The sequence below is a fragment of the Mirounga leonina genome, unplaced genomic scaffold, assembly GCF_011800145.1.
Source record: "Mirounga leonina isolate KUSES-001 unplaced genomic scaffold, KU_Mleo_1.0 Mir_173, whole genome shotgun sequence".
Lineage (NCBI taxonomy): Eukaryota > Metazoa > Chordata > Mammalia > Carnivora > Phocidae > Mirounga > Mirounga leonina.
This window is the reverse complement of record NW_023270447.1, coordinates 29142821-29286999: the sequence shown is the minus strand read 5'-3', so window position 1 is coordinate 29286999 and position 144179 is coordinate 29142821. Positions and strand designations below refer to the sequence as shown.

The following is a 144179-nucleotide window of genomic DNA, read 5'->3' as shown; positions in this document are numbered from 1 at the left end:
TCCCCATTTACTGAATGGCGGAAGCTCGTCAATTCTAAGAAGGGAGAAAAGGAACCATGGGTATTCAATGAGGCAGAGTTATTAAAACCCATGGCTCATACCATATACACGCAAAAATGTGAGTTCTTCCCAATTTCATTTGAAAAGACTTGAAAGTCTCCTACGTGCCAGACACAAAGCCTGGCAGTGTGGGTAGGACAGGTGAGGGTGTGGTCCACTCAGAGCGATGGGTCCCTGCAGAGCCTGGCACCGGAGGGCACCACCACCTGCTGGACAATAATAGCAACTGTGCCTACTTTTGGTCGAGGCCACTTTCTCTTTAAGTGAAGATTTTTCTCAAGGCTCTGTTCTCTACCCTCTTCTCTCTCACATTTCTTCCTTCTGTGGTAAACTCATTAATTCTCATCTCAACTCTCTGGAGCTCATCTCCAAACCAAAATTGGAGTTTTCTCCAACTCTCAAAACCAACTCCATGAGATTATGGGTCTTGTAATTGGAAATATAGAAATAAGAACTCATCTTCTTCTCTGTCCAGAGTGTTTCCTTCTGACATCGAGGTTTTTGTTAAGGACTGTAGTATTCATGCCACTCTCCCAGTTAGACAGTTATAAGAAGCGAGAGAAGTACGGTGCAGGGTTTAAGAGCAAGCTTTATGGGGGGAGGTCTGCTCAGGTCCAACCCAGCTCTCATTGGAATAATAAAGTAACTTAATACCTTAATCCCACGTTGCTGTGGTACAGATGAAATTTTACAGTTAATGATACTGTATTGTATATCTGAAAGTTGCTGAGAGAGTGGACCTTGAAAGTTCTCATCGCACACAAAAAATTATGACTATTTATGGTGATGGATGTTATTGTGATGATCGTTTTGCAATACCTACAAATATTGAATCATTATGCTCTACAAATGTAATTATATGATGGTACTGGCCAGTTATATCTCAATAAAAATATATACATTTTTATAATATATGTATAGTTCTTAGGATTGTGCATAGCATGTAGTTAGCACTGTAAAGATAGTTTGTGTTGCAGTAAACACTTTTATTTGCTGTTCTAGAAGTATACGCTCAGTATTTGCACCAGGATGGAATTAGGCTCCTGTCCCTTATATTTCTGCTTGTCTGATCACCTGATCATCATGAAACTCTAATCATCATTCTCAAACATCGAACAATCTGCTGCAACTACATCTAACAGATAAGAATTTTTCTTCTTTACCCTCAACATATATAATAATTCCTGTATTTTTGGGATGCCCGGGTGGTTCAGTCAGTTAAGCATCTGCCTTTGGCTCAGGTCATGATCTCAGGTTCCTGGGATCAAGTCCCGCATTGGGCTCCCTGCTCAGTGGGGAGCTTGCTTCTCCCTCTCCCTCTGCTTGCCTGTTACCCTGCTTGTGCTCTCTCTCTCTCTCTCTGATAGCTAGCTAGCTAGCTAGATAAATAAATAAATAATCTTAAAAAAATAATTCCTGTGTTTTCTGCTTCATGGTAATACTGTTTGTATACTAATCTTATCCCTTTTAATTAGTAAGATCTTAAGGTCAAGAAACTGTTTCTTACCCGTTTTTGAACCTTCAAATTATATATTTTTTGAATCCTCAAAACAAAAGCTTATTCATTGCGGGGATTGGATTGTAAAACTACTTTGAATTGAATGAAAAATATTCCTCTACAAGACATTAGAATTGAATCATATGTTACTAAATTTTAAATTGGATGTCCTGCAATTTCCTTTAGTTGTAGTTGCATAATTTATATGAGAAAAAACACTATTTGGGATTTTACTATGTTATTGTGATTGAATACCACTTACTTGAGAATGTGTAGTAAAAGGACACAATAAGTTATGGAGGTAAGGTTCTGGGGCACCCATGTGGAGTAGTTGATGAATTACTTAACCCATCAATTTTACAGCTCTTTTCCCCCCTGAATAAGAGTATTAATGACACTGGTGACTTGAATTTATTGATTAAGGAATTTAAGTGCATATTTAGGAAAGAGATCCTAAGATGACTGATGTTCTTTGCTTGGTGTGACCTTTATAATGTTAAGTTTTTTTCTTTTTAAAAGTTAATACAGGATTGTTAGGGTAGGGGAACATTGCAATGTGTGCTCTGCACTCAGTGTAATATTAGGAAGGATGACAGAGTAACCCATAGAAGGAGATGGAGAAATGAACCCAAATCTGGCAGAGATACAATTTCTCTGGGGTTGGGACATAGGGAATGAGCACCAACAAAGCTCTTGCTAACACTTCCACTTGGGTTTGTATATCATAAGAGATACCTGACGTTCCTTCTCAGCTTCCAAACACAGTTTCTTATCCTATGGTGGAATCATGTAGTGTTCTCTGCCTGGAGCCCCTATCAAGTTATCTGTTTATTATTTCACTAATTCTTTTTCCCAATATATTTTAAGCACCCACATCTTTCATACATAACAGCAGGTACTGGGGGTAGAATGATTAATGAGATAGGGTCCCTGCCCTCACAGATTCAGAAACAGGATTAATTTTAATTAATTAATTAATTAAAGACAAGATTAATTTCAATACTCTGAGATAGTATCCCTCCTAGTTCCAAAGTAATTATACTTTTCATTCATCCCAAAGTGTGAAAAGTGATGAGTCTTGCTTTATGAGTGAGCTTCCTGATTCTGTGGATGTTATGTTGGCCTTTAGCTCTAAACTTCACAACTATTGTGTTTTGTTAGATTTGGGCAACTGTCTTATATCATCTCATTTTCCATTAACAGTTTTTAAACCCAGTAGTTTTTGAAAACCAATAATATCTTGTCAGCATTCAAGAATCATCTCAAAAACTCAACTTAGTAACAAGAGCACTGAGTAGTTTGTTTTTCTTCTATTTGAGTGTATCTCAGGATCTACCTGTGGAAATGAGATCTTGGTGTGAGCCCTGGCAAATTTTGAAAGCATGTTTAGCCTAAACTTTTGTGGACATATTCCTCCTCTGACAAGAAGTAGCTGTTTGGGCACAGGAACTGATTATTCTTGAAGTGGTTCTTAATAGCTTCCTAGCTATTTTGCTAAATTTTTTCAAAAGCTATACAAATTTAGCTTTCTTGGAATAAGGGTGGAAGAAACATTCCAATAGTAGGATTTCCTGAAAGCACAGTGGAAGGTATCCTGATACTCTAATGAACACTTGGTAGCCACAGATCTGGTCCCGCAAATCTTTTGTACTAATGATTCAATCTGCATCTTCGCTTCCGCAATAACATCCACTAATGCAGAAGATGAAACAGAGAAATGATTCTTCAACGGAAAGGAAGAAACAGAAAAGTATAGTTGCTGAGCTGTTTAAAGGGAAGTCAAAAAAAACACCTTGTCTTATTTACCACACTGCTAAAACAAACAGTTGGAAAAAACCCATAATTTAGCCTAAATAGTCATGTCTGGTAACTGAGCAGTGTAGTGTTAAATAGCATAAAATTTAAAGTGGAAAAGAATTAAGCTTAAATTCCTGCCCCGCCCCCCACCCACAGCACTACTTTTGTGGGACATGACTTACAGACCTTCACTTTCCTCAGCAGTAAAGTTGGAAAATATAATACTTACTTGTTAGAAGCCTTAAATAAGTATGTACTATACTGATCATAACATCAGATGCACTTGATAAACAAATGTAGTCTTCACTCTCCCAATAAAGGAAAAAGAAAAAAATATATAAACCAACTATAAAGAAAATTTTTCAAAATACTTTTTTTCCTATTAAGATAAATAAAACTGTTTGTGGATAAATAGCTTTTAAAAACCATGCCAAATAATTAAATAGGGAAAACAGTCTTATTCATTTCTAACTGTTCAAGAGTGGATTTCTGAGCAGCAAAGTGGCTTTTATTCTATTTTTGTCCCCACTGGAATAAGCATGCTTTCAAATGTATCCTATTGGTCAGGAATTGTCTTGACTCCCATGAGTAATCTTTTCCCAGCTGTGTCTATATAGGTAAACAACACAAAGACTTATGAAATTCCTTCAGTTATTAGACCATATCCAAGAGTTCCCTGGCTTTTATTTTGAACTAATATGCATCAATGGTGGATACAGAAGGAACATCCAGGTTAAATATAGCTGTCTCTTAAAGAGCTGACCTGAAAAATTGAACACATTGTGGTTAATGGTGACCCTCCCTGCACTTTGCTATTGGGTGTGGATTTCAGTGAAACTTCATATCCAGTAAGACCTCCCTGGGGAAATCAGTTCAGGACATTGGAACTCTGCCCTCAGCTAGATGGGGCCATCTTTACAGAAACACTCCATCAGGACTCTCCCAACGGTAACCCCCATTTGATAAAGTTGAAGAGATATGTCCTCAGATCACCCTGTCTAGAGAGCAAATGAAGAAAATAATAGTAGATATTTGTTATATTGGGAAAAAGTACACATATGTGCCTCATGTCATGAATTCTTGACAAGAAGTCTTTTAAAAAGGCTTCACTAGAAATATAGAAATATATGTCTATTCGCATTTGTCATGTTAGAATTGTTTCTGAAATTGCATCATTTATTTCTGGGTTGAAGAATCACTATGGGCATCTTCATGACAGTAAATGTTTATATAGCCCTTACTATATGACAGACACTGAATATACAAAGCTCTTTACATCTATTAACTCATTTTAATTCTCTCTCCAACCCTAATGAAAGGAGTATGATCAGTTTCATCATTTATGAAGGAAGAGTTGGCTGAGACCCAGAAGAGGAGCCATCTCAAGGTCATTCAACTAGTGTGGTGTCACCCAGATCTTTGTTCTTCTATATCAAACCATCTTTTCAAAAAGTTACTTGATTCTAAGAAGTTGAAAACAAAAAGGCTAAGTAAAGCATTCTTCCAATTTAGCAGGAAAATATTTTATCTGGGAAGTTCCTTCTGTAGTCATTCAACCGTTTTTTTTGGTTGTGTGTGTGTATATATATATATAAAGACCAGATAGCTGTGTTTTTTTGGGGGGTGGGGGTAGAATTTAGAAAAAGGGTATAATTGTCACCTTACTGGTTAGAGGCAGTTGGCAGATTCGTGGCCAACATTTTAAATCCTCCCCAAGTTACTTAAAAATAAAGAAAGCATCACCCAGTTATCCCATTCCTCCACCCACCTCCCTTTCCACAAGCCTCAGTTTGTTTTGCAGAGTCTCATCTGGTTTGACTTTAGATAAAATAAAGAAAGAAATCACTGTATTGAATATTAGGACATGGCAGCATCTGTAGACACGGTACCTTCTTTCTATTCTGCACACAGCGATTGAATTCATTTTCCATAGGTACATGAAAGAATTGGTCACAGAGGTGGGAACTGACTAACCGGAAGTGCTGTAAGAAAATACACTGTCTACAAATAGAAACTATGTCTGCAATCCTTGAAGGATGTGATGACAGACTGCAAGTATTTCTGTGGACATAGCAGCACCTGTCTATTCTATGTTAATAATAAAGGGGGTTATGGACAGGGTATTTTGGCTTTGAGTACACTTTAAGAGGTAAGGAGAGAATATACATTGGAAGGAGAATAGATGCAAATGTTCTCAGAGAATACTGATAAAGGGAAAATGACTCCCAGTGTGACAAAGCAGGTATGGGAGAATTTTATTTTATTTTATGTTATTTTTTATTTTTATTTTTTAAAGATTTTATTTATTTATTTGAGAGAGAGACAGAGGGACAGAGAGCAAGGGGGTTGGGGTAGAGGGAGAGGGAGAAGCAGACTCCCTGCCAAGCTTGGAGCCCATGACTCTGAGCTCAATCCCAGGACCCTGAGATAATGACATGAGCCAAAGTCAGCCGCTTAACCAACTGAGCAACCCAGGCCTCCCCTAGAGAATTTTAGACTGTATCAACAAAAGGTTAACATTCTCTCCAACTCTTCCTACCAGGACACAGATCCAAATACATGTTTTATGTTGTAATTTTGAGTTAGACGAAGGTGACAGCTATGTTCTAGCCATGGTCTACTATACTAAAATGACTTGTTTCTATTATTTTCATTCTCATGTTACCTTTTAAAAATACTCTTGCAAATATCTAAAAATCCTACATATCATTTAAATTTTTTTTCATTTTTAAATACTTATTTCTCCTGAAGATTTTAGGCATTCTGATCTCCTGCTCCATATGCCATTCTGAGACTCCTTGTACCAGAGCCAATTTTTGGTTTTACTCTATTTCCTTTGATAGGAATATTTTTATGCATTTTTATGTTGGAAATTGTAGTTCATATTCACTTCCATTAACTATTTTCAGAGAATTAATTTAGGGTCTGTTCCTAGGTGGGACTTTCAATTGGTCTTTGCAGTTAATTTGAGGTTTTTTTTTTTTTTTTTTCCTTGCAGAATTTGGATTTCCCTTTAAAAAGATAAAATGTAGTAACAATCAGAACGGGGCGGCAGGGGGGGAGAATGAAGTGTTTCACTAAAAGGCCTGCTCCAATTTGTGCATATACTTCAGGACAGTATTTAAAATGTTGTGTTTCTAGGCTTATTTCATATTTTTTGAGGAATTGTTTTTTTACAATAGTTAAAAGATTAATTCACTTTATTTTACTGTTGTATGTACATATTTTATAACCAAATTTTTTGTCACTTTACATCTTTATGCTTTCTGACAAAATGCATGCTGTGGAGGACAATCTCTGTTGGGGCTGCATGCCACATCATCCCACATTAAATATCACCGCAATGAAAGGTGAACCTTTACAAATGTATGCCAATTTAATGATGCAAGGAATGTTTTATAGACTCTAAGTGTTTTCTGTTCTGGTTTTCATATAAAAATTATATAAATGAAAGAAATAGTTTTTGAATACTTGGCTTACAATTTTGACCTTTATATATATAAATGTTCCTTTTTTTTTTTCTTTCAGTGGTTGTAGAATAACTTCTCCAAATGCAGAGCCTTATTGTAGTAAAAAAAATATGCTTAGAATACAGCATGATTATTATATAGTTTGATTTCCATGATAAATATGCAGCCAACAATAATTCTGTATAATGAAAACAGTCTTGCAGATTTTTTAAAGGGTGATTTCCATACAAATTCAATGCAATATTTAATTCAAGGAGCTGTGGGCCAGGATAAGTTGGATCACATATGACAGAGAACCATAGAATGTTGACCAGTTAGAATGATAATAATGGTAAGAGGTGAAAGAATTGGATCCGGAAAAGAGAGTGGCCATAACAATAGTATCAGGATAAGTAAATTCAAACCAAGTTATTTTCTCAAATCTTATATACAATTCATTTTTTTTAAGTTTATTTATTTAAGTAATCTCTACACCCAACATGGGGCTCGAATTCATGACTCTGAGATCCAGAGCCTCGCATTCTACTGACTGAGCCAGCCAGGCACCCCTACAGTTCATTTTTTAAATTCATTTATTTAACAATCAGTATTGAACTCCTACTTGGTTTTAAGCACCATGCTAGGAGACAAAGTGCTAACTAGAACAAACCCATTATCTGCCCTCATAGAACTTATAACCTGGACTACTATAATTTCTGAGCCATGATATTTCTGGACTTGCTAAATACCTATAAATTTACTGTGCTAGGGTGCATCAGGGAAATAAAAATGTTCCTTAGACAATTTAATTAAAGCTGGAAAAGTGGAGAGCCAAGATTTATGAGCAGAAACACAATGTGCCAATGCATATTCTGGAAGTCTCCATAAGTATAAAATCAGTCATCCCCAGGACCAGCAAGCTCAGACTTAACTTCCAGGGACCTATGCTTTAGGGGCTTCTGATATTATCTTAGAACAACAGTCGTAATTTGAGGAGGCAGCTGAAACAGAAGAAGGGAGTAATTACATCATCGGACATTAAAAAAAAGAAAGAAAGAAAATAACAACAACAATAAAACTCTAAAAATTGTAGACAAACAACTAGTTCATAACTATCCGTTTCACTCCTTTCCCCATGTGCATCAGAAAGAGGACAACACAAGTAGTGAAGCACGTGGGCTCTGGCACCAGACTGCCAGATTTTCAGCCCTGCTTTACCACTTTCCAGCCATGTGATTTTAGGCTATGCCTCAGTTTCCTCATTTATAAAATGGTGCCGGCTGCACCTTCCTCATAGGGTTGTGAGAATAAAACGCATGAATATCTATACCTCTGCTTAGAACAGCGCCTGGCACAGTGGTCCGTAGCTCCTTTCAGCGTTAGCTTTTGTTATTGAAGTCACACAGTTAATGGGGGTAAGTTTATCTCCAGGTTCAAATTTTCTGATTATCCATAAACCCCTCCTGTGGCTAGCTGAGCTCTGAAAAAATGGAAAAAAAAAAAAAAAATGGAGGAACCGTGATTGTCGTAGGCAAGACGTTTGGGTCCAGTGATAGCAAGCACTCACCTCTCCGAAGTCAAAGGAAGTAGAATGTGAGTGTAGATGCGCTTCTCTCCATCTTACCTGAGGCTCTTGGACTAAGAGCAAGAGAAAAACAGGGAAGTTCGGAGATTCTCTTTTACAGTGATTTCACTTTGTTGTTGCCATTGTTTAGAATGATGCTTCGGAGGGTTCCCCTTTCTCCGCATCCCCGCCAACATCTGTCATTTCCTGTCTTGTTAATTTTAGCCATTCTGACTGGTGTGAGGTGGTATCTCATTGAGGTTTTGATTTGGATTTCCCTGATGCCGAGCGACATTGAGCACTTTTTCATGCGTCTGTTGGCCATTTGGATGTCTTCTTTGGAAAAATGTCTGTTCATGTCTTCTGCCCATTTCTTGATTGGATTCTTTGTTCTTTGGGTGTTGAGTTTGCAGCCATCAAAAGGAATGAGATCTTGCCATTTGCAACGACGTGGATGGAACTGGAGGGTATTATGTTGAGTGAAATAAGTCAAAAAGAGAAGGACATGTATCATATGATCTCACTGATATGAGGAATTCTTAATCGCAGGAAACAAACTGAGTGTTGTTGGAGTGGGGGGTGGGGTGGAGGGATGGGGGGACTGGGCGATAGACACTGGGGAGGGTATGTGCTCTGATAAGCGCTGTGAATTGTGCAAGACTGTTGAATCTCAGATCTGTACCTCTGAAACAAATAATGCAATATATGTTAAGAAAAAAAAAAAGAAGAAGAAGAAGAAGGTAGCGGGAGGGGAAGAATGAAGCAGGGGAAATCGGAGGGGTAGACGAACCATGAGAGATGATGGACTCTGAAGGGCAGGCAGGGTTCTAGAGGGGAGGGGGGTGGGAGGACGGGTTAGCCTGGTGGTGGGTATTGAGGAGGGCACGTTCTGCATGGAGCACTGGGTGTTATGCACAAACAATGAATCATGGAACACTTCATTTAAAACTAATGTTGTAATGTATGGGGATTAACATAAGAATAAAAAAAAAAAAAGAATGATGCTTCGGTCCTTTTTTTTTTTTTAAGATTTTATTTATTTATTTGAGAGAGAGAATGAGAGACAGCACAAGAGGGAAGAGGGTCAGAGGGAGAAGCAGGCCCCCCGCTGAGCAGGGAGCCCGATGTGGGACTCGAGGATCATGACCTGAGCCGAAGGCAGTCAACCAACTGAGCCACCCAGGCGCCCGATGCTTTGGTCTTAGTAGCAAACAGATACAGTGTGATTTACTTAGAGTGGTTCTTAACCGGACATACCATCCCTTGGAGGTTGTTCGGAAAATGTGGTAGGGCATTTTGCTCTTATGGCAAGTGGAAGGATACCTCTTATCATTTAGTAGGCAATTGCCAGGGATGCCGGAAGCTCTGGAGGTGTACAGAAAAGTCCTGCACAAGGACTGGTCGAATGGCCCTGTCTGACTTTCTTTAATGCTCCACTGAGTCTTCACGGAAGGGAAAGACCTGTTAATAACCAAGCCTAAGAAAATCAAGTATTTTTGTGAATCGTTTTAGTACACGCAGATTTTTTTTCATCTTGCAACTACTGTTTAAATTGAGGAAAGATGGTACTTGGTTATGTTAAAAACTTTGCCAAGAGTGGTTCGCCATTTCTCACAATCACATCACCAATGGCATTGTGTTTCTCTGGTTTCTGAAGCAACGGTACAACATGCAAAATGAATCATTTTTTAAAAGATTTTATTTATTTGAGAGAGAGAGAAACAGCATGAGAGGGGAGAGGGTCAGAGGGAGAAGCAGGCTCCCCACTGAGCCGGGAGCCCGATGCGGGACTCGATCCCGGGACTCTGGGATCATGACCTGAGCCGAAGGCAGTCGCTTAACCAACTGAGCCACCCAGGCGCTTTTTTGCATTTTTATCGGTAACATTCACAGCGATGATACCTATAGGAGTGAGCATTTACCTATTTTATTATGACTGATTGCACAGTCATGTCTAAAATGTACAGATTGAATGTATAATATTTTGTTATAAATTAACTTTTCTCCATTAATGATTTATGTTTTTGAATTGTGTGTTGATAGATGATAATAACTGAATTTCATATTGGGAGAGTAAAAGTGGTACTATAAAAATATTTGTTATGTAAGAGAGTTATTGAATTGGTAGGGTCAAGAACCAATGGCCTGTAATCTTGTACCCAAAAGGATAGTGCCACATACTAAAAGTTTCTAAGAACAGTTCTGTCGGTAATGTATTTTTTTCTGCAACATTGTATGTTCCAGACTTTTCTTGTCTCTAATTTTCATTTGTTTGCGTGTGTGTGTATGTGTGTGTGTGTGCATTTCCAATGATAGAAAATCAGTGAGGAAGTTAAAGATTTCACTAATTTAATTTATTGTATTCACAACGTGTTCTGTTTTTTGTCTTTAAAAATAAACTGATAAAAATACCAAAATACTAGAATATTTCATTGATTGATATTTTCTTAATTTTTTAGATAATTTGAGAATACTATTAGATACTACGTTTGTGACTAGCTCCAGCAGGCAATGATGATGCTGGGAAAACCAGAAACCTGATTATTAACCAGAAATATCACTCAGGTCATCGAGTATCCATTTATAAGTTTGCTTTACAAAAACAATACTCCGTCAGAAAACCACCATCCTTTAACTCTCTGATTATATTGCCATGCTTTTATAAAATACTCTGCAAAAATTCCAAATTTAAATCTTTGCAGTGATATGAAAAACTCTACATGTGCATTTATATTTTCAATTCCTATGATAGTTTTACAAATGAAAACAAAGGCAATAAAACCAGCCATAGGATGTTGTGAAGCAACCATTACAGAACTACGGAAAATTGATTATATAGAATACCAAAACTTTTTAGAATTGACTTTATAAGAAAAATCTTATTAAAAAAACACTATTGGCAGAGAGGGAAATATGAAAACAATAGGAATATACATGACAACTAGTGAAATAGAAAATGGAATATAAATGTATTAAAATGTGAACTACTAAAACGCAATATTACTTGTTTATATTACTATGAGTATCTTTTTTTTTTTAATGAGAGACAGAGAGCATGAGAGGGAGGAGGGTCAGAGGGAGAAGCAGACCCCCCGCTGAGCAGGGAGCCTGATGCGGGACTCGATCCCGGGACTCCAGGATCATGACCTGAGCCGAAGGCAGTCGCTCAACCAACTGAGCCACCCAGGCGCCCTACTATGAGTATCTTAATGGAGAGAAAAATCTTGAAATGGCAAGGAGATGAACTGGATGCCTCAGATTCATTTTCTGTGATTATTAATGAATCATTATATTCCATCTCAGAACCATATCTTTCCCAGTACTTGCATGTGTGCTGTGCCCTTTCTCCAGTAAGGTATTTCCCAGCAACACCATGTGTTCATCAAGACTCAAGAATAACAGACTTCAAAGCCATAGACCTCAGGCTGACAAATCACAAAATCTAGCAAAAACCCAAACTGCTTGAAGAACCGGTCCTGAAGTCAAGAGAGAGCTCCTTTCTGTTCAGACACCTTTGATCTATGCCCCCAGAGTATTTTATTTGTCCTTCTGTCAATCTTTGTGTAATGTTCCTGACCGTTTCTTAATCAATAATTGTTACCTTTACTGTTTCTCCATCATTATTCAAACCTCTGTCTAGAATTCAGCCTCAAGAAAAAAAAATCCTGCAAGAGGGCAACCACATGGATGGATCTGGAGGACATGATGCTAAGTGAAACAATCTGGTCACAAAAGGACAAACAGAATGATTCCACATCTATGCAGTATCTGAAATAGTCAAACTCATAGAAGCAATGAATTGAAAGTGGTTGCCAGGTGCTGGAGTGAGGGCAAAGTATGGAGTTACTAATCTACAGGTATACAATTTCAGTTATGCAAGATAAGTAAATTCTGAAGATTTGCTATTCAACATGTTTTTATAGATAACAATACTGTATCATACACTGAAAAATCTGTTAAAAGGGTAAATACCATGTTAAGTGCTGTTACTACAATAAAAAATAAAATTCCATAAACCCCTTACATTTCAACAGAAGCTCATTAAACACAGAAATTTAAGCCTGTTCTTTTAGTCAACCTTAGAGAAAAATATCCACAGAAAATCCTGTTGATAAATAACAACTTCTGTAATGCAAAGTGAATAAAGTATCATCATCAACAATAATATATATTAAATATATTAAAGAGAAATATCTATATGTATATGTTATATATTAAAGAGAAAGCAAGCTTTCACTCTTGGAATACTTTATAATATAGTTGCTCCTGATGGTGCTTTTACATGACTAAATAAAAATGATTCAAGCCATAATTCAAATATTACATTTGAAACTTTGTTTCTGGTAAATATTTTTGTTCTATAATAGCATATGATAGAGAAAATTCCAAGTCAGGTAGGCTTAGTTTGTTTACTTGGAAAATATTAAAAAATGCTTTGGAGATTAAACCCATAATTTACTAGATTATGTTGTTGTAGTTTCTCTGTTGATTGTGGTAATTATGGATCCTAGGACAAAATATTCATGGGAAAGTTTTTTCATCTCCCCATGTAAATGCTCACTACCCCCTCCGCCCCCTGCCTGCTTTCCATCAATTCTAGCCATCCTGAGTGCCATCTTCATCTACCCAGCGAATGTATCTAAATTTCATCCTCATGATAGAATCAGAAGAATTCATGAGAAATTAAAAAAAAAAAAAAGTGGCTGCAGAAATACTGAAGTAAAAAGGATGTGGAATATTTCCAAAGCAGGTCTCTCTTCCTGACGCTCTCTGCAGCCTGAATTTAAGGTCAGCTTCCCAGTGGGACTTAAAGGGACTCAAATGCTCCTAACCATGTTTGAGCAATCGATGGTGATCAAACAGCTGCTGTGTTTGCCCACATTTTCTCTTGCATTGGGACCCAACTGCTCTCTCCTTAGGTCAGAAGGAAAGCTCTGATTGATCTCATTAGGAGCTTTGCCAGGGAAAGGTAAATAGTATTGGGTTCCCAACATCAAACTAATTTTTTACAGAATAGCCAAGAGTCAGATTACCATCTTCAGCAGCATCGTGGAGACTAGAGAGAGAATAAAAACAAAGTGGGTACATATTTGAGAAGAATGATATTCTGGGCAATTAATAAATTTCTGTAAAAAGGCAATCCTACTTTGCATTGCCCAGAAATAAATGTGTTAAGAAAATGAAAAGTTATGAGAATCAAATAATACCTGAATTATTTTATATTTTAAAAATCATGACTTTTTTGAGACCGTTCTATCTAGAAAAGCAAGGATGCGAATGTGTGGATGTGTATGTGTGTCCAGGACATGGTTAGAAACTTCTATCTTTCATGTTTGAAGTGTGGATCCATGAACATCTCCATCCTTCATCTCTACTAGGAAAGTGTCCCCCATTCCCACTGCTGATACACATTATTTGATAGGGTTGGGTCCACTGTGAAAAACCTCTTGTCTTTCCCCCATGGTGCCGCATACTATTCTCTTGCTTTCATGCTGTGGTGAGAGAAGTAATGGGGAAAGAGGCTGCTGGGCCTCACGATTTCAATGGCGCCTGACATTTATTTGGCCCCGATAAATGTAACTATTAATGGCTGTTCAGATTTTCACCTGTTCAGAAATTAACATGAAAGAGTCTAGAAATAACTTTGCATTCTTCTAAGAATCAATGTTCCAGACTACATGAGGTTCTTTACATTTTGTCCTTGAAGATACATGCTAACATAATTTTATGTAAATACAACACTTAGAGCAAATTATATACATGCTTGGAACTTTGAAAAAGGAGTGTTTTGTTTTCTCTTTCACCTCTGTTTTTCTTCTCTCCTTTTTTGTATCACCTCTGACCCACTACCACAACTCATGTTCACAAGTTCATGTTCCTCCAGGCTTATAAAATAACAACAAAAAATAAAGGTCTATATAACATCTCTATCATCTACCTATCTATCACTATCATCTATTTAACATCTATCATCTCTCATCTATCTATCTATCTATCTATCTATCTATCTATCTATCTATCTAATATCTATCTTTGTACTAATCATCTAAGTGCAGTCATGTAGAGAAGTTATCTTTGTCATTATTTTACAGAGTTGGGATCTCATAAAGACTCTTCAGAATCTTACTATCTTCTCTCAGTGCCAGTGTGAAAACTGCCATTTCAGACAACACTACGGGGGAAAGAGGAATATAAAGGCACAGTAGCCCCACAGAGGAAAGTACTCATCTACTCTTTTCCACTGGTGTCCTTGGCAGGAGACGCAGGGTCATCTGAGACTATTGTAATTAGGAAATTTGGCTCCAAGGTATCTACTACTCACAGTGCTATTTTGGGGACTGAGCTCACTGTCTCATTTAAGAGTACAGAAACCTGTTCATCTTGTTTTGAGTATACTTTCCTGCAAATGCCCAGGTCCTGGTGGTTGGGCTGGCCCTCATCTCTTGGCAGAGCCCCCATCCTCTCTTCCTGGGCTTGCACACTAAGCTGGACACCGGCAGACCTCTTTTGTAATAACCGCTTTGGAGGAAGAGGTTTAATCAATATAATGCAGCCTGGCAGTAGTCGATAGCATATGGAAAGCTGAAAATTCCCGCGAAGCCTGGCCTGTTCCATGTCCTCAGCCTCACTCATGCTCAGCGCAGGGGCAGGGAAGGATCCTTCTGTCTGCAGCTGCAGGGGGCCCTGTCTCACGACCGCTTTCAGTGCTGTGAGCACCATACTTCTGGCAATCTGGCCTCTCCCTGGGTTCTTCGCCCCCATCAGGTAATGGGTTTTCTTCTCTTTGATGCACTCTCAGCAGAATAATCCAGTCCCTCAATTACCCTGAAGTTGGAAACACACATCACTGCTCTCCTTTCCTCTTTCATGTGTCTTTCTCAAGTGGAAAAATTGCAGTAACAACAAAAAGCTTATTGGAAGACACCAGGAAACCTTCTGCAGCTTTCAGTTACTAAACTTTTTGACTCCATCCTAGGAATAGGGCCAGCAAGGTCTCTACGGTGATTGCATTTTACAACCAAATATATCATGTCCATTTCCTTTCTGTTAAACAAATGTTTTGATCTCATACAAATAAGACGAAGACGGCATTATAAGGGCTAAAAACAACCATCCTCCCAAATGTTTTCAGGCATCGGTAAAGGAAGACAATGCAAGTTTAGAACGAGAGCATAGAGACATTATAATAGAATGTCGCTGAAAGATCAGAATTGATGGAGAAATTCGACCCATTTCCTTCAAAGGGAAGGCTGCATTTCAAGAGAAGTTAATAAAATCAGAAGACACTATTAAAATAACGAAAACACCCAAGCGTTGGTGGGAAAATGAATCTCTCAAGGTTATAAAGCAGACTTTTATTGCTAATCCTAGCCCAGTGACCTTAGCACTGCTGCTCTAAGGACATGGGTGGCCCACAGTGAAAATGACAGCACCCTGGTCCCCTTTCTTCCTTAGATTTAAAGGTCTTGGCTTACGAAGTCTTTCTTTGTTATCTTTAAAGCAAACTAGTTCCTTTCCACTATAGGTCAGAAATGCGTGTTCACAGCCTGATTTATTTTGCGCAATTGGAGGATAATTCTCATTTGAGCTATAGAGTACTCCAGTGCTTTCCAGGGGCTTACACTGGACCTGGGGACTCCATGGGTCTGTTTTGTTGAAATGTGATAGCGCCGTACCCACCCACCCAGGTGCGTTTGTACATAGTACACTATCTGGCATACATCTCTATAATACTAATCCTTGATGATTCCTTAAAATTCCCTTTTCCTTCCAAATATATTTTTTCTTTTCAGTCTATAGATGTTTTTAATGATTGTATTTCCTTATTTATTTTCAACCTCACCTCCTAGTTAATCAAATTCTGAAAATTAAGTAAACAGGGTTGGAAATAGCAGACTGCATCTGACTTTATTAAATAATTTAATTAAAAATTTTAAAGATTGATTATCTTTGTTGAAATGGACAAAAATGCTGAGAACGACTAGATAATTTAAGAAGGGGCAGAATTAAAACCTCTCTCGTGGTAGACTGCAAAATATAATCACACATTCTCCCCATTCCTGTCCATCCTTTGAGTATGGGCTGGTGCTGGGCTTCTTCTTGGGGCATAGAATCCGGCCCGTGTGAGTCACGTGGCCTAACATCCCGGGCCCCAGGTCATTTCGTAGCTCCCACCGTTGCCCCTTTCAGGGCTGGCTTCTGGGCATGCAGCATTAAATATATAAAATAAATATATAAAAAATAAATATATAAAATAACAACAAAAAATAAAGGTCTATCTAACATCTCTATCATCTACCTATCTATCACTATCATCTATCTATCATCTATCATCTATCTATCTAATATCTATCTTTGTACTAATCATCTATGTGATTAGTCCCTACTCAGAAGGGCCCGCCCTTGGTTCAATGCTCTGCTGCTGTCATCTTTAAACTCTTAAAAAATTTTAAACCAGAGGCCCCAAATTTTCACTTTCACTGGACCCCGCCAGTTGCCTAGCCAGCCTAGCCTTTTTGAAGCTCCGAGATGACTGTGATCTGAAGGAATCAATGGAGCCTCCTTGAAAGACCACCTGGGAAGAAAGATTCACCTGTTTCAGCGATCCCAGCGGAGCTCAGCTGCTGGTTGACTCAGAGTTGAATGCAGCTGCATGAATGAGTCCAGGTGGGACCACAGAAATATTGTTCCGCCAACCCAGGCAGTTGTGAGCAATAAGAAATTAAGTTTGTATTAAGCCAGTAAATTTGGGGTGGTTTGTTGCATAACCGAGTCTCAAATAGTCACCGTAGGAACATGTATAACTTTAGAAGAATAGATTTGAATTAAAATACGAAGACAATTTTTCACCACATTAAACCCTTAAATTCTGTTTTGCTAACCAATATTAATGCATTACTTGTGAAATCAAACTAAACAGTAAGTGGTTGCTTTAAGTTTTGTTTTTGAATGGAGAATACATAGAGACTAAAAATCCATAGACTTCAACTTGTGGATCGGTGGTCTGACTTAATGCTTGATGATTTGCAATGTGATTCAGACACATTATTATACTGAAATTTGCAGGTAACACCTACTTGTAGTGGTGTTTACATAGATTTTTTTTTAAATATGAAGTTTTTATAGAAATAGGAGTTCAAATAGCACTAGGAAAAAATCTTTATACAATATTATTTAATAGCCAAATGAATGAGAGAAAATGGCATTGCTTTAAAATTGTCATAATTTAAAAAGAACAAAAAGCAAAAGTGAAATAGATGGGGCATAGCTCTAAAACTGAGTTGAAACAGAGTGTAGCAAGTTGACACAATTAAGCATGATTCAAGTAGTGTAAAATCTATTTTTAAACCCTTTTAATCAAAAAGTGAACACATTCTCATTGCTTTTTACATGTTTTCTAAAGAAATTCTTGATAATTAATGTAAACTCTTCCCTCAGTTCTTCTGAGTCCTCAAGTCTTAAAAATGATACTACGATGATGGAAATAAGAACTGTTACAATGAAAAATAAGGAGTTAAATTCGGTCAGTCTTTGGTCTGTTAAAAAATAAGAGTCTGAATCCTTTCTAATAGTATTATCTTGAGACAAAGGAGGTAATCTATAGGATTCATTAGTATAGGGCTGTCTAGACATTTTAGATTTTCTCATGTTTGAAAATCAAACTTAGTAGTGAATGAAATGGAGTGCAAATATTTTCAACATAAGTATTTTTGGTATTAAGATAAGTCAACAATCTGCAGCACTGGCATCGTCAGGAGCATGGGTCACAAAATTTCATTTGAATATATTGCCTTTACTGTTCCTGAGCTTATTGAAATTATAGCTTCCTTCAGTACACATGAATCGCTTTGTAAAAATAACATATTTGTATCTACTTAGGAGAAGCAAGCGCCATGTAGAATTACTGAGATATTCTGAATAATAAAATAAATGTTTAATTTAATTTTATTTATAGATCTTTACGATTATCCATTTAAGAGGCTTTTGTTGTGCACTTGAAATCGCCAATAATGCCTTCTTAGTCCAGGACGTTAGCCAATCTCACATAGATACTTCTCTGTGTTCTAATTCACACCTAAAGCAATGATCCCAGGCCAAGATGAAAAAGTGAAATGCTAAAGAGTCTGTTTTGATTCTTCTTGTGAGCAAATAATGCAAATTGTTTTTCAGGATTGATAGCACATTGAGTAAGTCTATACAAAATAGTTATATATTATTTAAAAATGTTTCTGAATGTTCCTGGTGGTTGAAGCCAGTCTATGTTTATAAGAACTTTGCTAGTTTTGCAGAGTTGTGAAGTATGGAATATGTCAACATAAACAGTATTACATTTGGTGTTTGTTAGCTGAATACATGAGACAAATTCTGAAGCGTGAATAAAATATATGCTGGTGTAAGGACTTTTCATTGCTTTAGTAACTCAGAACAGTAGGATATAAAATTTGAAACCGAATTCCTATATCCAGCCAGTATTCAAAATGGTGTCCAATGGCCTAAAATAACATAATATCCATATAGAGGAAAATGCTTTAATAAATTGTAGCATAGCCATATAAAGGAATACAACAATGAAAATGTTTGAACTGGGGCAATGTGTTTTAAAATGGTAAACACTAAAAATATATAATGTTGAGTATAAAAAGCCACTGCAGATGATAAAGAATGTTACCATCACATAATATTTTTAAAAAATGAGAAACAATGCTATATTTTGTTTACAGAAAAATACTTTCATAGTAGAATTATGAGAATGTTTAAGGATAATAAAAAGTGAGATTGTTATCTCTGGAGTATAGAAAAAAGGAATTTGATAGTAAGTTATACACAGAAGCTTCAAATGTATTTGGAATATTTATTTCTTATGTTGGTTGGTTAGATATACAGCTCTTAATTTTACAATTGCCAGTACTTTTATGTTTGCCTGAAATATTTTATAAACAGTTTTAAAGGTAATGTGTCAAATATCTACTGACATAAAACACTAAAGAACAACCTTAAATCTCAATGTCTTAAAACAATAAGCATTTACTAAGTGTACAAACTCAGAATATCATTCCTATTTGGCTTATCTAGGCAATTGTCAGGTCCCAGCTGGGCTCATTCAGGTGTTTGGGGATGAGCTTGATGTTACCTGCTGGTATAGGCCGGTCTCAGTTTGTGAGACTAGGGGGACTCAGCTCTCCTCCATGTATCTCTGGTCTTACTGAGCATGTCTTCGGGGTGATGGTAGCAGTTCAAGAGAGAAAACAGAAACCTGTAAGGCCTCTTGAGTTTTGGTCTTACAGTTCTGTTGGTCAAAACAGGTGACGTGGGTGAGCCAAGAGTCAGAGAGAAAGATCACCACAAATTCATATGTCAAAGAGTAAAAGTCCAGAAAGCTGAAGGATTTGAGCCATTATTCAAGGCCCCAGTCTGCTCTTAATGCCACAATTATTCATATCTGTCCCTTATACTTAGCCAAAATATACTTAGCCCTCATCTGATCACATCTAAGCTCCAACTCCAGGATCTTGTGATCTACATCAATTTGAATGTAGCTACTTTTAATTTGGTGTCTTATGAAACAAAGAAGACAAGTTTTCTGTTTCACACACACCCAGCATACAGGTGGTGAAACAGCAGCAGGGTGATAACAATAAATGCTGCTCTTTGCAAAGACAAAGAATCTGAGGCTCTTTAGGGGTCACTCATCTCAAAATTCTGAAATTGCACTGTGTAAAGATAGCCAGGCCCTCTATTTTGGGCTTGGAGAATGTTCTTAGGTCAGTTCTGATACCTAAGAAAAGCTTTTCATTCTGTTATTCTCTACAGCCTTTAGCTCTACTCTCTGGGATATTTTTTTATTTTCCATGAGCTCCTTTGGTACATCTAAAGACAGTTGGGAAATTTACTCTATGAAGATCATCCAAAGCTTGTTTTCGGGTCATATACATTTAGGGTTCTAAAGATCTATTTACATTTTGCAAAATCTCAGTCCGGTTTCGATCAGCTGGATTGTCCTTCCACCAATTCATCTCTGTCAAAAATGTTGAGTGGATTTTAAATAGTTAGTCCAGTACACTTCATGATCCAAAGCCACATTCCCTATTCTTTTTGAGACTTGCATCTCTCTCTAGACTTGTTTATAGTGCTCGGGTTGTACAGGCTGTTATGGAACTAGGACATTCATTTCTTAGAAGCTCTTTTGCCAGGTGAAAGGGTTATTAACTGCTTAATCCTCTCTGAGGTCATAATAAAGGGACCCATAGCATTGATTTGGCTTAATCACTTATGCCATGTCCAGCATGAAAGGTTAGAGATGAGAAACAGTTTTATCTTCCAATTTAGCAAATTCTGGCCCTTCTACCTTCCTTCTATTTGCACACTTCCAGTATCACTTTGAGCTCATCTCTTGGAGTACATTTTCATATATAGTTAATAAGAAACAACTACTCTTTTCAACTTTTTGACCGGAAATCTTTGTGTTCAAGGTTAAATACTTATTACTTACATTTTTAATCTTGTAAGTTAAAGCAGGTAAGAGATTTACCGCATGTTTTTGCAACTACATAACACACCACCATATTTTAGCTTTCCTTGGCATCTCTCTTAGCATTTTTCCACCTTCCTTTTAAAGTCTCTTCATTGTACTTACAGCCTTCACCTGCCACTCTGTCCCTAAACCGGTGTCACATATTAAGATTTTTGCTGCAGCATCACCCTACTCCTCGTACAAATTCCTACATCAGGTTTTCTTACTACAATAATACTCAATGGGCAACTGTTCCAAAAGTAAGTGACAGTAACAATCTTACTATTTAGCTGATGAGGCTGTGTGCTGGTGATTTAGATTTGACTCTGCTTGGAGTTCTTTAGGTTTCAGACTCACTCCCATGGCTGAGGGTGTGCTGACTGTTGGCTAATCTAGGTTGGCTCTGGCTGGAGTGACTCGGGCAATTCAGCTAGATTCCACATGTCACTTATCCTCTGACAAGCTAATCTGAGCATGTTCTCAAGGCAGTGACAGAAATACAAGCGTGCAAAGACTCATGAGACCCAGACAGAACTGACACACTGTCATTTCTAATTGTATTGGCCCAAACCGAGTAATTATGAAGTAACTATGAAGTTACTTGGCAAGAGCAGGGACTTGGCAAAGGTAAAATTTGGGGCTGTTTCCACATTCTATCACATATAACATAGTCTTATCATCAAAACTAATTTATAGATTTACCTTGACAGTGCTTATATGAATTACTTTTGTAGTGGGGAAAGCTTTTCCAAATTTAATTTTAAACAAAACCATTACACTTACTCCTACATAACATTTTATCTTTCCAAAGAATTATCTGTATTTCAGAACAGAATCATAACTGAACACACTCGAAACATTTAGATAGGATTTTAAAAATGCATTTGTAGACTAGTTACTTTACAACTCAAAAAATTTCCCCATGAAAGGTAATGATATGAATCTTAAACACAACAGAATTATTTCTTGGAGAATTAACTGCTAGTTTCAAAACAACCTTCATGTAAAAGACACCCAAAAGCCCATATCAAAATGTACTTTTTCTGAAATGGTTCTGCGTTGTAGAAATGTGTAGTACATTAAAAATGTCTGCAAGCTATTTACTACTCCTCTCATGAAGAGGTGGAGTATAATTTTCATCACCTTAAATCTAGTTTGTAGTGACTTCTTGGACCAATTGAGTGAAATAAAAGTGACATTCTGGGATTTTTAGGGCTATGCTATTAGAAGCCTTTAATTTCTATCCAGATATATTTTTTAAAGATTTATTTATTTATTTCAGAGAGAGAGAAAAAAGAAGAGAGAGTGCCTGTGTGCATCTGTGCTGCCTGCAAGCAGGGGTTGGGGGCAGACAGAGAGGGAGAGAAGCAGACTCCCCACTGAGCATGGAGCCTGACCTGGGGCTCCATCCAGGGCTTGATCAGGGGCTTCATCACAAGACCCTGAGATCACAGCCTGAGCTGAAAGCAAGAGTCAGATGCTCAATCTACTGAGCCACCCAGGTGCCCCTCCATCCAGATCTTCTATAGTGTACTCTCTCTGGAGCCCTAAGACACTATGTAAGAAGTCCTTCTATCCTAAGATTGCTAAGCTAGATAGACCACTTGTAGGTACTTTAGTAGACAGTCCCACAAGAAGCCAGCCTTCCAAACATCCCCGTGAAGACTCCGGACATGTGGGTAACTATATTTGACCACTTATACCACCTTTTGCCAGCTGAATAGCACCAAGTAACTTCAGGCAATGTAAATGAAGAATTTTCTGAGTCCTGATCTAATTCTTGACCCATGAAACCATGAGATATGATAGAATGACTATTGTTTTAATCTAATTTTTGTGGTTTTTTTTGTTTTTTATTTTTTATTTTTATTTTTTGCAGTAATGGATAACCAGATCAGAATTTAGCAGCAGGAAGTAGGAAGCTTTGAGCACAGGTGACAATTAGAAGCTGGAAAAAATTGGAAGAAATTTTTTGAAAGTTGGAAGAGCCTTGAAAAGACTATTAGTGACGGATTGAAGGACCATAAGTAAAACATTTAGAGGTCAGAGCAAAAAACACACCTTTTATGTAGCAGCAAAAATTTGGCAGCTCTGTTATCTACAGTAAGATGGAAAATAGAAAGGTCACTAAATCAACTCATTGATCTCACTGGAGAGATTTCCAGGCAGAATATAGAAAGTGCCACTGACTTCTTATAGGTCCTTAAGATAAAATATGAAAAGAGGAGTAACCTATAGATAAAATATTTCAGTCTTCCAGCAGAATTTAGAGGAAACATAAAGGAGCTGGGACACGCTAGATCTGAAATTAAAACTGTCTCTCATTCTCTATTTCTTTTAGTAAAATATTCTCAAAGTAAAATGTGATCTTTGGATAAAGAAAAAAATTAAGAGTGGGGATGAAAACCTCTTTATAAATAATCACAAGATTTAAGGGTATGATTTATAGACCCTTTTTTTTTTAGACAAAAAGATTTCTAGTAAACTTAAAGATGTGATTTCACAATGGTCTCCCAGGTGGCCAGTGATGGAGAGTGGCTTGTCTCAAGGCAATGTGTGGGTATATTTTTTGAGTGAATTCCAATAAAGCTTGTAGAAAACCCACAGAATCTTTAAGAGAATTATATCACCAGCTTGGACTGAAAGAGACACTGATAGTACAATAAGAAAAGTGGCTTTAGGATTCCAAACTTCTACAAAGACAGAGCAGGATGAAAAGGCTACATAGTGTAAATTACTGGCCATTTTTTTTTTTTAATGGAAAAGAAAGGGTGAATTCAAGGACATTATAAAGAACCCAGAGAGCAGAACCAAAGAATCACTTTCAGGTTCCATTAGGAGGTTCCTAATAGATGCATTGTCAACATGTGCACAGTTGTATTTCAGAATTTCTATGAACCCCTGGTTCTTATTCTCTCTCTGCTCCCAAGAAATGGAGTATTTATTGTAGTTATCCTATGCTATCTCATCAATGTTTGTTGGATGTATGTGTGAGAGGGTCAGATAACTTATCTCATTAGTTCACTAGGCTTTAGATTGGGTGGAAGTCTATGAGGGGATGTACTAGGGAAAGCACACCCAGGGAGCCTCATCCACACTTAAAGCCATTTAGATGACAAGATTCTTGAGCCTGAGCATTATACTATAATTTGGTAAGACTTTAGGATGTCTTTGGAGGACATGAGCATATTTTGGTATTTAAAGAAATGTAAATAATTTGTAACCAGAGCTGGGACTGTGACAGATTAGACATGGCTACAAATTATTTGACACTTATCTTGTGGGTGTGGTATGTATTTCCTTTCCATTGAATCTGGGCAGCTTCTGAGCAATAGATTATGGTGGGTTGACACTGCGTTGGTTTCAGTTCTGAGTCTTAAAGGACTGGCATTTTCTACTCTCTGTCTCTTGGAATGCTCTCTCTATGGAATGTCAGCCATTACATAAGAAGTCCAACTATTCTGCCATGAGAACACCCAAGTAAGCCATTGTAAGAGACCACATGAAAAATATGGGTCACCATTTCCCAGTTTTTCAAAGCCTCCCAGCCAAGCACCAAATTGTGAATAAAGAGGTCTTAGGTAACTCTGTTCCCAGGTCCTGTCTGAATGTTATAGCGTAAAAATATTGAATGAGAAACACACAACTGGGCCCAGGAAATCTATAGAATCATGAGAACTAATAATTATATTTTTAAGTCATTATGTTTTGGAATAGATTTTATTTTATTTTATTTTTTAAAAGATTTTATTTATTTTTTGTGTGTGAGAGAGAGCACATAAGCAGGAGGGAGGGGCAGAGGGAGAGTAAGAAGGAGAAGCAGACTCCCCAGTGAGCAGGGAGCCCAACGTGGGGCTTAATTCCAAGACCCTGAGATCATGATCTGAGCTGAAGGCAGATGCTTAACCAACTGAGTCACCCATGCAACCCTACTTTGGGATAGATTTTAAGCAGAAGTATATGGCTGGAACAGAATTTAGATACATTCTAAGCTGGACTCGATTTAGATATCAAAATCCTGGAATTTGAACTTGAGCTCAGTATTATAATGAGATGATAGTTTTGGGGGTTTTGAAAGGGCACTGAGTATATTTTGAAAATGGGAGAAATATAAATAATTGCAATGCCAGTCATCAGACTGTGGTAGACTAGACATGGTTGCAAATTCTTTGTTACTCTTCCTATTGAGAGACAGAGTCTAATTCCCTAGTAGAATGTAGCAAAAGTGACAATCTGCAATTTTCAAGGTTAGATTGTAAGAAGAATTTATCCTCCACCCATCTCTCATGGAATAGTTCCTTAAGCAGTCCAGAGCGATACGGGAAGTTTGACGATCCTGAGAATATATATGCAGGTGAGGTCATGGGTAGATGCTTTAGTGGACAGTCCCAGGTATGCCCAGTCTTCCAGTCATCTCTGCAAAGGCTCCAGACATGTGAGTGAAGCTATTGTGAACCCTCAAGATCAGCCCATCTGCCAAATGAATAGCATCCTGTAACTATATTCAACACTATGTGGAGCAGAAAAATCTTGCAATTGAGCCTTGTTCAGATTGTTGAACGATCAAAAATATAACAAAATTTGTTATATTTGTCAACTTTAAATGTTGGAGTGATTTTTAAGTAAGTAATAGGTGACTGATGCAGAATGCAAATCATACAAAAGAGTAAGTCAATTCAAACCAGGATATATGTTTAAAGATGAAATAAGAAAGTGAAACTAACTCAGGGACATTCTAAATTTTCTTCAACAGATTTTTATAGATATCACTGTGTTATTGAAGGAATAGAGGAAGATAGAATCACATCTTATTTAGTGAAGTTTCTCCTCTTTCAAAGAAAAGAAATATTGCATTATATTTCACAGCCATTTTGGCCTGAAGCTCTCAACTCTACAAGTTGTCTTTAACACAAATCAGCTGTACTTAATTCCCTAGGCATAGGCTCTCCACAGGCCCATGAATTATAATATTAGCACATTCAAAACTCTAATACACATTCTATTACATTAAATCTTCATGTCCAGTATAACCAAGAAAAAGAATATCCTACCCAAAGTCCTTCAGAATTAAACCATTTATATTTCTCTGAAATTATAATCACCCTCTAAGTGATTTTGAACTCTTTGGGTTCTTTACTTTCTAACTCTTATATTTTAGGAGTTACAAAATCCTACACAGAAAAGTAAACAGGAATATTGCCTGCTTTCAGGATGGTATCATTTGTAAATTTCCCTAGAAGACATTACTTGTTCCCTCCTCTGTGCTCTCTTTGGAGATGCCAACACTTCAAATCTCTACCATTTTAGTACTTATTGCATAGGACCACAATTGTTGGCTTCTGTGCTCTTCCTAAAATATATGTTACAGAAATGCATGAAATAATGCTTGCAACAAAAGGGGAGATCATTACATAAACTGTGTGAAACATATTTTTTTCCTAATATCAAAACATCTTTAAAATTAGGAGAGAGCATCTTATGCATTTATATGTAGATTAGAATGCTACAATTTGGGCATGTAGAAAGTCAGGGAAATGAGTTGAAAGCAGGAATTACTTAATCAGCATTAAGAAGAAACAGAGAAGAGTAATGAGAAAAATAATAAGTAAAGAATTTTGTTTCTTGAGTTATTGAAAATGGAGGAAAGGGGACTAAGCAGGTGGTTGGAGAGAAGAGGAAGCTTCTTTGAGTTCCTGAATAGAATTGGTTGTTGATACCTCTGAGAGTGCTCCAGGGATCATAATAAGTTTTATTTGCAAGTAAGTCCTGCAGATATTCATTTTCTATCTTAAATCACCAAGCAACATTAGAATAGCCAAATATATCTTTTCTGAATTGCTATTTTCAAGTAGACATTTGTGGCTGCCCTCACCACCACCCCCCTTTTGAGGAAACAAAACAAACTAAACAAACTAAAACCAACTTCTAGGCTCTACCTTGAAGAGAAGCGATGAATGGGTCATACCCAGTCAGAATGGGGATATATCAAGTACTCAATGACATTATGGTTGAAACTCCTAATGGTGATTCAGAACGATGTTTCCTCTAATAGAATGTGCAAGAATAAATACATAATCAACTCAAGGCATTAAATATTCAAAGAAGAATCAAAACAATTCTTAATATAATTTCAGTCGTCAAGACTGGATTATGAAGAACAACTTCTGGAATATATATGAAGTTAAATTCGGGTCTCTGCCATCCGATTGCAGCTGTGCAGCTGGAATACTGCTGAGTTTTTTAAATCATTTGTGTTAATTATTATTTCTTTGTAAGGCTTTCTGAGTTTCAGCCCTACGTAGAAGAATTGTGATATTGTACAGTTCTACATTTTTATTTTGTTTGAAAACTAAGGCATGTGGATTCAGCTACTATAACTTCAAAGTCTATGGTACATGATATTTCATGCTAGAAAGGCTAACAGTGACTTCAAATTCAAAGTAGTTCTGCTGTGCATTCTGTATTAACCCTGGTTTTGAATGGAAAGCTAGTATAACCCCTTGGCTACAGTGTCCTGGGGAAACTAACTGAATAATTAGTAGACATAAAGAGATGATCCATTAAGATCATGCTCACAGGTACTTTAGTGAACTCGGGAGAAATAGTTGCCCCTTTGAAGCAATCTGATTGCAAAATCAAAAAGAGCCATTTGGGAGACCCTCTATAAAACTGAAATTTCAAAACCACTGTCTGGACATTGTTAGCTGCCATTTGGTGTTCCTAAATTCTGAGGGCGGACAAAGTTTCCTTCAATCTTTATCCAGATGTAAAATTATTCATGAAATCAACGTATCGGTGTGTTTATGGACTGAATACATCTAATCGCCATAGTAATATGTTCAGTTTCTGTTATGAAAATAAGAATGAATTGCATAGAAAACAAGTTATTCAACAGAATTAACGTGTTAATTTCTTTTGGCAGTGAAAGTGTTGGGGGGAGTGTGATTTTACCTAATAACAGATTCTGGCATTTAGAAATTGTGGCAATTACCTAAAAGATCATGTTTCTTCTGCAGTGACTAGCTAACTATTACCATGCTTCATTATCTTTTACTCTTTCAGGGATCTTTTTTAGATGAGATCTAATTTAGGATTATTATAAGTTAAAGCATCATATTAATGGTAGTTAAGGTGACAGAGTATTTTGATTTTTGCATGTAGGAATATATATTTGCAATAACAATATTCTTGGGAAAGAAGGGACTACTAATATATGCTATAGAAAGAAAATTTGTTCTTACTTGGTTTTCTGGGTACTTGAAAGGAAAGGTAACTTGAAAAAGAGCCAAGATATCTTAATGAGTGAAGTATTCATTTAAAAGAACTGATTATTTTACAAATTTACTGAAATTGAGTTGAACTAAGGACATTTTCCCCCTTCAATTTGTACTAGTCCAGACTCTAAGATATAACTTTTACATTTAATTATTAGATATTTCCTTTCTAATTATTTGTCATGTGTAGTATATTTAAATATGCCATCTTGAGAATTCACCTTGATTTAAGCAAAGCCAGTATAAAACTCCAGACAATTCTTTGGTAAGAGACTCATAATTTCCCTTAATAAAAAGCATTAGTACATGATTTGATTAGACAAATTCAATTTGCATAAAACTTTCCAGGACACATCTATTGCATAAAAGGAAGGTAAGCTTTATTTTATTAATGAATCTATTCTAAACCCTTGATCATAGTTTGGTATGTGATTTGTGTTTTTATTCAGATTCTAATTATTTGGAGAATCTAGCATTCCAGAAATATAACCTGCTACTTTGACATTGTTACGATTTTACTCTTCAATTGCACAGTTAGGTACTTGATTCTCTTTATTTTTTTATGGCCTCTTTTTATCTGGCACACCTGACTAGTCAACGAAGCCTGGTAATTTAAAATGAAAGTTCTTCCATTTCACAAGAGATAAAGTAACATTCTGATAATTTACAATCATGGTCCAAACAATGGAAAAATAGGAGATGTTTTCTCTGGATTCCAAAACAAACTGCATATATATGAACAGGAAATAGAAATGCTCTAATTCAGTTTCAAAATTATAACATCAGGGTAGTTCTTAAGACAACCATATGCATGCATAATGGTTCTTAAATATTTGTTGAATAAATGGATAACCAGCAGATTTTGATAAATAAATAAACTTCTGTTGCTTTATATTTTAACAGCCACAAGCAAGGATTATTGTTTGTTGTTGGTTTGGGTTCTCCATGAAGCAGACACCAAGATGTAATTAAAAGTGAAATAAATTCTGGGGTGGGGGGGTTTGGTGGGGGTGGGAATAGCTATTAAATATATAGGAGAGGTACAAAAGGAGTAGGCAGAGAGAGCCTGTAATGTGGGTGTGATATCTGTGAAGGAGTGAGGGCAAAGAAAAAGATTGGATAGGAAGAGCCCTAAACTATAAGGAGCTCTGAGGAAATCTTGACCAGCCTGTTGGGGAGTCCCAGAGCAATGATTTCTCATTAGAGTTTAACTGCATTGGCAGGAATGCCTTAGCTTTGGTTCCCCCACCATGTTCAATTTATGAGAGTGGCCAGCAAGAATGTGCCTCATCCTGAACATTGTGGTAGATCCCAAAGGTATGGCAGATGGAGGCTGTCCTCTGACAGTATTCCTCATAATGGGTTCTCCCTTCAGGGGAGACTGACACACTCCTATGACAGCCACAGTTTGTGTCCTCCAAAATATTTAATTATTCAATATAGGGTTTTTGATCCATTGAGTTTCCTGAATTTATGTCCATTTTGTTCTCTGATGTCTTAAAGACGATATCGATCTGTTATACTCTCTGTTCATTCTCTTCTCTCCCATGGGGCAAACCCAACATTCAATCACACACTCTTAATTCTGCTGTTCGTGGATTATACTAGGTGTAACAATGGTAACAATGGTCTCAGCAAAAATAAGGGCTAGAAGGCAAGGAGGAATACATATGGGTGAAGAAAATGACGGATTCAGACCAGAAAATGCATCAGAGGGGAAAATAACAAGCCTTACTTTTATGGTATTAGTAGAAAAGCAAATGACGATGAAAGTTCTTTAAAAACACAATAACTAGAGTAAAGGCCAAAGAGAAAGGGTGTGTTTGTTAGTGAGCGGTCTTTTTATAGAGGGTGCTCCAGTAAGGGGATTGAAGTGAAAGAAAGAAATGCGCAGTTGTGCGTGGAGGAGTCATCCAGGCAATCAAGGCTCTTGAACTAAGCACATGTTTAGTCTAGTCAGAGAAAAGTGAAGAAGCTTCTGTAAGTTGGATGGAATGAGCAATGGGGATAGTGGTAAGAGAAGAGCTAAATGGGGCAGCTGTTGTCAGGGTAAGCAGGGAGATTCTCCTATAAGGTCTTGAATTTTATTCTGAGTCAAAGGGCAAACATTACAATTTCCCACAGAAGAGCAACATGCTCTGATTTTAAAAGGATCACTCTGGCTGCTATGCGGTAAATGGACTGAAGGAGATATTAAGGATAGAGCATCATAAGCATCAGGGAGGGTCACTATATAAGAGCAGAATGTCCAATTCACCAAGAAAATATAAAAATTCTAAACATATATGTAATTAATACAAAGGCTTTGCAAAATATGAAACAAAAATTCCAGGACAAATTAGAAAGATTAGTATAATTTAGGGAATTTCAGTACAATTTTTTTTTTTCAAAGAAACAGAAAAGGGAGCCCGGGTGGCTCAGTCGGTTAAGCGTCTGCCTTCGGGCTCAGGTCATGACCCCAGGGTCCTGCCTCATGTTGGGCTGCCTGCTCAGTGAGGAGTCTGTTTCTCCCTCTGCCCCTCCTCCCACTTGTTCTCTCAATCTCTCTTTCTCCCTCTCAAATAAATAAAACCTTAAAAAAAAAAAAAACACTCACCCAGAAACAGACAAAAAATCAGGACAACAAAATTTATCTGAGGGACATAAAAAAAAATTCTGCATCTAACAACTAGAAAATTTTTCTCGAACCTACATGGAACATTTACAAATACCGATTGTGTAAATAGGCCAAAAAACAGACCTCAGAAAACTCTGAGTTAAGATAGGTATGGGATAGGTATATGCAGATCATATTGTATGATTACAAAATGATTAAGTTAGAAGTACATAGCAAAAGATACATGAAAATTTCCTGAATACTTAGAAATTACACACCAATATTTAAATAAATCATAACTGAAGAAGAAATCCTAATGGGAATTTAAAATTACCCAGAAGTAAATAATAAAAAACACACTACATATCAAAATTTAGACCAAGGTAGGCAAAGCTTTTTAAAATCAAAACAAAATTATGTGGCTGTTAAAAAAAATTACATTTTACAATGTTAAAATTATTTTATAATATGATTGGTTCATGTCTTTTGCACGTATTTTTTAGTTGGTTCTTAAACCTCAAATCCACAAGGTTCTTTGTATGTTACTAGTATTAATATTTTTTAAAAAAGATTTTATTTATTTATTTATTTATTTATTTATTTATTTATTTATTTATTTATCTATTTATTTATTTAGAACCAAGAGGGAGAGAGAGCATCTCCAACAGGCTCTGCGCTGAGCATGGAGCCCCACATGAGTCTGGATCCCAGGACCCTGAGATCCTGACCTGAGCAGAAACCAAGAGTTGGAGGCTTAACCTACTGAGCCACCCAGATGCCCCTGATAGTAACAATCTGTTTTTATTCGTAGGCATTGTAAGTATTTCCTAGTTTTAACTTGTCAGTTTTACTTTTTCTAGTATTTTTAACTAGAAAATAAAGAGAAATAATTTGGTTTTCTAAATAAATAAATAAATAAATAAAATCTTTTAAAAAATTATTAATACCAGTAACATACAAAGAACTTTGTGGATTTGAGGTTTAAGAACCAACTAAAAACTGCGTGAAAAAGACATGCCAGCATGTTATAAAAAATGTGTGATTATGAAAAAATATATCAAAATAACTGTTAAATACTAGCTTATATTTATTCTACTGAAAAATTTTCTAAAAATCTGACAATCCTAGGTGATGGAGATATGGATCCACTAACTTCCGTATTTTAGTGGGAATGTAAATTAATACACCCTCTTTGGAAACGCAGACACCATCTTGTAAAATTGTACTTTTTTTTACACCCTACAACCCTAGGTTTGTTTTGGGTCAAATTCCCTCGACAGGAGGAGGCAGGGGTTCTGGAGCAATGCTTTGTTAAGCCTGTGCACCTAGGAGAAGCTTATAAGGGAGTTGGGATGCAGAATAGGGAAAGCTGGGGAACCGAACAAGGATGTAATAGAGGTGATGTCTCTGCAGTCTTTCTTGCCTAAACGCAAGGTAGCTCGTATTTGTACACTTTCATTGACTCCCAGCTGTCTTGGGTGCAGATGGGGTTGGGGAAGGGGCACAATCCAGGCAACTCAGCTGATGCTGCATCTATTTTCCAAGAGCAATTCTCCAGGGCAGGTTGCAGGTCTAAGCTTTTGGCCACAACCAGTAAAAGGAATCCCTGAAAATCAGGGTAAGGCAGTCACAGCATCTCCCACGACCTGAGAGAAACTTTCCACATGTACAAGATTGCTCATACATGCATTGCTCACAGTGGCCAAAAACCGGAAGCAATCTCTGGGTTTATTGATATGAGAGCAGATATATCAACTGTAGGATATTCACATAATGGAATATTATGCAGTTGTCAGAATGAATTAACCGCAGCCTCATGCAACAATCTGGATAAATTTCAGCAACATAAATATCAAGTAAAAAATAAATTTGCATATACCGAAAAACCCTTTATCGAGTTAATAAATAATTAAATATAGATTATATATTTTATATATATATTATATATGTAATATATAATATATATAATATATAAATATTATATATAATAAATAATTAAAATATAGAATAATGCATATTGATGAGTTATAAATTGATGATTTATAAATATATAAAACTATAGAAAGGAAGTGATGAACAACACCTCTTGATAGTTGTTACTTTGGCTTAAGAGTGGCTGGAGGATGGGATGGAGGATGGGGAGCACATATCTAAAATATCCACTGAGTGCCAGTTTTTATACTGAATGATAAATTCATGAGCTTATTACACTATCAAAACCAACAAATGAGTAAAATGTAAATAAATTTTAAAAAGTCTCTGTATGAGTGAGAGTGTAATCAATCAATAAATAGGATTATTAAAATTCTGGGCACCTATAAGATTAAAGAAATAAGATTTTCTAATTATAAAATAGAGTTTCTGTTTAAGAGATGAGTTAAGGATAGTCATAAATTTTGTTTTGAGCCACTGGAAGAATGATGTCTTTTACTTAGGTGGGAAGATTAGAAGGAAAGAAAATTTGGAAGCAGGTTGATGGCGGGAATCGAGATACTGGTTTTCCATAGGTGAAGTCTAAAATGCTTATTCAAAACCAAAATAAATATATCAGGTAAGCAGTTGAATTTTGAGATTGTTGTTAGAGGGACAGTTCTGGACTAACAGTACTATTATAAGTTGCTACTACATATGTAAAGCCATACAGCTGGAGAAGATCACGCAGGTGGTGAATGTAGATGAAGTATTAAGATCTGAGAACTAATGCTTGAAACACTGCAACTATTAAAGGTCAAGAAAAAGAGGATCAAGTATACTGAGGTAGGAAGAGGTTTAAGACAGAATGATCTTCCAGGAGCCAGGTGAAGAAAGCAGGTAATTCATTGTGTCAAATGCTGCTGAAGGGTATAGTAAGGTAAGGACAAAATACTGATTATTGTATCATCAACGTGGAAGTCATTGGTGTCCTCAATAGGTAGTTTTGGTGGAGTAGTGGGGTAGATGCAAAGAAGATGGGAAAGAGAGAAGTTGGGGGTGGGGGACAACAACCATAGAAACATCTCATTTAATGTGTGTCTAGTGGAAACAAGTTTAAGTTGGTGCTCTGGCCCATTTTCTTTCCTTGATAGAGAGTTTCAGCGTTAGAAGTAATTGCACATATACAGATTTTAAAATCTAGAAAGCACCCTAAAGATGAATTAATGCAATTCCATCATTTTGCCCATGAAATACTTGAGACCCAGGAAAATAACACTAGTTGCATGAGAACATAAAGCTTATGAGTTAATGAGAGCCAGACTGAAATCGAAATTTTCTGAATCTTAATTCAAGGTTATTTATATCTTACTGAAAAGGTCAGCTAGGTTATAATTTTAATTTTTTTTCATGCAAGCAGGAATAAAATGTATTTGATTTAGCTACCAATATAATAGAAAGCTTGGCTGTTGGACTTTATATAAGATTTATTCAACTACTTCATTTCCAGGTTGTACCAAGTGCCATCACTTTAACCCACCCAAGTCCTGCTCATCATTCTGGTTGCAGCCTACATGTCAGGAAGGTAAAGTCTCTGCCCCCAAATTATGTAGCACAAAGCCAAATATAATACAATTTGTTATTATTCATACTTTTGAATTATGCATGAATTTACTTCTTCTATTTGCAGGAATAATGGAGATGTTATAAGTATATGAAAGCAAATGACTCCTAGCTTCTTTGAGGACCAGGAAGAGTCCTTTTCTCCTCCTAGGATTTTTTTCTTTAGTTATAAAAATGCAAATATAAGTTGAAAAACTTAGAATTGTCTTGTTGATCACTTAAACATTTAACCTGACAACCGATTCAGTCCTTGTCAAGGGGTTTTTGCAGCGAACAATATAATATTCCAAACAAATTACAGATAAGATATGTACATTTTGTGAAAATATTAATTTATATGTACATTCGGGTCAGGATACATATCCACTTATGAGGAATTATAAGATAATTTCTCAGCCATGTCAATTGAAGGTTAAAGGAAAAGCTTCTTTGAAGAAATAACGTGTCACGCTCTTTGGGTGTTTTCATTCAGAAGAAATATAATACCCTTAGTAATATTAAAATCCCTAGAGTGTGTGATATGGCTAATGTCATCTTTTTCCCTTTCTCTCTTTCTCTGACTCTGTTGGAAGTCATCCAATGAGAAAAGTAAGGATTTGTTCCTTTCAGTGCAAGAAAGAGACAACTAAAGCTTATCCGTTATTGGAATTGGAAGTTAATGCAGTGCTCCTTAATAATACTCAGGGCTAGAAATCAGTACGGGTCCTAGAGTAGACTTCCCTTTGAAGAATGAATATATTGATTTCATTGGCATAATGTTCAAAAGGGTAGTTATTTGCTAACTCTTCATCCTCTTTTTTGGTATCAAATTGAGGCTTTAGCATGTATTTTGAAAATCTCCTTTGTCTTTAATATTTTTTCGTTAGCTCTAGATGTTTAGTGTATTTCAAAGAAAGTTTAATATGCTTGGATTCATTTATACTGAATTGTTTCTTTTTTTTAAGATTTTATGTATTTATGAGCGAGAGAGAGAGAGCACAAGCAGGAGGCAGAGGGAGAGGGAGAAGCAGACCTCCAGCTGAGCAAGGAGCCTGGATTCCAGGATCCTGAGGTCATGACCTGAGCCAAAGGCAGACCTTTAACTGATTGAGCCATCCAGGCACCCTTATACTGAATTCTTAAAACTGTTACGTTTTGATATTTAAGAAGACTGAAGAGACCTAGTAAAGCCTTCACCTAGTGAAAAAAAAAAAAGATTGTATTTTACTGAAGAAAATATTTGTTAGAATCTTTAAAATTTAAGTGTTCTTAATATAAAAAATAAATCCATAAATAAAAATGTGTATTTTATTACAGAAATTTTAATCCCTTTTCAAGATGACCGAGCAATCAAGGGAAAAAGATGGAGGGAATTAGTAATTTGGGGGCAGCTATATGCACCTTGGTGCCGGGTGCCTTTTGCATATGTCCTATTTAATTCTCACCTTAAAATTTGATGATAGTATTATTGAACACATTTATCAGGTGGGGGGACCAAAGTTTAGAAAATCTAAGTAATTTGTCCAACAATAACCCCAAATAACTAATTTGCCCACCAAAGATCTCTGAATCTAAATTTCAACCTTGCTACTGTAGAGCTATACCAGTGAATAAATTAATGAATAAGTAAGTACATTACCAAAAAAAAGTTCCCATAATCACATTTAGTATAGGTCTTACTGTTTTTGTATTATTATCTAATTAATTCTGTGTTCCCCACTAAAATGTAAGCTCTTTGAGAACTTGTAACATACCTATTTTTGTGTTTCCATAGGATTTGGCCTAGAGAAAGGAATCTATCATCTATCTATCCATCTATCATCTATCTATCTATCTATCTATCTATCTATCTATCTATCTATCTATCATCTATCAATCATCTATCCATCCATCCATCCATCCATCCATCTACAGGAATGATTGACCAATAATCAATGTTTACTCTTTTGCCCTCTGATGTGGAACTCAATCAAGCTTCAAATACTATCTGTTTTTCTTTCAAAGTGTTACAAATTTGAACTTTCAGGCTTGGCTGGCTAATCTATCAATTTATTTCAAAGGTAGCATTAAACACTACATTTTCTAATAATGTACATATAAATCATTGAAAATAAAACTCTGTGTGTGTATATTGTTATACTTATGATGAACACCCATAGTGTTTTTACATTTTTAACTATATTCCACACTACCACATAGTCTTATTCTAGTTTATATCTGTTATAAAATATTCCACTAAATGAATGGTCATGCTTTATTTAAATATTCTCTTATTACTAGGTAAAGATGCTGCAATGTAACTATTTCCTGTAAGTCTTTTCTTCAGGATATATTCCTAGAAATCAATACCTGAGTCCAAAGACTGTGAACAAGTTGTAAATTGTTTACTTTGTAAATAATTAAATAATTTGTAAATTATTTAATACCTTGATGTTTAAGTATTTATTACTTTAAATATTTAAGTATTAATGTTTAAGGATTTATTATTTTAATATTTAAGTACTTAATGTTTAAGTATCTGTTATTTTAAATTATTGTGGTATAAGACCTTCACATCCTTTTTTACTCATTTTATTTCTTTTAGAACATAAACTTTTGAACAAAGATAAACAGTTAATTTGTTATCTCATTTTACATGACTAAACCTCTTTTGTTATAGAAAGGATTTGAATAAGTTCAGTAATAATGTCTCCCCAAGAATATAGATTGAAGCAAATTATTTGATATCCAACATATCAGAGTTCATGTACCTATAATCAGAAATTCTGATGAATGGCTAATTTAATTTATCTTTGAAAGTCTTCTGTGAAATAACACATTGCAATTGATTCCAACATGTAAATTACTATTCTTTGGGGGGAACAAAAGAATCTTTAGGTTTTAGAAATGACAGTATTCTTTTCAGAAAGGAGATATTTGTAATGTTTTCCAAATATAACACATTGCCATTGTTAATTGATAATTTTTTATTAATCCTAAGCTAGAACCTACATAATTAATTCATTAGTATCTCTGTATCACCAGGGATCTGAGTTTAATATTTGTAGTGAAGCAATATTGAAACAAGGGAGGAAAGAACCTGCGATAGGACATAGAAGAACTAATATATGATCCTGGCAATGCCACTAATCAGCCATAAAGTATTAGATTTTCTTTAAATTCTGAGCAAAAGTTTCTTCCCTTTCATAGTTCACAAGGATGTAAATGGTCTACAGTGCGGTACTGCTTATCAAAAACTCTTTGTAACTTCCTCACGACTAAAGTATTATTATTGAAAGACTTAAAATTATAAATTTCAAAGCTTTTTACTAGTAAAATGTCAGATAACATGCTTTCTATACTTGGATATAAATTGGTTTTGCTCCTACATCATCTTTATTAACAAAATGAGCTCCTCTGAAGTCAGTGTTTATTACAGAGTTAGAGACTCTTAGAACCTGAAACAACTCCACCAACATGTGGAGAAAACAATCAGCTTAGACACAGACAACAGTTTATTCATTTAGATTATTCATTCATACACAAAATCTGTTCAAATACTATTAGAACACCTAGAATGTGCTAATCACCATTCTAGGCATTGGGGATATAATGATAAACAGAACATGCATTCCTTTTCACATTCCACTGACATGGAAAAGCATGAAAGTGATTGCAGCACTAAAAGTGGTTCTAGTCGATTTTATAGGAATATAGCAGAATTTTTTACTAGAAGATTTAATAAGCTTAGCCAATTTGAAGTATTTTGCAATTACCTCTAATTGGTAGCTGTGTAATTACCTCCATTTGGGGTCCAGTCATGCAACATTGCCCTCTCTCTCTCAGGTGGATAGTGGTTTTGATGAAATCATTTGGGGGCTGAGGATTTCCATTTCTGTCAACACATACCACACAAAAAAGGGGAGAACATTCCCTCAGAAGCACTTGATGTGTACTAACAAGAAAATAAAAAATACATAGATTTAGGATTAAGGGAAGACTAAACCCAACTCAACACCTTAAGCACTGAAGCTGGAGGTTAGCCTTGAGGGCATTTGCTAAATCTGATGAACTCAAACTTTGATTGTCATGGATTTGTGGGACACAGGGGACAGGAGATAATGCTCAGCACCTAATCACAACAGGATGTCTATTAGGAAAACATCATTATAAATGATTTATCCTAAAAAGCTACACTGTCATCCTCAGTATACCAGTGACTAAGAATTATCTATCCCCTTAGCACCATCTCACCCAGAAGATGAACTAGTACTTGAGTCTTGGTATTGAGCAACAGAAGTATCTGAAAAATTGTAACAGTAAGGAGGACCTCATAGATTTGTAGCCTATAGTTAGAGTATCTGAAATACCCAGAACATATCTGAAGAGACTGGGCAATTATGCTAAAGAGAGTGAGCAGTTATGCTAAAGTGGTCTCAAAATGGTAGTGCCTTGAGCCACCTCCCAGGAGAAAGTGTAAATCCTCTCCAGGGGAACTCACATTTACAATGTGCCTCATGGAAAATGTGCAACTTGCAATTAAAACTTAGTAAATACATCTAAGAACAAGGTCAATTTATTCATTAATTTGTTCAATAAGTAGTTATTGAACATGTGCTATATATCAGGCATTCAGCAGTGAAGAAAATAGTTGAAAATCCTTATTGTTACGGTGTTTACATTCAAGTGGGGAGAAAGAACAAGAGAACAAAATAAAACAAGACCAAACTAAGGGAGACAAAACATAAGAGACTTAATCATAGGAGACAAACTGATGGTTGCAGGAGGGGAGGGGGTGGAGAGAAGGGGTAACTGGGTGATAGACATTAAGGAGGGCATGTGATGTAATGAGAACTGGGTACTATATAAGACTAATGAATTGCAGACCTGTACCTCTGAAGCCAGTAATACATTATATGTTAGTTAATTGAATTTAAATTAAAAAATGTTAAATAAATAAAAACAGACATGAGAAAAAAACAAGAATTATTTCACAAAATACATATACAAATAATTTTTTAGGAACATTCCATTTCTTTCTATAGCAGGGTGAATTTTACTCTATGTAAAAGCTTCAGTAAACTTTTCTTAAAAAAATAGAGAACTAAAAAATATATAGAGAGAACTAAAAATGCTCTCTGATGGTTATATTATAAAACATATAAAGGATCAGAGCAGAGATAGACAAAGAGAAAGATCCCAGGCCAACAGGACAGACATTGACTTCATTCATTCATCATTCAACAAATTATTTCTTAGTACATTATATGTGTCAGGTACTTGTTTTAGGCATTAGGAATACTGCAGTAAATAAGACAAGTAAGGTCGTAGTTCTCATGGAGGGGAAAGGCAATAAACAAAGAAAAGCTCATTCTGGAGAGGAATATTTAATGTTGTAGAGATATGTTCATACCTTATCAAACTAAAAATGGTATTTATAGGAAGCAAATCACTATAAAATAAATATTATATATGTATTATTTTATTATTAATGTATATTTAGAGATCTATTATATAACATAGAGCTTGTTTGGAGGTTCTAGCAGGGGAGCGCAGCTACTCGTATACCCTTGACCGAAGAACGGTCCTCCTCTATCGGGGAAGGTCGTCCTCTTCGACCGAGCGCGCAGCTTCGGGAGGGACGCACGTGGAGCGGTGAGGGAGGAAGGGGACACCCGCCTAGCCAGCCAGATCAGCCGAATCAACCCTGGCGATCAATGGGGTGACAGATGTCGCAGCCAGATCGCCCTCACATCCTATTATATAACATAGAATATTGTATACAAACACACACACATACATATACCTAAGACTAAGAGGATATTTACTATAATATAATTAATGTTTATTTCTAGGTAGTGAAATTATGAGTTGCTTATTTATTTCTTGTGGTTTTTTTCTGTACTTTCCAAATTCTCAATGATAAGTATACATTACTTTTACCATCAGACAGATGTCTAGAGGGATGTATACCAAACATTACTAATAGTTAACTCTTGGTAGCAGAATATGGGGTGATTTTGACTTTTTTTACTGAACTTTTCTGTATTATGTAAATTGTAATGGATTTCTGTTTTTCAAAAAGAATAAAGCTACTTAAAAAAAATAAAACATGTTAGATGGTAGTGAGTGTTGAGAATACACATTGCTGGTTTTACAGATGGAGGATGGCTCCAGGAGCCAAGGAATTCAGCCAGCCTCTGTATCTATCTATCTACATCTACATTTACACCTACATCTATATAAATGTAGAATAAAACCACAATGGGATGACATTCCCAGCAAACTGGCCAAGACAAACCACAGTACTGGTAAGGATAAAGTATAACAGAAATGATTGCTCATTGTATTAGTGTTATTTTGCTGCTATAACAGATTCTCACAAACTTAAAAGGACATAAATTTATTATTTCACAATTTTGTGGGTTATAAGTCCAACAGGGTCTCACTGGCCTAAAATGCAGTTGTTGGCAGGGCTGCTTTCCCTCCTGGAGGCTGAACGGAAGAATCTGTTCCCTTGTCTTTTCCACCTTCTAAAGGGTAAATTCCTTGGCTCATGGCTGCGTGTTGTCGTCCTTCTTCAAAACCAGCAAAAGTAGGTTAAATCCTTCCCATGTTGAATCAACTCTTCTGTCTCCCTCTTCTACTTTCAAGGGCCCTTTTTTGTTGAGTCCACTGTAGGGATAACCCAGGATAATCTCCCAGTCTCAATGTTCTTATTCATACATTTGCAAATTCTTTTTGTCATGTAAGGTAAACATTTACAAGTTCCAGTGATTAGGACATGGATATCTCTGGGGTGTGAGGAGCATTATTATGCCTACCACTGAGGGGAACATTAATTAACAGAATTATGAAGAAACAATTTGCATTACCTAGAGGAGTTCAACAAGCACATGTTCTAAGACTTAGACATTTTACTTCTAGGTATATACCCTAAGAAATTCTTTCACATATTCATAGGGAGACATGTACAGAATCTTTTTAGCAGAATTGTTTTAATAGCCCCAAAGTAGAAAAAATCCAAATGCTCATCAATGGAAGAATGGATAAATATATTGTGAATATTATAAAACAATATTATACAGTAGTGTAAATTAATGATTAACAACTATAGGTATCAACATTAATGAATCTCCCAAATATGATATTGAGGTGAAGAAACAAGTCATAGAAGAATATATAAGGCATGATACTATTTCTATAAGGTTCAAAACATTCAAAATTAAACAATATATTCTTTATGGATGTATAATTATTATTAAGTTATAAATAACAAGAGAATTTTCAACCTGAGATGGGCCCACATACACAAGTGTTTTCTTGATTTTTCTTTTTGTTGTTTGTGTGCTTTATTTTTATTTTATTTTTATTATTTTTAAGTATTTTATTTATTTATTTGAGAGAGAGAGAGATCAAGAGCAGGGGGGATGGGTAGAGGGAGAAGCAGACTCCCTGCTGAGCAGGGTGCCCCATGCGGGACTCGATCCCAGGAGTTTGGGATCATGACCTGAGCCTAAGGCAGACCCTTAACTGACTGAGCCACCCAGGCATCCTTTGTGCTTGATGTTAATCTTTCTGGAAATTGTGTTTTTCTTTACTTTTTTTTTAGGATGCAAGGTATATTTTATAATAATCTTAAAAAAAGATTTGTTGGGGAGCGCCTGGGTGGCTCAGTCGTTAAGCGTCTGCCTTCGGCTCAGGTCATGATCCCAGCATCCTGGGATCGAGTCCCACATTGGGCTCCCTGCTCAGTGGGAAGCCTGCTTCTCCCTTGCCCATTCCCCCGCTTGTATTCCTGCTCTCGCTATCTCTCTCTCTGTCAAATAAATAAATAAAATCTTAAAAAAAAAAATTTGTTGGGATGATCTTAGCTTTATTATATATAGGCCTATGTCTTTGGTCCAGTTATTTCATTGAGTTTCAAGATTAATGATTTATACAATTGAGATAATTATATTTACCAATGTAAGAACAAAATTAAATAATTCATGTAAATGTCTGATAAACAACCCATAATATGAAATAATCCCTTCCTTAAGATTGATATAGTCAGTAATCATAGAAGAGAAGTTTTATATATCTGCACATAAATGAACTGAGGTCATTAAACAGTTAAGACATAAAAATAGATGAGCTGCCATGATGGCAAAGCAGGGGATGCTTAGTTTTGAGCAAACAAAAAGAGTGGTCAGGTTATAAAAATTTTTTAAATTGTTATGCTCAGCATTTTTGTGCATTTTTAACAATGGGTCACAGGTCTCTGTTAGTCTGAGTTCCCTTTCTTCACAAGTATTCTCTTTTATTTTACTTCCCAAATATGCTGAGTCTCATTATTCAATTTTGTTATCCAAAATAATCCAAATATTCCTTCAATTAATTCAACAAGTATTTATTGAGTGAACCATTGTTTCAGATACAAGGGATTCAGCAGTGAACAGGCCATACAAAGTCTTTGTTCTGATGGAATTTATAGTCATTCCTGTGGAAGGGGACAGAACATTAACCCATCATTATTGATTCATTCATCTGTCCATATGCCTCTCTGTGCATCCATCCATCCATCCATCCTTCCATGTGTACAATGAATTTAGTTACATGTGACCATGATGGTAGAGAATGAACTGGATAATAGGACGAAAAGTAAGAATAGTGGGTTGGCTAATGACAACAGGGCACGGAGGAAGGTTTTTCTGAAGAGGTGAAGGATGATGAATTGATTGGAGTGAGGCAAGATAGGATTAGGAAACCATGTCAGAAGGTGTGCTACTCTTCTTTACCCTGTGTCCACCCCTTCTCACCTGATGTGTGCTTTGGGAGATTGGCATAGACTGTATCAGGAAGCACGTTGCCCTCTGACATCCAGTGTTTAGCCAATGGGGAGTACTAGCAGGAGATCAGAGTAAAGTGGGAGACTGACATATAGGGGCTTTGTTTTTTCCTGATGGGTCTATGTGAGCTGGCTTTATCCTACCATAAAAAGTCAAAAGTCCCATCAGCTGGCCCTAACCACTTTGCTTTCCTTCTCTTCTTACTCTTTCAGGCCCAAAGTGATAAAATCTCCCACTGTCCCTATCACTGTCACTATCCCATTCCTTGTTACTTCCCTAAACCCTCCCCACACCTTTGCAAATAGTCTTCTCAATTAGCTTGAGGATGCCATCTCTTTCCTGCTGAGGTCCTGACTATGCAGAGGCAGTTGAAGTAGACCCTGGGAGCAAAGCAGGAGAGAGGGGACTAGAAGTGGGTATGGTGGAAAGAGGTCATATCCTGTATATATTTTGGAGATACAACCAGCTTGATGATAAACTGAAGGTTATATCTGAGGGAAAAAAGGAGAAAGACTCCCATGTTGGTTGTCATCAAGTATGTGGATAGTGGGACCATTAAAAGAGAGAAGAAGCAGTGGAGAGCTGGTGAGGGGGAGAGTGGAAAGCAGGTTTTCCTTCTTGAAAATGTTACATTTGGGATTCTTTAGCTTTCTCCTTTCTACTCTTGTCTTCAGAGAGTGAAAGTTTAAAGGAGATGGAAAATGGTGGAAGGGGGCCAGGCTCGTGGGGATGGACACTGGGCCATGACGTTAAGGTCAGTATTTGTTTTAAACCAGGTATGGAATTCAGAGGAGAGGTCTTTTCTGTAGATATGAATTTGGTCATTGTCAGCATACAGATGCTATTTAAAGCCAAAAGATTTGATAAGATCCTTTATGAAGAGTGCATGTGTCTATTCCTTAAAACTTGCAAGTTCTTAATAAACACATCTACATTCTTGGTCCACTGCCACTTAAAAAACTCTTCTGTACTCCATATAGTTTAGGGATTTCAGAACTATGGGTCTCTATTAACAGTGACTAAGTTCCAAATTATTTCTATTTTTCTGTATCTTTGCTTTCTTTCCTGAAATAATTATAAACAACCTTTCTTTCTACTCACTTGCTTACCTTAGCTCTCAAATTTTATAGGAGTTACTATATTTCTTCTCACTCTTCTTTGGATATTTTTCAACTTCTCTCCTTCTCTCTGTTAAAACACTTTTTTTTTTTTTTCCTTTCAGTCAGCAAATATTCTCGGTCACAGCATAATGCACAATGCTTCTTTAGCTGCCTTCTCTCCCTGAATTCAAATTTGCACTTTTAATTTTTTTCTTCTATTTTTATGTTTTAGTCTGTTAAGTTTTTGTTTTCTGAACTAACAAATTGCAGCATAATGGATAGGTTGGCTCTAGATTTCTCTTAATTAATTCTCTGCCTAGAAAAAAAACAGTATTTATTTTCGTTCAAAAAAGCCCATCATTCTGAAAGGATAATAATTATTTTTTAACTGGAGTACTACCAGGAACTAAAACAAAACAAAACACTCTCCCTAAGGTAGCTCCTATTTTTAAAAATAGTTACTCCTTATTCTATTTCATCTATGAGGTAAGCTGGGAAATGATCAATTTTGGGGCTTTTCAGGAATGGAATTGTATCTTTCTTTTCTTCCACTGACTTTTATGGGTTAAATTTAGAGATTCCTTGGTAATTGTGGATCCATTGGGGTGACCAACTGTCCAAGTTTTCCCAGGACTTTTCCCAGTTTTCATGCTGCAAGTTCTGTGTCCAGTGAAATCCCTTGGCTCCTGGCAAACCAGGATGGTTAGTCACCCTACAATAGGTCAGACTATCTGAATCACTTGAAAGCACACAGATCCAATGCAGAAAGACAGAACTTTCTTTTAGGTAACTGGAATGATTTCATAGTAACTATTATGTACGTCCCTGACAGGTTTTTCATTTATGAGGGTGTCGTTCTTAGAAAATAAACTCTTAAATTACTGACATCTTTTTCTCATGTTTTCATTCTGATAGAAGAGTGTAATGTATTTCTTTTCTGGCCTAGGATGTATAATTTACATGGGTCAATATAGTATAGTATTTGGGGTACATAACCAAGCAAAAAAAAAAAAAAAAGCTAAATTTTAATTACCCAAGCTTGACAAAGGAATGGGTAGGTTTTAACCCATTCCTTACCCACTGTCCCCTTCCTCCTAATTCAAAGTGGAGAGAACATTTTTTAGGAGAAATGTGTCAGAATTTGCCCTTTTTTCTTAAGATAAGACCTATTCGACTATGAATAAAGCTACAATATACATGACTTGGTGGAATTTTTCATTAAACCCCCGGTTGTTTTCTCTACATTGTTCAAATAATCAGAATTCTGAGTCAAAACTGAGGTTTGGCTTCTTAGTTTAATCCACATTAAAATGACATGCTTGTGCTAAATCCCTGTCTTCTCTTTTAGGTTATCCATTAGAATATTTTCTGATTAATAAGTATACTCAGAGAATATCAGATATCCAAAGACAAAATACAGTCATGAGGGCCAAGTTGTCTTTGAGGCAACTGGATTTAAAAAAAAAAAAAGAAAAACAGCAAAAGAGATCTTTGTTTCTTCTTTTGCACAGCCCACTGATATAATGATGCATGACTATTGGAGTCTGTAGGCATTGTTTTCTCCTTTTAAAATTCTCTCTCCCCCTCACAAATCAATTTACTGCTTGGCAAATACACACATAATGTATAAAGCCAACTTACAGATTGATAAAATTGAAAGAAGAGCATGAGTTTATTGGCAAGGGACCACATTTTCCCTCCATGACAGCTCTGGTGGTGGAGAGCTGTTTACAATGTTTGATATATGATCCATTACGTCTGCTACATTGTGAAGGAATGAAGCTATGGTTAAATGGGACCAAAGAAAAGCTCAGGAATCCAAATCCTCACGCATCTTTTCCCCATTCGCGTTTGATTCTTTTTCACAGTCTTGTCAAAATTGGGAATTGATTTGTTCTGATAAAAGTAATTTCAGTATATAAAGCCATTGCAATTATTTTACCAAAGTGCTATTAAGGTTCATATTTGTTAACAGTTTTCATTATGATATTTATATGAATGATGGAAATAATTGGTTGCACTTCAACACCAAAATAACATTTCACATACTTACACACATTTTAAGGGTCTCTTTTGTGAGTTCTTTTGTTGTGCCTGTAGCCTTGGAGGGCTTCTCTGTGAAGTCAAGGCCAGATGGATGTTGGCTTAATGTGAGCAAGTCTCCTGACAACAGTAGATTTCTAATATAGAATTTTAATATAGAATGTTGCCTTATGAAGTTATAGATTTCCTATAAAAGTAAATGTTTGAGCAAATGCTGGAAGATCCTCTGATGGGAGTACCATTATGAAATTTCCACATTGCTTCCAGGACCAAATTAGGTGTCCTCAAAAGTCCTTTTCAAATCTAACATGCTAACTTCTCAGTAAGGATTCCATAACAGATATTTACCACAGTTGTATATGACATATAGTCAACCTGACACCAACACAACTTTAAAATTTGAAAATGATTTTGGCTGTTTCTGTGGAGGTAGATGTGAGGATGTTAACCTCTCTTAAATGTAGTGAGTGCTATGCTTTTTCTTGAACATTGTCTTTTCCCTTGTACTGTATGGTTCTAATATATATATATATATATATATTTAAAGAAAACCTGTCTGGAGCTTTTTTAATAATTCATGCTCTTTTTCATTACAAAACCAAAAAGTCAACTTAAAAACTTAGTAAAATTTTTATGAAAGCTGGAGCCTATAATAACTTCGGCTTTTTAAGGAGTGAAGACAACAACATTGCTTCCTTATATACTTCTTTTCAATAAAAACCAATTTAAAAATTTACATTTTTCAAGGAGGGATGATTCCCACAAACAAAACATAAGTATGCATCACACTGTGCCAGGGTGGACGCCTGTCACTCAAATCACTGTCATGCCGCAAGCCACCCTGATACAATCAGAAAGGAAAATAGAGTTAGTTAGATGGGTTTACAGAATGATGTCTGCACGAGTGGCAGATGTTTGTGCTATAACCACATTATGTACACTCAATTTTTATTATAGAACAATTGCTTCTAATAACTTTTGTGTTCATGATCAATGTGTCATAAATTCACCTGAATTTCAAAAATGACATAAGAAATCTAAAGAATTGCTCTTCAGTTGTTTTCTCCCAATATATTCAATAATGACAATAAAAAAAAAAAGTAACTGATTTGAGCAGGTATTGAACGGTGGATTCCGACAATCTGTGAGATCTCAAATATGTGGCCCAGTCTTCCTGGTTCATGGAAGACCTGCCATTATGTCCAAAATGATTATCAATCATTGGCTGCACAATATTGTCTGCTGTAAGTGGGTAGTGTGATTAATAGCAGCAATTCAAGCATGATCTGGAAAGCTGTGATCTTTATTGACTAAGTGAACTGGTGACTCTCTCTTTTCATGTTGTTTGTACTCAATTTGTGCCACTTTCAGTTATTGGTATAGTCTATTACTATTTCAGTTATGATATCATTCCACATTATATCAAATCAATAGTAAATGTCACGTGAAGTAAGAAACATGTTCATTTATCCTGTAGAAATATCTTAGCCTATTTTTGTCATCTTAAGTTTCATTCAGCAATAAGCTGATAGAAATAATCTAGATTTGATGATCAATTTATTTACATATATAACAGGCTTTTACCTTCATATTTATAAATATTTCTTACATCCTTACCACAGACTCTAGGTTTTCTTCACTGCTGATTCCTTGACGTTAATACTGAGAGTGACCACATTTTCAGCTGAATGAAAGCAGAAAGCAGACAAAATATTATTTTAGGAGAGTGTACATTTGTTGACTGTCTTGGAAATCAGCTTCTACCTCATTTTTGCCCTGAGCATATATTGTTTAATCTTTAAATATGGGTTGTATATTTACGTATAAACATGCATACATATTGCATTGGTTTCTACTAGAAACAAATCTGATTTAAATTTGAATTAAATTAAGTGTCTTTCTGTATTTAGTCTGAAATGCCAGCTGGTAATTAGCCAAAAGAAATACAGTGTAGTAGGTAAGAGCATGGGCAGGTGGAGCCAGACTGTTTAGGTTTAAATTTGGTTAAATCATTTATTAGCTATATAATATTAAGCTTCATCATCTGTAAAATTAGTTGTTGGGAAATAAGATGTATTAATTAATGTTCTAACTCTTCTTAGAACAGTTTCTGTTTCATAAAAATTACTCAGTTACTGTTAGGCTCTTATTATTAGTTGTTATCCTAGTGAAGGTATCAAAACTAGGCACCTGGTTATATGTGTTTGGGCTTGTCATCATACAAAAGGCATTTAGACCTGAGACTGGAGGAGTCTGGCTAGTGAAGAGAAGTGGGCTAAGAGAAGTAAGCCAAGACTACGTGTAAGTGGTCAGACAGTATTTAGAGGTTTAGCCAGAAAGTGAGACTAAGTACTGCTGACAAGATTGGAGGAAACAAGGAGAGTATTCTGAAAATCTGGTGCAAAAAATATTTCAAAAAGGAAAGAGTGATCAACTATTTCCACTGTGAAGAGGAGGTGATGGTAGGATTAAGAATTGTCCATTAGTGTTGGCAAAAGTGTCACCTTGAAATAGCAGTTTCGTAACGTGTTGGAGTGAGAAAGAAGCAAGGACACAGAAAAGCGATGGTACTGAGCACAGACAACAAATTCTAGGAGCAGAGAAATGTGTCAGTAGGTAAAGGGGGCAACAAAGTATAAGAATTTTTTTTTAATTTGGAATTTGTTATGGAGTATTTACTCGCTAATAGAAACGATTCAATAGATACTGATGTTGATGATGCAAGAGATGAGGGGATTGGTTGCAGGAGCAAAATCCTTCAAAACATGCAAAGGACTGAGTTATAATATTCTAATTAACCATCCAGTGTAATTTGTTGTTGTTCTTAATTGTCTTCTTGGCTCCTCAAATAAGACTCTATGAAGGCATTTTTTCATTTGTCCCACCTACAAGAGGGCTAGGAAACCGGCATATAATAAATATTTGTTAAACAAACATAGGCACAAATAAATGAATGAAAACATAAATAAACAAAAATAAACAAATGAAGCAGTAGTATGGCCTTAGATGGGAGGACAGACAATTTCTTCATTGTCACAGGAGGGAAGAAACGCATATAGGGGCAGATGCATGTAGGTTAGTGGAGTTGTCGATCATAACACACAGGTGTTCCTATCAGTCTACTTCTATCATATTACTGAAATATAATATGCAAAATTTACTTCAAGGGGGAATAATGAGAGATAAATTTAGGGAAATCTTGCAGAGAATAACCAAAAAAGACAATGAGACAATAGGAGAAAACCAAATTTTTTGAAATGATTAGAGATTTGATTTAGAAGGTCAAAAATCTGACTAATGAATTTCAGAAAGAAAATAGAGAAAAGAGATGGAAGAAAATGATCAAATAAGTATTACAATATATGTGTTAAAACAATGATTATTAAAATACATATTTGTTGTTAAATTTGCATAATCAAAAGGAGTAAATGAAGAGCTCAAAGATTGTAGAGAGAAGAAAAATAAGACTGTTATTAAGCGAAGTTCACACATAGTCAAGAGACTCTCAGTAGTAATGGTAGTCAGAAGACAAAAAGAGTAATGATTGAAAAATTCTGAGGAAATCTTGGTTTTATCATAGAATTCAATACTGGGAAAAATTATGAATCCAATGTGAAGATACAAAAAATACATAATCAGATATGCAACTTCTCAAAAAATTACCATCTTTGCACATGTGATCAGGAATTTACTAAATTGAGAAAGTTAAATAAGAAAGGACAAGAACATGAGATCAAAGAAACTGGAAATGCATCCCAAAAGATAGGCAAAAGATGGTCAAGAAAAAAAAGTTCCAGGATAAGAGCTATGTGTAGACCATAAGAATAACCAATTCATATTGGAGCAGAAGATATAAGTATTCAGGAGCAAGAGTTTTGCAAATAAATCGAAGTGATAAATTCTAGAAGATACCTGAACATTTGAGAAATTGCGCTTAATATCTACTGGAAACTATAGATTAATATAGATGAATACAAGGCAATTTTTAGTAATAGGAGAAACTACTAATCATACAGGAAAGAAAAAATAAATATGTCACTTGACTTAGTAATGTATTATTTTTGTACATTCAAAATAGTATGAATATTAAGTAAATAGTAGGAAGATTACGTTAGAATGATAGGTGGAAAAAAAACCCAGAATGGGATTATTGGTGTAAAAGGACTAAATTTGCATCTACCATAAAAACAAGTCATTAGATAATATTTACAGAGTCAAAGGGCATCTGGGTGGCTCAGTCGATTAAGCAATCGGCTTTCGATTATGGTTCAGGTCATGATCTTGTGGGTGGTGAGATCAAGCCCCACCACGGGCTCCACACTCAGCTGGAAGTCTGCTTTGGGATACTCTGCCTCTCTTTCTCTCTCTCCCCTCTCCCGGATCATGCTCTCTCCCTCTCTCTCTCTAAAATAAATAAATCTTAAAAAATAAAATAAAATACAGAATCAATCAGTGGCAATATATGAAAATCATAAACAAATTTTAAGATAAATACAAGAACAAGTAGAAGGGAATACTTTCCTTTGGGGAGAACAGAAGGGCAGAGCTGCTCTTTTACATGAATCCTTAACGCTTGTATTATTTCAGTAAAATAACTTGAGTATAGAATTAATTTGAATGCATGCACACATGTGTATAACCACCCCACTGGCTATTCATGGAGACTTCAAAATAAGGTCTGGACATACTCTGTATATAGTCATACTTGAACTTATTTAAAATGTGCAGTTGATTAGTAATGCAGACCTAGGCTTGTCTCTATATACATACAACTATACAACAGTACTCACCTAGAAAACAGGCGTGCACACACACACACACACTCACATCATGCTCAGTTAAATGACAATCAAGATTCAACTGCCTGTGTTCAAACCCAGTTATCCTAATAGCTAATCATTGGTTGGCAACTGTAAATGAATAGAGAATTATAAGCAATTTTGATGGCTATTTTAAGTTTCAGATGCTTATATCTTTTGTATTTACTGTAAGAAGGAGGGACAGTGGTTAAAGAGATTTTTAAAATTGAAGTGAAATGTCTAACTCTATTGTACAAGTGGATGCCTTTTGACAAATAGAGTGATACATTCAGTACACTAATTATGAGATAAAAATTTTCATCATCCCAGAATATTCTCTCATGCTCCGTTCCAGACATTTCTCACCCTCCCAAAGACAAACACTATTCTGGTTTCTATATACATAGTTATACCTGATTTTGATTGTCATATGAAAGGACTCATATAGTACATCTGGTTTTGTGTCTAATTTCATTTACTCAAATAATGAGGTTCAGATTCATTTATGTTTGTTGAGGATAGCAGATATAGAATATTCTGCTCTGAGTCCCCCAACAAGAAAGAACTCACTGTCCAACTGCAAGAATTGTGGTCAGCTGATAACCTCTACCTGAAGCTCCTTCATGATCGACCTCAGCTTTGAGTCTGGTTTACACTTTCTTTGAGGGCTGGTCTCATACAATGGCACATCAAGGCAGAAGTAGGTGAGATCATGCTGTTACTGAGGTGGCCTCCAGCCAATGGCAGTAAAGTCTTGATGTAAGACATTTACACCCTATGCAGAGCCCCTCTATGGGAAGTCTTTGCTCATAAGCTTCCCACTGAGCTGGTGGAGAACTTCAGGACTGCAAAGGCATGAAAAGTTCTGACCAATCAAGTTTTCTCTTTCCTCTTTCTTCCGGTGTTACTCTCCAATAATTTTGTGCAGTCCTACATCCTCAGTAGTTGCTTCCCAACGGACCTAGCCTGTGATCATGGATGTGTTGTTCATGTGATTTTGTTGATGACTAGTGTTCCATTGTTAGAGCACCTCAGAATTTCTTTATCCATTCTCTTGGACTTTGGAGTTGTTTGTGGGTTTTGGTTATTATGAATAAAGCTGCTCTAAACATTCTAGTTCATGTCTTTGTTTATGGAGATGATATTTGGAATGATCCGACCACAGGAGAGGTATATAGTTAACTTCATAAGAAATGGACAATTTTCTAGTGTAGTTGAATCATTTCATATTCCCAGCAATATGGGAAAGTCCAAATTGCACCATATTTTTGTCAATGTTTGTTATCGAGAATCTAAATTTTAGCTATTCTAGCAGGCATAAAGTGATACTTTGTGATTTTGGTGTGCCTTTCTCCAGTGATGCTAACGTTTATTAATCATTTCTTTATATTCTTCTGTTAAGTACCTGCTCAAATCTTTTGTCTCTATATTTGATTGGGTTGCCTTTGTTTTTGCTTATATTTTGGTACTGACTTGTAAGCATTTTTTTTCTTAAAAAAATTTTTTTTTATTATGTAAGCATTTGTAAACTTTCTTTATAAAAATCATTTGCAGGGGGGGCACCTGAATGTCTCAGTCAGTTAGGCATCCAACTCTTGATTTGGCTCAGGTCATGATCTCAGGCTCTGAGATCAAGCCCCCTGACAGACTCCTTGCACTGGCCATGGAGACTGCTTGGGATTCTCTCTCCCTCTCTCTGCTCCTCCCCTGCCCTCCCTCTCATGCTCTCTTTCTCTCTCTAAATACAAACAAAAAACAAAAACACAGGAAGAAAAAAAAATTCTTTGCAAGTATAGGTAGTGTGAATAGTGTCTCCCAGTATGTAGCTTGCCTATTCATTTTCTATTACTGGGGTTTTAGTTGATGTTTTTTAAAAAAATTGATGAAAATATTTTATCATTGCTTTATTTCATGATTATTACTTTTGGTGTTCCCTTTAAGAAATTTTGCGGACCCACAAGCTGCAAAGATGTTCTCCTATATTTCCTTCTAAAAGAAGTTTTATGGTTTTAACATTCACCTTTAATTTTATGATCCATCTCAAATTGATTTTTGATTTTGTATATTTTGGTATATTTTTTCCTCCTATCTATCTACTTGTTCCAGTAACATTTGTTGAAAATATTTTTCTTTCTTTAATAACTTGTTCTGGAGTCTTTGCCAAAAATCGATTGTGTTGTTCTATTTCCAGACTCAGAATACTGTTCCTCTGACCTATTCCTATCCTTAAGCTCATGTCAAACTGGTATATTATTGTCACATTAGAGTGAGTCTTGAAATCAGTGTTAGTCCTCCAACTACATTTTTCTTTTTAAATATATTATGGGCTATTCTTGGTCATTGCATGTCCATATGAATTTTAGAATCAATTTTTCAGTTCCTACAAAGAAATGGATATTGATCAGGATTGCATTAAAAGTATGGACTAAATTGGGAAGAATTGACATCTTAATAATTTCCAACTCATGAGTATGGCATATCTTTCCATTTATTTAGGTCTTTAATTTTTCTAAAGAGCATTTTATAATCTTAACTGTAGATACCTTCTCTGTATCTTGTTAAATCATTTAACGTAATTGTAATATTTTAAGATTTCGATGTTATTGTAAATGGTATTTCTTAAATTACATTTTTTAAATTTATGCTGGAAGTAATGGAAATACAGTTGTTTTTGGAATATTGCCTTGCTAAATCCACTTTTTATTTCTGGCAGCTTGATTGTAAATTTCTTACAATTTTATATGAAAAATAGTATCATGTTATCTGTGAATAAAGAGTTTATTTCTAGTGTATTGTTGAATAGAAATGTGGCAGTGGGCATCCTTGCTTGTCTCTAATCTTAGAAGAAAACATTCAATATTTCAATATTAGATATATAATTATGGTGTTAGCTTAAGTTTATTCAAGAATGTTTTTCAGATAGAGGACATTTTTAGTTCGCTGAGAGCTTTTCAAAATAAAAAATGAGATGCTGAATTTTGTCAAGTCGTTATCATTCCTTTTTAATAAGACCTTTGTAGAGATACAACCCCCATATAATAAAATTCATGCTGTTGACATTTATAATTCTGTGGTATTTAGTATATCCACAGTGTTGTGCAATCACCTTCACTGTCTAATTTCAGATCACTTCTTCACCCCGAATTGAAATCCCATGCCCATTAGAAATCACTCCCCAGACTTTTTGCCCCAGTGAGGACGTCCAGTACCATGTAAACAGAGGACACTGGGTATCATTCTTGTTCCTGCTATAAAGGGAAAAGAATCCAGTCTTCACTGTCAAGTGGATTGTTAGTGTGGGTTTTTTGGTAGATGTCCTTTAACAGGTTGACACAGGTCCTTCCAAATGCAAGCTTGTTAAGGATGTTTATCCTGAAAGGTGTCAGATTTTGTTAGATGCTTTTTCTGCATCTATTGAAGTGATCATGTGGTTTTTGTTCTTTCTATTAACATGGTGTATTACATTGATCATTTTGCCGATGTTAAGCGAATTTCCATTTCTGCGATAAATCGCACTTTTTCATGGTCTATATTCCTTTTTATATGTTGCTGGTTTTGTTTTGCAATATTTTGTTGAGGATTTTTATGCAATAATCATAGGGGATATTATAGTTTCCTTTCCTGATGATGTCTTTGTCTGATTTGGGTATCATGGTAATACTGATTGACCTCATAGAAGGAATTGAGAAGGCTTCCCTCCTCTTTCATTTTTTGGAAGATTTTATAAAAAATGGTATTAAGTCTTCTTTAAATGTTTAGCAGAATTTACCAATGAAGTCATCTGCACTTGAACTTTTCTTTGTGGGAAGTCTCAAAATTACTAATTCAATCTCTTTACCTTTTATTGGTTTATAGAAATTTTCAAAAGATCATTTTAAGGCAAGGACTTGTGTGAGAGTAGTTTATTGTAAGGAGACCCCAAAAGGGAGAAGAGGGTATGTTAATGAGTTGGTCACCACTGTGGGCTATTGAGCCTCAGTTCCTCTAGGAATTGAGGGAGATGGAATAGAAAAGTCCTCAGCATTATCACACCCAGGGCATGAGGATGATGAAGTATTTATGTATCCTGAAATTCTAATGTTGGCTGAGGGTTGCTCATAGGGGCACTGACTCTTGGATGCTTCTAGCAGAAGGGCTCTGCCAAAGTCCTCAGGCAGGGTGGACATCATTTGCAAGTCTGGAAAGGTGAGCACCTAGAGGATATGAGTAATGCACCAAGAGTGTCTGGCATATGCTTCAAGGCATAGTGTCTGTTACTATAACTCTATTTATTACACTCTGCTTTTCATTATAGATTCTTATCTACAAGTCTGTCACCACCAAATTGTATGCTTCTTTAGAATTTTATGTCTTAAACATTTCTCACATGTAACACCTCCTTTCCATTTTTAAGGCTACTGTCCTAGATAAGGCTCACAATAATCTTGACTGGATGGTTACATTAGCCTACCAAGTTTTTATCTCCCCTTCTTTTCTCAGATACAAGGGATGATTAAGAGACTCAACTTCTTTTATCTATCTATCAATCGATTGATCGATCTATCTATTCTCTATTATCTATCTATCATTTATCTATCTATCATAAACATACAGTGCTATGTTAGTTTCAGGTGTATAATGATTCAACAATTCTATACATTTGTCAGTGCTCATCAAGATTAAATGTACTCTTAATCTCCTTTATCTATTTCACCCATTCCCCCACCATCCTCCTGTCTGGCAACCATCAGTTTGTTCTCTGTATTTAAGAGATTGAACTTCTTGGTTAGAAGAGTAGCAAAGAATTTTGCAGTCATGTCTTTTTTTTTTTTTTTTTAAGATGTTATTTATTTATTTGACAGAGAGACAGTGAGAGAGGAAATACAAGCAGGGGGGATGGGAGAGGGAGAAGCAGGCTTCCCGCCGAGCAGGGAGCCCAATGCAGGGCTCAATTCCAAGACCCTGGAATCATGACCTGAGCCGAAGGCAGATGCTTAGTGACTGAGCCACCCAGGCACCCCTGTAGTCATGTCTTTTTAATTGTCAAAAGGGGCATAGCTCACCTGTAGTAGATCACATGCTTTCAAAACCAGGCTCCACATTGCCAAAAGAATATTATTTTTAGTATCTAGATTCTGTTATTCTCTCCCCATGCCTATGCTTTAAATATTTCAAGCCTTCTAATCCATACTGCATATATATAGCTCTGTATGATGGGGCCACTGCCTATCTATCTAGTTAATTTTATCTCTTTCCTCTATGTACTTACACTCTAGCAATACCAAGGTACTTATAATTCTTATAATGTTAGCAACTTTTACACACTTTTCTTTGTCTTTTAATACAGACCTGCCTTATTTCAATTAACACACACACACACAAACCCTCCTTCCTCTCTTCTCCCACCACTAAATCTGGGACCACATTTCTTTTTATGCTAATCTGTATAACTAACTAATATATAATTTTAGTCTGACTATTTGTCTCTGCACTAGATTCAGCTACTGGAGGATATAAATGATGATAACTTAATATTTATATTCTCAATACTAAGTGTAGGCCTAACACATGGTAAGTTATTAATAAAATATGTGAAATGAGTGGATGGATGCACTTATCATTGTTGTATTTGCTACAACAACAGTGCCTAGTTTTTCTTAAAGCCAGAGAGGGGAGAGGGTACAAGGGAAGGAGAGTAGGATGTCACTGAAAGAACATAATCTTTCAAACAGACGAAATGTATCTTTTGTTGAAACTTTAGTTCTGCTCTTTCCTATCTAAGTGACTCAGGGTAAGTTATTTAAACTCTCAAATCCATTTTCCTCTTCTTAAAGAAAGGGATGATCCTATTTCTTAAAGGTAGGACTGTAAGTGTGCACACGCACACAAGGGACAATGCTTAGGGAGCCTTTTGGATTTGGGAAGGAACAAATTCCTCATCTAGGTATGTTACTCCAGCCCTTTTTCTTCTTTTTTAAAGATTTTATTTATTTATTTGGCAGAGAGAGATACAACGAGAGAGGGAACACAAGCAGGGGGAGTGGGAGAGGGAGACGCAGGCTTCCCGCTGAGCAAGGAGCCTGATGTGGGGCTCGATCCCAGGACTCTGGCATCACGACCTGAGCCAAAGGCAGACGCTTAACGACTGAGCCACCCAGCTGCCCCACTGGCCCATTTCTTGATAGACCCAAAGAGCTGCTGGTTTTGAGTAAGGCCCAGAACAGAAGAGAGATCTGCAGCAGGTCCAGGTGTGATCCAGCAGATCCAATGAGGTTTACAGTGGCGGTGGCAGACAGGGATGCCCTTAGGGGCCCTTGGGATGTCCTTGTAGGTGAGTTGTAGCACAGGACCTTTGGAGTTTGGAGCAAAGCCTTGCTCTCCCTGCAGATAAACATTTCTTGACCTGTTACTAGGCTCTGTAGCCCCAAGAGAATCTTGATAATGGATCTAATTTTAAATGAAACACAAGTTAAATATTTTTTTTGTACTGTAGACCTGAGTATTTCTGTTACAAAGAAATAGAGAGAGGAAAACAAAGCTGATGAGTATGCTATTGAAGTTCTTTGTCAGAAATTTTATAAATTATAATAACCATGAATTAAATCTTAAGTCAGAGTTATTTTCATATGGCCCTCCAAAATGATTTATGTGAATTGTAGTATATATTATAGAAAAAGCTATGTGACATTGGTGATGAATAATTTTTGATCTGAGAATAGAATCTGTGATTTGAAAATGGTTGAATCATTATAAAATGAGAGTGAGTCAAAATCCATCTGGATATGGACGTGAAATATCTTATTTGTTCTTTGAGATACAGGAACTGGGCAATATTTTATCATACTAGGAAACTTCTTTGCTTCTACATTTAAATATTATCCTCCATCCAAGGTTTTCTTTTTATTTCCTATGCTTTTAATAGGGAGGACATTTTCTAGAGTAGAAATATAAAATCAGATATTACTTGGAGTATATTCTTGGTAAAACAACCTGGCAGTCTTTGGTAGTGAAATATCATCTGTTCAAGGTCAATGACCTCTGTCAAGAAGGTTTTTGGTGATTTTTGTGTGAGACACTAAATATTTCATTGAAAAATAGGTTCCCTTAGGGAATGATTACCTATTAACACTCACCTCAGTTTCCCCTTTGAAATATAAGATATAGAGGATACACTTCAAACAAATACTCTAGACTTACTTTATTCTTACTTTTGATTATCAGCTATGTGGTAAGACTATAAAATTTCTCTTAGTTATTACTATTTGGGCAATGTTTATTTTACAAGTAGGAAGAAGAAAAGAAACAACAAATGTATATTTTAATTCTTCATAATTGCTTTTCAATGATTATGTGGTTACTACTTCAAGAAAGCTTTATAAGTGAGATAATTACAGAAATATTTGATATAAGGCAATTTTTCTTAATATTATTTGAATGTCTTCACATGTTAAAATAATCAAATAAAAAAATGCCTCAGACTTTTTCTGAAATTTAAAAAGCGTTAGGTAGCAACAATAATGAAATCTTTCTTTTCCTTTTGTTTCCCCACCTCCCCCCAACTGCCTGACTCCAAGAAACCAGAGCACTGTGTAGAGAGAGAAGATGTTGAGCAGATCTATAAGTGAGCTTTGTATACTTTCCTTTTTTGTAACATGTTGCCACTTCTGCTATGTTATCTTCTATTAGCTATATTCAGGGAGCTTTGGTTACAAAAATGTGGGTGATAAAAAGAAAGAATTTCAGTGGTTAAAATGTTTAAATAAATACCTCAGTTTGTATGCTGCCTGTTCTCTCTTGACTATGTTTTCCCACTGCTGCCTAAGTGGGAGTCAAACAAGTTCTGAAGTTATTATTATGTATGCATTGATGTATACATGAAGCTATTAACACAGAAATCTTTGACAGGGCAAACTTGTAATGACTTCCCTGAAGCTGTTATCTTGAACTGTCTCTAAATTTTCCTTTCCTCTTTGTTGAACAGATCTTTTTAGGAAAAGGGCATAACATATATAGAGTCAGAAAACATTTAGATTTTGCCTTTTTGTAGGTTCATAGCAGCCAAACTATTTCATTTAAAAAGTGTGAAAAAAAATAATGCTTCTGGGCTAAGAATATATGCCAAGTTTACGCCAGTATCACATTTTTTATGGCTGATTTATAAACCTCTCAAAAAGGATGGAAATGCTGACACATTAATAATAACTCTGGCAGAATAAGTCCTGCACACTTCGGGAAAAAAAAAATAAAGAAAAGAAATAAAATGGGCAATTCCAGTCTAAAGAATGGAAATTTCTTAAAAAGGATGGGAGATATTTTATGTTTTGCACAAAGAATCTCACTTTTTATACTTGTTTTGGTAAGAAATAAGTAATTATAGATTATTTTATCTTAACAACAAGTATTTACTATCATTTTACCTATTCATTTAAAATAATCCAATATTAGAATGGTATTCAAAAAGATAAGTGATAGTTTAATGCCATTAAACATGTTTTTATCTTTTGAAATAATATGTTAAATTTGAATACTGTAAACCTTAAATTATAATGAAGGAAGGCAAAAGTCTTAAATATAACCATGGTAGTCCCTACATTTTTAAATTAATTTAGTAAAATATCAAATATATTTAAAAATTATAATACCCAATGTTCCTACTGGTACAGAAAAGAAAAAAAGATACTATCATACTACTTACTAGAAGGTAAATTTGATACTATATGCTCAAAACCCTACAATTCAAGCATGTAGACTCAATCGTTGCATTTCTAAGTGACTATCCTTAGTTTTTGATTAGGGATTTGGTTAAATATTTATAAATCAATATTGTTTTATATTATTTTAAAAATTGTAAACAACTTTATGAACAACAATAGAGGAGACATTAAATTAATTACGGTGTACCAGCAAATGTAATATTTAGTAAATTTAAAGAACAATCCTTGAAAGATATATAATAAGCTGAGGAAACTGGTACAAATAAAAAACATAGCTACATAAATATAATGATACAGATATAACAGGATATAAAAAATTGAAATCTTTACCAGTCACTGACATTGAACATGCTAAAATGTTTGCCTTATCACCACATGCATGTTTACAATGTAAATTCTATAGAATCTGGTCTAAGAATTTTGAGTTTCCTCAGCCACTTTGAGATTTCATGAGGGTGAATGAGAGATAATTCTTAGGAGGACATAATATTTGTAAAGACTGTGTTTTGAGTTTCATTCTCTCCTTCATCCCCGTTGCAAGAGAATTTCTTGCCCTCTTTCATCAAGCTTATAGTGGAGATATTTTATGGAGGTCCACAAAGAACTTACATGTGACCCTCCGCCATTAGAAGGCAAGGACATATGATGGTCTAACTCCCACCTACAAACATCTAGGATAAATGTGGCTTGACTCACAGCCTTGGTGGTTAATCTGATCGGAGCACTGTTCTATGGGGGAACTTACAAGCCCAGACTTGGGTGAAGTAAAGATGAATGAGTTATTGTCAATTAGATGAGGACCACTAGGAAAACAGACCATGCACATGGTCTTCGTAGGTCTTATCTCATTGGGCTGCCTAGAGTGGAGGTTCCAGTAAGAAGAAATTGGCAGTTAAACACCTAAGGGCTGAGGAATGAGTCCTAAGTCATCACCTTCGTCATTTACCTGGGACAAGAGAACTGCTGGAGAGAAAAGTCAGCAGATATCTTTTGCAGGGTCCATGAAAAGGCAAGTTCAATCAAGTCAAACAACATGGGCTTACCACAGTGTTTTGAGGTAATTTTTGAAGGCTGATACTCTAAAACTGCAATTAGTGAAAATTAAAATGATCAACTTGGAGAATAGTCAGGTCACTTTGCACTGAGAGGCCTCACATGGCTTTATTGTCAGAGAATTCTACCTTTGAGTCTGGTGGTACCAAAGATTAGAATGAATAATCTCAGACAAATTAATTAACCTCTTCAAACTACAGCTTCCTCATCCATTTTGTAAAGGGGATAATAATGCTACTTAACTCCCAGAGTTAGAGTGAGGATTAAGTGAGATAATGAATACAAAACATTTAATCCAGTGTCTTGTAAGTAGTAAATGCTCAGTAAATCTTAATGACATTATTATCATTATATTGGTTGTCATGCAGAGCAAAACACCTGGGACAATCAGGGGGAGCTGTGAGAAGGCAAACATTGCCGAGGAGCCTTCCTCATTTACGGCTGGGAGACACAGATGAACACGACTTTTCAAGAAGCCTTGTAATCCAAGGCCACTAAACACCGAACTTCCAATGTTTTGAAAGGTCTAGAATGCATTTTTTTTCATTAAAATTCTCAAGCTTCCTGCAAATTGCCAACTAGGAAGAACACAAACAAACTGCCATTTCTTGGAATGCCAGCAATAAATGGAAATTCCACAAAAATATCTATGTCCCCACTGGGAGTATGGCACCAAAAACAACATCCGCTATTTATTCTCGGGACAATTTGTACCTTGCTAGAAAATGACACAGGGACTCCCTCGCTCTCTTCTGTACTATTTAACTTGGAGGGATATAAAGTTCATCACCTCTCCATTTGAACTCTGTTCCTGTCGGTGTCACAAATGGTGTCGTCAGCGGGAAGCTCACAAATGTCTGTAATTAAGAAACAACTTTACTCCCAGGTGCACGTGCAGTCTGTCTATAGGAAGAGATGTTTTTCACCATGTGAACACTCAGGCTATAACACAAAATTTGGAAAATTGAATTAAAAATGTGCGTGTTGTTTTTGTGAAGTCCTGTCAGTGGCTTGCAATGAGTCTGCATGATTGTGGTTGTGGACACATGGCTTTGAATCCCTGGTCTATAATTTACTGAGCATTCACGCTCCTTTCATATATAAATATTTGGCTTGGCAAATCTGATTTCTTTTACCACTGATCCCCGTGATTCATTTTCTGCAACTATGTGGCACGGCCCCCCTGCGGAAAGCCTGATATCTCCTGCTGTTCTGTCCACCTGTTTAGAATTTACATCCAAAATTCATCTAAAACAAACCATTTTCCCCCTGGAGAATAGCGAGTGAATATATTTACAAATTCCAGATGAACTAGATATGTTCTGAGGGCTTTGCAATTTCATATTTTGGAAACTACACTTTGATGTAGCTGGCAATGTCTACTTTCCAGAGGAAAATCAAAACAGAACCCCCTCCTAAAATAAAGCCCAAATGAAACAACACACCAAAAAGAGTTTCTCCTATGCACGTTTCATGAAACATTGTCCTGCCTTTTCACCATGGTGTTCAACATGCCAGAACCAGACACAAATGATTATATGCATTTTAGGTTAGATTTTTCTTAATAAAAAGAGACAGAATTAATTTTCATGGGAATTACGCAATTTTTTCTGAAGTTCTGGGCTACCTGGCTCCTCAGGCAACTCTCCATATGTCACAGCTCAGAGCTCAACTTCCTTCTTCCTAGTAAATTGCATTAGCATAGATTACTTTGGAGTGAACATTGTATAGACTTCTTTAATCAACGCCAGGAGACTCTTCGTGCTTGTAAGCTTATTCATAAGTTTCTCTGTTCTGTTTCTTGAAATAGTTTTGATCGAGGGACTCAAGTAGGGGGCAAGATGGCAGAGCCTCTTTAATTTAATATGCTCCTGCTAGAAAGCTCCAGCTTCTGGAGAGAATTCTGAAAAACAGATGTCCACCTTCCAAAGTGAAAAACATGCATCTCTTTCTTAAATGTCAAAACAATAACAGTAAAGTTCCAGCAGACACACGTAAAGGTTTGAGTGGGTGTCCTACCACCGTAGACCTGGGCCTTATTTTTACACAGCTGAGAAATCCCCCAAGAAAGCACACACATTATCTTACCTGCGCACACGTGCAGTACAGGGAGAAGGCCAGAAAAAGGAAACTGAGAATGAATGATGTGGGCAGGCAGAGATTACAATTTATGGAAGAGGAATTGGCTTGGATAATAGAGGTTTGTGATGCAATTATGACTATCTCTTTAAATAGCCCCCCTCCACCCACCCCGTTTCTTTCCATTGCTCTATTTTAGACTTACCTGAATTCATTTAGTCACAGTTTCCCTATCTCTCCATCAGTACATCGTTTGGTTTCTGTTACCTGTGTATCAGTTTGTTTTCTTCCGAATGCCTGCATTTACGGAATGTGGTCAGGAACTGATAGGGTCCAGAATAAACTGGGTTGATTATTTCTTCCTGTGCAGTGCACACACTGGCAGGAAGGAAATCCCACCGTTTTTCCTCTTCAAAAATAGTGTGTTCACTGTTATATAAGAGAGGACAGATAAAAAGGAGGTTAGCTAGAGTGTCAATATTTCCTATATGGAATGATAAACATTTTAATGTAATTAAGCATTAGGATTAATTTGTTAATCCTTATATTTTCCCTTGTCCATTCAAGAGATGTGTCTCTAATTAAATTTCCCTTTGGCCACACTAATGAAAAGAATATCATCTAGAATTCTAGCCATAGTCAGCATGTGTGGGCAGTAGCGATAAGGCTGGGTAATTGCAGGATTAATAATTGGCTTTTTATTGAGGCTGAAAGCTATGCGCTGTATAGAAACTGACTGAATTACTTGAAATCACATCTATAGACTCTTTGCGTTGTGCTATTTGCTTTGTACTGCTTCCTCTCATAACTCCCTTTTCCCTTTCTTGTGTTTCTCTGATTTTTGCAAGCAGGGTAACAATCATGCTGCGGCTATTCAGTTGTTTCCAGGTCATTCTCTTACTATTGGTTTTACATAATCCTCATAAGCAAGAAGTGCAATTTAAACTGCTGCAGAAGTTCTGTGATTAAGAATACTGACTTTTAATATCTCCATCTCAGTTCCCTTATTTATCGTACAGACCACGGAGTCATTGCTAATGTGGGTGGGTAGACAGGCATCCTTTTCAAATCTTGCAGGGATGAGAAATCACCTTACAACCACACTCAGAGCTTGTTAGCGGGCTGCTAATATATACAGTATACAATTTTTGTCTTTTCCTTGATGGAACTGAGATGGGGCTTGGGAGGGGTGGTGTCCCGAGGAACCATCCTCCATCTACTCTACTCCCCTTCTTAAATATGGAAACAAAACCTTTATGGCTTGGTACAAATTCTTTCTTAGAAAACCCTACTGACCCAGTCACCAGTCAGGTCACTTCATAGTAATATCAGAGGGTGCTAGAAAGAACTCTGATACAGGGCAGTGGACTTCACTTCTTTGCATGACAAAGGTTTCTACACTCTGTGAAACAAGGTCTATTCCCTTGACTTCAGTATTCATTATCCAGTTTTCTGAAGACCGAAAATGGGTAATATGGTTAGGATGGAGCCAAAATCCCCAGAGACTCCCAAGCCCTACAAAGTACTTTCTTTCTTTCTTTTTTTTTTTTTTTTTAAGAGAAAGACTGGCGTGTGGTAATTTCTATAGGAAAACCTGATTATGAGACATGATAAAGTAGACCATGTCTATGAGAATTAACTATCAGCCATAACCAACTGAGTCAACTCTTCACCTGGTTAGTTGTAACCACTGCCCATTCTTGTTCTTCTGGTGATTCCAGTCAGAAAGCTTTTAGGATCTACGATTCTCTGCAGGTTCTGCTTTTGTTAGTATTTGTAGAACCCTAAAATACTGAATGGCTTCCTTGAGAGTTTAGGTATATTATTATTCTTATTTTGGGCAGCTTAATCATTTAATATTCCTTTGCTATCTTCACATATTAATATTTATTAGCATTATCTACTTAGAGCTTTATTTCATACTTGGGGGATACATTTCCTACATCATTTACATAGTGAGTGCTCATGATTTCCAATGCACTTAGCAAAAGAGAAGATTAATCTCTGTAAGTAAAATGTAAACTAAGTACAGTTAAAAATGAGGTGCCGAAATTCAAGGGCAAGTGAAGTTCATGTGGTTCTTTCAAACCACAGATTAACAAAATATGTTTTTATGCATCATACTTTGACTACAGTTTGACTTTTAAAAATCCCTGTTTGGATCCTTCATGTGAGTGCGACACAAAAGTTTCTTTTGTTTTTATAATCTTTGCTCATGGCTTACCCTGATGAAAAGAAATTGTCTTCAAAGATTATTTTCTGCGAATTTCCATAAAGAACGTGATTTATCCTGCACTATGTGTCCATTAACTGTTACTGTTTTCAGTCTGTCAGCTCTTCAACAATCTTTTCCTTAAATTTGTATGCAAAGCTTGTAAAAAACATCTTATTGACTCTTTTATTATTCAACATGTTAATTTAATATTTTTTTGAAAGCTAATAAAATCTAAATGCTGAAGGAAAATGGAACTGTTTACAACTCAGTGAGACTGAAATATATCAAATTTAAAAGCTTTTCAGAGTGTAGGAGATCATTTATTAATATAAATGTTTAAAGATGATCCATGTAGGGGGAAGGAAAAGGACACTTTGCAATCGTAGTTCTCTTTGTGATGGCAGGAAGTAACTTAAAAAACACTAAGTTATTAAAGGAGAGAATTAAAAAACCAAGGTGGACCTCTGCATTATAGATGCCAAGGAGGATTATATCCAGAGCTATGTGTTATCCTAAAACAAGACTAGGAAGTCTGCTTTCTTAGAGCCTTTAATTCTATGAGCAGAATTGTTAGATCTAACTGTAGGCTGATGAGATTATAAATGTGCACAGGCATGCACACACACACATTTGTGAGTGACGGTGGGTGTGGTGTTGGTATTGGTGTACTTCATTGCTTTTTAACTCATCTCATGACAAGAACAATTGCCAGTTCTGATATAGTCAAAGGGGCTAGAGACAGTTACTGAAGTGATGCTTGGCATGGTCATCTGATTATTTAGAATTTGCATGATATAAAAATATCAGACTTTTTTTTTTTAGGTGTGCCATATGTCTAAAACTGAAACACATAAATACACACACATGCACGTGCATGCACACACACACACCACCAGATAAATAAACAAACATAACCAAACAATGGCAAAACAACAAACGTAAACATAAGCCAGCCAATGGGTCAACATATTTTTTATTTGACTAGAATTTGGTTAATGGTGTTAATAACATTAAAGTCATGATGTCTATTATTGTACTGGCCCTTTTGCTTGGCATAGAGAAAAACTGTTCCACAAATTATGAATTATGCAGTATTACCAGTAATTTCCATCATCTATGCCTTGCATGGGGTAATCCACAGCCATTGCTGGGGAAAAAATTCTAAGTTAAGGACTGTCTGTGGTTCAATGATATGAATAGCATTGTTAAAAAATGCTGAACAGAGAAAGGGACTAATAAAACAATGGTGTCCAGAAGGATTTTTATGGGTCATCTTCCCAGAATAAATAAATCAAATATACATTAGAAGAACAGAAAAGAGAGATTTCATCAGGACTTTAGATGAAAAGGTTTGAAGGAACTATTCAGTTAACTGGCTCAGAAGAATGTTGTTATGTTTGGAGATGGAATAAGTTGTAGTGGGGTAGTCAATAACTAAAGATACTATTAAAGACGGAGGTGGATGAGTGGTTATGTAGAGAGCAATCTAATTCCAGCCTTAAAAAAGTGGTTTCAGTTTTATGTTGGAGGTGATCATGAATAGTGCAGACTCCTAAAGAAACAGTATCAAAGCAAAGGTAAGATAGGTTCCGTACACTTCTGGGTAACATACCATAAAAGAGATGTATCGTAGAAAATTTTACAGACAGAAAAACATTAATTTTAACTTATGGTAATTATTCTATACTTTTTATGGAGAGGGAGATCATTGAAGAATACAGATATTAAGGAGGTTATTATAGGTCCAGAGATGATGTCATTGGAACGTTAAGTTGTGACTGCTGGCAGACAAGAAGACATAGATTATTGCAAGAATCTTTTAACCTCTTTGGGCGTCCATTTCTGGTAATATCAGAAGACTAAAAATAACTTCTAAGACTTTTTTAGATTTAAAATTTTATGATAGATAAGCTAGTAATACTGCAAATAATGGATCTGTGCATATTTCTCCATATCGGGTTACTTTTGTGGAGTGTTAGGGATGGTTTCAGTATTTTGAGACTCCTTGGGTCAAAGGAACTTGGTAGCTCCGTTGACTGTGGGGAAGGTGTGGACTTCTTCAATTCATTTCAGTAGGTTTATTCTTTTCCTTGGTTTTGTTTTGTGTGTGTGTTTATTGAATTGTTTGTTTTACTATCCATATTTCTTTTGAGAATAAAACTTTTGGCTCCCAAATATCATATCAGAAGGGAAAAAAATGTGGTGAAATTTGACAAAATTATAAAAGCCAACTTGTTTTGCTTTCAATGTTCCTGTGGTATTACATTTTTTTTTTTTTTTTTAGAGAGAGATAAAGAGAAGAGGGGGAGGGGCAAAGGGAGAGAGAAAGAGAGAATACTAAGCAGTCTCCACACTGGGTGTGAAGCCTGACACGGGCCTCGATCTCACTACCCTAAGATCATGACCTGAGCTGAAATCAAGAGTCAGATGCTTAATTGACTGATTCACCCAGGTGTCCCCCTGTGGTATTACATTTTTATGAATGAAATGGGAAGTAGTAGATCTTGTTGATATGATATCAAGGCATTTAAAATAGACCTGATGGAACTTAACTTGAGTCCTTCTTATAGGTTCTGAAGGGAAATTGCAGTAAGACTTTTTGTCACAATAACCAACTAACTAGAAAGCCTGAGGCAAAGGAAATCTACAGCCAACTGAAGTAGGTTAAGTTCTTAAGTATGAAACTGGTACAGGAATAGCATTCCTTATAGAGGTTGGCTAATAACTATTTCAAAAAGAGATTTTACTTCTTTAACATCAATGGCAAAGTTTATCTTAATGAAGTCAGTAGGCCTTTTATTTTCCACTGATAACACCTATGCTGACCTAACTCTTTTGAATATCTGTTGCATCTCAAAGAAATAGAGATATTGAATTAATAGTCACTGTTTTGGATATTGGCTTGATGCCCTGGCAAACAGGAATGTGTGCATGTGTGTGTGTGTGTGTGTGCAGATACATGCATGTACACAGTTTTCTCTGTGCTCCCCCTCATTTTACCTTAGAACAAAACTAGTCCCCTCTGATTCAGGATAATTGTTACCTGGAAGTCTTGCCCCACACATGTATTATAAAGACACAGAGAGAACCCAAATCTAGTATATATCAATCATATGCACTCTCAAATCTTGCATATATTTTCTTGTGCCTGCTTTGTTTTTCTGCTATATTTATTAGCATATGGACCATGCATTAAATTTATGGCAACCTTCACTTCAGGAGCATTTTTCTGTCTTTATCTCTATCTTCGTTCTTCCTTGCTTTCAACACGCATCATCCCTTCTAGCTTAGTTTGGTGTATAATCCTCTCCATGTGCTTTATTTACCAGTTAGCACCTGTATTATAATTATGGGCTTAGTTTTCTGGCTCCACGCTAGAATAAAATGCCCTTAGAGTTAACTTATACAAGGGGATTTTACTTGCAATTAACAGAAGTAATACAAACTGGATTGAGGAAAATAGAGGATTCTAATGTAAAGATTGAGAAATGTTTAATGGAACCCAAGGGCTGGAGTACAGCAAGTTTTCATCAAGAAAAACAGGCATAAGGATCTGAAACTCTAACCAAGGTCAACCGAGGTTTTTATCACTATTGTCTTTGTTTCTTGGTCTTCATTTCCTTCAGTATTTTCTCTCTTTGTAAACCATCCTCATGACAGAATACAATATGGCTCACCTGGAGCTCAAGAGTCTATACATTATAGTTCCAGCTCCATGGAGTAAACCTCTGAACTCCCTTCCCAAATTTGCTGGGGAGAGAATTTGATGATTCCAGCTTGGACTGAGAACTCACCACTACTCTAATCAGCCAAACTCAGGGACCAGGGCTCAAAACATAAACATGACTGCTGAGCGCCCATTATTACAGTAAAAGTTGGACAGAATCTCTTTATTAGAATCCAGAGACAATATTGTATCGTTGAACCTCCAGTTGGCACAATCTTGGCATATACCTTTCAAATGTTTTTGAATAAATGAATTGGGAGAAAAATCAACTCTCTCTTGCATTCACTAGTATTTGTATTCCTGAATAAGGATTTCTCAGGTTTTAATTTCTTTGCCATAACCAGAAAGGGCAATTGGCTTGCCAGCACCATGATGGCATTCTAACAAAGTTGTTTAAAATTTTTTGCTGGGTTAACAATTTTCTGGAGTCACATTAAAAAAAATGACATTTTTTTAATAGAGGAGAAATATGTGATTATTGCCATGTGCTCATTTTAGGATTGGGATAAATGTGTTATTACCTCTTTCTATCTAGATAGAGGAATGGTCCAATTTTTCCTCTCAGACTTGCAACCTCTTTTGCATTCTGTTTTTCAGATATGTTTACCTGAAAATGTAAGTGACATTCCAGTGTTTTCTACTTTGAAGTTTCAGCTGTGCTTGAAAGGTCTGTGGTTGCCATTTTAGTGGTTTGGGCAATTTTTTGTTTCTTTCTTTATTTTTTTCTGATGAGCAACAACATTATTGCCATAGACATCCATCAATATTACCAACATTTTCTTAGAAAATTCACTCTTTAGTTTAGAATTTCTTACATTTTTATCAGGCAATCCTTGCAACTAATATATGGTTACACCAAATTTATAAATTTAGAATAATAATAATAATAGAGAGAGCCATCTCTAATAATATTAGAGATCTAATAATATGAGGGCTTCTAAGAAAACTATTAAGAAGTATCTGGGAACTATGTAAAGATAAAGAATAATTAGAAATAATATTGCAAACAGTCACACTGTAAGCATATTATATTAAATTGGGCCACCAATCTAGATGACTAGGTTGTAATTATTTTTAAATACTCTTTACAATTCTAAGCTTTACAAGATTTGCATAAATAAATTCTGTGAATTTGAGGCAATTCCTGTGGCTAAGACTGATGACTTCAAAATTGCTAAGTTTTATTTACTAATACCAGCAAAGTTGCATATTCCTAATATTAAAGGGCAGTCTACCTCTTCCCAAAATATTTCATCTGAAGCTTAATATCATAGGAATGTATTTAAAGGTCACATTAGCTTGTATTCCCTTGGCTTCCACCCTTTGAATCATGTAGGAAATTAGGGCAGAGTTGATTTCCTGTAGTTTATGAACAGTCAAAATACACAGCCTGTGCAGATGGTGTTAGCTTGCTATTTAAAAAATCCGCTACTCACTTAGACTGAGTAATCAACTCAGGAACCACACCCAGATCCCAGCACCCACTGTAGAAAGACACATTCAAGGACATGAACAATCCATCTATTGTTTTACAGAAGCCTTTTTTTTTTAAGTCCTAAGAGTAAGGCATCATAATTAACAAGAGCAGTGGAAAGTATGTTTCAGCATTAACCAGGGAATTAAGGTTCTTAATTCTCACTAAAAAAGAAATGGCCAGATTTCTCCCCACACATATATCCACATATAAAAAGGAAAATAGAAGTTTGAGGTAATTATAACTTTCATGTATTCTCCAACTCCAAACTTTGTTTTATCCTCTGAGGAAAATCAGGTGTCAGTCTTTGTTCAAATTGCCTGAAATATTTAGAATTTTGAGTTACCTTGGTTCTTCTTGGTAGAGCTCTAGAAATCAAAGAGATGATACAATTGGACAAAGCAACAACTTTACAAATCTTATATTACTGGGTGAAAAATGAATTCTGATCTGCTCCTGTTTTTACCTGGGTGCCCCTGTCATGCCTATACTAAGGACTGGCTAAAGACAAAACAGTAAGTACAAAAGCTCTAAAGTAGGAGTAGGCAAGATCAAAGCATAGATAAAAATGAAAGCATGAAGGAGCTTGATGGCCATGGTGAGACATTGGTACTTTATCAGCAGTACGGGAGGTATTAGAGCAGGGGAGAGATATAATCTAATGTTTATGTGATGAAATGATCTTTGGGTTAAGTCAAGAAATTGAGGGTGGTGGGAAGTGGGAGTAATAAAGTTGAAAAAAGATGGATGGTGATTTAGACTAGGGTAGTAGCAATAGATAAAGAGAGAAGCAAATAGACTGAAAATATACTTTGGAGGCAAAGTGAATATGACCTCTATTATTAAGTCAGACCATGAGGTAAGTGGTTACTACTCTTTATCTTTATATAATAGATAATTAATATTAGCATATATTTAATAAAATTTTTTTAATGACTAACTACACTTGGGATAAAATTTAAAAAATTCCTTATCAGATCTCACTAAGTCTCTGAACCTAAGTCACGTTCATTGGGCTCACCTTTTGGCAGTATTTTTTCATTCTTCAAATCCAGCTATACTGGAATTTTCATAATTACTGAATCTATTCTATTACCCTCAGCGTCTTTGCACGTGATGTATTTCTGAGCGGAACATCTTCCCTTCTCTTCAGCTAAGTAACTCATTTTTCTACTGATTTTATTCCAAAAACCTTAAATGTCATTTCCTACCAAAACTTCCCTGAGATTGCCTTTTTTTTTTTTTTTAAAGATTTATTTATTTATTTTGGCAGAGAGAGAGAGAGAGAGACAGCTAGAGAGGGAACACAAGCAGAAAGAGTGGGAGATGGAGAAGCAGGCTTCCCGCCGAGCAGGGAGCCCGATGTGGGGCCCGATCCCAGGACCCTGGGATCATGACCTGAGCCAAGGGCATATGCTTAACGACTGAGCCGCCCAGGTGCCCTGAGATTGCTTTTTATATCTTTAAACCACACTTTGTATTTCTTCATGGCCCTTATCATTCATGACTTCTCCAGGAGTCCATACTATATATAGATATATATAAATAGATATTTGTCATTTTTGCTTCCTTAGTTCCTAGCCTAGTACCTAGAATGTAGTGGGAATTCAATAAATATTTTGGCTAAATAATTGTTCATATCTTTCTTTTCATGAATCGCAATATACATTAGTCTATTAAAGACTAAAGGACTAGAATCGTCATGTATTTACACACACACACACACACACGAATACACACACACACCCCTATATATATAATAGACACACACACACACAACTCTCTTTGTTTAAACTAACATCTCTTGGTGTTTTGTGTTCATGGAGTTCTTTTTTTTACATTGCCTATTATTTTGTAATGGGGAAGTAAAACATACTTGGAGAAATGCCATGTTAGATTATGAGTTTTGTGGGAAATCTTATTTTCTACACAGTTTTAAGCAGTTAATATTAAATTTTCTACACAGTTTTAAGCAGTTAATATTAAATTTCAATTTTCTATGACCTTAGAGAGATTATTTTTAACCTCTTTATGCCATAGTTTCCTCTGGCAAAATAAGGATAATATCAGTAATTCTTTCATTGAACTGTGAGTGTAAGTGAGCTCACACATATATGAACAGAGTTTAGAATGAGGCCTTGCACATAGGAAGTGCTCATTAGACATGAAGTATTTTTATAATAAGTAATTTGCTACAATCTAATTGTATCTTTGGGGGGATGAGATCTTAAATTATAAATAAACCTATAATCCAGTTTCCCTTGAAATGTGTTTTCTAAAAAACAGTTTCATAACAAAACATAGAAAACCTTGAATGTTGTTTAAATTCCAATTCTCTTTCTTTTGTTCTAAAATATTTTCATCAAACAATTTTTGATTTGCTTCAATTTCTGTAGAACCTAAGACACATACATACCAATGTGCTAAAATACATATTTTTGGTTACCTACATTACAGTTATATAAATTATGAGACTAATATAATATTTGATGTAGGAAAACATCAGAAAATTTATCTGTAAAAAAAGAACCGACTAGTATGGATTTTAATAACATAAAACTGCTGAGGTTTTCATTAAATGAACTTGGAAGTTTTACTTATTCATTTACTTTGGTAGCACTTTGCCTAGTTTAATTAAGCATTACAATTACCATCTATTTCCTAAGTTTGCAGTGATTCATAAATTAATAACGTTAATGATAGCAAGGGAAAAGTAATAATGAAAACATATTCACATTTATTAAATGCCTATATTGTGTTGTATAAAATACAGCCTCTATTCTGCTTTGACTACTATTTGTTCCCACAACCTCCTTGAGATTTGTTTTCATTTTCCTAATGCCTACTTTCTTGTAGCTTACCGTGTTTCTTTCTTATCTGTTTTGTCACTTATTTCTCTTGCTAAGTCTCCATTCTGCCTCAAAACTTTGCAATTCCAGTGGGGTACAGTTGAAAATATGGGATTGCAGCTCTTGTCCGAAAAGGCAGTATATTTAAATTCCTAAATCATCCAAGTATCTCTGGAAAGCAAATAAACCGATTCTCTTCTCCTTTTGGACACAGCATTTTATAATAAACATTGAAGGCCTTTCTTTTTTATGCTTATTTCTACAATTTTCACAACAGAACGTGCCCTAATGCACCTTTCTTTAGTCTTATCACATTTACCCATCACAACTGAAAATGCATTCAATCCTTTTCCAGTGAGAGACAACCCAACCACTACAATAAATCCTCCGAGAATCAAACAATTTTTGTGTTTCTTTCATTTTGAAGTGACTGTTTTGCTCAGAGGAAATTTTGTTTTGATTCTGTTGATCCATAGATAGGGATACGAGCAGAGATCTGACATGTAAAGAAACCTTTATTAGTTTTTTAGGCTGCCATAATAAAGTACCACTAACTGGGTGGCTTAAAACAGCAGAAATTTATTCTCACATTTCTGGAGGCTAGAAGTCTGGGATCAAGATGTTGGCAGGGCCATGCTCTCTGAAGTTTCTAGGGAAGAATCCCCTTCATGTCTTTCTCTTAACTTCTGGTGGTTGCCAGCAAAAGTTGGCGCTCCTTGGCTGTAGACACAACACTCAGGCTTTGTCTCCATTCTCCTATGGTGTTCTCTCTTTGGGTCTGTGTTCCCACAAAGGAAAACCACTCCTCTGTCTGTCTCCTCTACTCTTAACATTACACTCACAGCGCTACTGGGCCACTCAGCCTGCATGCCCATGCATGCGTGCCTGTGTGTTGGAGGGGAGTCCCAAACCAAACAAGTCTCAGATTCTTTGGATACCAGCTGGGTGTCCTACAATTTGACTGAATTCTACACTATCTACTTGCAGTTAGCATCAAATCTCACATGTTAAGGGCTTAGTCCCACAGACCGCCCTTTCCCCTTCCCCACTTCAGATACTGATTGTAAATCTAGGTTGTTGTCTGTACTTCTGTGTGGCTATGAATCATAGGTTCCTATGACCCCCTCCTCAGGTTCAATTAATATACTAGACCAGCTCACAGAATTGAGGAAAACTGTTAACTTACTCAATTACTGGTTTATTATAAAAGGAAGTAACTCAGGAACAACCAGATGGAAGAGGTGCATAGGGCTAGTTACATGGGAAAGGGACTTAGAGCTTCCATGCCCTCTCTGGGCTCCCCACTCTCCCAGCACCCTCACTAACCCAGAAGTTCTCCAAACCCTGTCCTTTTGGGATTTTTATGGCAGCTTCATTCCTTAGGCACGATTGATTAAATCATTGGTCATTGGTGATTAAGTCAACCTCCAGTCCCTCTCCCCAACTCTAGGGGTGGGGTTAAAACTTCCAACCCTCTAAATACCCAGTTGGTTCCCCTGGCAACCAGCTCCAACTTTAGGGGTTTTAAATTCACCTCAGTAATATAAACTCAGGTGAAGTTGAAAGGGGCTTTTTATATGAAAAACAAGACACCCATTTAATCTTTATTGCTCTGGAGCCATTTTAGGAACTGGGAACAAAGCTAAGTATTATTACAAAAGATGCCTGTATGGTTCTTATATAGGGAATTACAGTGTTTTAGGAGCTACATGTTAGCAACAGTAGAGGATGACCAAATACATTGTTGACCTTAAAAATGAAACCACCAGCTATTTTACCAGCAAATTGGGTTTATTGGGAAATGGCAAAGGGATTGCAATTTGGGACATGCAAGCTATGGCAAAGCCTAGGCAAATCCAGAGAACACAGGAGAGGAATATTACTTTATAGAGAAAAAAGGAGAAAGTTGGAAGAGGCTGTTTTGAATGAAAATTTATTGGAAAAATGTGAGAGTCAGATGGTGACTGTTTCTGATTGGCTGAGTTGTGGCGGTTTCTCATTGGCTAGCCTGAACAGGTATGGGTGGAATCGTCCTTCCTCCCGGTGGCGTAGGAAAGTAGGCTTCTTCCTGTCCGGGAAGAGAGCGCCCCCTGTCGGCCTCCTAAATAACTCCATGTTAAATGAGGTTTCTTTGATTCAGTTTAACAATTTTTTATTATAAATCGAAATATTACCGTTTCTGTGTACACATTTTCTTATTAAGATACTAGTCATATTGGATTTACGGCCTACCCTAATCCAGTATGATCTTGTCCTAATTACTAATTATGTGTGACCTTATAATTGAGAGTACAGTATTCAACTCTGTACACAAATCCAAATTCAGAATAATCTAAGTGACTCTAAGGCATTGTTCCAATGAAGGTATATTTCTGCCTCCTTCAATTAATCAAACGGACACCAGATATTCTGCAAGTTTTTTGACATTTAAGGAACTTAAAATTAGTTTCTATTCCAAGAAAATAAAAAATTTGGCAATTAAAGTAAGCAGCTCAGCGTTGAAGGGAAATATATGTTGTTTAGTCTGTGCATTGCCTTTTTTTTTTTTTTTTTGCATAGTTGCTTTGTGGTGTGCCCTTTTAATAATTAATTGGTCATCTGGTTGAGTGAAGAAGATGACAACATTCAGAGAGGGTGTGCCTGGTCACCTGATTCCTAGAGGCTTCTTTAATGAGAATGGGGGATGTGGGCGGAAAGGATTTGATGAGTGATCACATCAAACACAGTCATGTTCAAACTCCAGACTTACTCTAGGAGGTTCAATTTCCCATTCCCAAGTCTTGTCACTAATCCCCCAATCTTGCTTATTCCAAGATTGGTAACATCTAATTGAGCATGGTCATATCACTTTTCAGTAAAGTAGAAAATAAATAAACCCACTGCAAGACTATCATTTTCCATAGTCCTTAGAAGACCGTTCCTTGGTGAAGTCGCAAGATCTAAGCAGCATACTTCCAACTAGAATTGGTGCAATTTATTGGGCTTTTTGTAAACCTAGAGGTTTTTCACCCTCAATGATGAAGTCATAGGAAATTCTTCATGGGACCATATTTTGGACTGTGGGACAGGTGACAATATGAAAATAGTAGCACATATGTAGATTGAGCAACTTCCTCATTCACATTTCTGCCTTTAGGGCTAACATGTTGTACTATTGGGAGTTGATCAGATAGTGCCTAGTTTATGATGGACATTTGCTGGTGTCCTTGATGGGGCTCAGGATATGCTATCTCAAAATATGGCATATTGTATAGCTTAAGCTGAAGGAATTTAAAACAAATCAAAACAAAACAAAACAGCAGAAGAAGGAAGGTCACTCTGATACCCACCCTCCACCACCCACCCTTCTTCCCTGAAACAAGCCATAAAACTCCCCTGTGAAAGGTGCTTTCTCTATACCAGGAAGAGGGAAGACATTCTTATCATCAGAGACAGGGAATTTCAGGCCAAGACATCTGTACAAACAAACCTTGTTAAACTAACCCTTATATTTTTAGTTACTTCTTCACCATTTACTACCTCTAGCCCAAACCCATTTGTCTTGACTATTCTTCACAAATTTATTCTTGGTCTTAAAGGTATAAAAGTTTCCTGCTCTGGTCATTTCTTCAGGTCTTCATTGTCTTGTGAAGCCTCCCACGTACATGTAAAACTTTAATAAAGTATGTATGCCTCTTCCCTGTTAATCTGTCTTTGTCAGTTTAATTTTCGGACTCAGCCAGGGACCCTAAGAGGGTCAAGGAAACCTTTCCTTCCTACATCTTGTTATCAAGCATTCATTCTCCAAAAATTCTCAATGTCAAGCCAAGAGGTGCATATCAAAAGAAGAATGATTACTGGGTGAAGACAGAAGGTTAGCTCCTGTCACTTCCCTGATCTAGTTGGTCAACTGTCTCCCCACCTGCCAGTCTTATGAATTATACTTTTCCTTCCAATTATTTACAATTCAATATAATTTATCTCTAATAATAGCAAGTGAAGGATTCTAATACAAAAATCGATACCAGGAGCTAAATATTTCGTAGGCATGTGGCTTCAGGTCAACAAAGGAAGTAGAATATGAACTAGCATTTCAGTCTTTTGGTTCATTTCAACCTAGTAACCAATTCCAAATGCTCCACATTTCCAAGGTTATGTTGCCCATAACCTACTCTTGTTACTGATTTTGATATTCATTATGGTTATTTGATAGCAATCAGAAGCAAACTCTAGCTAGCTTAAACAAATTTTAAGATAACTTAAGTGAAAAGAGTAATTTATGGGGAAAAAACGGCGCAGCTCACAGAGTTGAAGGAGGAACTGAAAAACCATACATGTCTTTAGGCAAGACATCCAGGGACAGAATGAATGAGATATAGTATACATCTTGGAAAATTTGCAGAGGGGTGTCTTTGGTTATGCATCTTCAGGACCTGAATTAATGACTATCTAATGCAAGCCTCTCTCATTACATGTTTTCAAATTAAATCACAATCTCACTTCATGAACTCTATGACAAATTTTTCATTATCCATGTATGATTAAAGTTTAGAAGGTTTTCATGGAATGTGCCTGATAAGGTTTTCTCAATGATATTTGTATATTCAATGGGTGAATTTATGAACATCTCTGATCCCTATTTTTATACTGTATCTACAAAAATAAAGGTGACATTTAATCGTAGCCCGTATCATTTTACCTAGTAGGCAGACATCTTATTTATATTATGCCAGATTTCTACTCAGTAGTGATTATTTTGGAGATTTGTTGTTTTGTAAAATGTTACATTTCTCCATTCTACCACTGACAATGAAAACAAGATGGACATTTACATGAAATTGACGTATTTAAATATACCCAGAGAGAAAAATGCTCTTACAGCAATATTAATTCCACAAGCTTTAAGAAATCTATAATTTTACATTTTTATATAAAAGCTATATGGTAGATAAATCTAAGCCCTAATTTAAAATATATTCCTTATGGAAAAGCTCAGGTTCTTATCAGTCAACTGATTCACCTTTCAGAAACTTTTTAAAAATGTGGTCAAAGTTTCTGTAATAAAATTTATAAATCATTTCTTCATTTTGAATACTGAATATGAGATAATGGAAACTTTTCCCCTTTTGATTTAATTCCTTAAAAACTTCTGATAAAAAAATGTGCTGCTTCTTCCATAGAGGGATTAGAAAGTTTTAAACTGAAAATTTAACAATCTCTCCTTTCCTAACCTCTATCAGATTAAATCTCTTCCAGTGGCTATTTATAAAAGGCAAATCACTGAAAATGCAAAGTAAAATAGTCATTGACTTGCACTCAAATTATCTGGATATTTGCGAATGTAGACAAAATATAAAGCATAACTACTTCACAGTATTATTGTTGTCAATATCACTGTGTTCATCCATAGGAAGAACCAAAAGGCAATTTCTGATTAACAGGTTGATTTAAAATACTTGGGTTTTGACAATAGAAACATGCTCCACTGACTTTTTCAGGCATGTAGGAATTTTTTTTTGAAGTTCTTTTTATTTCATGTTCTAAGTTCTATGAAAGCTAGTGTGACTACTGATGGTGCTTAAATTATTTTAGAGAATAATTTAGGCATGAAGAACTTCCAAATAAAAAACTAAAGATGTTTGGAGTGCTCCGCTCAGTTGGTCAAGCAGCTGACTCTTGATTTAGGATCAGGTCATGATCTCAGGATCCTGAGACGGAGTCCCACGTCAGGCTCCCCACTCAGCAGGGAGTCTGCTTGAGATTCTTTCCCTCTGCCCCTCTCCCCGCTCTCTCTCTCAAATAAAATAAATAAACATTTTAAAAAATTTAAATATATTTGTTTTCTTTTATTCACTCAGTAATTCATCAGGCATTTATTGTGTCATTAGACCTTTGTGTCAGGCATTTGGCTAGAACTTGGGAGTCAAAGCTTTTAAGAAAGGTTAACTTAGTATAATTTTTTATTTTTATTTATTTATTTTTATTTTTAGTAGCCCCAACACAGGACTTGAACTCACCACCCTGAGATAAAGACCTGAACTGAGATTAAGGATTGGCTGCTTAACTGACTGGCCACCCAGGCACCCCTAAACATAATTTAATTAGAGAGATGGATATTACTAAAAACTTTCATTTTTCTCAGAAGTAAATCTAAATACTAGTTGATAAATACTTTTCCCAGGTACCACCATGGACTCAGAATGAAGACATAGGAATCTTCCTCTGAGGTTTAATTATCATCATTTTAAAGGATATCAATAACTAAGTTTGAACATTAAAAGTCTTTTTATCTGTTCATTCTTAGACAAAATGAAGCATTCAGTTGGAATTTATGTTTAAATATCTATACATAGAAGTTATTCATTCTAATGTGGATTTACAATCTGATCAGTTTATTTGTTTCTATTAGAATGTAGAAATGAGCACAGAAATAGATTCTTCCCAGTGGATACATTGTTAAAAATTTTTGTGTTAAAGTCACTGTTTTTTGAGTTAAAAAACTTTATTAGAGCTTAACATCCTTAGATTCCACTCCTCCACCCCCCACTTTTAGCTCCAGACAAAATAACTGTTAGCATTTTGTCATGCTTGCAATATTATTAGGGATTTTGGAATAATCTCAGGGGTTTGTGGATGTCAAAAATGGTAAATAAAAATATTTGTGAAACTCAATAAAAGAATTAAACCCATCTTTTTCTGAACATTTGAAACTTGGGTTTTATAGTGAAATTCAGATGAGACTATACATTGAGGCCTAAAAGCCAATTTCTAATACCTGCTGATGTTTTTTAGCAACGGGCATCACCGAGGACCAGCTGAGACAGCTTCATCAGTTGGGCCCAACATGTTTCTTTCCAATTCTAGCATCCTATGTTTGGTTAAACTATATTTCTATGTTCTCACTATATCTCTGCACATGTAGCCTAAACCACTGCTTTTGCCTCTGACCTAAAGCCCCTCTTCTGCTGTTTTGCCTTTGTCATCTGGGAATTTCCACCTGGGAATTTCTATGTCACCTGGGTATTGAATGAGGCTCTAATTTCATAGCTTGGGAGACAAAAGTGATATAGCTCTTACGAATACACACAAGGTTACAGAGAAAAAGCTCCAAGGAATCTTATTTGCATAAAAATATCTATTATAAGGCTTCTTGGGAAAAATGATGAAGGTTATTTTGGGGTTGTTGTTCAGTTCCCTGGACAGGCAGGATTAATGTTCTGTAAAGAAAACAAGGCACAAGGTGTGTGGGCGAACGTCTAGAGCTTATAGCTAAGAAAGAAAAGACATGTACTATGTCTAGAAAAACTATCAATATTTGAGAGGAATGTCTTTTAAAAATCATATAATAGATTTGCATGGAGAAAAAAGTGAAATGGTCATGAAGAATTTATTAAAAACAAACAAGTAATAATATAAGTATGATATATTGCTCCGTTAAACATTTACTCCAAATGTGCTCTTCAGAGGAGAGCATAGAAATATTCCCTTCTTTAAACTCTTGGGTATTTCTGTTCCATAACTTTGAAAAATACACATATTTGTTTCTTAGTCTGTTAATTTTCATACGTGCAATGCAGGTGAAGATCTGTTCACTCAAGTCCTTATTTCCTCTTTTCCTGAATACACTTTTGAAAGCTTTATTACTGCTTTAAAATTCTTTTGTTGGCTAACTCAGTAAAGTTGTATAGTTGTGTCTCTAATTTCTTTCTTTTAAAATTTTTAGTAACAGTATTATTTCATTTAACTTATATACAATAAACTGCACCCATTTGAAGTGTAAAATCAAAATACAGAGCATTTTCATCATTTCTGGTGGATTCTTTGTGCACCTTTTCAGACTACAACTCCTTTCAACCCCTTTCCCAAACAATAATCTACTTTCTATCATTATATGTCAGTTTTCATTGTCTTGAATTTTATACTACTGGAGTAATATAGTATGTGCTCATGTCTGGCTGCTTTTATTTAACAAAATGATTTTTAATTTCATTTATAATGTTGAGTAATTTAGTACTTCTTTCCTTTTTTGTTGCTAAGTAGTATTCCATATGAACATATCACATTTTGTTTATCTTTTCATCTGTTCATGGACCCTTGAGCTGTTTTGAGAGCTTGGCTATTAGCAATAATATAATAATTGGTATTAGTCTGAATGCCAATGAATAGAATTTCTGAGTTGTATGGTGGGGATGTATTGGACTCAGGAAATCCAAACAGTTATCTTAAGTGGTTATGCCATTTTTCCTTCCAGTAAGAATTCCAGTACCTCCACATGCTTGCCAATTCTTGCTATTGTCAATCTTTCTAATTTTAGCAATTCTAACAAATTTCTAATCTCACTGTAATTTTAATTTCATTTTCTAATTAATGATATTAAATCTCTTTTTAGGTGCTCCTTGACCATTCATATATTTTCTCTTATGAAGTATGTTTTACAATGCCCATTTTTATTGAGTTGTCTTAATTATTGTATTATGAATTATTAAAATATTCTCAATACAAGTTCTTTTTAAAGATATATGTATTAAATATTATGTAAATATAAATAGGTATTAGAAATATTTCCATCATTTTGGGTCTTGTCTTGCATTTCCTTAAGAATATTTTTTAAAGAAAAAGTCTATAATTTTGAGAAAATCCATTGTATTGTTTTTCTTTTATTATTTGTGCATGTGTCCTAAGAAATATTGACCTACTCCAAGATTGCAAAGATTTTCTTCTAGTTTTTATTATTAGATTTATAATATATTTTGAGTTAATGATTGACCACACAACTGTGGATCTATTCCTGGACTTTATTCTGTTGAATTAATTCCTTTGTCTATCCTATTTTTTTAATACCAGAGTCTTGACTAATGTATCTAGATAGATAGTAAATATTGAAACATGATATCATCTCTATTGTTATCCTTTCTTTTAAAAATTGTTTTGGCTATTACAGATCATTTGTATTTTCATATATGTTTTAGATTCACCTTGGCCATTTGTATTTGAAAAAAAAAATCACACTGTAAGTTTGAAAAGGATTGTGTTGAATCTATAGCTCAAAGAGAATTGACACTTAGCAATATTGAATTTTCCAATTCATAAACATAACAGTTCTTTTCTTTCTTTTTTTTTAATTTTTTTTTTAAAGATTTTATTTATTTATTTGCGAGAGAGAGAATGAGAGAGAGAGAGCATGAGAGGGAGGAGGGTCAGAGGGAGAAGCAGACTCCCCGCCAAGCAGGGAGCCCGATGCGGGACTCGATCCCGGGACTCCAGGATCATGACCTGAGCCGAAGGCAGTCGCCTAACCAACTGAGCCACCCAGGCGCCCCAACATAACAGTTCTTTTCAACATGTACTTATATTTTGCATATTTTGCTAAAAATGCTTGAGTAATTATGTGTTTGAATTTCTTGTAAATTAAATCATATTTTAAAAAATGAAACCTAGTATGGGCATGAAGTATGATATCATTTAAAAGATTTTAAAATATGAAAAACAATATTCATATATTTTAATTTATAATGAACATGTGGTAAATTTATTTTAAAAACATACATGGAAGTGATATGTTCAAATTCAGGACAGTGCTTACTCTTGGAAAGAGAAGCTAGGGATAAAATTAGAAAGAAGTAGAAAAGATTTTAGCTGTATTTTAATCTCATGTTCCTTTTAGATCTCTGTAGTATATATGACAAAATAAATGCCTACCATTGTTTTCAACAGCTTTCTGGATGTTTAAATACTTCATAATTAAAGTGAGAAAAAGAAGGGTGAACATGAAGAGAGATACAAATTGGATTATGGGAGAGATAGTACTTCCTTGAACCAATGTGGCAGCTTGGAACTGAAGGTATTTTGATTAGATTCCAGATATACTTAGGAGAAAGAATCAATAGCACATGTTGTAGGAAGGAAGTCATGATCAATTGTATGACATGATATCCGGCTTCTAAAGATGAATGCATTTGAATACCAACAGCTCTGTTGGTGGCAACTGGAATCTTATTTAAGCACTAAGGGTAAAAATGTCAATAAGATAATCAAGGCTCAAGGTTGATTCGAAGTCTCTGTCCATTTAATTTTGTGCCAACATGGCTGAATGTGGCTGGATAAAAACACACAATCATGTCGACGGGAGTAATTTTACATTCATAACCTTAAGTAGGACCTTCACGCTACTTGATCTATTTCCTTAGTTTAATAACTCATCTTGTTGGCTTGTTCTGTTCGGAATCATAAGATGCTAAATGTAATCTACACCTGGATCCCCAATGCATCTCTCTCTCTCTTTCTCTCTCTCTCTTTTAAAGCTCTTCTCCTGTTCCTCTGAAAAACTTACCTAAACCAAGTCTCCTAAACAAATCTTTTACCCTAATCTCACTTTTATTTTAGTAAAACAAACAAAAAACAAGTTGTAATGTGGTCCGAGCTCCATTAACAAAATATTATTGTCTAATATAAGTTATATTTCTGCCATTCCTACTTCTTTCTTTTTTTATTTGAGAGACAGAGAGACAGAGAGTGTGAGAGAGAGAGTACAAGCAGAGGTGAGGGGCAGAGGGAGAGGCAGACTGCCCACTGAGTAGGAAGCCCGATGCAGGGCTCGATCCCAGGACCCTGTGATCAGGACCTGAGCTGAAGGCAGACGCCTAACTGACTAAGCCACCCAGGCGCCCCCCATTCCTGCTTCTGTTTAGTCTCAGTAGGAGAGATACCATCTCTGCTTCTCAAGACCAATCCCCTTTATCAGTGCTTCTGATTTCCATTCTCTCTTTCATGATTTATTTTCATCATTTTTTCTGAGTCCTTTACTTTAATACTTTTTTGTGTTGATTTATTACATGCAACCTACAAATACTCCAAACTTTACATTTTTTTAAAATTTTATCTCCTCTAGATTTTCTCTTAAACTTCTTTCCTTCATGTGTAGACTTCTAAAAAATAGTCTTCTCTTTTATTTCCATTTTGTCACCTCCTGTTATCCCTAGGACAATTTCAAGTGGCTTTTTCTCTCCATTACTCCATTAAATTTCTTTAAGGAAGGTACTCAATGACCTTCTAGTTGCCATATCAAATGGAAAGGGCTTTCTGGTCTTTATCTTATTCTATGCAGTCTTATATAACATAATTGACATTTCTTCTTGGACTCTTATGATTCTTCTTTGTCCAACTTCCTCTAGCTATTAGGCTATTGTTTTTCTAATAGCTTTGAAGATCTTTCTTCTCCCACCATTTAACCGTTTTTCAGTTATTGGCTTATTGTTTTTTTCCCTCCATATATTCTTCCTGGGCATTTCAATATGATTATTTAAAACTTACATGCTGTTGACTCTAAAGTCCAGATCTTTGAATTCCCTCTATGCTTCATATATATGCTTTAGTTTGTATATAAAATGGTTTTTTGGACATTACAATTGGACATCACATAAGAACCTCAAAATGAATTTTCTTATACTGCACTAGTCTTTTCTTCCCCAATTCCAGGCCCATAAATCCTTCTCCTGTGCTTTCTACTATTTATAGTACACCACTAAAGACTTAATTGCCAAGATGCGAAATTGGGAATTTGTCTGCATTTTTCCCTCAATATTGTCAATTGTCAATCTTGCCCAACTTTGCCCCTCAACATACCACGATTCCTCCTGTTTTCCGTAGCTCTGATGCTATTGTAATACTTTCATATCTCTGACCTGAATCTGCAATAATCTATTGCTCCATGTTTTCCTCTTTTCTTTCTGCTAGCCATCTTTCATATGATCAGCAAGATGATATGATATACTAAGAACACAAATACAATAATAATTTCCTGCAAAGTCTCTTAAATAGTTTCCTGTTCACAATAGGCTATGTGGTCACACTACACAGGGGCATTCACTATTCCCAGTGTAATGTTACTATTTATAATAGTTTCTATTTCCTGCCTCCAACCTCAAACTGTAGCAAAATGAAAAATGGCTACTGTTTTTACGGGATGCTACATGTTGATACCATTAAAAGATAAACTAGAGCATGTTACAGATTTTTAAGTTTTATTTGAGTAAACTGATCTAGATTGACCAGTGTCAAACATGAAGTGGTTAACTCTCCACCACAAAGAACTCAGGAAAAGACTTAAACAGAAAGGAGCAGAAGCAAAGCAAGAAAGTTATTTGGCTATAGCTTAAGAGGTTGCATTATTTGGGAACGTCTAGTTATCTGTGGCTGTTGTCCTTAGGTTTTGATTTTTTAATCTTGACGCATTTTTAAGATTTATTTATTTATTTTGGAGAGAGAGAGAGAGAGGCAGGGAAGGGGGCAGTGGGAGAGGGAGAGAAAGAATCTCCAGCAGATTCCCCACTGAACACAGAGCCTGACTCAGGGCTCAATCTCATGACCCTGAAATCACAACCTGAGCCAAAAACAAGAATTGGTTGCTCAACCGACTGAGCCACCCAGGTGCTTCAATCTTAATGCATTTATAAGCTAAGGCTTTGGTTTGCTTAGTAGGCTGCTAAGGTACTAAAAGCACCTCAGTCTGATGGCCTCTTTGTTTAATTAACAATATGTACTTCAAGGCCTATGACTGTTTTTTCTCTCTCTCTCTCTCTTTTCTCTTACTTTTGCTTGTTTTCTCCTTTCTCTAACTTTTAACCTGAACAATGCTTACCCAATCCCTGAAAGCAGCAAATTTTAAAGAGAATTTTCACCTCTTGAAGTCATGACCCTTCTTTCTTTCTCCTCCCCCAAACTGGATTAGCATTTCTCCTCTGCTGAATTATTGCATACCTTGACTGTTTTTATCATAATACTTATCCCATTGCCTTTATTTAATATCTTTACATATGCCTTCTGGATTAAACTCTCTAAGAGTATAGATAAATTCTCATTCATCTTTTTATCCCAACATAAAGACTATAAAGTGAAAATGAAGGATGCCTTTTGTGATGGGCAGAATTTTAATTTGCTCTTCAATTTTTGCACCCTCTGGTGCACCTTTTATAATCCTTTCCCATTGAGTCTGGATGGGACCATGAATATAATGGATTATCACCCCCATGATTAGGTCCCAAATCAGTTGTGTTTTAATTAATCAAAAAGGGGATTATCCTGGATGAGACTTACCTAATTATGTAACACTTATAAGGAACTGGGCTTTCCTAAAGTCAGAGAAATTTTCCTGCTGTCATTGAAAAAGGAAGCTCCATGGAAAAGGACAGCTGCAAGGAAATTAATTCTAGTAATAATCTTGTGAGCTTGGAAGAGTATGCAGAAGAGAACTCAGTCCAAGACAATACTTTAATTACTGCCTCCTGAGACCTTGAGCCCAGGACCCAGCCAACTATGTTATACTTCTCACCCACAGAAACTCTGAGATAATAAATTTGTATTGTTTTAGTGTGTTACATTTGCAACAATGTATTGCACAACACCAGAAAAGGAATAGACTTTTTAAAGGCTACACTGCTAAAAGAGCTGTAGTTTGTTGAGTTGGTCGAAAGAACTGTAGTCACAGGAGAAGCCTCTCCCTTTATAGGATTTCTTGTGGTGGCCATGGCAATGATGGCGGTTGCAGGAAAACTGCAACAATAACCAACAACAGTAGAATCATAGGTGGCATGATGATGGATTTCCTTCCAGCAATGACTGAGTGAAGGAAAGCAATAACAAACTGAGACAGCAGCTAAGGAGTAAGAAAATAAAGAATGTTTGAAACAGGGAGTATCTTTTACAGTAAGGTAGAGAGGCCTAAAGCAAACACCTTTACTACTTATCTTTAGGTTCCAATTAGACCAAGGACCTTTTGAATCTAGGAAGAACTTACGGCACTTAATGGCATTTTACTCTAAATATTAAAGAGTAAGGCTTAAAGGAATAAGATATGAAAAAGTACTTTACAACACAGGATAAGCAGTAAGAAAAGGTCTGGAGTTTGGGGTGTTATAGTAAGTAGGATACTGTGCTGGAGTCTTTAGAAGTTGATAGGAATACATTAAAATTAATTCAACTTATGAAATTTTGTTGCAAAGATACACAGGGAACTAGGCTTAGAAAATAGAATCATTTATATACCATCAGCAAGGTTTTAGGGAGATCTGATAGGTTTTCAAGACAAAACAATTCTTATTGTTATCCTGACTCAGCTTTGTTCTTCTAACCCTTTTTTCTTACTCTCTGTTTTTGATATTTCCCTCTTCCTTGAAGTTGAATCCCCTAAATGGTAATGTTCCCCAAATGAATCTTCTAAACTGGGTAAATCATGATAATCCTATTCCCTCTGCTGGTGATTGGGCTATGAAGGGTATAAGAAGGAGGGTGAATGGAGGTATTCTGGAAAGGTTTCCTTGCACTATTAGAAGTATTTCCTTGCACAGTATTAGAAGAAATGGTATATCTACTTTTTTTTTTGGTATTCTTGGCTCTGGAATTTTGCTTGTTAAACCACTGCATGCATTTTGCTTCCAGCTTGAGACCAGAGCCATGGACAGAGCATGAGGCACTGGGAAGTGGGGCTGGAGCCTTAAAATGTTTCCCCTACACCGCACCTGCTTCTGGATTTTTTCTGGAAGAAAATATAGTTTCCTTATTATTCAATCCAGTTTGGGACAGAGTATTTTATTAGCTGCAGTCAGCATCCAAAATCATAATAGTCCAAATGTTTTTTGGCTTCTAAGCCACTTTACTGTCTTTGTCTGTCTGTCTGTCTCATAATTAAAAGCCCTGAGAGAGAAGATACAATTTATTTACTAGTCACTGTATGGTACAGAGCACCTCTCACAAGCAAATTTTTGTACTTGGCAGGATTCATCATAGGTCACTGCCTCCATGTCCATGTTGACATCAGAATTTGATCTCTAGAATAGTCAGGTATAGCCAGATAAATGGAGCCTCATTACAATTCACAATAACTTCCATAAAGGACAAGCATACACCTGCATTGCATTACAGAGGTGGACACTGGGAATGACGGACTGTTTCAGATGTCATGGTGTGACCAGGAAAGATGTCCTTTCGTAGGACAATCCAAGAAATCTGAAGATAAACTTCTCATTTAGTTGGTTTCTCTAGGTTAGCTTCAAATAAGAAACCTCCAAGTAAGATAAAGAAAAAAATGGTCTTACTCCACTGAGGCCTTTACGATCGTCTTTAATGAAAAAGAGAAATCTCTTTAAAGTTTGTTTTGCCTTTGATCATAGGAATGCCCCCTCAGATCAGCTATTGCATTAAAATTTATAGCAACAGAGTAGAAACAAGGAAATGAGATGACCCATGATGCTTGCATGTTTATTAAAATTAAGAAGGAAGAACTGCCAACCAATGTAAAATCAAATACAGCCCTCTATTATTATTCTCCAATATTTTTCCTCAGGGTTTTCAAGAAAGTTAAATTGCTGAGCAATTTTCTTCAATTAAATAGATATTTATGCAAACTTTATATATTATCTTCAAAACTAAAAACAACTCAAGTTTCTGCTCTAGAAGTCAGGACTTTTTAAATTATAAGAATAGAATAATATAGGAAGCTCATTTTCTGGATTGTAGAACAGAGAAAGAGAGACCCGAGAATAACCTAATCATCTGTGCATCAGAATAAAACATTTCATGAAGCAACATCTCTCTTTCTTTTTTTCTCCTTCTTTTCCTGTTTTTTTTTTTTTTTTTTTTTTTAGAGTCAATATACTTGACAGAACAATGACTTTGTGAATATGAATGAATTTCCAGTTGGCTGATAAATAAAATCACTACAAAGTTGATCTGATAAATCATTATTCAAAACCCAAGAGATTTTTCATATAATAGAACTCTGGTAAATAAGAGTATGTTAAAAGAGTAGGTGTTTTCTACAGGAAAGTTACTCTGTTCATATGTTGTTTCCATTCTTCTCTGGCAAAATAAATGACCACCTGAATACTAAATTGTATCAATTTGGTTTGATGTTTTCTGACAGTTGTATTTGAAAGAAACATTATGTAAACCGATGCATGTTAGTGGGAGATGAGAAAAAAAAAATGATGCTTAGGGCGATCTGATAGTATTCTCTAATATATGATGCTGTTTGTGTCTCTTCTTTGATTATCTTTATGTCCCAATTATTAGCAGCCATTAGTGCCCCCAGGATAAAGGAAAGCAAAGCAAAGCAAAACAAAACAAAAGAAAACAAAGGCCTGTCAGTCTGCAACTGACAGATAGATCTTTGAGGTTACAGATGGATTTTTTGGTTCTCTGTTTTGAAATCTTTCAAAAAGACCTGAACAGTTTTCCTGCCTGAAAGAGGCTGAGGACTGGGCACCTGGAGGCCTTTAATAATGATGATGGTAGGAAGGTACGATAGTTCTGAAGTTAATTTTCAATGTGAATTTATTGGGTACTCTGGCTCAGAAAGAAACTCCTCTGGTGAGAGGAAGGAAAACATAACACTTCCTGAAGGGGTTACAAAATGTTTTTTAAATTCTATTCATAAAGGGTATCAATCACCCTAAGAAATAAAGCCTCATTTGGGCTCCATTGAACAGTATGAAATAAGTGTTGTTGCCCATTTTTTGTTTCAATTTCCATACTCCATTTTATAGTTTGAAAGACTAAAAAACAACTTTTTTTTTCTTTTCTTTTTTTTTGGGGGGGGTTATGGTATGATATGGTCCTCTCCTATTTTAAATTATCTGATTTCACAATTTTATTAAATGCAAATAAGATGCATCATTCACAGTTCCTAATTAAAACAAATACCTGTTCACACCCACCCATGAGTAGTGTATTGTGGGCAGTCCTGGAGCTACCATTCTCTATTAGTTTTTTCCCAATAACATCAAACTCCTTTGTGCCAAGCAGAATGCTAGGAGCCAGTGATTCAAAAGTGGTAAGTATGAACGTGATCTCTTCATGTGTACTTTTTGGTGCTTAGGATCTTTTGAGGAGGCCAACAAATAAGAACTAAGTAGGCAATTATGACAGTGTGCTAAGTGCCCATTTCTAGTTGAATTAACTGTGCGTTATTTTTCAAAGCATTTGAACTCTCAGAGACTCGACTACTTCATCCATAAAGTGAAATTATGATTTATTACCTGGGTAAGAACAATCAGTATGGAGAAACTTTTTTTCTGGACTCTTCAAACTGTAACATCTATGATTCAACAAAATAATAATTTCTTGGAAGTTGCTTAAAATATGAAACATACCTGAGCCCAGCCCCACGCCCTCAAAACAATCGTGGAAGCAAATGAACCCATGGATTCTAACCTTGTTCTCCCTTTCAGTTTTCCCCAGAAAAGGTCTGTTTGGCATGTAGAGATTCACAGCAAGGATGTGGCAGTTAGACTGGCAAAGCTAATCTGCCATAGTATCTTAGGGTTACTGGATGACTCCATGATTACCCTGGTCGTAGCTGTTAATGGAAGCTAACGGTCTCTCTTTTATGGATAGGCAATTGGTATACAGAAAAATGACAAAATTTCTTGTAAGTTTCCAGGTACTTATATTCTTCTGAACAGATTCCATAAAGCCATGTTAAAAATTACCAGGACAATAAATTAATAGAGTTCTATTTGTCATGAATACCTTATGAAACTTCCAAAATCATATCTGTAAAGAAAGAAAACTGATATAAAAAAATTGAATACATTTTCACAGAAGGTACTACTAAATGACATTGGTAGATTTAACATTTTAGCACATGTCAAGCTTTGGTATCAGAGTTAGCAGAATATGGTACGAGTTCTGTGCATTTGCCATGTCTTCAAATAAAAGATAATACATGTATGACAACTGCCAATATGTTACAGCATCTTCATCTTTTAAATTTTCTAATTTACATTTTCTTCCTATATTTAATTTAAACAGTATTAAAAATCTGCTGCCATATAGGATAGAATATCACGTATCTGGAATAATTGACATGGGTTGCAATATTACTGAGACAGAAGAACACTGACTAGTCAAAGTCGATTTTAAAGTTAATTTTAAAACTATATTAAGCATCTTAACAAAAGAATAAGATAACTCAAATCAGTAATGTGGTGTCATTATCACCACTATTATAGAAATAAAGAAATTGAAGTAGATGACAACTTAGGTCATTTCTGGTGATAATAGCTTTTGGTAGTTCTAACTTTCTCATAATGCTATAAATGAAATAAAATAATGTATGTAACCGTAATTTGAATTATAGTGTTTTGTTTAAGTGTCCAGTTCAGGCCATCTGATGGTTAGTTCTTTCTTATTGATCAGTTAAATAAAACAAGTGCTCAATTCAATCTTTCAAAGCAGTTTTACTTCTTGTAAAAACGATTGTGCATGTTACTGCATTGACTGATTTTTAAGATATTGCAAAGGTACAGCAATAACTCTGTTTGGGGGGTCAGAGCTGAGAGTCTTCGGCTAGCGTGTGAAGGAATGAAGCTACTTCCATCCCTCAGTGTTCGCTGGTAGACAAGCCTAACTACTACAGAATGGTTGGAGAATTCCTTGACCTATCACAGAATGTTCATTGGAGCACATGCCTGGTCATATTTTTAAATTTACATGGGTTTATGGAATTTCATAGACGAGAACTTGAATCATGTCCATTACTGCAGTTTTCTTAAGTACAAACTTAAGCAAGGGAATGGACACTGCTCAAAGAAATGAAGCTTGCCAGAGAAACAATGGGTGTTTTGAAAAAAAAAAAATCATGAGCATGAGGAGACATCTGGCTGAGTGGACCAAGCTAGCAGCAGATCTGCTTAGGTGAAGGAGTGATGTTTCTAGGCACAGCGTCCCTGGGAGGCAAAGGCTAGGATAAAGGAAGAACCGACTGCTCTGCGGAGAGAATGAAAAGAGCTGATAATCCAAATGAGATGGCAATTTCTGACTGACTGAGAAAAGAAAGGAACATACAGGATGGCGGTTTAGAATAGGGACATTGGGCCATGCTTATTTTGGAGTTATATTTGAGAATCTAGCCATACCACTCACGATCATTTAACTAAACAAGCCATTAATAACTTTCATTCAGATGTATATAAACTAGAAAGATAAAAAAATTATCATTCCTTAAGTGTCTACTTCATGTCAGACATCTGTTTATGTGTTATGTCATTTACTCTATCAATTTATTTAACCAGCATGTGCCTATAATCCACTAGGCATACTGTTCAAGGCATTGGAAGTACAGCAATGACTGAGATAGAGGAGATCTTATTCTTGTGAGGTTTACAATCTAGTAAAGTTGAAATTAAAAAGAAAAAGGAAAATTAAGATCATTTTTGATGGCATAAGTGTTATGGGAAAATGATAGCATAATGCTGTAGAATGACTGGGAGATCCCTGATTAGGAGCATCAAAGGTTACATTTAATACAGATCTGGAGAATGAAAAGTGACATCAGAGCAATATCATAAAAGAAAGAAAGAAAGAAAAAAAAGAAAGAAAGAAAGAAAAGAAAAAGGAAGGAAGGAAGGAAGGAAGAAGAAAGAAAGAAAGAAAGAAAGAAAGAAAGAAAGAAAGAAAGAAAGAAAGAAAGAAAGAAAGAAAGGAAAGAAAGATACCCAACTGTATCAGATTCTGTTGAGAGTATACACAAGACAAAGACAGAAAAAGTGTCATCAGATTTAGTAAAATAGAGGTCATGGCTAACTTTGACAAAGCATGATTGAAATTGAAATAGAATAAAGGTAGAGTGGAGAGTTTATAGAAAATTCTTTTTTTTTTTTTTTAAAGATTTTATTTATTTATTTGACAGAGAGAGAGACACAGCGAAAGAGGGAACACAAGCAGGGGGAGTGGGAGAGGGAGAAGCAGGCTTCCCACCGAGCAGGGAGCCCGATGCGGGGCTCGATCCCAGGACCCTGGGACCATGACCTGAGCCGAAGGCAGACGCTTAACGACTGAGCCACCCAGGTGCCCCAATATAGAAAATTCTTAGTGTTGCTATAACAGAAACTGGTGGTAGGGTAGTAGATGAAGAGAAATTGTGGCCCAAGAGGTAACTTTTTTTTTTTTTTAAGATTTGTTTATTTATTTTAGAGGGTGGGGAGGGCCAGAGGAAGATGGAGAGAATCCTCAAGCAGATTCCCTGCCGAGCGGGGAGCCCAAGGCAGGGCTTTATCCCAGGACCCTGAGATCATGACCCCAGCCAAAAACAAGACCCAGATGCTTTAACCCACTGAGCCACCCAGGCACCCCAAGAGGTAACTTTTTAATGTTGGGAGATTAGAGTTTGATGATAGGCATCATCTTGGAGTAGTAATGCCACAGATACTGATAACGATGAAATAATCACAATGCTGGTTTATAATCTGCCAGGTGTTTTTCTAAAGGATTTACCTGAATTATCTAAATTTATCCTCACAACATTCCTTCAAAGAAGATTCTATAATGAACTCTGTTTTACAGAGAAGAAAACTGAGAGACAAAGATAAACTACTTTGCAAGGTTACACATAGTAAACGCAGAGCCGTAACTTGAACCCAAAACGTTTGACTCTAGAACATATTGTTGAACTTTATCAAATGCCTTATCTATGTCAGTTTGTCATAATTTATGTTTTTATTTTTGTTTAATCAGTTGACATTGTAGACCAAGTTAACTGATTTCATAGTGTTAAACTAATACTGTTCTCCCGAATGCCTTTAATTAAGCAATGCTGAATTCTCTTTTTACATATTGCTGAATCAGATTGCTAATATTTTATTTGGGATTTTTGCATCTATATCCATGAATGTAATTTTCCTTTCTCATTCTAACCTTGTCTTATTTTGCTATCACGTCTATGCTAGCTTCATAATTTGAATTGGAGAAAGTTTTTATTTCTCTCTTAGCTAAAAAACAAGCAAGCAAACAAAAAAAGTGTAAAATTTCATTTACTTCTTTCTTCTGTATTTGATAGACTTCGTCAGGAAGATATTAGGATGGAGAGTCTTCTTTTTGGAAAGTTTTTAAATTACTGATTTATTTTGCTGGTTATAAGGCCAATCAAATATTTTAATTCTTCTTAATCTGCTTTGGAATTATCGGTCGTAGGAACTATTATTGCCTCCATGTTACACCTAAAGAATGTAGGCTTAGAGAGTTTATCACTTCCTCAAGGGGACTCTGGCAGCAGCTTGCAAAGGCAGAATTTGAACCCAGGCAGCTGATTCCAAAATCCAAACTTTGAAGCTTCCATGCTGCACCGCCTGTTAAGTTTTACATTTCTAGAAATTCATCCATTTCATGTAAGTTTTCAGTTTTTTAAAAACAAAGATATTTATGTTTCATTTTTAAACACTAATGACTATGATTATGATTTTATTTTTATTACTACTTTTGCATGTGTACCTTCTTCCTTTTTGTCTTACTCACCTAACTAGAGATTTATAATTTTTATCAGTTGTCTCAGAGAACCAACTTTTGGCTTTGTTCTACTTTATTGTGGGTTGTATTCTATTTTGTTGATTTCTGCTGTATCCTTTCATTCATTCCATCATCTTACTTTTATTTTGCTATTTTTTTCTAATTTAAGTTACAAGTTTAGATCATTAATATTGAATTTGCTTTCTAGCATAGGGAAGTTTTCACATAAAGAATCCTCATTTAGTTTAGTTCTTTTTTTTTTAATTTCCATTTTGATTTCTTCTTTGGTTAATGAGTTCTTAATAATTTTTTAAAGGTTCTCCTAAAACACAACGTTTTCTTATTTTGTTAGTTATCATAGCTACTTATTTTTATTTGTATATTATTTCTTTGTTTATACTTTTAATAGTTATGTAATTAAACATATAATAGCAGTAAGGGTCAATTCAGGAGACAGAAAAAATATGTTATTTGAGTAAGGGATCTTCAAAATGAAGAACTATTTACTTAGGACAAAGTGATTAACTACCAGGGCACCTGGGTGGCTCAGCCGGTAAAGTATCTGCCTTTGGGTAAGGTCATGATTTCAAGGACCTGGGATCAAGCCTCACATGCATACATCCAGCTCCCTGCTCAGTGGGGAATCTGTTTCTCCCTCTGGCCCTCCCCAGGACTCGTGCTCTCTCTCTAAGAAATAAATAAAACCTTTAAAAAAAAAAACCTCAAAGTGATTAGCTACCAAAGTAATAAAAGAATGAAAGGTGTCCCTTCACACCAACCAAATATTACTGCTTCTCCTGAATGACACTTTCTCAATGAATAGCATCATCATTTACCCTGAGGACCAAGTTAGGAGCCTCCAGTCTTTTTTGTAAATCACCTTCGTCTCATCAAGTCACCATGTCGTGAAGAGTTGAGGTCCATCCAATACATTTGCACACTGCCACCTGGGTAATATTTTAGAAAAGTAAATTCAATAAATTTTCTCAACCCTTTATCCTATTTCCATGCCTCTTTCTTTGATGGAGGATAAAAATCTCTAATCTGATTTCTAAGAAATCTTTATTCTTCTGCCCATCCTGATTTATCATCCACTTCCTGCCTTTTTTACACTGAATTACTTGTAGTTTACTAATGCACAATGGGTTTAGACATTTACTTTCCCTACATTCTTTCTTGCACAAGATTTTTAAATATATTGGTTCTTTGCACTTGGTACACTCAACTTGGAACTGTCCTACTCTTTCCCCCACCTCCTTCAGATAAATTTACACTTGAATTATAAAATTCATATTAGCTATTACATCAATTCAGAAATCTTTCTTCTCCTTCTGGGGTGGGGATTAAATGTTCTCCCTTAATGTCATCATCATATCTGTATTCCAGAATTTATCACACTGCACTCTGTTATTATCTCCAATTTACAGGAATAAAACTCAGAATCAGAGAAGTTGAGCTGTTTACTCCAGGTTGCATAGCAAGCTATAAATTAAATTGTACTGCTTGGTGTTCCCCTGTTCTTGTTGTGCTACTATCTAAGGGACAGAGAAAATCTAAATCATAACATGCATACAGGTAATGTAATTCTAAAGGAAATTTTTAGTTAGGAATTTTAAATGTTTTAAAAAGAAACATAGCACTGTTTTGAAAAAAATTTGAAATTGTACTCAGGAACTTACCATGTAACATCCACTCCTCTCCACAGCTTCCTGGGCATAGCAGTTGGAAAAACACTGCCCTACTTGTTTTTCTTGTAGTATCAGAAACAATACAAACCTGCACACCTAACAAATCATCTGTGAGATAATGACAAGGGGGTAGACAGCTGAGGAAAAACAGGAAACAATCCCCAAGGTACTTTAAATATTAATCAAAACAAGTTTTCCTTGGGAAGACTTATGGTGAAGCGAAGATCAACAGAATGAGTCATATCCAGTTCAGAATGAGCCAGGCAGAGGGGAGAGGAAAGCGTCAGTTTAGGATTCATTCTACTATTGGGAGGAAGGTTATGCAATTATAAGAAGTATAAATTATATCAAGCACAAGTGAATCATATGACATATGTTGTACAAACTGTTCACAAGCTCTCTGACTTTGTTATTCAATCATATTTATTTCAGTCTTTATGGGGTTATTTGTCCACATACTTGAAGCCAGTAAAAACAGGTGACAGATCAGTTGTAAGGAGTTGATTTTGAAATCACATTATCCCCGCCCCCCTTTCAGAGAAGCCTTTATTTCGTAATGTTTAAGAAGGTATAATTTACAGTGAAGTGAATATAGCTTCAAAACTCAACTCTGCTATTTACCAACGGGTGACCTTTGGCAGTTTGCCTAAGTTCACTAAGGTTAAGTTTCCTCACTTCTGTAAATATGAATAATACTATCTACACCATATAATTGCTGTGAAGATAAATAAAACTGTCAATTATGAAGTGACAAAGAAGTGACAAAAAACTCAAAATAGCTTATAGAAAAGGAAATATACTTATTGGCTTTCATAACTCTTAAATGTAATAATAACTCTGCTTCGTGGGAAGCTTGATCCAGGGTTCAAGCAATGTTACTAGGTTACAAGGTTCTGGTTATTCTCTCTGTGTATCTTAGCACATTCCTTTGTACTGGTGCTTTCGGAGCCTCTTCTTCCATTTGTCATGTAAAAATGTTCTTGCAGATCTTCATATCCCTTTCTATTTATCCAGGAGAAACTGCAGTATAAAAGGTAGATCTTAGTTTTAGATATATTTACCAAAAGTCATAAGATTCACTATTTTAATTGATCTGTCTTAGATTATATGCTGTCCTTAGAGCCATTTGCCATCATGAGTGGAATGCAGTGACCTGATCAACTTGGGCCCAAATCCCATTCTCCATCCTAGAGCATAGAGTTGACAGGTCTCCTTTCTGATGTCATGAGCGAAAAGGGAAGGATGAATCTCTGGATAAAATAGAAAGGATGAAGACCCGTTCCAGAACAAGAGTGAATGGATTCCTGGGAGTGGCTGCTGAGTAACCTAAATTCCACTCTTTGCTAGAAAGAGGTTAACTCTGTAACTGCATGCCTGAAAGGTATCAATGTGTGATGATATGGGATAACAACCAACTGAATAAATAAAACCCTAATCTTTAACACTTCCTTCTCTCCAAGCTTTTTGGTGTCAAGAATCATGGTCATAAACAGCAGAGTTCTTTAATTTTGACTAGATTTTCATTGAAGTTTTTCTTGTGGTTAGTAGGGTAGCATTTATGATTCTTTTCCTTAAACAATGAAGATGATCAAATTAAAAAAAAACTAGATATTAAAAATAAAAAACCTTCTTTTCTTATATGTTAGAAATAATCCATTACTCTTCTTAATTATATTGGATCGAATCAGTAAAGAAGATGAAAGCAGATACTCCTTGGGGCTTTTAGGTAACATTCAACTGACTGACTGAAAGAGAGTCCCAACAGTGTCACCAAAGTAGGACACATTCAGTGGGTGGAAGTGCCTTGTCTGCGTTTACTTCTCTAAAATAAATGAAAGTTAAGTCAGTCTTAGAACGATGGTGGCAAGTTGTCCTAAATCTGTCTATGAAAGGGCAGTCATTGCTAAGCTGAGGCTTCGCTACACGGCCCTGCTTAGCATCATGCGTTTCGATCTGTTATGGCATTAGACAAAACTTGTCCGGTTCACACTGGATTGCAGACAGTTCGAGATGTTTTAACTCAGTGTTGTAAATTGCCACTCAAGTCACAAGTGGCATGGTTTCTCCAGCTTTGTCTCTAACTCTTTCTGCTTCAAAGACCCCAGATCAGTTTCTGGCAAGCCTGCTATGATGTGGAAGTAATACGGATTGAGGTATGTTAATCAGAAATATTTTTAAATCTTCTGGTTCATGACAGAACAGGTAGGCTGAGTATGTGTTTCCACTTGCATGATGGAGCGAGTGTGCTGACTCAGCCGAGACTGATGTGTAAATAAGTTGGCATGAATTGAACTAGTGCTGGTACTGGGTAAATCACTGAGTTGGTTGGGGACTTAGCTCCTCGGGTATTTGTAGTTTGTAAGTATAATAGTGCTATATGGAATTTTAGTTACACTACTTACTTAGAATAGCACAGGTCCATCCATAATGAAGAGGAATTAGCTGACATCTAGACAGAATTAGGATGCTTATGTGGATAGCATAAATCTTGAGGCTATTAATGCTTCTTGCTTTTGGTAGGAGGAAAGAGTGGGAAACATTTTGCGAACTTAAATAATTTGGGATGTTGGATTGCGTTTTAGGACCACCTCGAGAAGTATAATTTATCCTATTTTGACTAAAATTTAACTTCTATGGGAGAAAATATATCATGATTCAGGCCAAAAAGGTAAATGACAGGAAAATGTTCTCACTTGTTATTTTCATAAAATAATTTCTTAAAGGAAAAGCATTTCCTTTAGGTTCTAAGACATGCACATTGAACCACCATAGGACAAGCCGTTTGGTTGTGTGTGCGAGAGACCTTTGATCATTGTAACCTTCAGTCACTGCACTGATGGCCTGGTTCCTCTTGAAGAGGGTTGAGAACAGGACCCTAGTCCGGCATTCCTTTGTGGCTTAAAGGGCAAACAATAGCTAATTCCTCTTTTTGTCCAAAAGGCTTGAACTGTCACGGAGTCCTGTTCCAGATGGAAAATAGCACTGAAGGTTTTAGGCATTCTCAGAAATGTAAATGTTTCTTCAGTGTCTGTTTTGATTTGACCACAACTTCAACATCGAGTGTTAACTTTGGAAATTTAGAGCAACCACTATTCACCATAAGTTTATGAGTCTCTACCCTATGTATGCAAAGATTTCACTTTTTTAGGCCACTGAGGAACAGTTCGGAGGAATTATTTCATTTGACACGATGGAGAGTACTCTGGAGGACTGGAAGCAGAAAACTACCTCACATGGTTGAACATTGTGTGCTAAGGGAGTCATTTACTCATTTCAGTCCCCTCCAGGCTCAGCCCAAGTATAAAAGGATATCTCATAGATTTATCAGTGAGTGTTAGCAAAGGGCACTGAGAAAACTGCTACAATTAAATTAGAATTTTCTAATTTAGCCTGACCAATTAAAACGCATTATCATATTACCTTGCGTTTTCATAAAGGTTTGTGTCTAAATATATTAAACTATCCTTTGAGCATTAATTAAAGAATGCAACTCACTTAAGAGTTACCATTTACCTTCTGTGTTATTTGCCTAAATAAAAGCGATTCTGCTTCTTACTAGAATAAAAAAAAATAGAGTTACCGTTTCTTATGTTGGGCTGTTATTTTCATGGAGCAACATGAAGCAAAAGATCCATTCATTTGAACACTCATCATTGGTGAGTCACAGGTTAGGGCAGAAATAGGACTCGACTGCAGATTTGTTCTGTGTTGATGATTCCCGTCTAAACTACTTCCTTATATCCTGGTCTTGTTTCTGACACTGGAAAAAAAAAAAGTCAACAACCATGCAGTTGAATCATAATTAAAGTCTGAGTCCTTAAAATCACTCCCTTAAGTATTAAATGTATTTTTCTTTTACCTTGATCATTAAGTGACTGTTTTCGAATCAATCTTTCGGAACATGCTGTCAGACTGACCATATTGAGGTGAACTGCATGGATGAGGGTTTAAAACAAAGACCATCTGCCTTGAGCACCCCCTCCGCACCCCACCCCCGGCAGCCCACACTGCAAGGCAGAGACAACAACCATTCCTTCAGTGTGACTCTTATCCCAGCTGCTGAGTAGTAAGAAAAGCACTTAAGAAAGATGAAAAGTGATTCTGACATTTTACCCAGATGTTGATTAACAGCTACAGACAGTACAAATAAAAATGTTTAATCACAGGGCGCCTGGGTGGCTCAGTTGGTTAGGCGACTGCCTTCGGCTCAGGTCATGATCCTGGAGTCCCGGGATCGAGTCCCGCATCGGGCTCCCTGCTCAGCAGGGGGTCTGCTTCTCCCTCTGACCCTCTTCCCTCTCATGTGCGCTCTCTCTCTCTCTCTCTCATTCTCTCTCTCTCAAATAAATAAATAAAATCTTAAAAAAAAATGTTTAATCACAGTTTTAAAGAGCAATATAAATATAACACCATCTGACCTTTGGAAGAAAGGAAAAAAAAATGACCTTTGCAAGTGTGCAGTTTTTATCTTTATCACAAAAGCCACACCTCTTCGATGTGTTGTGTGTTGGCTTTAGTCCAGAATAACTCTCTTCCTGCTTGTCTCCATAAAAATATTAGTTTTTCTGACAATCCATTTTAAACACAAGAATGTTCCAAGGAACTCTAATGAAAGATTTTTATATTGTCTATTAAAAGTCACATCATACGTGCTGAGAAAAGTTCAAATTTTCCTCAGAAACTCCATTATATATTATTGGTCCAATATGAAAAAATGTTTAAACGACTCTATATATTGACTTCTAAGAAAGCCTACTATGACAAACTTTATAATGCAATGGTTTAAAAAGTAAATTTAACTATTTTTTAAAAACTGACATACAAAACAAAACTTTTGCAGATCCTTAACTACCCACCCACCATTCTTTGTATCTACAGTTAATGACTTCCCCAATCCTTCTCATGTCCTGTTCTCCTCCCATAACCTCGTTAATGAAAAATAGAAGCGATATTTTATTGGTTTATATCTATTTCTTTCAAGATGCAGTCTTGTCAAAATGCACATTAAACTATTTATCTGCCTCTGTAGAATTGGTTGAAAGGTGTATATAACCATTGTTAATGACCTAGCTCTCTTGTGCACATGAAAACTTGAAAAGAATCCTTCCCTAACCCCCAGTTGCCAGACGTAGCTTTTCGTGAAAGTTTTTTTTTTTTTTTCAAGAAATAGATTCAAGACTTACAAGAGTGAAAAGCCCTCCCCAAAATGAACCTTACAAAAAACTCCTTGCAATTAACATATAACTCTAAATGTCAGCGAGCCTTATTTTCCTAAGGTCTGGTCATTGGTGTACCAAACAGCAGTCTAGTTAGATCTGCTTCACTAAACTGCTTAATCTTAGAAAAAGAGACTCGTTTCATAAACACCACTTTACAAACGTAATTCCCCATTACAACTTAAAAGATACATAGAACAAGCAATTCTGTTAAAACAAATTTCATGATCACATGCTGCTCTTATTCCAAACTGGTCTATCTAGTAAAATAAAGTGCGATTTTATTCAAGGCCTTGTTTTAACTGTGGGCCCCAGCTAGAAATGGGACCCAGAATGGGCTTTCAGACAGACACATAAAAAGGTTAGGATTGTTCATAGACTTTATTTACATGGGAAGCTCATTCGTCTGGCAGGTACCATCCCCCCACCCCTTTCCTTTCCTTAACATCCCTGTTGCTTTCTCCTTCAGCTTTATTACCTCCATTCTCATCTGAGTCACTGCACAGTCGTGGACTTTTCGTGGGCCTAAGGAGATGCAGTTGTCTGTCACTAGCTCAGAGCTGTTTATGCTTAGTAGTATTCACAGTAACTATCTTCCTGAAGGAGCCACCGCTCTTTTCCAGTGTGTGTATTTAATGTGATCATTACAAATGGACCATCTGTGCTATTAGGTTAAGAAGTAGACTGGTCTTGTGGCTAAAGGATGCTTTAAAACCCTGAAGGTGAAGGAAGAAGGTGTGAGAAAACTTAGTTGCTGTTTCACAACAGCAATTTTGGGAGAACTAGGTATTGATGGGGAAAGGAAATGGAAGAAAATGAATATTACAATCGCTGTTTAAAGAGAAGTATTTCTTTTAGGTACTTCACATTGAATGTTGATTCAGGATGGTGCTCTTATTCACATCCAGTATCACTTGTTCCAAATCCTTTAATCCAGAAATCTTCCTTGTGACATCTGGGCACGTGCCGTTTCTCTTACGTGGACTGCCCTTCTCCTTTCTCTGTCGCTCCACAGCAAATGCTACTCTGAGAACAAAAGGGACTAACGATGGCTGTCAATGTCGAACAAATGGTATGAAGGCATTTCTAGCAAAATAAAGGGAACAAGAGCTTTAAGGTTGGGAAGGCAGATTTTTCTTGGAACTTAGAGTATATAAAACTAAATACAGTATGCTAGCATTGGCGGGTTCGTGGACCCTCAACCCCAGATGGCTCTGATTTACCCTGAGCAGAAACAGTATGCTGCTGAGAGGGAGCCTGTTCATTTTCCACTTGAATGGAATCTGAAAGCAGAGAAATCTCACAAGAAACTTGAGTCTCACAAGGCTTCAACCCAAATTTTGCAGATTCAGGAGTGAAGTCAACTGTACTTGATAAAATTGTGTGCTTTGGTTTTTTTCCTATCTCTACCAATGAACCATCTGTGCCATTATGTCAAGTACAGGGAGAGAATCATGTCTTATCCAACCTACCCCCGATCCCTAGTTAGCAATAACCATAAGCAAAGCCATCTGAATGCATTCTGTGGGGGTGGGAAATGACATTTACCTCCTTCTCTGTTCTCTCTCCTCTGTCTCTTGACCTCATAGAGGCTGATTACTCCCTGGTAAGTATCCTCTTTCTCACTATTCCCCTCGACTATAGTAAACTGACATGGAGCTTGTCAGTGTGTTGCCTCAGGAAAAGGTGCCATGTACTCATTGACACTGGACCTGTTAGATACCATTTGATAGGATCTGAGGCTTACTCGGTTGCAACAGGCAGGTATTCCAGAGAACCGTGGGCATAGCACCACGTGTGAGCTCTGCTTCGTTAGCAGGGCACTTCAAATTATTCTTTTTGCCTTCACTTAAACCCCACTGGTTTCCTTTCTCTCAATTTTTTAAATGTCTGATTAAATATTTAAATTTTGAATGTATTTCGATACTATTCATGCATTTGTCTTAACCAAGAGTAGTTCTTTGGAGTTAGATAATCTAAATACTAAAACATTTCTTTTCTCTCTCTCTCTTTTTTATTTTTCATTTGGAATTTGCTATGATATAATTATTGCGTTTGGTTGATAAAGACATTCAAATGTTTAGTTGTAGTTACCATATAATAACTTTTCTCTCAGCCATCCCCTCACAGTTTTCCTCAGCCTTTGCACATGGAACACTACAGAAGTGCTGTTAAATAAATAAAATATTGTTTGTCCTGAGTCAGCCATTGTTTTAAGCCCTTTAACATGTATTAAGTCATGTAATCCTCCTAACCGTCAGTAAATAGGTACTAAGGTGATTCTCCACATAGAGGTTAAGTCATTTGACCAAAGTCACAAGCTAGTGACAAGAATTCCATTCAGGCAGCTCAGCTGTGGGGTTTGTGCCCTTAATCACTGTGCCTCTCCAGTCCCGTGATTTCTTTCAGGATTAATTTATTTTAGCCTGTTGTAGAGTGTTCTGGTCAGTTTTATATAGGACTTGTTACAGGAGCATACAATCTTCTTGTGTTCTTTTAAATGGCTGATTCCACTGGAACTACTTCTCTGTCACTTAAGGAAATGTCTTAAAATCAAGTGGTAAAGGAAAGCTCTTGTCACAAACACAATCCATTAAAAAATACATGCACCAACTCTACTTGCACAAACAGCAAAATACGACTATTTTTCCCAGATCATTTTAGACAAGTATCAAAATCAGCTAGACGAGAGCTAAGTTGACAGACCCAAAAATGGTTTGCTTTGAAAAGAAGAGGGGAAAGTAAATTTGGACTGTATAATCTTCACTCAAATAATTTCTGCAGCCTTTGTTATTGTTGAAGGAACATAGGGGAAGCAAGAATTTCAGACTGGGATGTTCAAATTAAGCTTGGGATCTTACTGCCTTGATTGTCCTTTCTAAGATTTTTGGAAAAAAGATAATAAATTACCACTGGATATGTTGTGATTTCATGCAGACGCTTGCCTTTCTTTGATCTGTTGATTGAGTCCACCATCTGGTGGCTGAATTTTTCATGAATGCTGTGGCAGAGGAGATTCTAGGTCTGACATTAGCCTCAAGCATGCTTTTCTAGACCTCTGGGCCTTCAGAATAAGTTCTTTTTGACTTGGAATTTTTGTTTAGAAATAGTAAATGTTTTTCTTTCATTATGGCCTTAGTGAATAATTAGTTCCTAAAGGATTTAAAGTTTATATATCTTATACCATATTGCTGGGCTCTCTTCACAAATGTTTCTCAAATTGTGGTCTGGGATCAACTCATCAACTGGGTGACTTATAAAATGAATATTCCTGGACCTCATCCTAGACCTACTTACTCCTCTGAGATGCATCCTCTGAGATGAAACTCAAGAACCTATATTTTAAATAAATACCGCAGGTGGGTTTCACATAGTAAACACTAGAGAATCTTTGGAAAGGTCTTGTCCTCTTTTTTTTTTTTTTTTTTCTATTACTGATATTACTCTGAGGTAGGGGAAAACTTTAAAATACTAAATAAATGAAAATTAGTACATAAGCATCAGTGAAGAAAAAGGTTTTGTCTTCTCAAAAGGATCCTGAAGACAAGAATGTTGTCTGTCCTTGTCCATAAGCCATCACATTTGATATAACTCCTTTGGTAGCCTCTTCAAACATTTTTGGAGGAAAGTTATAAAATTATACACACATGCACGCACACACACACACCACACACAAAGTCTCTTTACCTTTTTTTATTAGTCACATTCCTCCATGCCCTTTTCTGGAAAAAAATCTGACAATTTTTGTGGACCTGCCATCTTGCAGAACAGAAAATTTCTCCTTAAAGAATACTGTCTTTAAAAAAACTAAATGTGACCTTTTCCTTCGAATCATTGCTTCCTATTTACCAGTACTGACAGCAAGTGACATACTTTGTACAGGATGAAATGACAGAGGCCGGCACTAATCTGGTGAACCCTGCACATAACTTAGGATGCAAATACAAACAGTTGAGAGGAGTCTGCCAATCAAAAAATCTTTGAGTGTATGAACAGATAGTCTTTTTCTCATCAAACAGGGGACCCGAGCACCACTTGTCTCAGCTGGATGCCTTTTCCTGTTTCTCTTACATGATTAAATTGTAAACAACAGATACTTTAGGGTGATGAAAACACATTCACATCAATGTGAATTAAAAAAAAAAAAGTTTTCCAATTTCAGTCTACCTGTTTCCCAAAATAATGCAAAAGAAAACATAAAGATGCCTTACCTTTAACAACAACAGAAAATCATCCACATACAGAGTTACACATTCTTTCTTTACTGCCATTGCTTTCCAGTCTAAGTAAAACATTCCTTTAAAGTTTGTCAAATAATTTTCTAAGTCAAAATGTTCTTGGCCAATGCCTTTGCACTGGAGGTAGCTGATTCCACTGGGTCTTTGAAATCTAGGCGTAGTCACATCACTACATATTCCCCCCATTGTTTGTTTACTTTTACCTCTTGCAGACATGATGGGAAGCAATTGATTTCAGGGGTATGGTATTTGAAATGAAAATTTCCAAAGACATGAATATTCAGGCTATATTATGGTCAAGGCTTAGGAAATGAATAAAATACAGAGTAATTTGTAATTAATATTTATTTAAGTTGACATTTAATGGTTAGATATTCTAAAAGGATAAACTAGTATATAAAGATAAAACTGGATTATTGAGGATTTCCTAGACTATGAGCTTCTTGAAAGATTGTCTTATTTGTCTTTGTTTATCCCTGTAGTAGAGCACATTGTCTAGAATTCAGATTATAGAAACAGACAAGATGAATTTGTAAACTAGTTCTGCTACTTATTATATGTATTTGGTTAAGTTACTTACGTTTTGTACATAACTTACGTTATGTACATAATGGGAATAATAATAGTACTTACTTCATAGGGTAAGTATTGAATGTAATAAATGTAACTCTTGACACTTCCCTTCACATGTTCTAAACTTCAGTGTTAATTATTGCTACTTATCAGTACAGAATGGAAAGGGTTAATATTTAAATCAAGGATTTAATACTGTCAGATACACTCTAATCTCTCTTAGCTCTGGATTTTCTCCAACTGTACATTGCTTCCACGTTCTTTTGCTCATCTCGATCTTTCTGATGGAAATGTCTTTTATAACTATTTACTAGTGCCCCTTAAAAGGGAAATTCTTACTTACTGTTGAAATGTGGAGAACAAGGATTAAAAAAATATTGTTTTCACAAGCTTGAACTCAGAAATCCACACAATGCATGATAATAAAGCCATACAGGGCTACCTTAGAGACTAGTTCCTAAGTCAGCAATACTTGAGTGCAACGTAGTGATTCCCCCTAAAATACAATTTTGCTCTCAAAGGGTTATTTGGCAATGTCTACAGCCATTTTTGTTTCTCACAAGTTGGGAGAGGGTTACTCTAATAGGCAGAAGCCAGAGATGCTGGTAAACGTCCTAAAATGCACTTAACAACCCCCATAACAAATAAGTATTAATCTCAAACTGTCAGTAGTGCTGAGATTGAGAAACTTTGTCCTAATCTGATAGTCCATATAGATCTAAAGAATGAATATGATTTCCAAAAGAGGTATTTATAAAAAAAGAGAATCACAGAGGCAAATGTTTTGCGTGTCCAACCAATTATCTTCCTGGGGCAAAACTCATCTCCGAGGCTGACAAAATTTCTTTACCCTCCTGGCAGCTTTTCCATTCCTGTAGAGAAGCCATCATTTGAATTCTAAGATGATGTTTTCTAATTTCGTACTCACCAAGAAAGCTACCAATATGGCTTCTTCTGTAGTTTGTCCTGGAAAAGATGTCTGGTAGCTTGTCTCTTTCTAAAAATTGGATCAGTTCCTATAAGATGTCGAAGTTATTGGCATAAGTTCGTTCAAAATATTTTCTTTTTATCCTCTTAGTATCTGTAGAATCTGCATCTGCAGTAACATCACCTTTCACATTCCTTATATTGTAACTTTTTTTTTTCCTTGACCAGTCTGGCTAGAGCTTATCAGTTTTATTAATCTCAAAAAGTCAGCTTTTGGTTATATTGATTTTCCCTATTTTTTCTTTTCTTTTTTAAACATTTATTTCATTGATTTCACAATTATCTTTCTTTCTCCTACTTACTTTTCTTTCTCCAGTTTAAGGTAAAAGCTGAGATCATTGATTTGATCCTTTTTGATTTTAATAATTCAGTGACACAAAATTTTCTCTAAGTACCACTTTAGTGGCACCCCACAAATTTTGATATACTGTGTTTCCATTTTCACTCAGACAAAATAATCTTTAACATCTCTTTCACTTCTCTGACCCATGATTATTTACAGTATGCTATTTAATTTGCAAATATTTAGGAATTTATCAGACATCTTTCCATTTTTTATTTCTAAATTATCCAATTGTAGTCACAGGGCATGCTTTTAATACCTTGAATGGATTTAAATGTATAAAGACCTCTTTTGTGGTCTGGGATATGATCAGTCTTGGTAAATATATTGTATGCACTGGAAAAGTATGTATATTCTCTGTTTTTATGTAGGGTATTCTATTGATGTCAAATGAGTAACATAGTGAATAGTTTTGTTCACTGGTCACTGCATAACAGTGAACTTGTCAAGGTAAATGTTAAATTGTAGGTTCCTATCTAGGAAGCCATCTCATTTTGTGCAGCCAATCTCTTCTTTTTTAGTATTCCCCATTTTGGGAGACTCTAGTCCAGCCGTCCCTATGATTCAACCAAATGTTAACTATTTCAAGAAGCCTTCTTGCTTTCTTCTAATAGTATAAGAGCTAATAGTATTGTTTATATTGATAGCATATTTAATTTTGTATATATTTATTTTCATGTTCTATTGTATCTTAAAAATAAAGACTTGTTCTTATCTATGTGCATATTATTAGCAGATGGTAGAGAACTTGGAATATTCATGTATTCAAACAGTGCTGTGGAGTAGAACTGTTATCTCTTAAAGCTTTGTGTTTATCTTAATGCATTTGCACAAAAATTGATCTCTTTTGATTAAATAGAGTCCTTCTAGAGTATTCCAAACCAGTGACCAGCCATCATTACTTTGAACACTTCTAATCATTTGTAGCTTGTTATTCCTGGAATTAGCTTAATTCATGCTTGAAGAGTTCTATTAACATTTCTTTCTTATGTTATATTAAAATCTGCCTTGTTGTTATTTACATCTAGAAAAAAAGATGCACCTTCTTGTTTTGTTTCTTCTTCCTTGATTCTCTTTATTTATTCCTTTGTCATGCTAGAATTTTCAGTCCTTTTACCCACTTCTTCTCTATGGAATAGTTTAGTGACTATCACCATTGTAGTTATTTTACACCATGTGTAGATGCATGCTTCAGGCTGTCCAAGTATACTCTGAGGTACACAGAAATGTACCCAGTTTTCCATGTCTGGTCTGATCATAAGTTCTCTTGTTCTGAACACGTAGTTTCCATATTATAGTCACAGAAAGAGCGAATAGTGGGAGAAATGAAGAAACTAGGGGCTGTCTACTTTTCTAACACTTATCGAGCCACCGTACCCGTTTCTGCAGGTTGCTCATTGCGCAAGTGTGTCCAGCTAAGGGAAGAAGTGATGAGTAAAGCCAAATTTCCACTCTGTTGGTCAAGTCTTTTACTCTGTTGTAGGGTTATGTCTTCCCAGCATAAAGAATGCCTTCTGATGTAACCAAGCTGTGCTCTTAGGGTTTGCCTGTATCAGGAGAGAGACACTTTTGGCTAATTATCACAACAGTGCTGTATATTCTCATCTCAGCCCACTTCACATCCACCTCTCACATTACCGATGACAAAAAATGATGCCTAAAGTGGCAAAGCTACTTTACCCCAAACCATACAGGTATTAAATATTTTGCATGAAACGCATTAAGGAAATCAGATGCTGATGAAATCTCTTACTTTAGTTTTTCCCTATATTTGTTCCAAATGCTCACTTAAACGAGATTTTGTGAGCTTAGATGATGTTTCCTATAACATGAGTCCGATGCTGTAAAATAACCTCTAATCCTAATAACTTGAACATGAAGTTGTCAGATGGGAAAGTGCAGAGCATAGATATTATAGGAATAAAGGGTATACATGATGGCTTGAGGCAGGTTGATTCATTGTTGTGGTTAAATCCATATTTCATCTTAGGACAGCTTCACTATTGCTAGGTTAGTGAACACAGATCATACACTGTAATAATTTTTACCATAGAGACATCAGAATAAAGGTGGACATCACATCTTACTCAACCAGTAAGTTACAAAGTAAAATGTATTAAAAATTAATTTTCTGAATTCCATTATATTTGCCGTATTAGCTTTATGTATTATTTCATTTTCTTTCTGCTATAAAATTCATTAATTTTAATCCAGGATTAACACAATAAGAAGAGGAGAATTGGTTTTCTGTAGCATCTTCCACACTCAAAGTATCCTAATGTTCTTTATAAATAATGAATGAGATGCTTTTAGAGTAGGGAGTCTGTAGGCAAACAGAGTAGCCATGTACAAAGTGGTGATAACATTAAAAAAAAAAAGATAAATACAAAAATGAAAGCCTTTTCATGCTGTCTTTTGTTCCTTTAAGTTTTGGTGAAACTTTTAAGTAAGTTGTTATCTGGGAGTAAATGTCATGTCTAAAGAGAGAGATCAGGGAATGGCTATTAGAAAAATTCATTAATCACAGTTGTATTTGTAAGTCATGATAATCTATTTATTAGCCTTAAGGCTCCTAGGCTTTTTCACTTCGAAAACTTATCCTTCTATAAAAAAAAAAAAAAATGGTGGAGGTTGAAACCTATACCAAGCAATGCAAGAGAGTTTAGAGTTCTTAGAAACTTGTGAAATTCAAATATATTGTCTTTTACTACAGGCAATAATATGTATATTAAACTAAGGTGAATTTGTTCCCAAACAAATATTTTTTAAGCTGAAAACGACTTAATCCCAACCAAAATGAATGACTCTATGAATCAGTTTCCAATTTATAAGCCTTAGTATGTTTCTCTCTGATATAAATATACAACAAATTGAGAAAATATGGCAGGAACTTGAACACCATGATGAATGAGGGAGCCACAGGTGAACTTGGAAAAAGACAGGTCCTTTCTAGCCCAAATTCCCTGAATCCTTTAAATTTACTCTATTTAAAGGGACCCTGCAAGTTAAAGAAATTTAATTTGCCATTTCTTCTTTGGAAACATAACTGCTTGAAGCCTGGCTACTGTTTCAAAGGAGAAAAAAGTCATATGGCAAGAGAAGATCAGGCAGGACAATGTTTTTCTACAGCTGTATGTGTTAATTTAGAAAGCTAATGCATTGACATTCAGTACACTTGCCAGAGGCCTTATCTGAAGGAACGGGTGAATCTAAAAGGAATTCCAGCTGTGTGGGCTGAAGCTGAGTGGAAGCCAGACAGGATCAGGCTTGGCCGGCATTCAAGTGAATGAGAGTAGCTGTAGTCCAAGGGGTGTGCATTACAGTTGAAGAGAGGAGCCAGAGGGGTTGTAGAGGAATTGTCTCAGAGAACATGTCCATGGGGCAAAAGGTAAGTCAGAGGAGATGGGATAAGAGTTTCAAAGCTGAGGTCCTCAGAACCAGATCCTGAGGAAGCCTGGGAAGCGACCCTAAAACAGTATCTAGAAGATGTGGTCTGAGGGATTGCAGTACAGTGGTGAAGTAGGGTCAGCAAGCTTTCTGTAAAGGGCTAACAAGTAAATGTTTTATGCTTTGTGAGCCATAGGGTCTTTGCAGCATCTACTCACTCCGCCATTGTTGTACCAAAGAAACCATGGATAATGTGTAAGTGAATGGGTGTGGCTGTGTTCCAGTGACACTTTACCTGTGTGCAGAGATGACAGTCTGGATTTGGCCTCCGGGCCTTAGATGGTCAAGCTTTGATATGAGCAGCAGCGCTGATTTAAAGCCATTTGTAGTTGGACGACAATCTTGTCATAAGGGCAAGGGACACAGGGCACATGTGTGGTCCATATGGACTTCCGTAGCCTGGGCACTGTCCACTGAAGCAGTGTTGCTGGAAGACTAAATTGGGACTGGTCTTTGGTAACCAGGAGGCCTGGTATGGTCTTCAGGTACTGGAGACAGGAATTTAAAAAGATTCAAAACATGAAGTGAAGAACACCAACGAAAAATTGACTTATTTTAAAACGTTGTTCTTTACCTTATGGTCATCTATCCAGATGAGCACTAAGAACTCTTGCTTAATCCTAGGGAATGTATGAATACAAATAATGTCTTTGCCACTGTGGTGGCTGAGATTCTGTTTTGTTCTTTATATTTTAAGTTTTTTGTTTTTTTTTTTAAAGATTTTATTTATTTATTTGAGACAGAGAGAATGAGAGAGACAGAGAGCACATGAGAGGGGGGAGGGTCAGAGGGAGAAGCAGGCTCCCTGCTGAGCAGGGAGCCCCATGCGGGACTCGATCCAGGGACTCCAGGATCATGATCTGAGCCGAAGGCAGTCGCTTAACCAACTGAGCCACCCAGGCGCCCTATATTTTAAGTTTTGATAGCTGTATGCATCTCGTTTATGGGTTAAGCTGCTCATTGACAGGGTTACTAGCATATTCTCCAGTATATGTATTTTATTGTTGTTATAAGAAGGGGTATCTGATGAAGTTGTGATATATACTAGTGACAATTTAAAGTAATATATTGCCTGACTGAAAATAGAATCAATGTGCAAGCATATGTGTGTTTAAAGGGTATGAAAATATACAACAAACCTTTATCCATTGGGAAAAAAAAATCAGTGCTCGGAGAACAAGGAGAAAACAAGGACCATTAATAAGCTCATCAGTCTATATCTGAGCCTTAAAATAAACTCCAAACAGAGGAATGGCCAAATATATTTTTTGAGGCCTGGAGATAAAGAATTTTTATGTTAAGATATACCAACATAGTTGTAGTGAGTTGAAAATAACAACTTTGAGTTATTGTTAAAATATTTTTTATTTTTAAAGATCTTTGAAATATTTGTGTTTTGTTCATAAAACAGTAGATATATATATTCTCTTCTGTATTTCTTTTTTGTTGTTGTTCTTTCAGTTGCAATAATTCTCGGTGATATCTAGGGTCACATCATCCACTCTTAAGAATTATATCAAGGACATAGAACGAAATGTAGATTTTCTGAAGGTCTTTCTCACAAATTATGTTTCTGCCTGGAAAGAAAACTTTCCTTAATATGTCAATACTTTAGTTCATTCCATTTACCTGACTTTAATTTGTATGAATCAACATTGCCATTATAATCATCATCATCACCATTTATCATATCAGACATGGGTAAAGCACTTTAAACATTATGTCTCTTAGTATTTACAATGATTCAGGGAAAGAGATGAGAACATTAGATTGAGAGAGCTTAAGTATCTTGCCAAGGTCACCAGCTGGCATGTGGCAGAGCTAGGATTTGAAACCAAATCCAACTGACTTCCATAATTATTATACATAGTAATATATAAATACATACATATATATAGTATAACTAATAATAAAAAATATAATATTAATACTAATGGCTTACTCATTAATTGAGATAGAACTCTGAATCTGATGCTTTTTCTATCACAATGCAATCATAAATCATCAGCTCATGGTATAGAAGAACTCTACACCCCTGCTTCTGATTTTCAAAGCTGCCTTCAGTACCAGTGATGATTGTGTTGTTCAACACAGTACAAAATGCCTCTGGCTTAATAACTAAGTCTTCCTTTCCCTACTTTATTTTGCTTCTCAGGCAGTAAATAAGAATTTGCTTTTAGTGAACACTGAGCTGTATTTCTTGAGATATTTAGTCTTCATTTACCATTTACGTTCTATAAGGAAAGATTATGTTGGTGATAAAATCCTTTCAATACTATGAAAGGAAATCAGACAGCTTCCTTTGAATATGAATCTTTTTTATGTCCATTCATTCATTCTTTGTGCTAATATTTCTTGAGTATATATAATGTCCAAGGTGCTATTCCAGGGCCAAATTGAGTAGTGAACAAACAGGCAAAGCCCCAACTCTTACAAGGTTTTAATTTGGTGCATAAAGAGAGACAATAAATAAATAAATGAACAATACTATGAAGAAACAAAAGCTGGATGGAGATGTGGTATTTTGCCTATCTTTCTCCAATCCCCTAATTTACTTGTATAGAATCTTGCATACATGGGGTCTAAATAAACTTGAAACGTCTTATCTGTGATTCTCTAGGGAGCTTCTTAAATGTGCATTTCTTTCTCTGTAACCTTTTTCATGTCCCTCTAGGACATTGACTTTGAAATGTTGTGAATAATACAATTTAAGAAGGAATTGCATATAGGAAAGTAGGATGGAAAATCTGCACTGTCTTATAGCTGTCCAAAGAAACATACTTTTAATGGCTTTTCAATGCTCCTAAAAAATGAACAGCCAGGGCATCAGATTTCCCCATCTAGAAGTTACATGATTGAAATCCCATGTTCCCACACAAGGAGAAACTGTGGTTAAAAATTCTCATGTATGTACATGTGTGTGTATGTGTTATGTGGCTTGTCTGACTTCAGCTGGAATATAGATTTGGTCCTAAGTCAGAAGAGAGTAATAAGATTGTTTTAAGGTTATTGATTTTAAAGATGGCAGGGGAGAAATTCTGGGCCGTTACGTTCTTGAGTCCGAAAGTGAGAAACCTGTTGTAAGAAAATAGGATTCAAATGTATCTGAACAGGTTTGGAGATTGATAGAGGGGTGCCTAGAAAACTATAAACAGTAGAGCATGGAGGTGCATCATTCCAGCTAGGGATGGCATTTGAATGGTGCCATTAATGTGCAATAATCTATGAGTAAAGGACCTAGAGCCAACATTAAGCATAATGATTTGCAGAAGTGAAAATACTCATGTCCAGGTACAAAATTGACATTCCTTAAGAAATCTGTTGAGTAAATCCAGATGCTTGTATTGAGGTTCCCTTGTAATTAATGTAACTTTTCAGTTTTTTAAAAGCCTTAGACCTCACATGGGCCTGACTATTTTAAAGCAACTTAGGTTTTCTTGTTTGTCCTGAAAAATAATAAATGCCCATATCTGCGTTAATTCAAATTTACCCAATAAAGGTAGACGTGATGTGTTGAGATTTTTATTAACTTAAAACTTTTGAGCTTTTAATTTAAAATAAAATCATGGAGTGTAAGTAAATTTGTATTCATAAAAAATATTTCATATGATTTCATAGGAAAACGGGTTCTATGGGAGAAGGATAGAAGAGAATTTATAAAGACACCAGATCCCCACGGATGTTAAATTGCCGTAATATGAAAAATTAATAGTTAACAAAAGAACATTATTTTAAAATACTAAGGATATTAATTTTTAAAAACTCTCTCATTCCTGAAATATTTGGAGAAAAATGTTTAATGCATAAACTAAGCAGGGGTACATTTGTTTCTATTTTGAATGTTCTCCCATGGAGATTTGGCCTATCTTTTACACATACAAATATAAGCTGCCAGGAATCCTTAGGCATTAAGAGGATTCGAGGTACTTCATCATGGAGGTGAAGCTTATAAATATAAGACATTAAAAGTCTTGAAAATATATCCCCAGAGACCAATATGGGAAAAAAAAAATCTAATGCCATATAAACTTAGGATTTTTCATGAAATCCTGAGTTGTAGAAAATTATTTACAAAGTAAATCACTGTTTTTTGGAAAACCTTAAAAAAATAATAATAACTAAAACACATAAATGCACAAAACTATTATTGTCATGTTCTGAAAAATGTGGGAAATAAAAGCCCTTCAGAATGTGACATTGGTATCCTGTTTATTAAAGGAGAGCACTAGAAATTTGTTCTCAAAGAATTCTGTATTAAAGTTATATTTGAAAGAATTAAATTAAGATACAACAAAAGAGAATGGAAAAGCTACTCTCAAGTTTCTCTTCAGAAACTTGTTTTAACCAGTTTGTAGTTGATTGATAACGACAGTCATGCAACCTTTCATTTCTCTAGATTTGGACTAAATTCCTTTTTTTTAAAAATATTTTATGTTATGTTAATCACCATACATTACATCATTAGTTTTTGATGTAGTGTTCCATGATTCATTGTTTGCATATAACACCCAGTGCTCCATTCAATATGTGCCCTCTTTAATACCCCTCACCAGGCTAACCCATCCCCCCACCCCCTCCCCTCTAGAACCCTCATTTTGTTTCTCAGAGTCCATAGTCTCTCATGGTTCGTCTCCCCCTCCGATATCCCCCCCTTCATTTTTCCCTTCCTACTATCTTTTTTTTTTTTTTTTTAACATATAATGTATTATTTGTTTCAGAGGTACAGGTCTGTGATTCAGCAGTCTTCACAATTCACAGAGCTCACCATAGCACACACCCTCCCCAATGTCCATCACCCAGCCACCCCATCCCTCCACCCCCCACCACTCCAGCAACCCTCAGTTTGTTTCCTGAGATTAAGAATTCCCCATATCAGTGAGATCATATGATACATGTCTTTCTCTGATTGATTTATTTTGCTTAGCATAATACCCTCTAGTTCCATCCACGTCATTGCAAATGGCAAGATTTCGGGTTTTTTGATGGCTGCATAATATTCCATATATATATATATACACTCATGAAAGAAATTGAGGAAGACACAAAGAAATGGAAAAACGTTTCATGCGCATGGATTGGAAGAACAAATATTGTGAAGATGTCAATGCTACCTAGAGCAATCTACACATTCAATGCAATCCCTATCAAAATACCATCAACTTTTGTGGTATATATATATACCACATTTTCTTTATCCATTCATCTGTTGATGGACATCTTGGCTCTTTCCATAGTTCGGCTATTGTGGACATTGCTGCTATAAACATTGGGATGCATGTACCCCTTCGGATCCCTACATTTGTATCTTTGGGGTAAATACCCTGTAGTGCAATTGCTGGGTCTTATGGTAGCTTTTTTTCAACTTTTTGAGGAACCTCCATACTATTTTCCAGAGTGGCTGCACCAGCTTTCATTCCCACCAACAGTGTAGGAGGGTTCCCCTTACTCCACATCCTCACCAACATCTGTCATTTCCTGACTTGTTAATTTTAGTCATTCTGACTGGTGTGAGGTGATATCTCATTGAGGTTTTGATTTGGATTTCCCTGACGCCAAGTGATGGTGAGCACTTTTTCATGTGTCTGTTGGCCATTTGGATGTCTTCTTTGGAAAAATGTCTGTTTATGTCTTCTGCCCATTTCTTGATTGGATTCTTTGTTCTTTGGGTGTTGAGTTTGATAAGTTCTTTATAGATTTTGGATACTAGCCCTTTATCTGATATGTCATTTGCAAATATCTTCTCCCATTCTGTCGGTTGTCTTTTGGTTTTGTTGACTGTTTCTTTTGCTGTGCAAAAGCTTTTTATCTTGATGAGGACCCAATAGTTCATTTTTGCCCTTGCTTCCCTTGCCTTTGGCGATGTTTCTACGAAGAAATTGCTGCAGCTGAGGTCGAAGAGGTTGCTGCCTGTGTTCTCCTCTAGGATTTTGATGGACTCCAGTCTCACATTTAGGTATTTCATCCATTTTGAGTCTATTTTTGTGTGTGGTGTAAGAAAATGGCCCAGTTTCATTCTTTTGCATGTGGCTATCCAATTTTCCCAACACCATTTCTTGAAGAGACTGTCTTTTTTCCATTGGACATTCTTTCCTGCTTTGTTGAAGATTAGTTGACCATAGAGTTGAGGGTCCATTTCTGGGCTCTCTATTCTAGTCCATTGATCTATGTGTCTGTTTTTGTGCCAGTACCATACTGCCTTGATGATTACAGCTTTGTAGTACAGCTTGAAGTCTGGAATTGTGATGCCACCAGCTTTGCTTTTCTTTTTCAACATTCCTCTGGCTATTCGGGGTCTTTTCTGGTTCCATACAAACTTTAGGATTATTTGTTCCATTTCTTTGAAAAAAGTTGATGGTATTTTGATGGGGATTGCATTGAATGTGTAGATTGCTCTAGGTAGCATTGACATCTTCACAATATTTGTTCTTCCAATCCATGAGCATGGAACGTTTTTCCATTTCTTTGTGTCTTCCTCAATTTCTTTCATGAGTATTTTATAGTTTTCTGAGTACAGATTCTTTGCTTCTTTGGTTAGATTTATTCCTAGGTATCTTATGGTTTTGGGTGCAATTGTAAATGGGATCAACTCCTTAATTTCTCTTTCTTCTGTCTTGTTGTTGGTGTATAGGAATGCCACTGATTTCTGTGCATTGATTTTATATCCTACAACTTTACTGAATTCCTGTATGAGTTCTAGCAGTTTTGGGGTGGAGTCTTTTGGGTTTTCCACATAAAGTATCATATCATCTGCAAAGTCAGTTTGACTTCTTCTTTGCCGATTTGGATGCCTTTTATTTCTTTTTGTTGTCTGATTGCTGTGGCTAGGACTTCTAGTACTATGTTTAATAGCAGTGGTGATAGTGGACATCCCTACCGTGTTCCTGACCTTAGGGGGAAAGCTCTCAGTTTTTCCCCATTGAGAATGATATTCGCTGTGGGTTTTTCACAGATGGCTTTTATGATATTGAGGTATGTACCCACTATCCCTGCACTCTGAAGAGTTTTAATCAAGAAAGGATGCTGTACTTTGTCAAGTGCTTTTTCTGCATCTGTTGAGAGGATCATATGGTTCTTGTTCTTTCTTTTATTAATGTATTGTATCACATTGATTGATTTGTGGATGTTGAACCAACCATGCAGCCCACGAATAAATCGCACTTGGTCATGGTGAATAATCCTTTTAATGTACTGTTGGATCCTATTGGCTAGTATTTTGGTGAGAATTTTTCCATCCATGTTCATTAGGGATACTGGTCTGTAATTCTCCTTTTTGATGGGGTCTTTGTCTGGTTTGGGGATCAAGGTAATGGTGGCCTCATAAAATGAGTTTGGAAGTTTTCCTTCCATTTCTATTTTTTGGAACAGTTTCAGAATAGGTATTAATTCTTCTTTAAATGTTTGGTAGAATTCCCCTGGGAAGCCATCTGGCCCTGGGCTCTTGTTTGTTGGGAGATTCTTGGTGACTGCTTCAATTTCCTTAGTGGTTATAGGTCTGTTCAGGTTTTCTATTTCTTCCTGGTTCAGTTTTGGTAGTTGATACATCCCTAGGAATGCATCCATTTCTTCCCGATTATCTAATTTGCTGACATAGAGTTGCTCATAATATGTTCTTATAATTGTTTGTATTTCTTTGGTGTTGGTTGTGATTTCTCCTCTTTCATTCATGATTTTGTTGATTTGGGTCATTTCTCTTCTCTTTTTGGTAAGTCTGGCCAGGGGTTTATCAATCTTGTTAATTCTTTCAAAGAACCAGCTCCTAGTTTCGTTGATCTGTTCTACTGTTCTTTTAGTTTCTATTTCATTGATTTCTGCTCTGATCTTTATTATTTCTCTTCTCCTGCTAGGTTTAGGCTTTATTTGCTGTTCTTTCTCCAGCTCCTTTAGGTGTAGGGTTAGGTTGTGTATTTGAGACCATTCTTGTTTCTTTTCTTTCTTTCTTTTTTTTTTTTTTGAGACCTTTCTTGTTTCTTGAGAAAGGCTTGTATTGCTATATACTTTCCTCTTAGGACCACCTCTGCTGCATCCCAAAGATTTTGAACAGTTGTGTTTTCATTTTCATTTGTTTCCATGAATTTTTTTAATTCTTCTTTAATTTCCTGGTTGCCCCATTCATTCCTTAGTAGGATGCTCTTTAGCCTCCATGAATTTGAGTTCTTTCTGACTTTCCTCTTGTGATTGAGTTCTAGTTTCAAAGCACTGTGTTCCGAAAATAGTCAGGGAATGATCCCCATCTTTTGGTACCGGTTGAGACCTGATTTGTGACCTAGGATGTGATCTATTCTGGAGAATGTTCCATGGGCACTAGAAAAGAATGTGTATTCTGTTGCTTTGGGATGGAATGTTCTGAATATATCTCTGAAGTCCATTTGGTCCAGTGTGTCATTTAAAGTCTTTATTTCCTTGTTGATCTTTTGCTTAGACGATCTATCCATTTCAGTAAGGGGGATGTTAAAGTCCCCCACTATTATTGTATTGTTGTTGATGTGTTTCTTTGCTTTGTTATTAATTGCCTTATATAATTGGCTGCTCCCATGTTAGGGGCATAGATATTTACAATTGTTAAATCTTCTCGTTGTATAGACCCTTTAAGTATTATATAGTGTCTTTCCTCATCTCTTAATACAGTCTTTGGCTTAAAATCTAATTTGTCTGATATAAGGATTGCCACCCCAGCTTTCTTTTGGTGTCCATTAGCATGGTAAATGGTTTTCCACCCCCTCACTTTCAATCTGGGGGTGTCTTTGGTTCTAAAATGAGTCTCTTGCAGACAGCATATCGATGGGTCTTTTTTTTTTTTTTTTTTTTTTATCCAATCTGATACCCTGTGTCTTTTGATTGGGGCATTTAGCCCATTTACATTCAGGGTAACTATTGAAAGATATGAATTTAGTGCCACTGTATTGCCTGTAAGGTGACTGTTACTGTATATTGTCTGTGTTCTTTTCTGGTCTATGTTGTTTTTAGGCTCTCTCTTTGCTTAGAGGACCACTTTTAATATTTCTTGTAGGGCTGGTTTCGTGTTTGCAAATTCCTTTAGTTTCTGTTTGTCCTGGAAGCTTTTTATCTCTCCTTCTATTTTCAATGACAGCCTAGCTGGATATAGTGTTCTTGGCTGCATATTTTTCTCATTTAGTGCTCTGAATCTATCATGCCAGTCCTTTCTGGCCTGCCAGGTCTCTGTGGATAGGTCTGTTTCCAATCTAATGTTTCTACCATTGTAGGTTACAGACCTCTTGTCCTGAGTGTTTGCAGGATTTTCTCTTTGTCTCTGAGACTTGTAAGTTTTACTGTTAGATGTCAGAGTGTTGACCTATTTTTATTGATTTTGAGGGGGTTCTCTCTGCCTCCTGGATTTTGATGCCTGTTTCCTTCCCCAAATTAGGGAAATTTTCTGCTATAATTTGCTCCAATATACCTTCTGCACCTCTCTCTCTTTCTTCTTCTTCTGGGATCCCAATTATTCTAATACTGTTTCGTCTTATGGTAATCTCTCAAATTCTGCCCTCATGATCCAGTAGTTGCTTATCTCTCTTTTTCTCAGCTTTTTTATTCTCCATCATTTGGTCTTCTATACCACTAATTCTCTCTTCTGCCTCATTTATCCTAGCAGTTAGAGCCTCCATTTTTGATTGCGCCTCATTAATAACCTCTTTGATTTCAACTTGGTTAGATTTTAGTTCTTTTATTTCTCCAGAAAGGGTTTCTCTAATGTCTTCCATGCTTTTTTTCAAGCCCAGCTAGTATCTTTATAATTGTCATTCTGAACTCTAATTCCGACATCTTACTAATGTCTGTATTGATTAGGTCCTTGGCAGTTGGTACTGCCTTTTGTTCTTTTTTTTGAGGTGAGTTTTTCCATCTTGTCATTTTGTCCAGAGGAGAACAGATGAATGAGAGAACAAAATGCTAACAAGGTAACAACAAACCCAGAAAAATATACACTAAACAAATCAGAAGAGACCTTCCAGAAAGTGGTCACTTTTCTGTTCAGAGAGTTGCTGCTATTCTTTTCTTTGATCTCCTGTTGAGTTTGTAGGGGTTCAGAATGGTTTGATACCTATCTAGTTGAATTCCTGGGACCAGATGAAATTTAGGTCTCCTACTCCTCCACCATCTTGCTCCTCCTCTCTAGATTTTGACTAAATTCTTATGTTAAATAAGATACTTGTATTTAAAAGATAAACTTTGCTATTTAAGCAATTTTATATGAATATTTAAATAACAGTGTATTTCACGTTTAGAGTGAAGATATAATACTTAGATTTTTTATTTTTATTTTTTTTAAGATTTTACTTATTTACTTGAGATAGATAGAGAGAGAGCAAGCTGAGGGGAGCAGCAGAGGGAGAGAGAGAAGCAGACTCCCTGCTGAGCAGGGAGTCCAATGTGGGGCTCAATCCCAGAACCCCCGGATCATGACCTGAGCTGAAGGCAGACACTTAACCAACTGAGCCCCACAGATTTTTTTAAATGAAAACAAAAGAAGAGTAAAAATTAGGTCTACAATTTAATGTAAATAACCATCAGCATGCATCATCCCTCTTCCTTGATTTATTGACTCATTAAAAATCTCTTTCTTTTTTTAAAATCTATTTCTAACATTAACCCTTTTTTAAAATCCAGTTCCAAGATGAGAAAAGGTATACCTCTGTACCCAACAGACCCACGATCTGGGATGAAAGGGGAGTACTCACAAATACTTTTTATTTTGTCAGTAAATGCTAAAAGATTGATGATTAGGGAATTACAGGGGCACAAAGTTTGGCATACTATCTTTACCTTATGGATATTAAGGAAGATTTTATGTGGAGAAGGTGATACTGAGTTGTACTTGAGGTATGCCTAGGGAGTTGGTCAAATGAAAGAGGGGCAGACAGGAATTCTAAGCAGAGAGAATAGTAGTAAAGCTAGGAGCAGCAGATAGTGTCTTTTCTATCTTGCCATGTTACTGTATAATCACTCTGGTTCAAAACTAATTATTCTATTACTGAGATAAAATTGTATTCTATTATAAATATTATAATATTTACTGAGCATCTAGTATGCACCCAGCACTATGCTGGATGCTGGGGAGTTAGAGAGGGTCTGTAAAATCCTGCCCCTATTAACAAGGAAGTTAATTACTGAATGGAAAAAACAGATCAGTTCAAGAAATAAGTGTTAAGAATCATCAGGGTGATATAGATTAAAGCAACTAAGACTATATATCCTATTATAGCAAAGCTTTACTGGATTACAGGAAGATGTTTCTCTTTATGCTTTAATAGGCAGAAGATGTTTGTTTCCCAAGTTTGATGTTTTGTTGTATACCCTGCTGATTTACAATATGAGAAACATGCTCTGTGTTTAGAAAGCCACTTGCAGTTTGGGGCTGGGGGAGAGTCTTTTCCTACCTCACTTGGTTCCCTTTGCTGTTTACTTCCTTGCTTGCTGCTGAATTCTTCACAATATTTTTTATCAAATAGTCTCTTGGAGCAGAGATGGATTACATAATAATTCATGATCTCTACCTAAGAGTTGTTAGAAAAACAAAGCGAAGTCACAAACATGATACTTGTACTTGAAACAGCTCTGCCACGCAGTTTGGTACTAGAATGTGTGATCTGGTTAGAGGGTAAGTCCAGCTCTCTTTTAAACCAGTTGACTGAGTTTATTTTGGGGAACTAACCATACAGATGATTTCTCTTTATACTAAAAATGTGTCAAATGTAGACATATTCTTAATCTCTTTACTGGCTAATGGGTCGATCTTACTATCACACCTGCTTTAGTTAGGTGTGGACTCACTGAAATCATGACTTGATTATGATCTAAGACATTAAATAATTATGTTACATTACTTAGATAAAAGCATCAATTTGCTTTGTCAACCACTACTGTTGAGAGGCCTAGAAAAGTTAAATTATGAACAGAAAAAAACACAATTCACATCTCACAGTATTTTATAGTCTTTTGGGTTCTGGTAAGGTTGAGCAGTCAGTGGCTCTGGCTGGTGGATATCAATGACCCCATTGGAAATTGTTGGATGATGAACAATTGGTTAAGACTCATATCTTTTTCTGGATGTGATAATTGAACTGAGGTGAATCCCTTGAGCAAGATTAGATGGGCTAGAACTAATAGTGAAGGAAACTCTATTTTCCGGTTTATTCCAACTTAAATCTAGGGACATAAAACTTCAATTTACTGGCTGAGCAAAGGTCACGAGGTGATGCACAAGCAATGTTACAGTCAGATTTCAAGGTGTCTGGAGTGGGTATCATTTAGAATCCAAAAGCTTAGGGTTAGAGTAGGATGATTTCAAGTATCAATAGCAAATTTGTACCTGTGCTCAAAATTCAGCTTGGAAAAAGCAGTTTCTCTAGTAAGAAGTCTATAAATAAAAGATATGCACTGAGGACTGACATAATATCCCAACTGTGATAACTAAAGTTGATGTCTTTTTTTTTTTCTTACTGAAGACAATATTTCTTTTTAAAAGCTTATCTGGAATTAAGCACAATTACTCACCCAGACTTCTTTACAATTACTCTCATTTGTTCATTTATTCTTCCATTCATTCATTAAAAGTATGTTTATTGAGACTCCATTATGTAAACCAGAGCTGGAGATCCAGGCATTAAAAAGACAGGCTTGGCCCTAGCCCTCCTAAAGCTCTTATTCAAGGAGAGCACATGGACCAAACAATTAATTTCATAAGTGGTCATTAAATTACAATTGAGATTGGAGGTCCTGAGGATGGTAAAGTGTGCTTAGAGCATAATTGGGGGAATCTGATATAGTCTGGGGTTAAAGCATGTTTCCTTGAGACAAGAAATTCCACTGATCCCTAAAGGATGGAGAGATGTGAATAAAAGAAGTATGAATTGATGGAAATAGTGTTGTACAGAAAGCAGCATATGCAAACCTCCTGATGTGGATGGCCCGGGGAAGGTCAGGGTCTCAGGAGATAGAGATAATGGAACACGATCGGCAGGTAAGGGAGCTCCCACTCTGCTGTGCTTTCTATTAGCACGCAAAGGGCATGATCTTTATTTTAAGAGCAACAAGAAGATATAAAAAGGTTTTAAATAAAGATTGGCATGGCCATATTTTCATTTTAAAAGGAGTGCTTTGGGGGCGCCTGGGTGACTCAGTCAGTTAAGCATCTGCCTGCAGCTCAGGTCATGATCCCGGGGTTTGGGATCAAGCCTCGTGTGGGGCACCCTGCTCAGTGGGGAGTCTGCTTCTCCCTCTCCCACTTCCTCTCCCCCTGCTGTGCTCTCACTCACTCACTCTCTCAAATGAATAAATAAAAAATCTTAAAAAAAAAGAGTGCTTCTGGATTGAAAATTAGAAGAGTAAAGAAGACTAGTTAGGAAACCATTTCTATAATTCAGAGAAACTCTAATAGAAGCTTGGACTAGGGTGATGGCAATATAACTGGAGAAAATAAACAGAGATGGGAGACATTTAAGAGGTGAAATGGACAGGATTGGGTGATTAATTGAAAATGGGGATGGGCAAGGATGGTTTGAAGAATGACTTCCTTTTTAAGGTTCTGTGTAATTAGGCACAGTGTTACTATTTATTGATTAAAAGAAAACACTGAGGAAGGAAGAATTTTGGGAGCAATTGTTGATAAACTTGAATAAATTAATGATCCATAAATATATTGCATTCTAACAAAGTAGATGAAACAAAATATTCATGTTTTGATAGCACTTTTCTGTCACCTGGGCAGTGACCAATATGTTTAACACAAATGTATCTCCTTTCATGGGTAAAGTAAGTGATTACAGCTCTGGAGAAAAAAAAAGTTAGAGGAAACTAATTTTTATTGAGCAACTACTATGTCCAGACACTATCCTTTTTGGGCTATGTATTTTACTTCATTGACTCTGTACACCTATCCTAGGAGAAGTAATTACTATCATTCCTATTAAAGAACAGAGACTAATGAAGCTCATTTAAATTTGCTAAGTTTTCACAGTAAATGGCAGAGTTAGTCTTTATAATTCCATGTCTTTTCAACTCTAAACCACACGCTTATGGAAGCAGCAAATATGTATCAAATGCCTACCATGAGAACTTAGTCTTCAGTATGCGATATAGACCTGTAAGGAGGCAAGTACAATTAGTGAGAAGGACTAAGACATTTCCAGATGCTCAGGAAACATTTGGAAGAGTAGCCTCTAAGGCCATCATGGGTGTATCAATTAAAACTGTCTGAAAGAATTATCTTCAAGTATAAGACCTGAAGAATGCAGAAAGTCTGGAAGTCTTTTCACTGTACCTAAAAATATTTTCAAAATGAAGGAAATTGAATATCTTTAATTCAAGTTATCTAGATAATTACATTAACTGTCCATATTGCCTAAATTTTCACTTTTTACTTCATTGCCCACTCATGCAGTTGTGACTTCAGAAATGGAAGTGTTACAAGATGAATGATCTTACCATGTGGCAGAGAACTAAATGTAAATTGATTTTATAACAATATGATTTACCAGTGAATAATATTCAGCTCTTTTGTGTAATCATCTACATGTACTGATCTATGACACTTTGATCGATACCTTCCATGGTTTCTCCCTTTATTCAATATATTTGGCTTTGTCTGTCTTCCTTCATAGATTATGGACTTTCATTTTCTATTTTACTTTTCTGTGTAACAAGATTTCAGATTACTTTGTCTTTATTGTATCCCTGAATCATATAAACACAAAGTATATAAATATGCCTTTGTAGTTTCAATTTTTGTTATTTGGTATTTGTGAATATTGTTGACTTCCATCCACATCTCTTCCACCCACACGTTTATTTTGAAGACGTGTAATAAATGAGGAACACAAAATTCTACTAAATACCTAACTACATTTCTGGTCTTGCTTTGCCATCTTCAGCTATCTTTTAATCTCCATGAATGTTAAATGACTTTCAGTTTTTAGAATGAAGTATTATGGTACATTGCCAGATACATGATGGTTAAAACACCCACAGACTTTTGGCAGGGAATAAATCAGTGAATGTTCGTATGGGTGAATGGTGTCTTAACAAGGGAACCATATGTGTTCCAATGAAAGGTTTTATGAAACCAGAACTATATATGTTCCAAGGAAAGGTTTTATAGAATTATATATGTAATTAAAAGAGTAAATATATATAATTAAAAGAGAAAAATGTATTGAGCAATTTCTGCCACCTGAAAACTTAGATTTTTTAGAAGGTGAAAGCTACAGAGCTTCTTTGATAAGTAAAGGGCAGTTTTCCTTTATCTCTGATGGCTATCTCTGGAGTGGCCTTATGTCCATCCACATGAAAACTTGCACATGTAATAGCAGCTTTCTCATAACTGCCAAAAACTAGAAGTAACCAAGATGTCCTTCAATAGCAGAATGGATAAACTGTGGCATCTTTACACATGGAATATCATTCAGTGATAATAAAGAAATGGGCTGTCAAGCCATGAAAAGACATAAAGGTAAGTTGCTAAGTGAAGGGAGCTGGTATGAAAAAGCTTCACACTGTATGAACAAAACTATAGAGATAGTAAATATATCAATGATTGCCAGGGGTTTGGTTCTGGGGAGATTGGAATAGGTAAAACAAGGGAGATATCTGGGGTGGGGGTTAAAATTATTCTTCATGACACTGTAATCATGGATCCATGTCACTATGCATTTGTCAAAATTCATAGAATTGCAGAGTATAAAGAGTGAATCCTCGTGTATACAAATTAAAAAAAAAATATTGAGGAGTTGATGTATCTGTGGATAGAATGTAGAATGTGGCAAAATAATCAACCATACTACAAATGTATGAAACAACCTCACTAAAAGAGGTAAGAGAAGAATACACCAACATAAATAACTCTGGAAACATGTGGTATCTTCGAAACTAAAGGCAAGAAACAAACAAACAACAAAAAACAAATGAACAAAAAACTAAGCACTGTACTCTTGTTGATACCATTATGCATACATACTGGAATTGAATAGCTCATTGATTTGACAGCAGATGCTGCAAGATTACATATCAGCAAGGAGAGGGAGATAAAATGCCTCATATGGTAATGGATTGGAATTGGAGACATCAATTGGAACTTATTTTGTCAAAGAGATATAAATTGTTACATATGAAATTTTTATAGATATGAGCATATACATGGGTTAGTACACACACACACACACACATAGACACACTTCTGTGTTTTGTCAGCTGAGAGGGTTTAGAAGCAAAAACACCCAAGTAGCAATGAGCATAACTATGCTCAAATCTTGATTTCTAATACCATTCTCCAATAAAAGGAACCAAGTATCCTAGGAGAAAGGAATGATTCTAGGAATGTGTAGGAAATACACAAGATGAGCTTAGTGCATCTTGTAGTGACAGAAAGTAAGGACGTTATAATTAAAAAAAAAAAACAAAAAACCCTTAATTATGGGAATATGTTAAAGGGACACAGGAACTATATTGGCAACTAAAGAGTTCCCAAATGGTTAAAGCAGGAACAATTTGAGCTACAAAATAAAGTAATACTGGATTATCACCCAAAGTATAAAATAAATATCCATTAGTCCATATTTACATTAATAAATAATTCAGTAACTACATTAATAGGGGATTAGAGAAAAATTGCCATGCAGAAGAATTCCAAATAATTTATATAGATAATTTGTCCTCAAGGTGGTGCAGGCCAGGCATAGTGAATTCCTTCCAGAAAGTACAATCTGGAAAGGGGGAAAAGAGTAACTTTCCCATGGAGAAACCTGACAAACACTACTTCAGTCAGGTGACCAGATTCAGTATCAACAGTGGTAAGTCATGTTGACCTTATATACTCTTGATAAAATGGTACTTTTGCTCTGTGGTCTTCTTCACTAAAACTCATTAGCCCAGTCTCATCATGAGGAAAACATACGCCAAAGCCTAATTGAGGAACACTCTACAAAACACCTGATCGGTATTCCTCAAAGCTCTCAAGTCCATCAAAATCAAGGAAAGTCTGAGAAACTTGCAGACAAGAGGAGCCTAAGGAGACACAACTACTAAATGTAATGTATCCTCGATGAGAACCTGGAACAGAAAGGAAAGTCTGAGAAACTTGCAGACAAGAGGAGCCTAAGGAGACACAACTACTAAATGTAATGTATCCTCGATGAGAACCTGGAACAGAAAAAAAGACAGTAAGTAAAAACTGAAGTAATCTGATAAATATGACCATCAGTTAATTTAGCAATATTGGCTCATTAGTTGTAACAAATGTACCTTTCTAATGTAAGATGTTAATAATAGAGGAAGTTGGGCATGGAGTATATAGGAATTCTATGTATTAGTTTTGCAACTTTTGGTAAGTCTAGAACTACACTAAAAGAAAAAGTTTATTTTAAAAATAATAACAAATTTTTGTAGTCTGAAAGCTTGGACTTGGAAGTTGACAGGTACAAAGATTGAGAAATAAAGGAAGATTTTCTCTCTTTTCTGAGGTTTACGTTGAGATAGAGATCTAAAAGAAGAAGAGTAATGGTAATTTCCATATGTTTCATATATACGGATATGTGTGTGCATTCAAGTAAAAGAAAAAATAATCATGTGATAAATAATATCTACATAGCTTCAGTCTTTAATTCCTGAAAACAGTAAACACATTCCCAAACCATTCATTTATTCGTTCATCTTTTTTTCCACTCAGCAAACATTTACTCAATGCTAACTATAGAGTCTGTGCTATTCTAACATCTGTGGGAAAGAACACAAGCAAGATCTCTGCCATTATAACAGTTAAGTTATAATGAGGGAAAAGGGATAATCAACAAGTAAATATAACTTTAGGTTTTACATTTTCAATGAGGGAATGTATAGGATGTCAGAATATTTTGGTTGTCTGGAAAGGCCTTTTTGAGAAAGTGCTATTTCAACTGAGACCTGCAAATAGAAGGAGTGAAGGACAAGAAATAACTGGAAGAAGAGTGTTGGAAACAGAAGAAACAGCTTAAAAATGTCTTGGTAGTTGGAACAAGATTGATGTGTTGAAAGAAGAGCCTATACAAACTAGAGTAGGTGGTGTCTCTACACTCAACACCTCCTCTCTGTTCTTTCAATACATCAGTCTTATACTTATCTGAGATAGAGAGAGGGAGAATGAGAGAGATGTAGGAAACACTGATGGTTTTAAGGGTAGAAAGGCTTTTATTACAGAGTATTAAGAATTGTTTGAGTGACTGAAGAAAGACTTAAGTTCTAAATTCTAGAAATGATTCTCAAGCTACAACAGGGAAACCAGCCACGATGGGAACTATGCCTCTTCTAAGATCAGGCAACATGACTACAGAATTCCATTCCTACTGGCATGTTTCAGAAAACTATTACTGCCAGATCTAGAATCAAAGCTCTCTGACACACTCTATGAAAACAAAATGGACACCTCACTCTTGAAACTCTTGAATATAATGGCTGGCCTTTGAGAACTCTACCAGTGGTTCCATGGCAGAAATAAATCCTCTGAAGATTCTGCCTGCCAGGCAGAAGCAGCAAAAACAGTAGGAATTCTGCCCTCCCCTGAGTTTTGCCTCTCAATTCACATGAGAAGGCATTGATTTGTTCAAAACGAAATCCCATTTTTAATCACGGGTTCCAGGAAGTCTGTTAAACATAATTCTCGCTGTACACACTCTCCATTGTGGGAAGCACATTGGAAGTAGAAAGGGCTGATGGTTTCAAGGAAAGCAAGTGATTGTGTCAAATGTTACTCGAAAAAATGGGGCTGGAGATATGCCAATTGAATTAGAAAATATAGAGCTCATTAGTGCCCTTGACAAATGCAGTTGCTGTTAGAATCATGGGGATAGAATACACTAGTTAAGACATGCAAAGAAACGCACATGAATTAAACTCTAAGCCAAAGCATTATGAGAAATCAAGGGTTAGGTCCTAACACTCAACTCATTGCTTCCCAGCAGACATTTAATGTGAAGGTGATGAAGAGGGCAGTTCAAAGATCATGGAGTCAAATTGATGGGCTAGAGGTGGCTTGCCTTCAAAGTATGGATATCAATGTCTTATTAAGCTAAGCAAATCCAGAAATATGTTAAGAACGGGATATGTCTTTATTTCCCCAGCTGGTCAGTTTGAAAGTGAGAATGTAGACAAGCATCAAGTCCAAATAATAAAGATAAAGTTTCAAAGTAAATAAACAGTTTATTTAGCACTTTTGGAACCAAATGGGATTGTTTCTAGTAAAGGTATAGAAAAGTGTCCATAAGAGGATCATGAATTGATGGTTTGTATATCAGGGCTTTCTTTCCCACCATGTGAATGCAGCATGATGCACGAGTGAGCATGATTGTGGCTAAAAGTACCTCTGTTTTGGCAAAGAAATATGAAATGATTAATTGTATGTTGAAGTAAAATATTTTTTCCTTCTATGCTGCCTCTCAGGGTGGGATAAATAAATCAACAAGGGACTTTAGTTCAGCTTTGGTATAATAAAGCAGTTATTCATAGGATTCCACTTCCCAAAATTCATGTTTTACCCAGTGGAAAAAAGTATTCCAAGATGCAACATATCATGCTGTCTACTGACTCCAAAGTAAATACAAACATGTCTACATTCTGTAAACACAAATTGTAAATTGATCCTTCCCTTTCACTACATATCACAAAGTTTCCAGTCACTTCTTTATCTCTATCCTTCACTAAATAATTTGCCCCCTCAAAATCATCATTTGAGTTTAGAGTTCCTGTTTGAGACATAGCTGAGTGTAACCTTCACAGAGAACTTTCCTTGGTTTCCTAATTTCTATTATGAGTGGCAAAAATAGCATAATACTTTCTACTTATTAGACAATGTAAACAATGTTTCTTTTACTTCCTTTCTTTTTTCTTTTCTTCCTTTTTTCCCCCCTATCATTTGGCTAGTTCTTTCTTTCTTTTTAACTCATGGGCATATGTCCCTCTATGAATTTCTTCCCTATCTCTCTTTTACTCTAACCTATATTAGGGTATTCTCCTTCCCTTTCTTTCTTCCTTCTCCAGACAGATTCATTTTCTTCCCTCCTTCCCCATTGCTCTCCAATGTCTTCCTCTTCCTTTACTTCTCTGCTCAGATGACATTTCACAGAGGAAAGCAGAGAAAGCTTCTATCCAGTGTCCTGAAGGAAAGTGTGTCAGGATCACTTTTCATTTGTGGTTTGGTTTCCTTCTGCCCTGAAAAGTATTGTCATAGGATTTGTGAATGGCGAAGAGATCACTGATGTAAATCCACACCACCGGTTTTGTTTCTTTTATCTTTTCCTAAGTTATATTTCATTCCCAAAACCAAGTTTCTCGCATCTAGATCATAATGAATTTTTTTTGTTTGTTTATCCCTTAAAAATACTAGCATAAGATGCTACCAATCACTACAATAACTGACTTTTCAGGGACAGTGAAATAGTCATTTCAGGGCTTACCCAGTAATAAGACTAATAACCTGAATAATATTGATTTTTCTTATAAGCATTTTAAAAAACCTCTTTTCCATAAATAAAATAATTCAGATGTTTCCCCTAAATGATTAGGGTGGTTTTCCTATTTATTATACTATATTAACATACAGATATGCAATCTTTAGAGTATTTTTTTTTTGATAGTTTCTCATTCTATAGTGGACTTTTCTTAAAGAAAAACCTGTGATTGGCAGATTTAAACATGACTATATTCTTTTTCTTTTCACAGGTTACCAACATCTGCAATGGATTCTTTTGAGTGTGACATTCAGAGTACCTCATTACAAAGTTATGTTAATGCAAAATTAGTTTTCTTTCAACATAAGTATTCAGTTATAATTATAAATATAAATTCCTGAGTAGCTGTGGTCTCTGGGCCTCAAATTTATATGAGACTGTAGAACCCACAGAGATTAACTGAAGACTCCCCTCTGCCATTTTTTTTAACAACCGTCAATGGAAACATTCAAATAAAATGTCACAGTTAACACATCCAGAACCAAACTGTTTGGATATCATTTTGTAGCTGGTCTTTGAAAGGTTTTGTCATATTGTCAAGGTCACCTAAATAAGAGGTGACATAGCCATTATTCTTCAAAATATTCACTTTCTTTCCATTTTTCTATTGTTTCTTGATTCAGCTTTGAGGACTGACAGGTATATAATTGTCAAGAACTAGCAAACCAAAATAATGAAATAATTATATTTTGAGTGATGAAACTTGTGAATACCGGTGGAAATTTCCTGAAGGAAATAGCCCACACTGCGCTTCTCTCTCAGCTTCCTCCTGCCCCTTGTCTTTCTTCACTAACTATAACCAATACCCAGTGTTCATGGTTCACTACAGCAGAACCTTGAGAGGACTATAGCTGTCCCCAAACTCTCTGCCCTCCCCACTCTCCCCCACTCCCACCCCGTCCCCTTTTTCTCTTTCTGTCTTGTCAAAATTGAAACTCCAGAGCAGCATATCCACACTCTCAGTCATTCTGTGTCATGCTTGTGATCCCCTCCCCCAGTCCCTCAGCAAGTTAAATTTTGAGGAGGCTTGCTTATGTAACTTTTCACTAAATAGAGTAAGCATGGGAAAACAAAACAAAACAAAATGGTGACTCCTTTCCTAAATTGAAAAGTTTACCTGAGTCCATGGAAGAAAGGAAAGTGGGTTGGCAGACCAATGTCCAAAACCCACCCAGCCAGTGAAAACCACTTGTGTATTACTCCTTGAATAGTACAGATTCTATTGATCATTGCTGGCATTATTGTAGATTATTTTGTTTTTCATTAGCTCCAGATGCAATTTTGAATTTTCAATTTGGCTGCTGGTTTATTCAACGTAGACGTTCTTCTGAAAGGTAAATTATGGTGTGTATGTGTGTGTTTTTATGTCTTTGAATTTAGGATAAGCACTGCAAAGTGGATAAAGTCTTGAGGATGTTAATTGTCATCATTTGCAAACATGTACACATAAATGGTGAATGGAAAATAGCAGATAATTACGTGGAAAATAAGCACGTGATACTATGTGGAATCTTGTATGTCAACTAAAAGAAAAAAATACGCAAAAGGTAAAGAAAAACCCAAGCCCTAGATAACTGGCTCCTCTCTCAATGAGAAGTGCCTCTCACTTCTGTGGTGAGCCTGGGCCCATAAATAACAGTAGCATTCTGGTGCTGAGAGAAATAATGTGTCAAGAGCCCTGGGGTTGACATCAGATATTCTGGGTTTAGTGATATCTCCATCACATTTCTATCGTGCATGAACCTGGGCAAGACAATTGACTCTTCTCCATCCTTGGTTTTCTCATTCATGAAAAAAAAAATGCATGTTGAAATCATTTTGTAAGTTATAAATCTATGATAATGTAACATTTCTTTTTTCTTTTTTTTTTTTTTAAGATTTTATTTATTTATTTGACAGAGAGAGACACAGTGAGAGAGGGAACACAAGCAGGGGGAGTGGGAGAGGGAGAAGCAGGCTCCCCGCAGAGCAGTGAGCCCGATGCGGAACTCGATCCCAGGACCCTGGGATCATGACCTGAGCTGAAGGCAGACGCCCAACCAACTGAGCCACCCAGGCGCCCGATAATGTAACATTTCTTTTATTTTAATAAGACCAAACCATTGACTGACTAATATGACACTCTTCAACCTCTATACAGACATTGCTCACTTGAGATTAGAGGAAGAAAGAAAATTAACTCAATCCCCAGGAAAAGTGGCTTAGCTTTCTTGGCTGATGTTTACTGTAGGAAAGAGGGCTGACTGTTTTATTTAAGGGACACATTTGGCAGGCATTGGGCTTGACGTGACATCTAGATGTGCTTTGTTTTGTTTTCATTAAGCCCACACTGCGTTTTAGAGGCCATGTGAGTAGGTAGCCTTATGCTAGGTCATAGTACAAGCAGTTTATACCCGTATTCCTTGTATTAGGCTTCGTGACACTGTTATGTTGACTTGCCACCCCCTTTAGGAGGTTGAGTTTGCGACCTCGTTCTTCATCAAATATTTATTGTCTCTGTGAAAAGCCCCAGACATTCCAAGGCACCAGAGAACAGAAGCATGAGACTTGATATATGTCTTCTAAGATTTGGTTAATGCTCTGATGGGGAAGCAAAATTAAGTAGAAAAGAAATTGCATAAATTCCATATGCATTAAGGGAATAGTGCTTTGGGAGCAATTTTATCCAGCCCAGGTGATGAGGAAGAACCAGGTGGGGAAGAAAATAACTCCCATTTGAAGAGTGGGAGAAACTGTGGAGGGCGGGGAAGGAAAGGTTGGGAACAAGAAAGAGCACTGCAGACAGAGAGAATGCCAAAAGACTCTTGGAGACTCTTTGAAAGAAATTTACTTTCTAAATGCCTGGATGCATTTGTGTTAACCACCAGACAACCTTTCGATTTTTACATCGCAAATCACAAATAAAATACCCCGACGGATCAACTGATATTAAATGTAATTGCTATAAATATAATAACACACTAAAATATTGTCCTGCTATTATTATCTATGCTGGTATGGTTAAATATGTATTTAAAAATAACCAAGATTTAATTAAATTAGATTAATCAGAGTGGCAACACTTACATTACTACCTGTTGTATTAGGGTAAGAGTTATGATGCTCTCAGTCAATGACCATGACAAGTCTATTAAAAAGCTTTCAATTATAATTTAGTATCTGTAATATAAAGGAACTGAAAGCATAAGGTAGTCTTTTCCTCAATCAGATCATACCTGAACTGAGCATAACTCCTGGTTTGGTTAACACTGATAGTAAAGAGTAGTAAAAACAGTTCTGAACAAGCAACTACAAGACCTATGTTTTGTTCTGAACTCTGTCCTTACCTAACTGGGAAGTTTTGGTTCATGATTCCTTGAGAACAATCTTGACACCTTACTGATTAAAGTGGATGGAAAATAAATATAAGCCTTGAAGTGCCATTCAAAAAACGGCAGGGTTGGCAATGGAACCAGAAGTTTCTGGAAAGTTTCTGGAATTTCTGGAAAGTGACCATCTCTAAACCAGGAATTCACCAACTTTGTCTACATTGTTTATACTGAAATTTCTTGCCTTTCCAATAACACAAAATTGGCATTGGGTTTGTTTACTAACGTGAAAGGGAGGCTATAGAAAAAGCACCAAGTACAGGAGGAAAACTGTGGATGTGTTGCAATCATTGGAGCCGATGTCTCTAATTCTCTGGGAGTCTGAAGCTGACCGTGGCGTAAAGAATTACAGGAAAAGGATCCATCTATTTGGCAACTGTTTGGAGCAGGATTGGTCACATGCATGAGAGTGGTCCTTTTTCTGTATAGTGTAATCACACTTATAAGATATAGGGCCATACTGCTCCATGGAATCTTAATGATGTTGTGTGACAGCCAGGGTTTTTCTTGCAGATAGCAGAGTACATTCCAAATAGTTTAAGCAGGAATGAATTTACTCAGGCATAGTTGATAGTTTATGGAACATCAGAGAAGTCAGAGAACCAGACTGTGTTTCACGGAGTCAGGAAAAATGTTCAACCACACCATGGAACTCTTTTAGGGCAAATGACCGTGAAGTTGATACTCATTCTTAGGAAACTATGCAGCCATATGGATGCCCATATTCCACCATGCTGTCCAGAGCATCTGATTTCCCTTTGACTAGTTGCCATGTTATGCAGGTGCATTGACTGGAAGAAACTGATCACAGTCCTGCAGCCTCGCTGGAAGGGAGTCAATGACATTTGTGTTTAACTTTCTGGTCTAAATAGTAAAGAAAAGGAAACTAAACAAATGCTGGAACATATGTTAAGTGAACCAAATATCAGCATCCAATACAAGTAATATCAAATAATAATAACAACAACAACAATGGTCTAAATGTATTTAGCACTTATGGTCTGCAAAGCCTTGCTCTAAGCCCACTAGTTGTTTTATAAATTCAATCCTTAGGAACAAATTGCAATGTACGTATTCACCCACCTTTTACAGAAAATGAGGTTTAAGAGATATAGTTAGTTGTCCCAGGTCAAATAGTTGCTGAATGGCACAGCCAGACAATGGATCCCAGCCACCTGGCTCCAGAGGCCGTGACCTTTTAACCACTATCACATACTCCCTCTCATGCACAGAGGAGGGCACCCTGACAATGAGGGAAGGAAGGAGTGTGGCAAATGTTAACTGTTGAATAATCAAAATCAGCCCAACTTTATTGGCTTTGTTAAATGGATGGGCTTTGATCTAGAATTTGGCCCCAAACTGGAATGTGACTCTAGCTAGGACAGAGAGCAAAGCTACCAAGTAGAGGAGTTTTTCTCTTCTAGGACACAGTAAAGTTTGTGCAGCTTGGTTGTGCTGTGCAGGAGAATGAGAAGCATTCTGGCTGTTTCTATTCCTTCCAGCCCTGCCTTTTGCTTTACTGACATAAGAAACCTTGACTGGTGGCATGGCAGAGTAATGTGTTCAGGAAAGGTCAGGGGACATTGTGTTTTGCCTCTTGACATCATCAAGAAAATCTTTGGCCTCATTGGAATTACAGATCTTTATCAATGGCCAGGAGAGGAGACGGTGAGGATGCAGTTTGGTTTCCAAATCCCAGGCTGATCGTGGAACATAAAAATGGAGAAAAATCATCTCTGACTTGTAAACAGAAAATCTGAAATGGAAATCATTGAGAAAAAACAAATATTGACTCAGTATAACAGTTTTTATAACTACACTTTAAAAATGCATCAGACCGGATTTACTAGAACAACAGTGGCTGCCCTTTCTTATTTGATGTTTTTATTGTTTGATTTTGATGTGAAATTTTTGTCCTTTGATGTCTAGATCATCAGGACACATATGCCTGTTAATTACTTTATTTAGAAATACCATTGTTCAGATGTTAACATGGCTCATGTTTGGACTTCCTGGGGACAATAAGGCTCTCTAGGGGGTACTTTGCCTGATGAAAATGTTGTTTCTGAATGATCATTCCTTCCTGGCATAAGTCTCCTAATAAATACCACTAATGAGCATATTAAATATGTTTCTTCCTTCATTATGTGCTAGGTCACCTCTGAACATATCACAGATTCATTTTACTTACAAAATGGAGCCATTTATTTACTCTTTAGGCAAGAGATTTTCTGTTTAAAAACCATTTAATTTTTTTTCCTATGGGATGACTACAAATATTAGAAAGATATAAATCTGAGTATCAAACATTACAAAGATGTAAACTTGAAGAGGAAAGAAATTACAAAATAATTTGCAGAGGAGAAGATAATGAACATTTCGGTAAGGTCACAAACAAGATTTTTTTTTCTTATTTCATAGGTAAGGAAGAAGATTTTTTTAATATTTAATACCATGTTTATGTAACATTTTATAATCATAATGCTTTGCCTTTAGTAAATACATTTGAGCTAACTTCCACATTTATTCAAAACTAAGTTAATTTCTCGTGGTCTGTCTTCGAATTCCATGGATTTCCCACATCAGTTAGGATTCTTTATGTGCACACTATATATGAAGGAGTACCTACAAATTAAGGAGATTTTTGCTAGATAGGATAAAATACTCACGGATGATTCTCAAACTGTATTCCAAAGGAGTATAATTTGAGAAATGCGTTCTGTTAGGATAGCATAGTTACAAGCTATGCTTAGCATAGCATAGCATGGTTACAGCAAATATTTTCATGCTGATAGATGTTAAAAGATAAACTGAGGCTTAATATAATTTTAAGAGTTTATTTGAGCAAAAACTGGTTCCAACCAGATAGTGCCAAACCTGAAGAGTTCAGGAGCACTTCACAAACAGGAGCTGGGGGAGAGACTTTTTATAGAGAAAAGGTGGAAGCAAAGCAAGGAAATTATTTGCAATAGCTTTTTTTTTTTTGAGCCAGAGTAGGGGCAGAGAAGCATGTTTCTCGCTGAGCAGGGAGCCTGACGTGGGACTTGATCCCAGGACTCTGGGATCAGGACCTGAGCTGAAGGTAAACAAACGACTGAGCCACCCAAGCGCCCTCTTTGGCAATAGCTTACGTGGTTGCCTTATTTGGAAAAGCCTACCTGGCTGTTTTTGGCGACTGGTTTTCCTTAGGTTATGGTTTCTTACCCTTGAGACATTTAAAGGCTTAGGTTTTGGTTTGGTTAGGTAGAATGCTGAAGTACTGGAACCACCTCAGTCTAATGGCCTCTTTGTTTAATTAATTTAACCTAGAGTAGCTGCATTCCAGAACACTGAAGAAGGAAGGACTGTTTTACTTTCAGCAAGTCAGCCATTCGGAAGGATAGACATTCCCGTTGCTGTTTGCACTCTCATTTTCCACAGTTTTTGTTTTAAAACCAAATGCCATTAACCATGTGTACCAACTTTTAAAAAGTTCATATGGTTTTTCTGAAGTCAGATTTCTATAGTCTCTATTCTGTTGTATGATGTGATGTCAATACAAATACAACTGATAGTAATCGAGTTGCTTTGGTGAATCTTTTTGGTGCATTTAGGTTTTTTAATGCAAAATGGAACATAATCTCTTTCCTATTTAGGCTCTATATCTCACAAGTCAATAAAGAGTTCAGAAAGAAGACCACAATCTCTTACTTATTTCCACCCTATAGAGTGTACACATCAGAAGGACCTTGGGGGTTTGGGTAAGACATATTACTGGGAGAATTTAAGTCACATATTAAGATTTAGATGTATGAATTATAAGGAGAAAGGAGAAATACTTTTTCTGTTTTAATCAGCAACTATCCAGAGAGACTGAGTGCTCCTGATTAGAAACTAAGACTTCATTTTATTAGCATAGGAAATCTAAGAAGACAGAGGGAAAGAGTTCCTTGCTGGGTTTCATCGTTCAACCGGCAGTCCCTTGAATGGTAGCCAATAAAAGCAGGCTATCACTATTAGCACCACTCATTACATAGCTAGAAAATATTGATTACTTGGCTTTCAAGAAAATTACATAATAAGTTCAGACTTGATCCACCATTTCCTTTCTCTCTATTTGTTCTGATTTGCTGTTGAATCCATTTTTTACACATTCAAAACTGTTTTCCCCATAGAGGAATGTGGGTTACACATAATGAACAGGATCGAATTTGTGTTCAGATTATTAATGGATTGGTAACAACTGTTATTGTGCCATGCTTCTCTTAACAGCTGTTTATATTTTATTTAAAATCTGTAGAAACATTTCCATGTAGTCCCTTGATCTGTATAATAATTTCCTTTAGTTCCAAGCCGTTGAAGGTGTCTTTGAACCCACGAGGCACTATTCATCTATTCCTTTAGGACAGGTCCACTTTCAGCATAAAAAATGAACATCATGAAAAATGAACTTTGAAGTCAAAGTGAGAAAACAAAGGTGGGTGAACTCTACAAGGTGATAGAATGAAAGTTGAGGCAGCTGCTGAAAACGATCAGTCACTATTGTTCCAAATCGCTCTTGATTTGCACCAGGAAGCTGCCTTAGTGCACTAACCAAATCTTTCCCAAAGTTATCTTTTGTGTTCATTCTCTGCTTACAGCCTCTCTAAAAATTCTGCTCACTGTTTGTCACAGTCAGGAACAAGTCTGTTAAGCTCCCCCTAGTTGATAAGTAGGCGTTGTTACTTATGGATATCCTGTTGTGCTCGCCTCCTGTAGTCTTGAATTTTCTTATTGTTCAAGCCAGAGTGATCTCAGAAGAGCATTCTTTGTAAAATACAATGTCTACTTAAAAATTTGTCAATGTGCTTCCAAAAATAACTTGGATAGGAGTCCAAATGACTGTCCTCTCCACATGCTTCATTGTGATTAAAGTAACACCAGAAAAAATAATCTTCAAAATGGGAAAGGGAGGCAGGGCACCATCCTGCAAATTGCTGTATCACCTGCAAAATGCCATGAAAGGGCCTTCCTTTTTGAAGCAAAGGATGAATAAGGAAATGTGAGTCCATAATATGCAAGTGGAGGAAAAAAAAAGATAAAAGGACAAAAGCTTTTACTGTGGCGTCTATGAAAGGGACAGGATAAGTTGGGTTGGGGTGGGGTGCGGTGTAAGGAAGAAGACTCAATAAATTCCAGACTTCTGAGAGAGCAGGGTGGTTTTGAGTTGGCAAATTTAGCCAATGACTTTTATCTAGTAAAATCAGAAGGTGGTCATTTTTAATCACTTTATATAGCAATCCTTGTTTTCTGGGGAACTCTAGAATGAAATTGAGGAATTTCTTGAGTCATATTTAATATTGCTCCCAATCATGCTTTACAGTGAATATTCCATACACTTACTAGAAATCAGAGCATGGGTTTGCATAACTTTTAACATCTTAATGCCTTATTTGTACAGGAAGTAATTCTTCCTTGCATGAGGAAAATTGCAGTTCCATCAATGAAGGGACGTCAGAAAGACTGGGTAGTTGAGGAAATGAGGCTTCAGGCTGCAAAAGGAGATGTATGACTACTATCTAAACAAAACCGAGAAAAAAAATAGCAAAATATTTCAGAAGAGGAATATGTTTAATTGCAGCCCCAGGAGAGGCAATTTATGTGCCAACAAGTTATGTGGGTTTTATGTGCCTATTAGTTTGCTATTCAATTAAAAAATGTGCACTTACCATAGCAACACCCATCTCTCCTGATACACAGGCTAATTTTGAGTCATGCAGAGCACCTTCTCAAAGCAACACACAAACAAGCCATCAGATTCCAATAGATGCAAATTTCTTTAAAGCATATCATTGAAACAGATGTGCTCCGAATGCCATTTTTATTTTAGGAATGCTTTTTGTGTTTCATGGTAATGATAACTCTAAGTTATAAAAGGGCTCTTTAAAAATCAAGCTGCAAAATAGTAAGCACTATAAACTAACAAGTGATCTTTAAAAGAGAAATATTTCCATTTATTAAAGAGTCAATTTCCTAAATTAATTGTCCTATTGGTTATGAGTAATTAGATTATCTTCTCTTTTCTCAAAATATTTGCTTCTATTTTCTTTGCATAAGTATAATCCAAATATATTAATGAGAAGAGATGGTAAAAGAACATTTGCTCCTTTTCATCTGTCTTTATTTTGAAGGATCAAAACCTAGTAAATATTCTAGTTATTAAAGTGGTTATCATATTGATAAATTGGACAAGACCTATCTAAGGGCTTTCAGATGGCTTCATATGAACTGGGTTGATTTTCTATTTCAAAATATTCAGTTTGCATACAAATTTTTATATAATTGCAAATTCTCCCTATTATCATTCGTATATTAAGAATAAGCTATTGCTGGGCGCCTGGGTGGCTCAGTTGTTAAGTGTCTGCCTTCAGCTCAGGTCATGATCCCAGGGTCCTGGGATCGAGCCCCGCATCGGGCTCCCTGCTCCGCGGGATACCTGCTTCTCCCTCTCACACTCCCCTGGCTTGTGTTCCCTCTCTCGCTGCCTCTCTCTCTGTCAAATAAATAAATAAAATCTTTAAAAAAAAAAAAAAGAAGAAGCTATTGCTGACATAATTAGGTAACTTAGTGGCAAGACCAGTGGTTCTACGTCCAAAGTGTTTGAGTTTGATTATATATTCTACAGTTTGAAAGTGGCAGACCTTAAGCAAATTATTTAGTCTCTCTTTGGACCTTTTATTGATAGGTTGTAAAACTGGGGTAACTAATCTAATAAGGCTGTTGTTGGGATGACGTGAATTACTATGCATCTGTCATAGAATATGTTTGTAATAAATGACTGCTCTTCTTTGCAATAAAGGTTAGGGCAACAATCTAATATTTTTATTAGTTTTCAGAACACTTACTTAAATAATTTAAAGTTCAACTTGTATACCACATAAAGCAGTATACATAGAAAACTTGTCTACCAAATAGCTTTTGATGACAAAGATAAGTTTATTTCCTACTTTTTCTGTCAAAGTTATGTTAGCTAAATTCTCTGAGCTTTAGTTCCTCCTTTAATAAAATGGAGATAGCATTGTCTAGCCTTCAAGGAGTGTTATGAGTAGCCAATGAAATAAGATAAATCGAATTTCAATGTGGTGAAAATCATATGGCATTCATTCAATGAATGAAGTTTTCCTTAATACTTAAGGCACAGTTTGGCAATTTCCAGTAACTTCCAAAATGGAGATTAAGTCAATATGTCTAAATATTTGTAAGATATTGGATGTTTATAGAAAAAGAGCAAATTAAATTTGAAATTAACAAGAAAAAAAAGAAATACAAAATTAGAGCAGAATCACTAAATTTGAAAACAGGATATCAATAGAGAAATAAATGAAACCAAAAGCTGAGTCTTTGAAAAGATCAATAAAATCAATAAGCCTCTAACCAGACTAATTAAAAATGGCAGAAGATACAAATTAGTAATATCAGAAATGAAAAAGGGTCATCACTACAATCTATAGGACATTAAAATATAATAAAAGAATATTAATGAACAGCTCTATCTATGTCCACAGATTTGATAACCTAGATAAAATGAACCAATTCCTTGAAAGACACAATTTGCTAAAACTCTCACAAGAAAATAAAAGGATAATCTGAACAGGCTAAATCTGTTAAAGAAAATGAATCAACAATTAATAATCTTCCAAGCCAGAAAACACCAGGCCCAGATGGGTTCACTGGTAAATTCTATTAAACATTTAAGGAAGAAATTATATCAATTCTCTATATTATCTTTTAGAAGATAGAAGCAGAAAGAATACTTCTTATCTCATTCTATGAGGCCACCATTACCCTAATATCAAAATCTTAAAAAGGCTTTAAAGGAAAACTACAGACCAATATCTCTAATAAACATATATACAAAAATACTCCATAAAATATTAGCAAATCAAATCCAATCATGCATAAAATAATGATAAACCACAACCAAGTGTGATTTATTGTAGGTATGTGAATCTGGTTCAACATTTAAAAATCAATTAGTGTGTGATCTATCACATCATAGGCTAATGAAGAAAAATCACATATTAATAGCAATAGATGCAAAAAAAGCATTCAGTAAAATCTAACTTCCATTCAAAATTTTCAGCAAACTAGGAATAGAAGGAAATGCCCTCAACTTTATAAAAAAAGTCTACAAACCCCCCCATATCTAATACCATACTTACTAGTGTAAAACTAGACACTTTTATGCTATGATCAGGAAAAAGGCAAGGATATTCCCTCCCATCACTCCTTTTCAGCATTGTATTGAACATCTTAGCTAATAATATCAGATGTCAAAAGGAACTAGAAGGTGTACAGATTGGGAAGGAAGAAATAAAACTGTCTTTGTTCACAGATGACATTGTCATCTATGTAAAAATTCCAAAAGAATTAACCAACAGAACAAAACAAAACAAAACAAAACCCCTCTTAGAACTAATAAATGATTATAACAAAATTGCAAGATATAAGGTTAATATATAAAAGTCAACCTCTTACCTATATCTCAGCAATGAACAAATGGAATTTTAAATTAAAAGCACAATATCATTTCTAAAAAAGATTTATTTATTTATTTATTTATTTATTTATTTATTTATTTATTTTAGAGAGAGAGTGCATGTGTGGGTACAAGTGGGGATGAAGCAGAGGGAGAGGGAAAGAATCTCAAGCAGACTCCCCACTGAGCATAGAGCCCCATGTGGTGTTGGATCCCACATCCTTGAGATCACAACCTGAGCCTAAGTCAAGAGTCAGACACTTAACTGACTGAGCCACCAGGGCACCTCAGCACAATATCATTTACATTAGAACTCCTCCAATAAAATACTTAAGTATAAATCTAGTAAAATATGTCCAAGATCTATATGTAAAAAACTACAAAATTCTAATGAAAGAAATTGAAGAGGAACTAAATAAATGGGGAGATATTCCATGTTCATGAATAGGAAGATAAAAATTGTCAAAATGTCAGTTCTGCTCAACTTGATCTATAGATTCAATGTAATGCTAATCAAAATCCTAGCAAGTTATTTTGTGGATATCAACAAATTGATTCTAAAGTCTATATTGAGAAGTAAAAGACCTAGAATAACCAGCACAATATTAAAGGAGAAGAAAAAGTTGTAGGACTGACACTACCTAACATCAAGACCTACTAGAAAGCTACCGTAATCAAGACAGTGTGGTATTTGCAATAAATATAGCAATAGAACAGAAGAGCTCCAAAACAGACCCACGTAAATATAGTAAACTGATCTTTGAGAAAGGAGCAAAGCTAACACAATGGAGAGAGTCCTTTCCACAAATGGTGCTAGAACAACTAGCAATCCACTAGTAGAAAAAACATGAATGTACAAACCATCTTTACATCCTTCCTCAAAATAATTCAAAATGGCTCCTAGACCTAAATGTAAAATGCAAATCTATAAAATTCTTAGAGGATAACATAGAGGAAAACCTAGATGACTTTGGGTT

The 144179-nt window shown here is 36.0% G+C and overlaps 2 long non-coding RNA genes across 4 annotated transcripts; one reads left to right on the top strand and one right to left on the bottom strand.

Annotated features, from left to right (window-relative positions):
• Window positions 1-6834: 6834 nt before the first annotated feature.
• Window positions 6835-38096, bottom strand: LOC118019234. The gene is made up of 3 exons (XR_004681632.1): window positions 38043-38096; window positions 8135-8284; window positions 6835-7805 (listed from the first exon to the last, which is right to left on the bottom strand). It is a non-coding gene; the product is annotated as an uncharacterized LOC118019234 (long non-coding RNA).
• A 32256-nt stretch (window positions 38097-70352) lies between these two features.
• Window positions 70353-133140, top strand: LOC118019233. Of its 3 annotated transcripts, XR_004681631.1 has the most exons (4): window positions 110730-110792; window positions 127728-128019; window positions 128320-128359; window positions 131549-131563. It is a non-coding gene; the product is annotated as an uncharacterized LOC118019233 (long non-coding RNA). The 3 variants fall into 3 exon arrangements; XR_004681630.1 differs by lacking the exons at window positions 110730-110792; window positions 128320-128359 and adding an exon at window positions 70353-70770 and having other exon boundaries at window positions 131549-133140; XR_004681629.1 differs by lacking the exon at window positions 128320-128359 and having other exon boundaries at window positions 131549-133140.
• The last annotated feature ends 11039 nt before the right edge of the window (window positions 133141-144179 follow it).